This window comes from Sander lucioperca, chromosome 1 (assembly GCF_008315115.2).
Source record: "Sander lucioperca isolate FBNREF2018 chromosome 1, SLUC_FBN_1.2, whole genome shotgun sequence".
Lineage (NCBI taxonomy): Eukaryota > Metazoa > Chordata > Actinopteri > Perciformes > Percidae > Sander > Sander lucioperca.
This window is the reverse complement of record NC_050173.1, coordinates 44,246,108-44,361,684: the sequence shown is the minus strand read 5'-3', so window position 1 is coordinate 44,361,684 and position 115,577 is coordinate 44,246,108. Positions and strand designations below refer to the sequence as shown.

At 41.5% G+C, this 115,577-nt stretch overlaps 1 protein-coding gene across 2 annotated transcripts; it reads right to left on the bottom strand.

The window, feature by feature from the left end:
* Positions 1-12,274: 12,274 nt before the first annotated feature.
* Positions 12,275-109,831, bottom strand: ppargc1b (peroxisome proliferator-activated receptor gamma, coactivator 1 beta). 2 transcript variants are annotated; one of them, XM_036004733.1, is made up of 12 exons: positions 109,701-109,831; positions 44,837-45,022; positions 40,413-40,613; positions 30,416-30,541; positions 26,815-27,847; positions 26,564-26,609; positions 24,279-24,346; positions 22,750-23,386; positions 20,963-21,020; positions 20,448-20,566; positions 19,117-19,244; positions 12,275-18,689 (listed from the first exon to the last, which is right to left on the bottom strand). In XM_036004733.1, exons 1-12 carry the CDS (start codon positions 109,779-109,781, stop codon positions 18,598-18,600), a joined length of 2,775 nt encoding a protein of 924 aa, XP_035860626.1. In that variant the 5' UTR covers positions 109,782-109,831; the 3' UTR covers positions 12,275-18,597. The 2 variants fall into 2 exon arrangements, with proteins under 2 accessions (XP_035860626.1, XP_035860630.1); XM_036004737.1 differs by having other exon boundaries at positions 24,279-24,343.
* Between the last annotated feature and the right edge of the window lie 5,746 nt (positions 109,832-115,577).

Genomic DNA, 115,577 nt, shown 5'->3' with positions numbered 1-115,577 from the left:
AGTACAATGTTTTCTAATGTCTAGGGAACATATAACCACTGTTGCGACAGCATTGCAATTACTATATTTTAACATGTACTATAGTTAGGACCTGTGTCATGCTGGTTAAATGCTGTTGTGACTTTGCAAAACTTTTTAACCACATTTAGCTCATTTTTAACCTAGACGCTTGGACGTCTTTTAACCTGCAAATGACCCACTCCCTGTTTACTGGGATTTTACAGTTGACCCTGAGGACAAAGTATGGGCACACTACTTTCTGGAATATTCAAGGGAAATTCAATCCTGACGCAACTCAAATGCCTGCACCAGCACAATATTTCTATAGTAAAAGAATGTTAAAAATCAAATCAAACATGGACAATTCTAATTGACACAGCTTTGGATATATGTCCTTTTCTTTGTTCAACATGTTTAATATTTGTTGAACAGTAAACATCTGGAAACAGGCTGTATGAGAGTAACTACACATTTGTGGGAATGAGAGAGAATTGTCTGTAGCACTAGTGCAGAATTGCTGCAGGAAACATGCATAAAAGACACTTACACAACAGCTGACATTGTACAATCATCTGCCAGCTGCACTATCCTTTTGCGTGTGCGTATGCGTGTGGACACAAGTTAATTCTCCCACCTAGAGCCATACATAACACTGTTATAAAACACAATGTGACGCCAGAGTTGGATAATGAAAAGTGATCACCACTGGAGCCACAATGGGGGCGGGGGGGCAGGACGTGAGTTAAATTCATCATCACCCATCCCTCCCTCCCCTCACATGCTGTAGTAATATATTAATAGCATGGATACATAATCTAAGTGTGTCGTCACTGGTGTATGACGAAAGTGCCCATGACGTAAGTGCATGGTGGGAGCTCAAAGGATTGCCGTATATGGTTGTGATGATCAGCGGAGCTTGTAAAGCTTGGCTCTGACGCAGCGACAACCCGTGATTGCAGAGAGAGAGGGAGAGGGAGAGCAGCAGCTGCAGTACACCCAGTGAGCCTACAGGAAGGGAGCTTTAGCCTCATTCTAGCAGCGATCGGGGGCAGTCGTGACTGCAGAGCTGCCAGCCTGCAAGCCACAGCCGAGAGAGCGATGCAGAGACTATTTATAGGACGAATATGCATGGGTCGGCTGCAGTTTCTAAGCAGAAGAAGTCACTTGACTAGTTTGCTGAGGCGTTCTTGCCCCAGCAATGCACCTTCAGCATATCATGATGCACACTTGTATGTGTATTGAATATAGTGGCCAAACAAGAATGGTCACACAAGAATAACCTGAAATCCTGACAGTTGATCACCTGCGTTTCAGATAGTGAAGAGCATTAAGTGTCAGAGCTGCAGCACTCAGACCACAGATATAACAACATATATTTGGTATCTTTAGGAACTCCACTAGAGCAAAATAAGGTTCTGTGGGGTTGAACAATGTTTGGCTGTACAGCATGTGTTTGTAATGACTGAAATCTCCTTCTCCCCCAAATGACTTTAAAATGGCCAAAATAATAAACGTCCATCGTAAATTAGTAGAGCCCAAAAATTAATCGTGATAAACACAGCCCAAATAACCCATAGTAATAATTAATGATCTGAAACAAAGAAAAGCAAAAAAGTCTGAAGATTTGTGAAGCTGGATTTAACAAATGTGCGACATTTCTATTCAGCAAATTACTAATAAGCTCAACAACAGGATTAATCAACTAATCGCAAGAGAAAAGATGAACCAAGAACACTTTGAAATAACTTCTGCGATAGTTGGATTTGTCCCCCAAGACAAAAGCGTATTAAAGTAAGACAAACATGTGACAGAGGAGATATGCTCTCAGGAGGACATGATGACCTTTTTTCATTTTGTCTTTACTCACCTTTCTTTAATATATGCGCAAAACAATGCCAAATAATTTCAGTCGCAGCAGGTGTGATGTATGTGGCTGCTTGGATCCACACGTCTCACGAGGATTGTTAAGAGGCTTATCTAACAACTCGAGCAAAATGTGGGATCCATGCAGAACACCAACCGTATCACAAACGGCAAGACATTGAATTTGCTTGCATCTGTTTGGTGATATAGCACCAAGTACTGCTGAACTGCAACTCATTTGTTCAACATTTCAGGCTCAAAATCCCCTGGGGGGTCAGGGGATGTTTTAGGAGTTATATAATGTATAGCTAGATGAAAGAATACTAGTTTAAAAGTTACAAATGTTATATTTAACCTCAATGCAACCAGGTTGGAGTGTAATGTGATTTTCTGCAGTCAAGATAGATATTAATATAGCAGACCAACAATATTAAACATTAGAATTAAACATCAGGAGTAAATGCTGAACAGTGATTATCCTTCAAAATAGCACCAGAATAATTTAGTCAAGCTTTATGTAAAAGTTTTAAAAATGATTCTTAAAGGTCTCATGGCATGAAAATGTCACTTTATGAGGTTTTTTAGAGTTCCCCCAGTCTGCCTATGGTCCCCCAGTGGCTAGAAATGGTGATAGGTGTAAACCGAGCCCTGGGTATCCTGCTCTGCCTTTGAGAAAATGAAAGCTCAGATGGGCTGATCTGGAATCTTCCCTTTATGACGTCATAAGGGGAAAGGTTACCTCCCCTTTCTCTGCTTTGCCCGCCCAGAGAATTTGGCCCACCCATGAGAGAGAAACATCATGGCTTTCAAACAAGCAAAGTGGCAGTTGGTCAAGGCCACACCCCGCCCCTCTCTCCTCCTCAATAGCATTTAAAGCTACAGACACAGAAATGGCACATCCTAAGGAAAGCTCATTGTGGGACTGGCTCTAGTGGCTGTAATTCTGCTCCAAGGCTGAAAGGCGGAAAGAGACTTCAGATACAGTATTAGGGGACCACTAAGGTCTATATAAAAGAGACTTCAGATACAGTATTAGGGGACCACTAAGGCCTATATAAAAGAGACTTCAGATACAGTATTAGGGGACCACTAAGGTCTATATAAAAGAGACTTCAGATACAGTATTAGGGGACCACTAAGGTCTATATAAAAGAGACTTCAGATACAGTATTAGGGGACCACTAAGGCCTATATAAAAGCATCCAAAGAGCAGCATGACATAGGACCTTTAATGTTCATATTCCTAAATGCCCTATTGTATGTATATTGGGAAGCAGATTGGAAAATATACGAGCAAGACCTGTACAACTTATAGTTGCGGTAGCTTTTCTCTCCCTTAAAGAGGACTATACGCATGAATTGGAAACAAATATAACTGGTTAAAGGAGTTGCTGGACTTGCTTTCTATGGAGAATGCAGCTTCAACCCTTGCTGACTATGATAATGGTCTAGGCGCCCCTTGGACTCTTATTAGAGAATATATGAACAATAGAGCAACAACAACTTAACTGTAGTGTTTGTGTTACATGAATATGAGTATGTCATGAGTATATGTACCAACCCCGTTGTTGTAATTGTCTTGTTTTGTTTCGGAAAATGTTTAAAAAAAAGTAATACAAAAACAAAAAAGCTTAATGTAAAAGTATATCTGAGGTCTTTGGTTTGATGTCATCATTTTGTGCATGTGTGTGACTCAGGGTCAGCAACGGTTATCAGTGTGTTGCACGAGGTGGCCTTTGACCTGATACTGCTCTCTGCAGTGTGTCATGTTTGCTGTCTGATCTCAGTTAGTGTCCCGGGAGACAACACTCGCTGTGGCTGATGTGAAAACCTCATTTCAAAAAAATTGAATTTATTGCAATGCAATTTAAAGCTTACTTAATTGGTTTTGAGAATGAGTTCATCCGTCTAGATAAACATAACACAAATTAGAGTTCAGTTAGATTTTATGAAAAATGAAAGTTGCTATAAAGTGTGCGGAATGAATAACAGCAAAATGTACTCCAGATGTAAATGAACAGGTTTTTTACACAACTCCCCAAGTAGATCGGCCCAGACAGTTCATGGGTCATGAATATCAAGCATAGCCTACGTGAAAACCACTGCCAAAAAATGGTGCAGAAGAAATAAGGGAGAGAAAGAGGAAAGACTGTAAGGCTGGTTCAGCTAAATGTGAGAGACGAATAGTTTTTTTGTCCACTAAAGCAACTGAAAGCAGCAGTAAATTAGCTCATTTACCCGTGACTAGCAGCAGCAGCAGCAATCCAGCTACTGACCCAGTGTGTATCCATTTCCATTCTATTCTAAGATGGTGCCATGGCGGTTTATTTGAACGTTTTCTGAATTGCTTCAGTGTGTGTTTTATTTAAATATGAAAGCCTGTAAGTGCGTTGAATACTGCTGGTGCCATAATCTCACGTGAGCCAGATTTTTGCAATTATGAAGCAAATAACGTCCCCGTCTGAAATTGGGCCTTTAAGGGATGGAATTGCCAGGGCCGAATTTTTGTTCCAGTCTGCCCATGATTGAGGTTATTACATTTATTTTTGAAAATGCTGAGACACAACATTCCCTTAAAATAAAGGTCGTCATTGCCACGTTTTCTGAGAGGCAAAAAGGTTATTTTTGAGGAACTGGTTATGGTTTTTATGGTTGGAATTAAGATTTTCTTGCAAAATTGAAGCTGACAAACTTTGAGAGTACAAATATCTCGCCCACTTTATTGGAATCTTCAATGGGCAAATGCTTGCGTAGAGTGTGAGCTCCACAAAATGGTCAGTCAAATGATCTATGCAGCATTAAAGCTGCAAACTAAAGGCCCGGACACACAGAGCCGATAATTGGCTGTTGGACAGTCTGGCGAGGTCAGTGACTCGAGTCTGTTTGGTGTGTTCCGTGCCGTCGTCCGCCTGAGGGGCCGTCGTCCTTCATTTTGGCCGATTTGACATGTATAATTGGCGGGGCGGGCACTGCCGGCAGTCGGACTCAAATGACCCATCTGATTGGTAGAGTGCTAACCCGGAAACGGGGAGCGGAATGAGCATGACTAGAGTCTCTCAAAATCTGACGAAAATCTTTTAAACTGACCTTTGTTGATCTGAAATGAAGACAGATTCAGCAACTGAATGACCTATTTCTCATTAAAATGTTTTCAGGAAACACGTTTCGTGAATTTTAGTACAATATGAGATCGTATTCTGAACAAGCTGCCATGACAGTCTGTCTTTGAAATTCCGGAGAAACAAGACCCACGTTTCATTTTTGGGCGACAATACAGATTAGCGACGCCTGCTGTTATGGAGACGTATTACGTCTCGTCGCTTTGGTGTGTTCCGAGCATAGACAGTATATAAGAATGGACCAACAGATCCCGTTGCTCTGGACGGAGACCAGTGAAGGATATTAGAAGCCCTTTTCCGGTGATGGCTGCGTGTTACTGCGCAGCCTCCAACTGAGAGAGACGACGTAAATGTGCCGTGAGCAACATGTCTGAAAGTTGGATGTCTTCTGGTAGCTGTGCCAAGAGAAATCTCAATCATTCCCAATCTAGCAGAGACGGAGAGCGTAGGTATATGTAAGGAGATAACATAGGCACAGGCTAATTATTGCTAACTAAAATGCTAGTTAACATTAGTAATTACACTTAAACAGCTAATGTGAGACGTAACTGCCTGCACGCTTCTCCTGTCTGTCACAATCGTTAGCCTATTTTTACAAAAACGTCTGCTACGGAGCCATAACGTGAGGTACAAGTAATGGAGCCTTTTATACATTGTCGTGTTTCTTTAGAAATAAACAGTGGACAAAGAGAGTCTTTAAATGCTTCAGATGTAAAGTTATTCGCTGTCAAAGTGGCGCCAAAATGAATGGCAGTCAATTGAATGCTAACGGGAGGTGATGGCTTATTAGCATCAAAATGGCGCCATAGGAGGTTCCGAGGCACTTTTTTGACCAATTTGCGGAGACTGATCAGCTCAACTGCCTTTTCTGCCGACGTTTGGCCGTCGGCTCTGTGTGTCTGGGCCTTAAAACGTGTAGTGTGCTTTGACAGAATGTAAAAGATTAATAGCTTAATTTGCCCAGCTAAAGTTGAAGGGACACATTAACCATCAGTATGTGAGATATTACGCTTGACAAATGCAAGACGGAAAGAAGGAAGGAAAGGCTGAAACAAATAAGCAAACAAATGTGCCCCAATTCAACAAAGACTGATTAGTGTCATTTTATAAATATCCCATATTTGGTCACAATGCGATCCAAAATAACGGATGAACAAACATGATTCATGATTCTTAACACTAGGGACTCTGGCAGATAAATAGAAGTCAGCAGGGTTTTGGTTGACAGTAGTGTCTTGTCCTGGTGTCAGAGTTAAGCTGAAGCTCATGGGGATGACGCTGCGTGTCTAATACCTCTGCACTGCACTGCAGAGCGGCCCTGTTTGCTGCAGTCACGACTACCCCACAGAAACAACCAAACAGAGGACAGCCGGACAGGAAATGGCTGACAGCATGATTTCTCATTGTCTGCTTTCTCCTCTGGCTTTGGGCTGTACAATTAAACACCAAAAAATAAAATAAATAAGGTTATTGCTTTACAAATACACAACCCTAAAAAGTCACTTCTACTAATAATCATACATGAGTTATTTAATATCCATCTCACTGTAGTTAGATTTACAAATATACTGTAAATAGGGATTTTAATAGCGATATCTTGCTAAAACTAAAGCAGTCTAATACAACAGCCTTGCAATAAATGCTCCCTTTATGATGTTATAACATTTAGTTTTTGTTGAAACTGTTTCAGAGAAGAGTGGATTCAGCCTCATGGTCAGGAGGCCACATCTGTTAAATTGAATAATGTTACATTGATTGTTCGGTGCTTTGCTACAAGCCATTTGGTTCATCTATAACCACACATGAGAGCTGTGTTTGTAGTGAGCAGTGGCTCCACTGAGGCTGTCTGTGATATTCGTGACTCGAATCTGTACTATTTTAGTCGAGGAATGATGGGTCTATGCTTCTGTGATCTCAGGGTTGTATCTCCACTTTTTACAAATGGTGTAGTTCTGCTCGCTTCATCAGATTGTGACTCCAAGTGTACACTGTGTTAGTGGGTAGCCAAAATGTGAATGACTTGGAATGAGAGTCAGGTTCTGTCTGAGGCTATGGTACAATGGATTGCCCCATTCAGATTAGGAGTGAGTTCCTGCCGCAAGTAAAAGTATTTTAGAGTCTTGTTCACCGTTGAGTAGGCTTGTTGCGTAAGATTGCATCGCACCAGGCAGTCATGGTGGAAGGAAGAAAGCTAGAGCCTGAATGTGAATCGCTCTATTTGTGTTCAAGCTCTCACCCGTGGACATGAGCTCTGGGTAGTGACCAAAAGAAGGAGATTTCCGATACAGGAAACCAAAGAGCATGCAGAACACAGAGCGTCCTGAATAAGGCAGCTTTGTTTAGTGTTTAAATGGCCACTTGTAGTGCCAACGCAACTAGGAATTCACCCTGAAATGTGTAGCTCTACACATTTTACACACTGTGTATTCGTTTCTCATTGTTTTCTTGAGTCTGAAGTGTTCTCATCAACAGGATTTCCAGCAAACAAGCTTTTATGAACCCAGCACCAAACAGCAGTCAGACTAATGGGGCTTTCACACCGACCTCATCAAACAGCCGAAATTTGGTCCGACCAAAAGAGGTAGTCTCAGTCCGGATCAAACTGAACCATGGTCCGGTTCGTTTCTAGTGTGTACGCATTTTTTGGATGGTTCAGACTTTTGGACCAAATACAGAAAGTTCTGGCAGGCCATTTGTTATAAGACCGGGTAAGCTCCTTTTAAGGAATAGCTCAGTGCTTAGTGTGTATGTGAGAGAGTGACAGAGAATGCACTCATAGCAGACAGCTGTTGGCTATCAGAGCTGAGAATACATCAGCAGTTTACTTGTTAAGTGGTAGTAAATGTACAGTGTAGGTTTCAGTTCAACTCTTAATAAATGCTGCAGCTCCTCAAACCCCATGTAAATTTCTCATGTCTTGCTTTTCAACGCAACAAAACAAAAAGAGCACGGTGAGAGTAGCAGTCGGCTGAAAAAACTCAGACACACAGAGAGGCTACGAGAGGACGGGGAAGTCTACAAACCAATCAGTTACAACTGTCGGGAGACGCACCTCACGTATGTGATGATGACTGGACGTAGTTTTGTCATGTATAGTTCTTTAGTGCGCTTGCATAACTGCAGTGTGAAACCTAACCTTAAACTTACTGGATCAAATGCAAAAACATTTTCAGGTGTGAAAGCCCCCTAAGATCGCAACTTGCTGGTGAATAAAAGTGGAACCACATAGCTGCTAAAGTGACAGATATGATTGTCAAGAGTTGGTGGAGACCAAACCAGAGCTAAAAGGAGAGTGGACTCCAAGGGGATGCTCATGCAAATAAGCAGTTGTTTTAGGCTTTTTTTTCTGTTTCCCAAAAAATGCTCTATCCATTTTTTATGTTTTGTGATAATTTCCTGTAGTTAGTTTGGATCTTGGTGCAACTTTTCGGTGCTCGAGACTTTTTACTCAAGTTCCTGTAGGATCGAAGAGTAGAGTTACAGAACTCCAGGAAATACGACTTTTTTACCATTTTTCTTGGATGAACTTACTAGGTGCATTATGTGGATGCCATCATATTCGGTGTCAGAAAGCCATTTGGTTCAACTTTGGCTGCACAACCTGGTGGAGAATCTGTGAACTGTTCATTGGCTCACCAGCTGACCAAGAGAGAGCACAGCCGCTATCTCCATTGGAAATAATTACCTTGCTGTTGGTGTGAAAGCCCTGTCAGACTGAAAGTATTGTTTTCGCAAAAATAAACAGAGTCGAGAACTAAATCTCCCAACCTTTGAATGAATTACTCATACCTGATTTGATTATGTTTTGCTCAGCTCAGAGGGCTCTACTGTATGGATCCTAATGTAATTTGGTTGGTTTTAGTTGGTCAATATCTGTTTTTAGCTGGGCTTTTTTCTATGGTCGGTCTTGCTGAGAGGTCATCTCTGTATCCAACCTACCTATTTTACCATCTATGAAATTGTGTTTATTCTCATTTATATCCTTAGTCTTTTCCTTGTGCCATTAGCTCCATACCAGGTTAAATATAGTTGATATTTGGCCTGTTACATTTATATTTTAATTCTTCATAGCCTGCTGGGGGCTTTGAAAAACATAAATGTTCCCATGTGTTTTTGCTGATGCGGGAAGGACAGAAGACCAGAGACCATCAGTATAACAGTGCTGGTATAGTGATGTCCCATGCATTATCAGTGCAGTCACATGTGAATCACAGTCTAGCCAGGCGGAAAATTGCCAGCAGCCTTTTAATGGGATGCTGTTTAACCATTAGCGTGTGTGTGTGTGTGTGTGTGTGTGTGTGTGTGTGTGTGTGTGCGCGTGCGTGCGTGCGTGCGTGCGTGCGTGCGTGCATGCGTGCATGCGTGCGTGGGTGGGTGCGTGGGTGGGTGCGTGTGTACAGACAGAGAGTACCGTAAACCTCTCCACAGCATGAAAAGACTGATCACAACAGGAAAATAAACACAAAACATGCAGTCAGGTTGTGTTACCATGCAGACATTATATTATTCAAACTGCATGTCTAAAGATGAATAACTGCTCTGAGAAACTGACATTTGTTTTTGTTTTGCTGTTACCGAACCCAATGAGAGAGATGATTTGTTGCAGCAGCAAGTACAAAATACAGAGAAACCTTATATAACCATAACTTTATACAAATAATAATACAGCAAGTGCAAGTGGATTAAATGTAGTCAGTAAGATGTGTACTTCCAGATTGCAGAAAAAAGAGCATATAGTCCATGGACACAATAAAACAAGCACCTGTAGACCATCATGTCCTCTGTGCTGGAGCACAAATTGCCTCCTTCAGGACACTAAAGTTTTCTAAAATAAACTCTATAGTAGCTCTTTAATATGTCAATGCTGTCTTCATGAAGACAAACTATGCTGTTTCGATGATTGCCCGGCCAGTCACGAGAGATTTCTGACATTAAAAACATCATGCATCCTGTAATAACTCGTCACCCATGACAATTTCAAGACATTAAATTGTAAAATTTAAGACAGAAGTAGGTATGAGTGAAATGTCAGTATGAAGTAGCTATTGTAACAGCAGCATAAAGCAAAAAAATTATGGTTTCCATTTTTGTTTTTTTAAAGGCTTTTTCCCCTGGAGGCATGTCTTCACTAGGGGTGGGAATCACCAGAGGCCTTACGATACGATATCATCACGATACTTATGTCACAGTACAATATTATTGCGATTTTAAACATATTGCAATATTCTGCGATATATTGCAATTCATTACCTTTTTTCCAACTTCAAATTTTTCCCAATTTCAAATGATGTCCCCAAAAGGAAACTTTGTCAACATCCGTTTTATCTAAAAAGATACATTTCTCTGTTTGTTCATCTCAGTAAAATTGTACTGCTCCAAAATGGGATTGTCAAGCAGGCAAACTGACCAACACATATATAATAAAAGATCGATACTTGGCGTCTGTGTATCGATACAGTATTGCCACGGAAAATATTGCGATACTATGCTGTATCGATTTTTTTCCCCACCCATAGTCTTCACCACAATTTCACAGTGGAGAGGAACATACAAAAAGTTATATAATCGTACACTGCACTTATAAGTAACCCTTCTAGGGCCAAAGCAAAAGTTAAGCATGCAGGGAACACTGAGGACATGACAACCCACAGGTGTCATTACAATGTTTTGCAGAGATGAGGCTCGCTTTCTGTTGTTTAAAGAGAAGACTGGTGGAATTTAAAGATTAAAATATGTGTTTTTGACAAAACCCAAAAATTTAATTTAAAGGACAAGGCTTTGTGATATTCAATATTTTTTCTAGTGTTAAAAAAAAAATCCCATAAATAGAAGCAAACCATCAATTAACTGATCCTACTAACATGTTTTGTCTGTGCAGCCAAAGCCTGATTTTATTCATCTGTGTCATAGAGCAGTGTCCCCTAAACTGACACAAATTAGACCACTGACCCCGATTTGATAACAACAATATCACCAGGATCCCGCATCGGATAGGATTTGTTGTTTTCAAATTTTTTATTACAGAAAGTGTATAAAACCCATGATCAAAATAGTCATACATTCTGTCATTATGTTACTTATACTGTAGATGGAATTAGAGTGAAAGAAATGATTCCCTTTATTATGCTGGGAACCCTTTGGAGCCCCCTTAAGGACCCCTGCCACAAAGCACCATCCTGCTTCCCCAAATTCTCTCCAGAGCAGGGGTCTTCAACGTTTTATAAGCCAAGGACCCCTTAACTGAGAGAGACGGCTCAGGGACCCCCTACTACAGATATTGTATAAAATTAAGTTGCATATTAAACTGGGCCTACAGTAACATGTAGGGTGGCCTAAAACCTTTAAACATACATTTTTAGTGCATAGAATACTAAGCTAATAAAATAATAATTGGCATGATTTAATGTTAAACATACATGTGGCACACTGAATCCTTAGGATGAACTGTATCTGTGGATTTTTTTTCACAAATAGAATGGATTCAACAACAATTTGGGGGCCCCCCCTGCAATAAGTTGGATGACGCCCTAGGGGTCCCGGACCCCCTGTTGAAGATCTCTAGCCTGGTTGACACCAGACCCTCCTCAGTTGTAACTGAGAGTGGGTCTGGGGAAGGTTCATTCACAGCCCATTTCCAAAGGGGCGTCACCAACAGACGCTGCTCAAATGCCTCTGGACGCAATTGGATAGTCCTTCAACCAATCAGAGCGACGTGGCTGCGCTATCGTCATCGCGTAAAGCCCGCCTCAACAGTTGTGATTGGTGCCTCGATTTGGAAAAATTGGAAATGGGCTTGAATGGGCTCCTGGCCAGACGGACTTGCAGAGCAAATCTCAAATTTGCCGGAAGTTCGTCAGGGTTTTCCCAGGCTAGAAGATCTCTGCTCTAGAGCACCAAATTTGTATTTAGTCCCATTTGAGTGACATTTACTAAAAACTACAGTGCCCAGCTGTTTTAAGGAAATTATAGATCTACACATTTGTGACCTTATTTTAAAGATCTACGTCTTTAGTAACAAATGGAATAGTTTGTTTTGGTATTTTCATGGGATCTGTTTAAGTTTTATCCTTTAAACTGACCAAACTATGACCCAACTTCATCCAGGTAATTCAGGTAAAAATGTTGATAGGGAAATTGTGCAAAATCAGTGATTAAAAAAAGTCCTGTAAGCTTTATTTTGATATTTTGAAACTAAATGCCCTAAATGGTCAACAGTGAGCAATCACATCTTTACATTTCAATATGCTATTTGGACCTTTGTCCGTCAAAAATCACCACATGCACTGAAATAATGCTGTTCATTAGGATTTTATTTTTTGGAGGCAAATCAATGAATATATGTACTTTATACAGTATATGAGGAGCACATCTCTACAGTTCCATAATGTAAACAATCTCTGAAGAGAAATGTATTCAGTTTAAAAGGAAGCCATAGTCTTCTGTTTTAAACTATTTACATGAATTAAAATATAATTTATAACATCAGATACTTCCGCTTCTATGAAACTAGATTTTAACAATTCAAAAATACTGAAATGCCTTTGTCTCCACATTCTCAAGACATATGAAATCACACAAAACGAAGAAAAGAAAACACCATTTAAAGACATCCAAACTAAGTGGCGTATAAATTAAAAAAAGAAACGCAAAAAATAAAACCAACATATGTAAAAATATAAAATCTCACTAGCAGTATTTACCTTTTTTGTTTTACCAAAAACTAAGTTAAAAAAAGAAAAAATAATTTGTGAATTTGATAGTCATTAGATGTAAATAGACAATGAAATCAATAGTAATGAAAAATAAACAAAAACAATGTATGCCCTTTTATGTCAAAATATTTTTATCCACCAAAAAAACACACCCACTCACATTTAGCAGATTTTGACAGTTTGCAGTCCGTACTAAGTGCCTATTTGACATCACTGTTGCCATCAAGTTTGACAGGTTGCCCATTAGTTTCTGTGTACTGTAGAACTTTTGATGTTGAAATGTGACACAACCATGTCGCAGATCAAACATAGAAGTGGAATCTGAGGCCGGTATTGCAAACACTCCTATCCTGGTAGGGGCTAATTTGATGGTGTAGCTAGTTGACAGGTACATTGTTTTCCAAAACTAAAAACAGTAAGTGACACAAAAACAAGTGTTTTTAGTGGGCCATGGCATCGGAAACATGACATCTATAAAACTGAATCTGACGCGGGCGTTGAAGACGCCACATTTTTCACAAGCTGTCTCGAGCCGCGCTCTTTATCGTTGAAGTTTTATCTTTTTTGGTCAACTTGCCTATCAAGTTTTATGGTTTTCTTGCCATTTTCCATTTTTCTGAAATGAAGAACGGACAAAAAGGTATTGCATTTTTTTTTTTTTTTTTTTTTACGGTTTATTTTATTTTCTGGATTCGTTGCCCATCGATCTAGGACCTAGACCAAGTGGACAGTATTATTATGTTGAAATGTGTCAACGTGTTCTCAAAAACACTGAGGAGAATGGTCAACATCAAAGTTTTCTATAAGAAAGTATATAATCATCTAGATATCTACACAAACACACAAATATATATATTCATATATATGTATATATCTTTTTATAATATGGCTATTGAAAAAAGTTTTAATTACGTCAGTAATTATTTAATAATAAACCACATTGGATTGGAAAGGAGTTGAAACTAAAATAAAAGCTAGTGGTAGCTTTGTTTCCCCCCACCCCGATTGATTTTTAAGGCTTGCCATGATGAAAATTGGGGTTGTTTCGACCTCTAGAACAATGGAGGCACTCTCACAGGCACAGCGGTAGCCACTGTAGAAATCCCACCACATGCTTTCAGTCTCAAGATTTCCTCAAATAGGTGGAAGTCTGAATTCTGGATTATAAATTGAAACTATGCTCTTCCGCCACAAAGACAACAAAGCAACAAGTTAAACAAGAGCTAGCTTTGCCACATACAATAGTTCTATGTGAAAAGGTTAGCAAAGTGTTAACATTTGCTAACTAAAAGCCTTTTAAGGTAACATTTTTGGTCATCGGTAAGAACTAAATCGGAAAACATTCCACGTGAGTTTAAAGGCAAAGTTCTTCTCCCATTCACACCCTTGACTTCCACCCTTTTTCCTCGCACTACTTCAGGGTAAAACTACCGTTTGTGTCTATGCAGCATTCACAAAGTTGTCGAATCAGGCTGCCTTCTCGCTTTACCGTCTATCCTGCTTCAGTACTTTACAATCTTGCTAACATAAAGCTAGAATGCCTCCCAGCTAGTTGAACCAGAACACCATTCTGCAACTTATATTTGATTGTAATTGATTGAATCCAACTGTTTCCTTTTTGGGATGAAGTAGAGGTGCATCAGTGAAACTGAGATTTCTACAGTGTCTATCTCATCTGTGTCAGCTAGTGTGACTTGAACCGGGTCAAACCAGCGACAACTTGCTTTTTTTCTCCTTTTTCCTCCCTCCCACATTCCTTTACCAGTCATACATGTATAGTTATTTGCTGTTACTGTAAGTGTTCAATGCAAATCACATTTGAACAAACCTGTGCACCATCAAAAAGGTGGTATTAACATAGTTACAATGGCTTCCTTTTCAACAAGAAGAAAAAATTGTGAAGATATTTCACTACTTGGGACGTTATTTGTGCAAGAGGATATTAATACAATTCGTTTTCTATACGTGTTATGTGTTTACGACGCAACTTACCACATTCTTCCTGTAGATTTTTATGATTTTTTTTGTGTGTGTTTAACAGCAGTCTACATAGAGTACAGTAGCCTATTGAATCTGCAGCTCAAAGATTGCCCGTGTTGTCGTTCAACAACCAACCATACACTGTACATTATTACCTCAGTTTTTCGGAAAGGCTGTCTTAAAGATAAGATTATTACGTATTGCATTTCAAATTGCTTTTAAAGAAAGAAAACAAACATTAAAAAATATTTAGTCATTTCATAAACAGCAAAGAAAACAAATCTACTTGTACTCTTATAGAACAGTGTTGGACTTTGTGTTGTGTTAATTTTTTCCCTTCTTTTCCTCCCTGTACTGAAAAAACATGAAGTCATTGGAACTAAACTGACCTGACCATATGTCTGATTAGCAATCAACTATGACCCGCCACTTTAAAAAAAAAAAAAAACACACACATACACACAATACATTTTATGTTTACAACGAGGCATAGTGCTATATACACATTTTATATTCATATATTATAATATATTTACTTTTTTAATATGTAAACCAGCACATTCTCTCACTTTTTAGTAGTATACATACTAAGCACAAATACTCATTCAGTCGCAATTAGTTGTTAAAATGTCTTTTTCTTTTCTTCCTTTAAAAGAAAAAAAGTTGACACCTTGTTTCTCAATCAGTATGTATAGCACTAAATTGTATTTGTTTAGTTTTAGACATCAGTGAGCCTGGAGGAAGGTAATGCTAGGCCTCTAGGCCACTTCACTTGCTGTTTTTTTTTTTTTAAAACACTGAATAAGGCGCCTTTGTACTTAGTGTGCGTTCCTAATAAAGTCAAAGGAGAATCGAGTGATGTAAACATTCAATTTTTTGTGTGTTACCAAGGAGTTGATTAGATAGACAAAAGACAAGGAAGAGGATGGGGCTGGAGGATTACCTGTTAAAAAGCGGGGAGTTTACCAGGGTTTGGGGAAGACCCGGTAAAAGGGCCTTGAACCCGTGAGAGACGGAAAGCGATTGAGTTAAAGTTAGAGAGCCGGGCTGCGTTTTATTGAAATTCCTGGGCAAGGAGAGGAGGAACGGGGAAATCAGGAGGAATGGCGTGTCCCTAGAGAAAACAGGAAAATGTAGGGAATCTTCCCCACCAAGCGCACTCAAGGACCAACCAACCACCAAGCCACCGTTCGACCCCTCCCTACCCCTCCTCACCGACCTGCAAGCGTCAGCAGTGTCCGACTCAAACACGAGACAAAGACGAAACACTCAGTTACACACGGACACACGGTCGAGACTCCAAGAAACGGACACGCTAAAGACCATTATGAGGCAAGCGAAAGAGTTAGAGAAAGAGAGAGATTATTCCCCTCACGAGGGGCTTAGGAGGAGTCATAGTATAAAAAATCAAACACAATCCCCAGAACTACCCATAAAACTGCACGTAAAGAACATTTCTGACAAAAAAAAGAGTGAGAAGATGGGGGAGAGCATCCAGTAGAAGGAGGAAATAAAAACACAGGGGGAGCAGGGATGGATGGATGTGAGGTAGAGATGCTCAGCTGATACAGTACCTCGCGGACGAGAAACCAGATTCTCGGCCGATTGTTCGTTTTTTTACTTTCAAGCCCATCCCTCGCTTGTTCCCTGGCTGTGTAGGTTTGGTACTACTGTATTGGCGGGTTTGGAGGGTCTCTCCCTTTTTACGGCGGGTGCTACTGGCTGCATCAGGAATGTCAATTAGGTGCTACTTAGACTGTACTTCAAGCCATTAATTTGTCACATGCAGTCAACGGGACGAGTAAGCAGGCGTATCCTTAAAAGCACCAAAGAACTCCACAATCTTGGGCAAGCAGAAATGGGGGAAATACGATGATTACATTCAGATTCTTGAATACATTCCATCTGAACCAACAGATTAGTCTACTTCTGGCAATGGCAATACTGCATGGGTGGATTATGGAGAGCAAAATGGTCTTGTTCTTCTTTGTACTTTGAAACCCAATGTCAAGCTAACCAAACGTAAAACACTAGTGTCACCAGGAAAAAATTATTCCTAGACAATCGAAAAAGCACTTGCAGTAGAGAACTTACAGTACTTTGTGAAAGAAGATTGGACTGGGATGATCTGGACAAAGAACGGATGTGGTAACTTCATACTGAGTTCAGCATGAACTAAGTATGGCACGGTATGGAAATGCGTCTTACGGCTACCATCTTTATTTCCCCGTTGTGGGCCTGCTTGCTGCAGTCCCAATGTAAACAGAACGTGTTGCATTGGCCGTGGCATTCAGGGGGTGTCATTAGGGTGCAGCCTTTATTGGACACATGTTCAGTAGCAAAGATACTTCAAGACCCCTTTTAGATGTGGGAAAGAAATGTCTGTGGAATCAACCCCTTCTGAATAACTGCTATAACTGCTAACTAGCCAATTCTGATTCAACCCTAAAATAATTTATAACTTTAATTATTTTCTAATTCTCAATCCTACGATTTACTTTTACACAGACAGTAAATAATATTTAAAATCTGGTCAGACTAGTATTTTTTAATATTTTCTTGTTTTTTCTTATTTTGAAACCAGCTCACAACATGTGCAACATTTAAGATAAGATTTTTTTTTCCAGGACCTAGTCGGGGTCTTAATGTATAAAAACGCCTAGCAAACAGAGCCTGCAGCAGCCAGTAGCAGAAGCCAAAATAGTCAGCATGGCAGAGTTAGAGATTAGAGTCAAAGGGGGAAAGTGGAGGACAGCGGAGGCATTTGCCTCCTTAGGCCCAGATCAGACATAGTGCGTTTTAGCAGCCTGGGGTGGCTTTGTGTAATTGTTTTCAATGAGAGTGAAGCGTTTTGCGTTGCTGAGCGCTTTGCGGTTTTTTCCCCGGAACGCCCTGAATGCCTTGAGTTGAAAAAACTTCAACTCAGAGCGGAAAAAACGCCTGACGTCATTAACTTCACAAGAAATACAACAGTTAGCTGAAGACGGGTGAGCCAATGGATGCCTAGCAAGAAAAACAAAAAGGCGCAACTTGTCTGATCGGGGTGTCGTCAACAAGAAAGGCAGTGCAGTGCGCCTCGCATTTTGCAACCTGCAAACGCGCTCTGTCTGATCGCGGCCTTTACAGTGCATAGATCAAATCAAGGAAGCACTACAGTTACAAAAAAGAAAACATGATTTTTTTCTTCTTCATTTTAGATTTGTAAACTTTATCAGTCATCAAATGATTACGTTAAATGTTTTTTTCATATTCTTTGTCCATAACACACACACACACACACACACACACATAGATTTTAAAATTGTAACATCCACAATTTTTGCTAAAAGAAAGCTGGGTTAATTTTTTTGTTCTGGTTATACAACCGCACAACTTCATGGCGAACACAGCTTGCAGGTTCACCACACGTAACCGGAAAAAGGGAGGTTTTTTTTCATTTCTTTTTTTTTCTTTTTTTTACAAAACAAACAGAACAAAGAACACGCACACGCAGAAACACACACGACGACGACCAACGCAACGCAGGAATAGCAAGGATTTGCTACAGAGGTCTCTCTTGCCCGCTCATCCAGACGGGTGATGGTGCCACCAACACAGACGGCTTGGTTTTTGTCGTTCAGCAAAGAACTATCATTATCGTTTGTAGTTGTACCATTGCTGTTAAACGTCCTACTTCCTCCATTGTCTCTTAACTCCTCCGGAGTCCCGGTGGTTTCCTCGTTTTTAAGCAGTGTCCTCCGGTGAAAGAAACTTAAAAAACAACGAGGTCCTTATCGTTACTTTATTCCAATGGTAAAAATGTAAACATTTTGCGAAGTTGCCTTGCATGGAGGTACTAAAAGGCCTGTCTGATGGCAGAGCCCAGTAGCAGGAGGGGTGTTGCTGCAGTTTACTAAGGCTGGCCAGTCAGGGGTGCCAGGCTGTCAGCGGTGCAGGGACTTTTGGGCCTCCTTCAGCAGAGTGTCAAAGTCCAGTGCATCGTACTTGCTCTTGACGGGGCCCGGACCTGCCTCATCTACAGTACAAGACAGAAAAAGAGGGTTATAGTCAAGCACAAAAGGTTCAAGTCAAATTCCAAGTTTTGTCCTTGCAGAGAACATTTCCTCTCAATCTTACTTGAGTACAATTTAGTTAAAGATCATGACAACTTGAACATTTCAGATTGACTGTGTGCTACTTAAACACAGCTGCAGTAAACGTGCGTGGTGCTTTCGTGTAGAATTCAGCTTTGGTGAATTTTGACATACAAATTTGCGCCATTGTCCGATTGCAAACCACTTGATAAATCTGGTTTGTCACAAACAAAAATAGCTACTAATAACAAATAGTTATTAGCTACCGCAAAACTGAGCATAGTAGCTATATCACTACGCTAAATCACCATGCTGGTTTACTATTTGAGCCACTTACAGTGTAACTTTGTCAGTGTGTGTGTTCATTACCAAGATCTATGTAGCGTTTCCTTGTCAGTCTCCGTAGGCCCGCAGGTCCATTCTGGAAAACAGTCTCCCGCTCTCTCCAGTGCTTTTGAACCCCCGACTGGCGGATCTTTATCACCCCACAGCGCTCTCTACAACCAGACAGGTAGAGAGACAGACGTGCGTGCATTAAGATAATGACAGCTTGCTCTTGGGAGGATGAGAAGGTACATAGTGGCATCCGAATAGATGGACAATGCTAAATGAATTATATGCCTCCTTTCATTCAATGTGCATTCAATGCACACATTGAAAGAATGATTGGATTGAAGTAGTCCAATACAGAAAAACCACAGAGGAAATGAGGAAATCTGATCAGATTGTTCCCTGGACTGATGCCTGATTTCTATTTACTACATAAAGTACATTGGAGCGCTGTATCAAAGTTAAAAGAACAAATGTACAAAACTTGAAAGGACACATGTTTGGGTTTGTCTGCAACAACAAAAAAGGGCACCCTTATTTTGTTCAGCTTTTTAAAGTCATGTTTAATTAATCCCCATGGGGAAATTTGTCCCCCTGTAATTGACCCATTTAGAAGCAGCGGCTAGACAGTGTCTAGCCAGGGACTCCAACTCCAGTTCAGAGGTCAGTGCCTTGGTCAAGGGCAATATTCCGAGAATTTCATATTTTATTTGTTTGTCTTTTATGGTGTTAAGAAAACCAGATCACATAAAGTAACCTATATAGACAGGATAAGCTAGGTAGGCTCATTGGTTCGCACTCAGTGGTTATCAGTATCTGGTTTCAGTAGAAGGTTTAAGACATTAGAGGAAAAACAGGAACCGGGGACTCAAATTGCTAAAGTAGTCGTTACAATTTTAGTTTGTAAAAGTACCACTAGGCTTGACAAATGTGTTCCAACTAATTGTCAGGGTTTGTGATTTTTTTTATTCTGCTGAAGACTTTAAAAAGTTTGCAGCCCACCCTTTTTGAAAAAAATAAAAAATAAAAAATAGTTGATCAGCAAATACTGCTTTCTTATTTTCTCATTATCTTTTGTGTTTATTGCATCTCAACACTGTTCCCCATAGGTTGCCAGATTACTTCACTTCACTTACTTCCAGACTGGCATTTCTGATGACTTACTATTTACATTTCATTTCAAGCGCTAACATCTCATTCTAGTATGAATTAATGACATTAAAACAACAATACTTGCAACTGATAATAAAGGCTGCATTTAAAACTGTCAATCTGCGCCCTATAGCACAAAAAAACAAGTTTACTGTATCTTTAAAAAAGCTCCCATAGCTCCTCTCTTCAGATCGAGGTATCCGGATCAGGACACTTACTCGTTGCAGATGATGACTTTGCAGTCCTCAGGTTTTCCGAAAATCTGGAAGCGTTTCCTCAGCATGTTCTGGGTGACGCTGGTTGGCAGGTTGTGGATGTAAAACACCTGGCAGTTGTCCTGGCAACAGGGAAACCATGGCAACAGTCAGGACAGGGGACAATACAGAATACAGATAGACGTGGGAACTGAAGCAGGAAGGGTGAGTGTAGGGCGGCATCCTGAGACTCAACACTTCACACGCCCCTGTGTTCATTTACATGCAGTCCGTTATTCTGATCTTGCAGACGCAGTATGAATCTGAAGATACATTATATGGTATCAGCATGCTAAGTGTGTTGGCATGTCCAAAATCGTGTCCCAAAATCATCTTTGGTTGTTTTGGGGCATGAACCATTTGACCTTTTAGAGGTATGTTTCATAGTCTGGTGATTTCATGGCTATTGAGGTGCAGTTCCTTTCATTCAACACTATTGCTGTATGCAGAAGACTGCAGAGAGTGAATGTTCTCTGTACCTCGTCAGACTTGGCTTTGTTCCTCTGCTTGTCGTCGGGACAGATCTCTGAGTTCTCACTAAAAGAGAACAAGAAAGAAAAGGGGAAGGAGAGAGAGCATGGTCAGTGAGATAAGGACAGACACAAGGTGGAACTGAAATGTCAGACATGACAGAAATGGGTGAACCGCGGCAGAAAAGGAGACTTTCTTCCACTGACTGCAGAACAGCACTGTCTCTTACTTTTACATCCCCACCCTTTTTCGCTGCCATTCTCTTCCATGTTCAGAAATCATATGACTGCTGACCTCATTTCGTGTGAGACAGTGAATTTAAACTGTATCTTACAAGGACAGAAATGAACACTGACCTTATTCTAAGGTTAGACAGTATGAGACTGATCTCATGAAGTGGCGTATGTATGACACGCCAATTCGTATGCCATTTTTGGCGTGTAATCAAGACGCATAATCGCTTTTTAGCGTGTTTATCAACGCCGTTTGGACTCCATTGACTTACATTACCTTGCGATTGCGTGTGAATTTACGCCGTAGCGAGTAGTATGAAAGGGCGAAAATCTGCGTAGGGAGGTTGGTCGGGGTGGTGGATGGGTCAAACACAGGACTTTCACCCAGGAGACCGGGGATCGTGTCCCGCGTGTCACGTTTCCTTCGTGTCCTGCGTGTCACGTTTCCTAAACCCAACCGTAGCTTTCTTCTTTTACTAAACCCAACCGGTTGTTATTTTCCTAAACCCAACCCGTCCGCTGCATACGGCGCTCAAAATGCATACAGATAACACGCCACTTGTTTACGTGACAACATGCCAAGTGATGTGTATGTTTACGTCCGCTGTATACAGCGTAGACGCAGATAGCTCAAAATGCGTCCAGATAACACGCCACTTGGCTTAAGAAAGTGGGCGTGTATGTTTACGCAAAGTCATGATGTCATGTTGACTGTATAGTCATTGATTGAAAGGTTGTACATGAGTTGAGAACGATTCGTTTTTCATACTGTATTTCTGTTTTCATGCTACAGATCAGAACGCAGTTAGTGACTAAATACCTAAATCACCCTCACAGTCCAGTGCATCACTGTTTGTACATTCAGCCATTTGTGAGAAAGACAGCAAATCTCAAGTAAAAGAGTTTAACCGTAATTAAATTCTATTCCAAATTCAAAAGCAGCAAGGTCGCATTTCTGCAATGCGAGGCAAGGCAATGCAATTACGACACAGTTCTTTTGACTAGCCACAAGATGCAACACGTTGAAGTAACAACAGTTGATGCTTTGACTTGACGTTTGCGGCGCATTTCAACCAAAGACGTCTGCACGTAGAGTCAGAGTTAAGCATTCAACATGATCGTTTTTTTATTTTGGCACCTTCGTTTACCCTTGTCTCCTAGGTTGGGTGAGGATATGCCGCAAGACGATAGAAATTTGTCAACCGTCGGAGATTTTCTATTTTGCAATGACACTGTACTTCTTTGACATTTGTTTTTTTACAGAAACAGAAGAGTACATTCAGACTGTAGACACTGTGTTGTGAAGCAGCTGGATCACTGTATGTGGCACAATATGCTGAGAAAATTACACCAGAGAGAGTTATAATTGAATAGACTTGAGATGCAGAGTTGTTCTTTCAATTTCTCATTCTAATACTGTGTTTCTACCCCCATTGTCTCCTTCCTTCTGACACATGCCTCTCTATCTTCCCACTGCATTTCATTGTTAATCTTATCTCCTTGACCCATATTCTCACACCTCTGCTTCCCCTCCTCCCGCACTCATTGTCCCTCTGTCTCACCTGGAGTCTGTCTTGCTGGCGGGGGAGTCAGGACACAGGTGGAGGATGGGGGAGGGGGAGCGAGACGCAGACGAGCGCTCCGCCTCTTCCTCGGAGACTGGCGGCGTGGCAGCTGCCGACTGGCAGTGTAGCGGCGGCGATGATGATATCACCATCATCGGCGTGTGGTGCTCAAGCAGTTCTGCGATTTCCGACACCACCAGCCTTTCCCTGTTCTCCTTTCCATTTCCATCCGATACCTGATCATCGGCAGCTTTGGGTGCTTGGGAGCCAACTCCATCGCTCCCTCCTTGCACCTGCAAGATTGCGCCGAGCATGGCGGCGCTGCGCTTGCGGCTCTCCCCGAGGCTCAGCGCACAGTAGTCGTGGTCCCCAAAGGTGCGTTGGGTGTCGATGTCGCCGGCTTGGCCCATGCGCCGCAGTTGGGCATACAGCTCCGTTTGCTCTGGAAGCTTCCGCTGGTGGTGGGTGCGGCTCAGCCAGGACGAGCCCCTCGCGGCGGTGCTGGTGTTGGTGCTTGAGGCCTCGCTGCCACCATCGCCACCAACTGTTCCTTCACCTCCCTTTCCTCCCTCGGCCGGCTTGAAGAGCTCATCCTCCACTGGTTTGTGAGGCGGGGTGGTGGGAGGGGTGAGACCTGAGGGGGGAGAGAAGGGATACCCAGGTGAGCACTGCTTCCTGCCAACAAATAGTCCAGCACATAACCTCCCCTTTTACTGTTTTATATATATTTTTTGGATTAAACAATTAATCACATTTGTCACCTTTGGACTGGCACTGCAAAGATAACACGATTAAATGTTAACTACTAAATTAATTGATAACTATTTTGATAAACGATTAATCGGTTTGAGTCATTTTTTATTTAAAAAAAAGGAAAAAATGCTCTGATTCCAGCTTGTTAAATGTGAATATTGTTCTAGTTTCTTCCCTCCTCTGTGACAGTAAACTGAATATATTTGAGTTGTGGACAAAACTAGACATTTGAGGACGTCATCTTGGGCTTTGGGAAACACCGATCCACATTTTCACCATCTTCTGACATTTTACAGACCAAACAATTTATCCATTAATTGAGAAAATTATCAACAGATTGATCCAGGTCAGGTCGCTGTTGCAAATGAGAACCTGTTTTCAACGGCCTACCTGGTTAAATAAAGGTTAAAAAAATAAAAAAAATAAATCAACATCTAAAATAATCGTTAGTTGCATCCCTACTTTGGACGGACCCATGTGTTTCCCCCTTTGCAAACTATTTATGCTAAGCTAAGCCAACAGGCCATTGGCACCAGCTCCATATTTACCGTATAGATATGAAGAAGAGTGGTATCGATCTTCTCATCTATCTCGTAAAAATCTACTGTATCTCTGACAATGCTGATGCACGGCTTCCTCTTACTTCTAGTCCCAAACCAAATAAGATTCGGCCCCACTATCCCTGTCCCTTATGCCCGCATCTTTAGAGCTGTAACCTGTTGACATCAACGTATATTTAAACAAAGAATTGAGAAAACATGAGATGGATTTACCTGCCGTTCCACACAGATCCACACCGAGCGTCTGCTCAAAAGGCTTGGTGCTGTACTGGGACTCTCTGGTGGAGAAGAGACAACAGATCAAAAGAGAGAGAGAGAGAGAGAGAGAGAGAGAGAGAGAGAGAGAGAGAGAGAGAGAGAGAGAGAGAGACAGATTAAGGTTTGCTGTGTCATGCTGGAATTGTATTTTTTAAACATCCACGCCAAAAGGAATCCAATAACAGCCTTAAAAGGGCTCCCAGTAAAAGCCCACTAAAATGAAAAAGGCCACAGTTTCAGCTGATGTCTGCTGAATTTGAATTATGTTTCTCCCTGTAAATGCTACTGGCATTTCTCGCCACTCCTCGTTTCTTATCACAACAACCATATGTACTCCGCTGTCCTCTCCCCTGTTCTTCTCCTGCTTTCTATTTCTGGCTGTCTTGTTTCTGTTTCTTTCCAGTTGCCATGAAAGGCAGGAGTGGTGCCGAGTGGATTGGCTTCTGGCGGGGTATTACTTACCCTACACAGAGAACAGGAAAGTAAAATATATATATATTTTTTAAACACACAACTCTTTCTTTTTTGGTGAGCACTTCAGAAGACATATTCATTTAGAAGATGGACCGACGCCAGGGGTTTGTACAGGAAACACATCCAGCTTTGTGACTGGATGGAGCTGGAGAAGTTCCAGGATTGGAGGAGGGATGGGTGGGGAGGTGCATTTGGAAAAGTAAGAGCAGTGAGGGCACTCTGTCTGGCGCAGATCAAAGTCTGAGCATTCAATAGGGATCTTTGAATAAAATTGCTGAATTTGTGGGCTGGCTTATCTCGTTACAATTTCCAAATAGTATACAGTCTTATGAGATTATACATGACATGACTGCAAACCATGTTTAAATGAATCCAGACTCTCTCTCTTTCTTTTTTAAGCACGTTCACATCATATTCTTTCTCCCTCACGACTTTTTAAGTGACACATCTACGACTAACAGCGCTTCGAGATTCACAATTTGAGCTTGTCCAGATAGTTCTGTCACACTTTGGTATGCTAAATGTCAATATGTTCATAAGTATTGTCTATTCAGCTGTCTTAACTTAGTTTAAGAGACTTTTCCTCTAATTAATGAATTATGGACTGCTGCCACTGTTGTGAAGCATTAGATTATATAATTTAGACAATGAGACAAATACCCAAATAGAATCAAGTCAATTAGTGCTGATTTTTTAAATTACAGCAACGATTATTAACGCAGTATTTGACATGTTTACAGGCATTAGATTAGTACAGCTGAAACAATCTTCTGCTCCTTAATGGAATCGGTTCCTCGCTCAGCACACTCATAAATTACTGATTCTGATGATGTTCAATGCGTTTCCTCAGCAATGTGGAACAGTAGCTCCCACTGAATCCATTTAGAATTGACATCAGACTCTAAGTGGCGGAACTCTACCTGGAGTACTGTTGTGCATTAAGTGCATACAAGTACTGGAGCGATATGAGCTTACATTTTAAGTTAATGTCTTCCACTTTGGCTGTAGTTACCAACATCATGACCAACACAAACTAGTAGCAAAATGGATCATAAGTTAGCGTCAGTGTCATCTTTTACTGAGATTGATTAAAGATACACTATACTGCTTTTATCAAATCCTATAGTGAGACTTACTCTAACTTTTGCTGAGGTAATTTAATAACACCTGTCTGAAAATGGGTTGTGAAGTACAAATAGTTAGCAGTATGATTTTTAAGAGGCAGTTTACATTAAGGGCCAGGTATAACATTTCACTATAATGAAAGCATATGTTTGTCATTGAAGGATTTCCCATGAGGCATCTACCTTATACCTGTCTGCTCTGCAAAATAAAGAACAAGAAGAGTGTGATTTCTGGGAATTAGCACACCAACAGTTTAGCTCTAGCTAACATTGGAAGTGGAGTTTTAATAGTAATCATTAATGCACTTTAATTAAGTAATTTTGGAGTATATGGTTAAAATTACAAGAGGTGAACTTCTGCTACATTTTGTCTTAAAAACCTACACTGTTGGTCTTTTTTTAGCTTACAAAATAGCTGGTTATGAACTACTGTAATAGATAATTTTGTTTCCGCACAGTTTCCGATTGCACTATGTAGCATTCTAAACAACTTAACGTTCAGAAAAAAACATTCATTAAAGGATGCTTCCGCAATTCTTAACATTAAGTACTCTGCTTCTGCAGACTAGATGCTGCATAATGTTGTACCAAGCTACTACTGTATGATAAAACACAGCAGGAACTTTACATAGAGAAACTCACCCAGTGGACTTGGGGTTGAGAGGCAGACAGAGGCAGGCTCGCTTTTCTGCAATCAGAATAAAAAGCCAGTTACAACCACGCACAACATGGAAGATGCGTGTCTCTTTGATTTTTCCCTTCTTAACAATGAGTGTTAAAGTGTGAAAAGTTATGGGTTATAATCAGAGTCTTAAAATAAAGTCTGATATTATCAGAACATTGAGATAACCCTGTCGTATGAATGTAGCCTGTATCTTTCCTATCCATCTCACCGTGGCAGCAGGGTTTGGTCGGCTCCGTTGTACCAGCGCTGCCGTCATCCGACGTTAGCTGCTCTGGCTGCTTCTCCGTCGTCGTCCCCCCTCCTGCTTGGGTTGGCATGAGTTTGACCCCTGCTCGTCCCTCCTCCCTCTCCTCCCTGTCCCTCCCAGGCCTCAGCCTCTTGGCGAAGCGGCTGGGGAAGGAGGCCAGGCGTCGGGAGCGCCGAACCGAGAAGGAGCCGCCGTCCTCTGCGGTCTCGTCTGGGCTTTGAGGTCCCTCCGAGGAGTAGCTTCTCCTCTCATGAGAAGAGGAGTCTTTACGAAGCTCTAGCTTAGGGGTGCTGGAGCTGGGGACGTAGGTTGAGGCTGATTTCGCCGCGGTAGAAGGAGCAGATACTCCTACTCTGTTAGGACTGTGGGAGTATGGGGGGCTGTGCAGTCTGTAAGGCTTGCTCACATCGAAAGAGCTACTCTGCTGCAGGAGCTCACGCAGAAGGGAGTTGGCTTTCATCTCCCTTCGCCTTGCAAAGGGGAGCCGCCTGGGGGCACTCATGCCTGTCCCAGTAAAACCCCCACTAGTCCCAGGAGTAGCCACCAAAACAACTCTGCTGTGAGAGTTTGTGGCGGCCAGGCGGGAGGCCTCAGGTCTGGCCCGAGGCCTCGGGGCTTCACGGTCCTTACGCTCCCAGCCCTGCTGCTTGCGTGTGGGCAGGCAGTAAGTGTGCATGTACGTGATCAGCTCTACCACCGAGCGCAGTTCTTTCTCTGAGCTAAACTGTGGCTTCGCTGGCTCAGCGGGGACGGCAGCCACAACTGCCACACCCTCCACTTCGCTGCTGGAAGACTCCTCCTCTTCCTCCTCCCCCCCTTCCTCCTCCTCTTCATCTTCCTCCGACTCACTCTCCTCGTCCTCTTCGTCCTCCTCTGTGTCGGGGACCGGGGTGTCCTCCGAGTCCCGGGCGGTGGTGAGGTGGCGGTGGAGTTCTGTGCACAGACGGCCCGCTGGACGCACCGCTCGGGGCTTCCGCTCCTGACGGAGGTCACTCTGAGGGTGGAGAAACACCAACAGGAATACCAGTGTGAGACTTTATTCTCACACTGTTTGCTGGCAAAAACATCTAGCCCACAATGCAAATGTTTCAAGTGCAGTCACGTAAATAGAAATTAGTTTTATTATTAAATGGAGAAAAAGGTCGGCAATGTAAGCAACCTCTGATGCTGGTGTTATGACAATAAAGAGCCCTTAAACAAATTAATAGATAAATGGTAAGTGAAATGGTCTGAATTAGCAAGAGGAGGGTAAATGGAGAGAATCTAGACCTGTAGCCCTGTAGCCCTGATCTTGTTAAGCCTGTGAGGACTGAAGATTAGACTACAAGAACTTAATGCTGCAAAAGCAAGTCAATGGATGGAGAGGTATGCCTGGTAAGTTACTCTACCAGACATTTTGATCAGTACCAAAAAACACATACTACACATCGTCTATTTAGGCTTCAGTCAAGGACATCAATACAAAATGGCAACCTTAGAAAAAAGCCCTCGATCTTTGACTCTGAGGAACTGACACTAAAACCTGACATTTACTATCAATGTGTTAAACATCTTTCATTTTCTATCTGTAGCTGTGGAAATGTCTCATCACACTGTCTACAGTCGGTCATGGGAACAAGACAAATGAACCACGTAACGTAACAAAAAATGGACTCAAGAACATAGGAGCGTATCTTCCATTTCCTGCCCTGGATACAGGAACACTGAGCACACAGCAGTATATTCTGCTTACGACTTTGTGAGGGATGAATCAGTGTGCAGCTGCGATGAAATTGCTTATTCTATATTGCTCATAAAGAGGAAGACAGACTATGATTCACTGTTGCCCTCTTGCCCTGTCAGTCAATACTCTCGCCATCTGCCACAGCAAAGCCACACTCCTCTAAAATTAAAGCTCAAGCACACACACACACACACACACACACACACACACACACTGCTAGCAACAGCGAGGTTAGGAGGGCGTGCGATGGATACAGGCTAGGCTTATCCCCGCGCTGCAACCTGTGGGTATCCTCCTCGCTTGAGCCGGAGCAGAAGGCTGTGTGAAGGCTCCCCATGCTTTATGCTTGTACAAGATAAATGACTGGTGTTGTAATCAATGACCACTTTCTGAAGCACAATGCTACTAGCTATCCAATTACTGCTAAGTCATACAGCAGTAGCCATAGTAAATGTCCTCTCTTCCTGACACCACATCTATCATGGGCAGCAGCTGAAGGTCTCTGCAAGCTTGAAGGCTCCAAGTGTTTTTCGTCTAAAATTAGATTTATCATTTGAAAAAAAAAAAAAAAAAAGAACTTGGAAATGTGATTTTGTTTTGTTCCTTAACGCTGTATAATGATAATCCAGGAACTAAGTAGGATTTAGCTAATACAAGTTATTAAAGGCCAATACTAATGGCTATTGTTTTTGCAATGAAGCCGCAGACGGCCAGCTTTTCAATAGTTTCATGATAATTTATTTTTGTTGGGATTGAAAAAGCCTGTAATTGAACCTTGATGCTAAAACTTCCCTCAGACAGCCAGTGTAATGAACTTACTTAAAGTGGGGTTGATGTTGTTTAAGGCAGAATGATGCACATTTTACAAGACGAGAAAAATGTCCCTGATCCAGCACGTCTAAGTACTTTATGATTCATATTTCTAACCTGCAAATTTTAACCTGCATTTTCTAAAACTACAAAATGTAGGGTTAGTTAAAGGGATACAGCTGTGTGTCATTTTTGTGTGGGCAGTGTGTTTAGATGACCGGTGTTTGGCTTCCCTCCGTGGCTTCTGTGCAAAACAGCGGAGGTCTGCAGAGATCTGCCAGTGTCACGTTATCTGGCAGATCACAATGCCCAAACTGCCATGACACACAGCTGGATTTAAATCAACAAAATATCTCTACATTTTGGCAAGATTACGGTCATAGTTAAAATAAATCAATGATAACTGATGGTAGGAAACAGGATACAAAGTCTTCGTACACCCAACCATCTATCTTAACTCCATCCCTAAGAGGTTTTGCAGCCTATGTCATTCTACATCCACCTTTGGTTTTGACAAAGAACAGCCATTTTTTTGTGTGAGCACAAGCGAGAAAACATAACCTAGGCCATTGCAAGCATCTGAACAACCTATTCCTGTAATTTTTCCTAGCGAGCAGTCTTGACAACGTTGGAATGATTCATATTGAAATGCAGATATCTGTTCTTTGTATTGTTCTCTCTCTATCCTGCAAAAGATAAGTGCAGGCACATGTTTGAAGCCCGATGTCTGCAGTGGCAGTGATTGCAGGCCCTGCATGCAACAGTGAGTTACTTTTGACTAAACTCGCCACCTCTGAGGGGGGGGGGAGTAATTGGAAAAATCCAATTTAATTATCTCGCCAGCCTTCAGAAGACACAGGGAATGGGGTGTTAACCAGTGAATAAAGAGAGTGTGGGGGTTGCAGCAGAACAGACTGCTCCAGTTCTACTTCAGTCTGAGAAAGCCAAAATTATACTAAACTACCACTTAATGAAAACCAGCCAAATCTACCTTTAATCAACAGGTATTCACAGTAATCCGTGCCTCACCTTGACCAGAGGTCTGACCGGCCGTAGTTGCAGGCTTCGGTTGCTATAGCGATGCCCCTGGACTCTATCTTTGTGTGCGTCGATGCCCGCGGGCACGTTGGGAGGAGTCAGCAGCAGCTTCTTTAGCTAGTGAGAAAGAGGGTGGGAAGAAGAAATCAGTTAGACTGCACTTTGCAGATTAGCATCCAACATAATACGTGTTACGGTATTTATTTATTTCTCAGTAAAAGGACGTGCTTTTATTCTTCTAATTATGTCCTTTATGAGGACCAAAGTGGGAAACCTTCCAAACTCTTCTCCTTGCCTTTCATTCTGATTTTGAATCTATATTCTGTCAGCTGTTAACTTCCTGCAGATGGATGTTTGTACAGGGGAATGGTGTGCAGAAGAGGCCATGAGGTTATGATGCTATACATTTATCACATCACTAAAGCTGACAGCTACATGGCACATTCACGTTTCCCATTAAAGAGCTGGATTCAGCCATTTCTTTCTCTATAATAACACAGAATATGACTTCTGCTCCTCAATTTCTCCTCCAGCCTAAAAGTCTTGTCTTTCTATCAATCCCTGGTCCCTTTCTCATTCCTCCTGATGTCTTCTCATTTGTACCAACAAGAACCCTTTTTTCCATCTCATCCTCTCCATCTTACTTTTCTCCCTTCTTTCTCTACCTCCAATCTCCATCCTCTCTTCCTTTCCTTTAATCCTCGTAGCTCCTTCATTCTGTTTTCATCCATACATTTTTGCTACTAGGGCTGCACAATATATATATATATTTTTTAATCGTCATTGGTATATCAACTGGCATGATAAACACTCGCGAAAAACTGCATTTTTTGGGGCATTTTAAGGCCTTTATTTTCAGATGAAAGCAGTTTGTTGTATTTTGGCAGAATACTGAAAGCAGCAGAACTGAGTACACTTTATTTTCTGTTTATTTATCGCAAGTAATATCGTTATCATGATATTCAACAACATTATCGGATATCGCATGTGTTCCTCATATCGTGCAGCCCTATTTGCTACCATCCCTTCTTACTTGCCATTCCCTTCCCATTTCTCATCTTCATGCTTTCTCTCCATCTCTAACATTTGGCAACCATCATCTAAACCTGTGTACTTTTCCTTCTCTCCATCCACCCCCCTTAATATTGACTTTTACCTCTCCTTCTTTCCATACCTTCCTTCCTTGAGATCAAACAGTAATACAGGACACAGAGAGGAAACAGAACACACCCCTCCTGAATCCTTCCTAGGGTATTACCTTTCAAATGGATATTAACACAAGCACTCCTAACTCCCACTGTCCTTTCATTGCTTTTTTTCCATCTGTCTATTCATCCATTTATTCCAGTGCCTAGCTTCATAACAGGGCTATCAGCTGATATAAATCAGCTTAAGGAGAAAATCCCCCCCACTAAGCTGCACAGCATTTTCTCCAGAAGGAGACGGTGTAGAAAATACAGATGTGATAGGAAAGGAAATTGGAGCAGTGGGATATACTAGGGCTTCCCAAATGATTTACAGCAAAGGTCTCTGCACACTGAGGGGTCACTTAATGCAACACACCCTCCGGCAGCCATATTGGACACCCTCATCTCTCGGGGAAATGGACAGATTGTGTTTGTACACTAGCAAGGATAGTGAGGAAAATGATTAATTCTAATGATAACTCCATTGCTGATTTTGTGTTTGGATAAGTAAGAAGGAGTTACAGTATTTTGGGTGTCATTGTAAGTAAAAGCTCACCATCATTTTCTGGGGTTACGTAAGCACATCTAAAACGTGAATGTGTAAACTCCCAGTTGAATTATCAGTTTTAAAAAGATGAGAGCTTAAAAAAGAAGAGTAACTTTACAGGACTGTATATGACACTGTAAAGAAGGGAGTTAACTATGTCTATGTGAAAAACCAATCACCAAGCTTTAATTTCTTTTGTGTATGTCGCTTTCAGTGAGTGGAAGCTAAAGTAGAAACCCAAAAATACATTCATTAGCTGTTTAAATCACTTCACTTTCAGATTTTGGGGCAATTGTGGTTGAATTCAGCAACAATGTTGCTGTGTTGCTACAGCTCTGCTTTGCACTTCTGAATTGTTTCTTCACCACAGCAAAGGCACCTGGGGCTAACATGTATTGCAGTATTTAGAGCTATATCCACCATACCAAACTTTGTCAGGAACAAAGAATGACTATTCAAAACCAATAGCTCCAACATAAACCTATCATATGATTCAATTATTCCAAAGACAGGTGTGTTTCTATGTTGTGAAACAATGAGAATATCACAGAAAGAAACCTTTTGATATGGGAATTTACAGTGGAGAAAAACTTTGGAAACAAGAAATGGAGCCAATCAGAAACCAGTATTTCCCACGGTCATGGTATAATGTTAGTGTTTTACAGTAGCTAACTAATATCTGCTCAGCTAACCCTGATCTTTTATATATCCGATATACTAAGCACACTACAAATATTTCATGTTTGTGATTACCCAGCCCCCTTGTTATATATTTAGCCATTCACTTTGCTATTGAATCATCCACTGGGCCTCAATGACGGTGCCAAAACATCTATAAATGCTGTATACATCAAACCTGCGGACTCACCTCTAGTTCAACTTTATATGGGGGACTGCATATATCTAAGACGGGTTTTTAATACACTTGTTGGCATGCATCTTTATGTGATAATAATGTGAAACATTATAGAGAGGAAAGCAATAGATCAAACTGATGAGACATGAAACATAAACAACTACAACAGATTGGTTCTAATGGTCGCTGTTTGCCATGAAGCTACAGATCATTGTCCAGGGGTCATAGTTTATTAACAACACTAGCGTTGTATATTACTGTAATGCTTTAATGAGTACAACATTACCACCCAACAGAGCTGGCTGTAACCACAGAATACTATCTGGGTCAAATGTGTGACAGGACGACCGCCTGCATCACCAACGCAGCCACCGTGGCCCTTTGTGGGCGAGCCAACTTGGCTCAGAGCGTGTGCTGACGCTCCTCTGTGAGTCCCATTGAGGAAAGTGAAGAGGAGACTGAAGGTTTGTGTCTGTGTGAAACATTAAAAGTCCCCCCGGACACCGTCCGGGCCTCCTCAAACACTCTACTCTACTCTACTCTGGACGCCTTCCAGAGCTCCACTGGCAGCATCAATGCAGGCCTTGTTCTGTGGTAGGACACACACACACACACACACACACACACACACATACATGTACTGTATAGAAAAAGTGGAGGTGCATTTGCAGAATGTAATCTCTATGTACAGATATCTGCATCTGAATGCAGAATCTGCAGCAACGGGAAAACATTTTGGTATCGGAAGCGTTCTGGTTTTCATTTGTAGTCCGAGTAGTTTTGACCAAACATGTTTGAGTGGGCTTTGGCTGCATAACGGTGACGGCGCTTTAGCTTTTTATTAGCTTTTTTTATGTATTTGCATTCATATGCAGATGAACAATACAGTCTTAGATGTCGTCTCTCAACTCCAATTCCATTCTTGTGTCTCAAGTTGCTAATCAGACTGTAAACAATGACCGGCACACGAAACAGGAAGTCTTGGCCCGGATATCCGCTGGCTACACCGGAACCCCTGAAATATTGACCTTTGCCCCCAGAGGCTAAACCTTCATCAGACCGACAGCCGATGGGTTCCTAAGACATTATATTTTGGTTGTGTCACCCATCTTTGTTCCTAAACTTTATTATTAATATTCCTAAATACATTTTCAATTGTCCGATTTCCTTTAAAAATGTCTTTGATCATATCAGATATACAATCAGGTTATGTTATCACGTATTTATTCTATTAATAGGATTGGCATGTACATCCAGCAATTCATTTATAACATGTCAAAACATTAATATAATTAACTATAAATTAGTAAGACTTTAAGTTGTATAGGGCTTCCAAATGTGATTTTATATACATCTACTGTCAGTTTGAGAGTTGAGAGTATATATATATATATATATATATATATATATATATTTTAATTAAATTGCATAGAAAGCAATACAAAAAGAATGTAATTGGATGTAATTAGAGTTATGACTAGTTCACACACACACACACACACACACACACACACACACACACACACACACACACACACACACACACACACACACACACACGGGACTGGATGGAAGGTTACAGTGTGCCTCAGCTCCTCTCTGTTTTCCTGGAGTTAAAGGCAGACTTTGAACCTTGCGGGCCAACAAGGGTAACATCAAGGTAAGTAAACGCAACACAGATTAAGATAATGGAAAGAAAGTGAGAGGGAGAGCATGAGAAAGGAGAGGCACAGTGTGGCAGCGTCTCACACACACACACACACACACACACACACACACACACACACACACACACTCACCCATCCTGCAGTATCAGTTCTCACCAGGAGAGGTTAGCGACACACTCACACAGGCCTGAGCACATGAGTGACAGCAGTGGCGTGACAGTAAACCACTCAACTGATGGAAATAAGGGATGGAGCACGCACACACACATCGGGCAGCTTCAGTAGAATAAACATGATAATGTTATTACACCAGGCTTTTATGTGTGAGTGGATGTGAATGTTAGGTTGCTATTTTTGCCACTGATAGTATACACAATGGAAACAGAGCTATGATGCAGAAATATGATTTATATACGATAAAGTGAAATATTCTGCTTTCTTTTAGAGGTCCTGGAACTACTGGAGACTCACTGAGTTTTGAGAAATTGCATTTTGTAGACAAGTTAATCTAAAAAAAGATCTTTAGAAGTCTGGAAATATCATTATGGAACTTGTTTAACTGAAGCTAAATTATTTTTCGATTTTGTTGTAGTATGTTTTTTTCTGAGGCAAACAGGAGAAGATACAAGACTGGAAAACAAATGAATGAATCAGGCAGAAACAGAAAAACACTGGTTCATGGAAGAGCTCTGATAAATAAATATAGGTATTTGTAGTGTAATCAGCCATTTAAACTGGGAAAGGTTTGGCATTACTACAGTTAAGTGGCTGTTACAGGTAAATAGTAATAGTACTACTAGTGTAGTTATTAGAGACAGTGAAGATGGAGTTCGATGAGATCACAACAAGGAAATCTGAAACGCTAAAAATGGCACTAATTTGTCAATCAATGTGCCACATGCAACTTTTAATGCGTCTATGACAAATTGTACAAGCCAGGCAACATTTCTGAACCAAATTCGTAAGTTCAATTTTTTTTTAAAATGGCATTTTAATTGCATTCCTACTGCCAACTGCTTGCATGGCTATTTTTGGTTGATCCTAAGTGGGGGGAAAAATAGTTTTCCTGTGCTTTGAAGAAACAGATTGTATTGTTCACTAGTGTTCTTGACATGTAAATGCTATCAGGAATCTCCTAACTTTAGATAACAGAGACATAAGTACTTTAGAGGTAGAAAGTGTAGTAGGAGCCTAGAAGCAGCAGCAGTAATAGTATGTGGCTGTGTGACATAAAAAGAGACCTGCGTGTATAAGAGGAAACTTTTGGAAAAGCGTGTTATCTTGCCAGCTGTCAGAGGAATGAAGCAACAAGCAGTTGACTGAGCGCTGTGTGTCTGGGAATAAAATAGACTTTCTCAGCTCTACTGTTGCAGTATTTGACATATGAAGTGCTGCTGCAGGATAAACCATGAGTGCTTACTGCAGCAATACAATGCATGATGAATTATTGGTATTTACATGTGTAACATGCAGAGCATAAACAGTGAATCACTAAGTTGAGCACAAGCTAATAGTTCATGAACTAAACTTAACTTTTGTAATACTTAGGATAAAGATTTGGGTCACAGGACCAGAAAGCAGAAAAAAAAAACATGTCTTCCAGGAAAAAACCTGCATCAAGCTGGAAAGTAAATTTGTGCCACTGAAGTTAATCACAGCATTACTTCTCAACCTGCTCTCTCAGTGTCAGTCTGCTTCCTGTTCTTTTCAGGTCTCTTACACATGAATCATTGAGATCGCCTTCAAAGTGACCAATCACAGGAGGGCCAGTGCCTCCTTGGTTTCCACCCCCTAAGTGTCAAAAGTCAGTTTCATTCAGGCAAGCTGAAATGTCAATGGTAAAGAAACTGATGTTCTTCCTAGTTTTAATGCACAAAGAATGAAGTTTGAACTAGGGCTGCACAATATACCGTCTTTTTTATCGTCATCACAATATTAACTGGCGCACTTAACACACATGTCACGAAAGGTTGCGATATATCGCGAGACACTCGAGATTTTTTATCAGTGTAACTGTCGTTCGTTTTTTTAGCGGTGCCTTTTACATTTAATTCAATGTTCAATTTGTTCAATAAAAGAATGTTGGAAATGATTTCCTTTCATTTGTTTTAAATTCAACCATCAATTTTGTTGCATTGTGGCAGAATACTGAAAGCAGTACAAATGCAGAACTGAATACACTTTAATATCTGTTTATTTATCGCAAGTAATATCGTTATGGCGATATTCAACAATGTTATCGCATATCGCATATTTTCCTCATATCGTGCAGCCCATTTTGCACCCAAAGCCATTGTGGTCATGTCAGAGAATTCCAAGACACCAAGCTGACAGACGACATAAGTGTGATGGAGGGGGTTTCTAAGATGACTTTCGCTGTATTTAATCAGGTTCTCCTCAGTATATAATGCTAACTATCAGAACTTTCTCATTTGCCCTTCAGTGTCTTTTCTCACTAGATGGAAGTGGAACCTGAGAAAACTGGCAGGCGTAACTGATTAACCGTCCTACACTGGTTCCTATTTTGACACAAGTTGACGGATAACCAAGGAGTCGTCAAGGTGAGACGGCGGAGGGAAGGGCAGTCATGTGTGTGGGGCCACAGTGTTTTGCAACACAACAGCGAAGACGATGGCATGTGGTGGCTTGACCTCTCAGCATGGCTGACCTGTTGTTTAGGACCAAACAATACCTCCATGTTACAGCAACAAAGCCTGTTCTGTCTGATTGCGTCCTGTTTGCTGTTACTATGCCAGCATAGTGTAAGTCACACACTAATGGCTATCACTGTGAGGCTTGGCATCTTTTTGGCTTCCTCAACTGCCAAACCACACTTATTGCTGCACTGAACTATCTATGGTCATTAAAGTCATTATCATTTCCACCAATTTGGAAGGAATGCCCCTTCCTCTAGTAATTTTTCTCTCTGATGCCAGTCAGATTCTGTAAAGGTCAGTCTTAGACAAACAGAAGGGTCAAATATGACCCATGATACCTGCTCCTTAAAGCTATAGTGCATAGTTTCTGTCTACCCCATGAGGAATTCTAAGTAATGACAACAAAACTGTTGGCGCCTTCTGTGACCGTGCACTGCCGCCCCCTCCTCCACGCAGTTGCTAGTAACCAAGGAGGACATGGAGGATTAATAAAACACGATGGACTCTTCAGAAGAGGTCATTATCTTCACTCGAGTTTCTGCACGGGAAAGTTACCAGACGCCACAATCTTCTGAATGTAGTCATACTGAGAAATCCAGAGAGAGTTGTGTGGAGCTGATAGTCTTAATTATCTTTGTAGCAACTCATTTGGCAATGGCTTGAATGTAACGGACGTTCATTAATATCAAAAAGTTACGCACTAAAGCTTTAAAGTCCATATCGGTCGCTAAACTTGCCAAGTCTTTGAAAGGATCAAATCAGCGTTACTCTATGCAAAATGCAAACAAAAAAATCATACATTTCTAAAGCCAGAGGTGTATATCACAGGTGTGGTATACTTGTTCATGTGGAATTAAAACAAAAGTAAACTAGAGCAATGCTAGCAGCTCTGTGTGGGCGGTGCTTTAAACCTAATACTAATGCCAGCGTGCAAACAAAGTACAGTAGCATTATTGGACAAATTAAAATGTTGACCTTATGATGGTTAGATCATCAAAGTCAGGGGATCACAAAAGTTATTCAAATTCATCCTGAGGGGAGCATGAATATCTGTACCAAATTCCACGGCAAACCATCCGATACTTGTTGAGACATTTAAATCTAAACCAGACATGAGGAAAAGTCAGGGGATCAACCAAAGTCATTAGAATTCATCCTCTGGCCACCGTGGATATATGTACCAAATGCCATGGCAATTAATTCAATATTGAAGTATTTCTTGACACAAGTGTTGGACTAATGGACAGACATTGCCTTCCCTGGAGTCACACTGAGGGCATGGCATCTCCTTGTAATATGAAGAACTGCTTTTTCACAACTTATCATTTCTAATCATCAGGCGGTCTTGTGCAAGCATTAAGAGGAGGCCCTGTTGAGTCCTGTCGTTCCCTTAGTTTACATGCTTGAACTTTAACTATTGCTAAACATCCAACCTTTCATTGTAGAGCTTCACAAAGCTCCTCTGACTTCACTGACAGACTTGTTTTATAGCACGACTCGGTGCAGCTCGGTGAATATTTACGCTTTAGGTATTCAGCGATCCGGCATGACTCATGGCTGCCAAACAATAGTATCTTTGTAGACTGCCGCTAAATCAGAGCGCACAAGAAAACCCAATAAGCAGCCCCTTTGCTGTAAAATGTAAGTCAAATTAAGGAAGTGGGCTGAATTCATCTTGACAAGTGCAATAGGGCCGCATTACAGCAGTAATCATCAGACGTTTATTTCAGTGAAATAGCTTCCTGCTTCAATTAAGCTCACAGAGCAGGCAGGGACGGGGGCAGGCCTGCATTCTCCTGACAGCAGAGTGAACCAAGGGGAAAGTAGGCCACAATATTCACTGTAAAGGGATACTGCAATTTGTTGTTCCTGTATGATGAGATGGCAGTTTAGTGTTTTGTGGTGGGGGACGTAGTTCAGGTGCATGCAGGGGCTGATAACAAGAGGGGGACAAAGTGAGGAGAGAAAAACAAGGTTTTTTCCTAGAAGTCTGGTTCAGGGAATGACGGGGAGAGGCCCAGAGACAGAGAGGCATCCAGCCGCAATGTGTGAAAAGAGGTGGGGGGCGCTTGAAAACAAGCAAACACATAAACTTGAGCACATGCTGAAAGACCACATACATGTTTGGATTACTGAACTTGTGAGGACTTCTGATCTGCCTTGATCCCTGGTCCTAAAAACCTAAACCTGATCCAGATTTAAAGAGAAGATTATGTTCTGTCATGAGTCCTAGTTTTGGCCATATGTTTCTATCAGTTATGATAGTATTGTACTCAACAAAGTGATTCATGAGATCTGGGAACATGGCAACATAATGACATTTGTTGTCTTGTGCAAATAAAAAAAAACTCATTAAATACCCCTCTTAACCTAAGCCAACTAGTAGTTCTACATGTAAAGCAAGTTAAAATCCAGTACTGACCTTAATTAAAAACATATTAATCTTATCAGTGCCCAAAACCAAATTGAATTCCTATACAAGAATCTGCAACATGTCCCCAGTCTGAAGGATTTTAAACTTTCTTTCTATTCATGGACATGTGGTCCTTAGAAATACACACAGACATACACACAGACACACACACCCACCCACCCACCCACCCACACCCACACACACACGGGACTGGATGGAAGGTTACAGTGTGCCTGGGCGCCTCTCTGTTTTCCTGGAGTTAAAGGCAGACTTTGAACCTTGCGGGCCAATAAGGGTAACATCAAGGTAAGTAAACGCAACACAGATTAAGATAATGGAGAGAAAGTGAGAGGGAGAGCATGAGAAAGGAGAGGCACAGTGTGGTGGGGGTCAGAGAGGGGAGTGGATGCTGTATGAAGCATGTATGAAAGGCTCTCCACTTTAACAGGCGCCCAGTTTTGAGCTACGAGAGACTTATTAAAGACTTATTAAAAGGGGGTAAATGTTCAGATATGGGTTGCAAAAGTGAGGTCAGGGACCCTCAGGGGAGATGGAAATGAGTGTTCTGATCAGAGGTTTCTCCACTTAATGTTAGCTCAATAACTATGGTAAAAGAAAGAAAAAGTGCCCCGTCTACAGAAAGCATAAGAGGTTTTCTTACTAGAGACGGGTCCTCTGTCTCGGCCCCCAGGGACTGGCTGAAGTCCTCGGTGCAGAGAGAAAGACTGTCCTCGTCTTCCTCTTCCTGGTCAGGCTCCCCCCCCAGGGCGGGGAAGACGGAGAGCCCGCCCACCTCGGCATCCACCATGCCATCCAAACTGTCAGTCAGAGCGGCGAGCAGAGCCGCGTTCTCCTCTTCTATCTGGAGGACGTCAGACACAGTGAAAACATGGGTGAGAATACAGCGCGAATGTACAATTTAAAAAGTAAAATGATGCACGTTGTTAACCATCCTAACGTAAAGTGTGTTGAGTAGCTGTAGTAAAAGTGGTGATTGAAAGTTAATTCTCAGCTTTGCTAACATTGCTAACTTGCTAACTCTTAAGCCAGCATGCACGGAAAGTCTTGAAGGTTCTCTCTTTTTTGTTCACATGTCCTGTAGATGTTTTAGTTAACTGGAACACTGTATGCTATCAATCAATCTGATTGTTGTAACATTGTCTAATTGTTGCCCAGAAGAAAACCTCACAACAGCCAATAGGACCTCCGAAGCAACATCAATTATTGTTATTTGTAAGGAACAGCTGTTTTAAGGCAAGAAACAAGGCGTGTACAGTAGATACCAACAGGCTGTTACGATAGTTAAATAATAAAAAAAAATGCACAATTCTAAATTTCCTAAACCTTGTGTGACCCCACCCTGCAACCCACAGAAATTAAACAACAGCCATGTTTGAGTCATTTGGTGTAAGTCAGTTGGAAAATAACTATCCTCTGACAAACGTATATGTATACTGTATTTAGAACTGGGAATTATTGTCCTCAGCAGATAGAAAAAAAGCCTTTGGAAGCTCTGTGTCATTGCTGAATCACTCCTTGAATCCCCCTCCCCTCTATCTTCCACCTTCTCCACTCGAATCAGATGTTGTCTAAAGTCCATTCTTCTTTTTTTTTGTCATGGTGATGGATGATGTAACGCTGTCCTTTGACCTCATTAGAAAGGACACTACACAGGTTTGCAGAAACAGGAATTTTATCAAATACATTGACCAGTTGGCTCTGTCTGTTTGCTCTCGACTACTGTATTGGTTTGTCATGATGGTGTACATGCTTTTCCAAAGTTTGCAAGCATGGGAATGGTCAAATGTGAAGATACACAGCAAAAAAATACTGTTTATCTGTCATTTCAGTCCTAAATTACTACCCTGTCATGCCTCCTGTTACATCCACACAGGGGATGTTTACTGTGATGAAGCTGCCATCTTGCTGAGAGCAGAGTCTGGTGGAGAGGTGATAGCATGGTTGGCCTGCGGGAAGCCATCAAGCTCCATTCATCTGTCTCTCTCTTTTATCATCCAGCTCTATCTGTTCCCGGCTGCCAAACTATTTATTATTTAATTTATTCTCTGTCTCTCGGGCTTGCTGCCTCTCTTTCTCTTAGCTGGGTGCTGCAATTTAGACTTTTAAATTCTCTACAGGAGACAAGAACACAGTCATAAGTAAGCAGAATCAAAGTCAAACTTTGTGGGGGTATAAATTATGCTTTCCTGATAATTGCAGTTGTCTTTGGGTTAAATAAGTTTCTTTTATTGCCTGGTTTACACCCTTCACAATATTGTGCTGCATGGGTTTGAAATCTAACTTATTTTAATGGTTATGAAGTCCTTTAGTTGCTTTTGTTTTCATACTGAAATTTGATTTTCATTTTAAATTGAAATTGTCTCCATCTGTCTATGTGGGTTTATCATAGTCAGAGAGGCTTTGTTAGCATTACCAGTATGTTTGAACATTCAACGGCACTCATGGATTTCACCTGATTATACAAATAAGATTATATGGATATCAATTAGATTTCCTGGATAGTAATTAGATTCCAAAGTGAGTAAGAAAGAAACAGAGAGACAAAGAAAGTAACATCAATGACAGATGGAAGGAAGCATAACATATACTTATATATTTGACAATGTAGATGCCTTCACATCATTATTACTGTTATTAAAGTAATATATAACCTTTGCAACTCTATTCATTTCTCTCTCTCTACACTCTGGAAGGTTAAATGAAGCCCTACCTCACACAAACACAGATCAATGCCACCCGACGTCGGACTAGATTTCGATACGCTTCTGTAAATAAGTGGCGTATCGGCGGTCAGCAGAGAGACAGAGACACAAGGGGCTTTATCTGTCTCTATTCATTACTGTGTGTTTATCACACGCCACCCGACCGTCTGCTCTGCTGTATTAATCTGATCAATACGATATTGGCTATAATATAATATGCTATGGTTGGGGGTTGGGGGTTGGTGGGTGGTAGAGGTATGGAAAGATGACTTTTCAATGGTGGCGCAAGGGCCAATTGTGTATTTATGAGAGTGATCAAATGGCATAGAAAAAGAGAAGGTTCAAGAAAGAAAGAACGGAAAGTGTATAGGTGAAAAAAAGTCAGATAAAGATAGAAAGAAGAAATAAACCAGGTGAAACTTAAGTCAGGAAAAGATTCAGTAAAGAAAGTTAAAAGGGAGAGGGGAAAAATGGAGCAAACATGAAAAGAGAAAACTTCTAAAGAGCTAGAGACAAGATACCAGACAGTAAGTTAAATAGTAAGAGAAAGGAAGATGGAGAGAAAAAACAGAAGAGGGGAAAATAACAGAGATAAATGCATCTCTTCCCATATTTTGTCTATTTCTTAATAAGTAATAAGTACTATTGTTGATGTAGTACTTTGAGTCTGTCTTGAGATGCAAACTGTGGCCCAAAGTTTTGTGTCGGGCGTCGGCTAATGGGGATCGAATAAGAATAAAGAGAGTACAGACGGAGACAGTCTGTGTGTTTACTTCACCCGTATTCCCATCATGTCTTGCCGTGTCTTCATTTAACCAATACTCTGCAGTGCATTGCAGCATCACAGCAATTTCCACCAGCAGCATTGCGTTACACAGCCGATGATCTGGACCTAAATGCTACTCTATCTCTTTATTGTCGTCTTTTTGTTCTCGAGATGCACTCAATTAAGCCTCTGTAATGGGACCTTGAGACATCGCCGGGGCTGGAAACCTATAGACAATCAATGATCCGGGGTTTTGCTTTCATATAGAGACAAACCAGAAGGGTATTCCCTGAATTCATCCAGCAAGGGCACCTGATACCGGAGCCTCAGGGCTTTAAATTGGCCCTGTAGAAGCATTGGGCCATTCCAAACTGATGGACTGCCTCCATCATCACGTTACACACAGCGTAACTGGAAATACTTGGTAGCACCCTCTGAGACATGCTGCAAATTTCAGCACAGGAATGAGGTGAAGGGTTGGGGCATTGCACAAGTCAACAGTAAAGAAAACTTTGGCTGCTGGACAAACGGACCCCGAGGCCCAGATTAAATGTGCTATATAAAATGACCATATCAAAATAACATGTTATAATAACTTTTTTTATTGTACTTACTTTGTAAAATACCTCTGAAATGACTCTGGTCAAAGAACTGAATAATTATAGTAGTACATTTTGCCTGGCATATAAATATGCCAAAATGTGCCAACTTTGTGGATTAGCTTTAAAGCTGGCTTCTTATACTGAATGGGGATACTGTTGATGTGTAACTGTGCTAATGTCTTGCTGCTTCCTGTAGCCCTGCATGGCTTACTGAGAAAGCTTATTTGTTGCTCTAGCTGTCTTTATGGTGTCTCGTTGACTTCTGTCTTTATAGTTTAACTATGTACTAATGTATTGCCGTTTCCTGTTGCTCTGGTCTAAAATCATCTGGCCAAAGGACTACAGTTGAAAATTAGCCGGCTGGCTAACACCGGCACATTTACAGAAATGTTAATTAATGTGTGTTGTCCTTTATAATATAAAGAATAAGAATAAGAAAGCTGAAGCAATTAGGAATTGAATATGCTGTTGAAGGGGGTTGTTTTCTTCTAGGAGTGACTTGTGGCTTGTGGTCGCCCCATAACCACAAGGTTGGCGGTTCAATCCCACGCTCTTCCGGCCACATGTCAAAGTGTCCCTGAGCAAGACACTGCGCCTAATACTAGAATGGGTTAAGAATGCAGAAATTAAACTTTACTACTGTGTATGTGACTTTTAAGAATACATTTTGTTGTTTCTTTTGTTCGTGCAAGGGACTTCTTTTTGGCTTTATGTACCTGTGTTTGTAACAAATTTTGCATCCGTTTCTTAGTGAACTAAAAGCCTGTCCACAAAATGTTAGTCATCCACTGATTGACTAACACCTAAATCTATGCGTTTGAACACATCTAAATAATAATGTTTATTATAAAAGCATGACTACCACCATTGGACATTGGACTACATTTCTGATGCATGTTGATGGCGGACTACACCCATGCAGCAGTGTCAATGGCTGTCTTGAGAGAAACATCAGTCACATAACTGAACTGTATTTTTGATGAAGAAGGCTCACCTCAAAGAGCTCATCTGCCGTACTGTAGTGGATGGAGGCCGGTGACACGTCCGCCGGCTGATCGTTGCACCACTGTAGCTCGCTGAGACAGTTGACGCTGTCGAAGTCGCTGGTGTCCAGCTGGGAAAGGTCGATGTCCGGGAAGTCAGTGTCCAAGCGATCCGAACACACCTCCTCCTCCCCATACTGAAGATGGAAAAACAGAGTAGGAGAGGAGGAAAGGTCACATTAGTCAAACATCGAGATAAAAGCTAAATTCCCAGGCGGTTCGTCTATTTTTGAGATGCAACAAAAGTGCATGAGCCACTGTGTAAAAAATAGCCCCCTAAAAAACTGGAGGTGCTGATCACAGCTGGAAAGATCCTCAGTGAGAAATGAACAACATGTGTCGGCTGCTTTGCTCTCTTATGCGAATCACAAAGGAATTGATGTTTTCTCTGTAACCACTGCTCTCTGAAACACAAGCTACCAAACATGGGAAATAATCCTGTTCCCTCGTTGCGACTGCCAAGGTTGGCGTTTGCTGTGAAGTTCATTGCTCAGTGCAGCAGTGCCATTGTTAGAATTAAGGGTTTAGTTCCCATTGGGCCACCCTTTCTAAAATATGTATGCAGTTGAAGTACTGGGAGGCACTTTGGATAAAAGCCTCCATGATCTGGCGTATACTGTATATTATTATACTGTTCACTGTCAGAGTCACAAGGAGCTCTCATCAACAGCCCCTCATTTCTCAACAGCTACTCATTACAGATAATGAGACTTTCATGTTAGATGAGGTTCGACACGGAAACCAATAGAGGCATATACCCCGGCACAATGCAGGATTAGACAGAAAATGTGTCACATACACCAGCAGAACATATCTGGAAGTGTTTTCATGCATTTATCCAGCACATCTCCCTGTGGCTCACAACAAAGTGCAACCGTGACCCAAGAGGTCTTCAGGTGATTAGTTCTCCTTTGTTGGTTGAGGGTGTGTTAATCATTGAAATGAGCTACTCTGTTTAATCTATGGACTCTGCGGTCACATCCTTGCCTGAATCATGACAACTGTGGACAGTGTCTTAAGTGATTTGCTCTGTGCACATACAATATAAGAGACAATCCAATGCAGCATTATTACAGGGTACTCTACAAACCTTATGAGGACTATTTCAGTGGCGTTACTGCATAGCTTTACTATTATGACAAAATGTTTCGTTAAGTAACAGATTCATATTTGAAATGACAAAAGAAATTGAACATGCTTTTGATAGATGGACCCCTATAAGAACTTAAAAATGTCCTTGTGAAACTCAGAAATCTCTCAAAGAATCCCCTGAACGTCCCCTGAGCTAATCAAGGACCATGCCAGCCACTTCAAGAATCCAAGAAACACCCTCATGAGCCTCTAGAACCCCTTTAGAAACTTCCAGAAATCCATCTAAAACCCCGAATCCATGACCTGAAACCTTTTCCTCTTAACCTATTAACCCCAAAAACCCTCAAGAACCCCTAAAACAAGGTGGAATGTTTCTAACACCTGAAGACTCTTAGAGGCCCCTCAAGGAGCCCTTTAACCCCTAAAAGAACCCCATTACACCCCTTCAAGGCCCCCTCTAACCCTTATTTGAATTGCTTAAATCCCCCTCAAGGATCCCTGAAAATGCTCTCAACAGCACATAGACACCTCTTACAAACCCCTGGAACGCCCTCAAGAACTTTTCAGACACCCTGAAACCCCGGGCAAGAGCCCCATTTTGTGATCTACTGAAACAATGTTCCAGTCAGAAGTTAGCAGCCACGTGGTTCGCAGTCACAACACATGGCTGAGAGTCAGACAGAAACACTGAGCCACGTCACTGAGAGAATAGAAAAAAAAAGAAGAAGTGCAGGAAGTGTGTGTACGTGACTCAGTGTGAAGGGAAGCGACTGTGGTCTCTTGAGGGAGGGAGGAAGAAAGAGAAATATTTTCGGGAAGGAAGAAAGAATGGTATGAGTAGGAGAAAAGGAGGGAGCGTGTGGGGGAAGAAAGTAGTCAAACTTGAATCTTTGCAAGCATTGTATACATATAAATGTGTGTGTAAATGTGTGTACTGTAGTGTATGTGTGTGTGTGTGTGTGTGTGTGTGTGTGTGCACGCGAGCAGTTTCCCCTGAAGTGCTATTGTACACATGACGAGGAAGCATGATCCGTTACCGGTCTTTTTGTCTTTCATTCACTTATTCACCCACAGACACACACATACACACTTACTAGTCCATTCATCTCACTGGGCTAGCAGACAGGGTCGACCAGTTACACCAACTGAATCAAACAGACGGTTTTCCTTCACTATCAGGTTTCCTCAGAGGTAATCTCATCTCCAACTGACTGACTCAACTGCACATTGCATCTCTGGTATTTTGTCCCTGAACTCTGAGTTTATATTATGTCCCGGAGCATTAAATAACTTTAAGTTTATAGTTATATTATATCTATGTAAAATATTTAAAAAAGGTTATCCCTCAAATTAGTTGCAGTACAGTCAATTATGTCTGGAAATGTGCTAAAATTATACTTATATTTATCGGGATGTTGTCTTGCTGTAGACTACGTGGCTAAGTTTTTTCCCTCTCCTCTCCTCATGTCATGCTGTATTGTCCCTGCGAGAGTTAAGAGAGAGTTGTGATTAAGTGCGCATGCGCGAAAGCTGCATGCTGCCTATTCCTGCTCTAGCTGTTGTATATGTTGTTGTATACCTGAGTGGTAACAAAAAATAATTTCCCCCTGGGATTATTAAAGTATTTCTGATTCTGATTCTGATTAATGATACCGTCTTTTTTATGTAACTGCTGCGACAGCTAAATTCAGATTACAGAGGGTCCTAGACACATGAAAACAGCATGGTCTATTTCCAACAGTCAACAACAACATGCACATTTGTTATCATATTCAGCCAATACAAAAATAAGTGGAGAGAAACATGCATGTTGACGCACACTGTCTCTTGATAGTCATATCCTCTTCCCTCCTCCTTTATCGTGACTAATCATCAGGTAACCATTTCACCAAAGAATTGTCATTTCCCAAAAAATTATCAACCAACAGTTTACACAGAAATGAATAACTTACAATATAAGGATGAATTATCTACACTTCTAAACAGCAGTGCATGATCCTCAGTCTCGCACTTCTCTTCCCTCCCTGCAGCTCTCACGATGTTGTGCTTTCGCCACTGTGTGTTTGCATTGGAATGTGTCGTTAATGCCTTTCAATTACTTATTGCTTACTTCTTTCTTTCATTTTAGAAAAAACTTTCTTTTATTAAAATATATTTTAAATGTACTTAGATCCGTCTATGATAATAGCTACTTTACTTATTCATTCAAAATATTAGATTCTTTTTACTTTACAGTACTTAATAATCACAAACCTCCTCCGCTCTACACACTCACATCTACACACACAAAACATACACACCTTCCACTACCCATCATCCTAAAAGACACAACAGCTTTAGTTTTTTAATCACTACAATATCATGTTGTATTTACAATCGCTGCTCGTGCTGCATTGATCTACAACCTCGTACAACTGTGTCCACTGTGTGTGTGTGTGTGTGTGTGTGTGTGTGTGTGTGTGTGTGTGTGTGTGTGTGTGTTTTTTTTTGTCTGGGTGAGGAGTGTGTATTTGGGTCAAGGGTTGGATGGATAGCATGAGCTGATATCATTTATGGTTTCATAAATTACAGAGCAAAAGTAAACAGTAGACCAGGGCAGACATGATCAAAGAGGCAATCAGCAAAGTGGAGAGAGAAAGAGAGAATGTTAAGTAGGTGAATAAGTAAGGAGGGAGGAAAGGAAATAAAAAAGGTGGATGCGGGAATAAAGAGAAGGAAGAGGAAGGGGATGGAAAAGATTGAGTGGGTGAGAGGGAGAAAAAGAGGGATGTGGGTCAGAAAAGAGAGAATAAAAGAGCAATAGAGGAGGAGAAATGGGGGGAGGGTAGTCGTGACTGGATACAGAAGCAGAAGGGAAGGAGGGAGGAGACGAGAGGGTGCGAGAGAGGATGCCCTCTATAAGACCCTCCCATTGCTTCCTCTCCCTCCAGTTGCTGACGCAGGTGTGCGTTTTCACCTAGTGTGTGTGTGTGTGTGTGTGTGTGTGTGTGTGTGTGTGTTAGTTAGAATGCAGCTCACATCCCTCTCTTGTGTGCCTGACTCATCCTGCTCCACCACTCCTTCACTCTGTGCATCCTTCTTTTCCTCTCTCCTCTTTCATCTCAGCCTCTGCTCCTCTCTCTTCCCTTCCTTACCTCCTCTCCTTTTTCCTGCATCTGTCTTTTCCTTCATTCAGCATCGTTTCCTCTACCTCCAGTCTTTATCTTTTTCTCCTTTCCTACTCATCATCTTTCTTTCCTCATAATCTCTCTTTCATGCTTCCTTCTCTTTTCTCCTTTCGTCCCTCTTTCCTCCTCAACGTCCCCCATCTCCTCTCTTTTTTTATTTTCTTTTCCACTCCACCCATCCTCTCTTCTTTTTCATCCCCCTCAGTTTTAGTCTTTTGTCCTTTTTATTCCCTTTCTCCCTTTTCTTCCATCCCTTCCTGTTTTCTCCTCCTTAAATTTCTTCTCCTCTCATTCTCTTCTGAACTCTTGTTTTCTTCCCTCTCTCTTTGAGATGTACTGGATAATACGTCTTCCTTCTCATCTTTCTTTCCTCTTAATTTTTTCTCTCTTTTTCTTTTCCTCCTCCATTTTCTTCACCTCTTTCTCCTCAGCATCCCTCCTCATCTCTTCTCCACCCTCTTTTCTCATCTTCTTCCTCTTCGCTGCCCTTCATTCTTTCTCTTCTCTCATCCTCTTTCAGCTTTGCCCTTTCCTTTTCTTCTCTGCTCTCTTTTTCCTCTCCACCTTTCCTCTTCAGCTTGTTTCTCTCCTGTTTTATCCTTTATTCATCTCTCTTTTCCAGTTCTTCTGCTCTTCTTTCATATGCATATTCATTCTTCACCTTGTCCTCCCTCTTCCCTTCTTCTTTACTCCATCACTTTTTGTTTCTCTTTCTCTCTCCATCCCTCCCTCATAATCTCAGAGGACAGGCAGGTTGATTTCTTTGTTTCCACTCAGCCCCTCTAGTCTCCTCAGTCATCCCTCGCTCTCTCCCTCCTTCTCTCTATTGCATCAATCCATAAAAACATCCTTGGGCATGACTCGCACACAAATTCCGAAACACATATGTAGCACAACACAAGCAACAAGTGTGTGCACATGATCCAGAAAACATTGGACTGGACATTGGAGAATGAGCTGTACATACACTCACATGCAGTGATATCATCTGCGTCACATTCACATATTAAAGCTGCGATCCTCTGCCTTATATGACGCTCTGCCGGTGTGTCCTGCTCTCGGTCGCACACACACACACACACACTCAAGCACACACATATGCACAGATAGAGATTGGCCCATGTCAAACATGCAACAACAATGGGACATCCCACACATGCAAAGCCATGCGACACACAAACACGACCAAGCGCCTCGCACCTAAACGACACACACTTGCGTTTGAACATCCTCTCTGCAGCAGCAGAAGGTAACAGGCAGCCGGCGAATGTGGCTGCGCTGTGTTCCTGCCACCGCGCTGACTCTGAATAATGATGAAGCCCCTGAGAGCAACACAACATGACTCACACACGCCAGGAGGAGGACCAAGGCTACAGAGCAGCTCAGCAACAAGCGACGCCTTCTCTGCTCTCATTTCATTCATTGTTTTGTACATGATCACTGCACATCGTGCTGGATTTTTTGTCCGAGTGCAGTGACCTTTGACCTCATACGTGCATACTACTGCTTGCTTGTGAGGATGCTTAGTTCTATTTGATCCACACAAAAAAAAAAACACCCATTCAGTCTCTAACTATCTCAATCTAAGAGGTTTAGGTTCAAGGGAATACTCTGTCACAGTCACACCAAAACATGTCTAAATGTCCATAGAAACTTGTCAAACCAGGTCATTACACTCACTCGGTTGCCTCCTCGTTGCTCCAAAGCTAGGCATGTATTTAACAACATTTTTTGCCATGACTCACTATTAGAATCTACAGTATGTGAATCCAAACTGGTTACAGCTGTGGTTTTCTGTAAAAACAAAAAGCTACAAACTTTTCAGAGCTGGTGGCACAAGTCTGTACAAGGAAACAACGAACAACCGACGTCTTGGGTCACAGTTCATGACAGGATTAGGCCAGTGAGGCAGTGGAACAGCCTAGAGACGAGATGACTGAGTCTGTACCTATCTAATCAACATGTTTGAATCCCTAAAATATCTCAATGCATTGAAAAAGATAGCTCACTGACTTCCCGAACATCCCCTACTGAGGTGGCCCTGAGCAAAAACAAAACAAAAAGGTTTGAAATCCACAAGTCTGCAGTATGAATATAAATCAGGATTTGTGCTAAAAAAAAAAACACCACAGTGCTCAGTCATCCTTTCCTGGGAAAAATAAATGTGTTATGCTTGCTAAAAGGGAAACAAATAGGAGAAAACGTGGCTTATTCTTTCCTGTTTTATTGTAGTATAATGGCAGTGGCATAACACAAGAGCATCACTCACCGTGTCTCTGTCTGAATCTATTATGGCTCAAATGGAGCATTAGAATGAGCAGATTAAGCAAATGGGCATTAGATTAACGTAGAATACTGACACCTTATTTAAAGGGGGAATTGCAATAAGCTCATTCGGAGTTTAAGGGGTTTTATAAACAGAGGAAATGGGAGTAGGAATTATTAGCTACAGAAATACATGAGCAATGCTAAAACAGAGCAGAATGCAAATGAACTGAGGACATTTTTGGGGATTTCACATGAATTCACAGTGTCTACATCTACAATTTGTGCTGATGTGAATGCAAAACTTAATCCCAGCATTTGACCTTTTCAAACCTATAAAATGCACTTGCTAGTGTCTGCTTGTTAAGGGTATCTCAGTGTAATAATGGTGATATTGGGGGAATGGAGTGTAAAAAGAAATGAAGTGTGGTGACTTCCATTTGTGGTTAATCTCTGCCTTAGTAACAACAGTGAAAACCTACTGGCCTGTTTAGTCATAAAAAGCCTGCCGGGACAATCACGCATTAAACCTGCGCTATTTATAGCAGGCCTGCACGTGGGAGAGCTAAGTGGATATGGAAAGGCCAGCGAGACTCTAGCATGTGGATGTGCTGGACCGCATCCTTCACTTCTATCTTTAAACACACTTGAACACACACATCACACACACGTCATTCCTTCAAGGGTTATCTCTTGTTTGACTTCTTACCATGGTGCTGAGGTAAAGCTCTGTGTCTTTCCTTTGGTTTTCTATGAATAGCATATTGGGATTTTAGTTACACAAGAACTTATTGGAGGCTGAGATTATCTTATTGGTTGAGTTAAGTCTGCGGGGAGTTAAACAGCCGCTTTTTCTTGGACTCATAGCTAAAAATATGAAGCTGAGCAACCTAAAGAAACACAACATACTACTTACATACAAGCTCGTTAGCTTAGACTATAAATTCTAACTATCGATTAGCTGACCTGAAACTATTACACTGTGTCACAATTCCATAATCGTATACAGTGTGTACTATATATTAATGTTTACAATGGTCTGTTATTGCAGTTGGTGTACAAGAAATCAATGCACATCACTGTTTTATACTAACCGGAAATGGCCGTCGGACGTCATTCAAACAGAAAGCAACAAGACTTGAATGCCAAATAAATTTCCTAAAAAGAAAGCAAAATGTCTTTTCCTTTCGGAGCCATGATAAAGGTACGTGTTAGTGCAAATAAAGTAACTCCCTCCACATAAACCAACCACTACATGGTCCTGATAATAATGTGATACCTTATTGATCCACACAGAGAAATCAAAGCCGGGGCTGCTGCTTTCCTGGAAACTCTACAGTACAGCAGGCCTTGTGTACATAAGTTCCGTCACAAGATCAATCATGTGCCGGTGAGTCCCTGCCAGTGTTTTGGGCTGCCCAAACTTCCCTTTAGGCAGACAAACACACACACACACACACACACACACACACACACACACACACACACACACCATACAAGGTCAAGCGCTCTCAACTCTCGGCTGTAGATCACAGGAGAGAAAAGAGGACAATAAGTCTCTTCTGAATATAAGGGATTATTTCTCAGGTTAGCTAGTGCATTCACTGGTGTGTTACATTAATCAATTTGATTTGACCCTCCAAAGACTTTGGTAACACTAGTTCTGAACGGCTAAAGCACTGGGTCAAGAGGTTTTAGACTACTAAAAGATGCAACTAAAGACGTAGATGTTGCAGAAATCCCTTTTACTTATTGCAGTATTGCTGGACCAATTTTGCACTTGTTACTCAATTCCCAAGAGGTAGAAATATCTATTTTTGGGGCGACCTCTAGCTCACCCAGTAAGAGCGTGCTCCCCATGTAGGCTGAGGCCTTCGCAGCGGCCCGGGTTCGAATCCAACCTGTGGCCCTTTGCTGCGTGTCATCCCCCACCTTTCCCGTCTATCCACTGTCACTCTGAAATAAAGGGGAAAAAGCCCCCCCCCTCCCAAAAAAAAAAAAAGAAATATCTATTTTTGCTCTTTTTACATCCATCATAAATGACTTATCTCCAGCAGAGAATTCAATTTTGCTATTAAAGTTATTATTGACCTTTATGGATATGATGGAGGTTCATATCTGACCACACAAACAGAAAACAGATATTACGTTCACCTTCTTTACTCAATAATACAATTGTTAATTTGTAATGTTTTGGCAGTTTCTCTTCTACAAAAGCTGCTTTAGAAGTTTCCACAACCTGACAAGAAGATAATTCTGAACATTTTGCTTAAAAAATGATCAAATTTCACAACATGTGACTGTCAGTTATTGGCAGCAGTAATGCAGGATTGGGATGAATGCACAGAGGAGAAGAAGGAGGTTTCCCAATGATCACCACTACAGCGAGAGTTATGTTGCATGTAATGAGAAAATAAAGTGAAATATTTTTTGTATACTTGATCTGCGAGAACTTTAAATGATCCAAACTGCCACCTTAGACCCCTCTTTGAGAAACACTGTAATACAGAAAATGGGGAGGGGGTACACGTGAAGGTTAAGTGACAGACCGGAGCCCATATAGCTGAAAAATGGTGATGAGAGGAGCTGGATGGAGAGGTGTAATCACCTTCCAGCCTTGCACATTGAATTGACATGACAGCTATAAAGCAGCGTGCCAGGACTGGGGACTCTGCTAAGTGTCCCACTGCCTTACCTCTCACTTTCTTGTAGGTCACTTTGACAGGAAGTGGTTTATAAATGACACCTCAGACGTCCTGCAGTGGCGCTCAAACATTAACGAGGAAACTCAGAACATGAACATCGAGCAATGAAAATTGACACTAAATTAACAGATTTTATTTTCTCTTCGCAAGTGCTAATCCGGACGAGTCTTGATCTTTTGAGTTTCTTCTCCCTCTTTGGTGCTAAGCACTTACGGCTGTGGTCTTTCAGCACCAACTCTGGTAAGCGACAGACTCTGAACAAACCACAACTTCTGTGGTAAAAAAAACTATAGATATTTGGCCATTGGCCATGGTTGAATAGACCATCACCTGCCCCTTCGTTGATATAATTCTTAACCCTCCAGGTTTACAAAGTACGCATCACAGCCATGTGTTAAAAGCAAGTATATCTAAAAAGAAAAAAAAAGTAAGGCAAGAAGAGTGACAGAAAGAAAAAATGAAGTCTTCCAAATTTTGATTCTCCAAATGAAATGTGTCCCTGACGAACCAGACGGTCCTCAGATCCTCAGAGATTAACAGGAAGAGACATCTTTGGTGCTATGCACTAATTGCTGTGATGTTTCAGCACTGCATTTCCCAAAGAACACTCGTCAGTTAGACAGTCTGGGTGATCTCTTCTTTGGATATTTGGTTGCACTTTTGTCTGTACAGCTATGACTGCTTCTTCTTTAATCATTGTGAATCCATCCTGTGCACAAGGAGATTGTTTCCAGGAGACAGCTACTGTAATATGCGTTCCACATTTATGTCTTGGAATATGTTCACTTATATTCCATACATCATCTTATGACCCTGTAGAATTATGCTGTGACCTTCTGAAAGGTCCCTTTCTTCAGGTTGACAACCAGTTCTTCATTATGACACAAGAGAGTCGCTTGTGAGTAATTTGTTGACAGGTAATGAGAAGGGAAAGCTGCACAATTTAAACTTCCCGACTCATTTTTCTCCTCAGCAGCGAACAGAGAGAAGCACATCGCTTAATTACATGTGAACAAAAAGGACGCCCCCTCCATCCGCGGCCCCCCTCCGTGTTTAATAAGGGCCACAAAAAGACAATTATGTGCTGTTTGATTATCGAGGTACAAAGTCAGACAATGAATACTCACAAGGCCACGGACGAAAGCTAAATTAGGATACAGATCAATAGGAATCATTATCTCAAGCTGTTTAATCTTTATTTATCCAAAGAGGCTTGACTGAGCACCAACCTGTTTTTTCAGTAGCAATCTACTTTACATTCAAAAAGTTAACATGAATTCACAGCAGGAGCAAGTCAGTACAAACGCTGTATTCGGCTGCAGCTTATTTCCTTCCTTAAATCAGAACTTCTCCAAACAAGATATAACAAATTACAAATTAGCCACAAGGGGCTTTATAATCCGTACAGCATACGAATCCTTCTGTCCTTAGACCCTCGCTTCAGATAAGGAAAAACTCCCTAAAAAAATACTTTGAGGGAAGGAATTGAAGAAACTTCAGGAAAAGCAACTGAGGAGGATCCCTCTCCCAGGACGGACAGGCAAGTAATAGATGCTGTGTGTACAGAATAACAAACATAATAAAATTATTGAATATACAATCCAGGCTTGGGCTGCAAATAATCATCATGTCATTATCTTTAAATCTGGTCTGGTCTATGTAATGTTAGAAACATTGTTGTTCTTTTAAAGCCCAAGGTGAAGTCTTCTTTTCTCCAACCCACAGTCCAAGAACACCAAAGATGTTTTAACTTACAGTCATATAGAACAGAGAGAAGCAGCAAATTCTCACATTTAAGAAGTTAGAACAAGAGAATGTTTGAGACTTGACCCGCTTCTAAATTTTGTTTCTCCTAAATGAAACAACGGAACTGTCCGTTGTCCTGTGAGTCTCTGAGGAGCAGAAACATGTCACTCCCTTTGTCCAGCTCCCTTTGGAGTTTCTCTTTTCTTAGTGGCAATGAAAGAACAAGGGAAGAAAAAAATGTAATGGAAAGAAAGGTGACATTACCCAAAATGCTAATCTGCAGTCTGATTCTTTGATAAGTTCAATGGCACTCACACACAGACAGCTATCAGTGCTATCAGTGTGTGTCTATATTTAGCTCTTATTCTGGTCTCATGACTTGAGGAGCCGCTGCCAGACACAGATGACCCCCAACAGTGTGTGTGTGTGTGTGTGTATGTGTGTGTGTGTGTGTCCTTGACCTCATGCAGTGTTGATAACTCATGACAGATAAAGTGATTTATGTGAACATGAGCAACCCCCAGCGTTAGTGAATGAAAGGCTAAATTGGCAGCTTTATAACGTTTATTAAACCTTTAAAGGAACATTTTGTCTAATTTTCAGTTTCAATTTCAGTCAGTACGTCATGAGGTCAAAGTAGATGTGTGTGTGTGTGTGTGTGTGTGTGTGTGTGTGTGTGTGTGTGTGTGTGTCTGTGAGTGTTTGGTGTGTATTTGTGAATGTGCTGTGATGAGCACAAATGAGGCCAATTGAGGGGGAAGTGGGGCGCTGCTAAAAACCCAGAGTGTTATTGTGTCATGTACTGGCTGTTCCCATCAAAAAAAATATTAGAGTATGCACTTCCGAGATATGCCTTCTCGGCTTGTTTCTGCACGTTATCTATGTTTAAGTAGAAGCTGATTGAACTTTGAGCACAGTGACAAAGCGTCAAATCAAGGTAATGCTGCCATGAGGTTCAACGTCTTCAATCTATCAATAAATCCATCAGCGTGTCCCTGATCCATACTACATACCAAATCTTTACAGTATGTACTACATGTGTATAGTCATAGTATATTGTTTTAGCGGTAAGTATAAAAATACCCTACATACTTTACCATATTATACTGACAGGTAATCACACATTGCACGTGATGTACTGTATGTCTTCGGAATTCAAACTGTGACTTCTTAATACTTTTAAGACTTCTTCTTTTTTCTTTCTGGAGAATTCTCACCCTCAACAATTCATTTGAAGTCTTTCCAGCTGTGAGCATCGTCTTCATTTCCATAGTGCATTGCATTGTTGGATAGTTTACTCGACTGTATGCATGTATGTGCAAACACACATTTCTACATAGCATTTTCTTTGTTCTTCTCTCTTTCTATAACACACACACACACAGTCACACACCATCAAAGGCTCTCTTCCTCTCTCTATTGTCTCAGACACACACAATGCTCTTTTTACTTCCTTCTTATCTCACTCAATCACACACACACACACACACACACACACTCTCCAAATGATTTCTGGCCTTCAGTCAATACAAGTGTTATTGAGTGCTGCTGATGCCGTTTCCAGTCTCGACTCAAAAACACTCAGGAGTTCAATCAAATGCTCATTCTCCCTCTCTCTTGTTTCTGTGGGACAATGTACCACTGGCTTTAAAAGGTGAAACCCTCAGAGGCTTGTAAAACAACAGGGTTGGGTAATAAGAAAGTTTTGGACGTGCAGAAGTTCCAGATTGAGTCTAAATCCACTGAGTGCTCTTTTTAATAGTTTCATTTAAAGTTTTGATATTAAGGAATAAATTTTGATTTCGATCTGACACGCAAAAGGACTTCAAGTAAACAATTCTGTCCACTTTCTGTTCTCCTCACCTTTCTGATTTAACCAAACCAAAGTGAGTCAGCCAAAATAAGGATATGTTTGCTTTTGTATATCATATGTATGCTCTGGATTTGATTTTACAGCAAAATAGCACATTATATTTAGCAGACTTCAGTGAAGAGCTGTAACATTCTCTGTTTTGTTTCAGTGCTTCAGTCTTTACCTTTTTTATTTTACCTTGGACGCCAAAAAGCTTCCCAGAAGACGAACGGGCATGGTACTAATGCTCTCACTTTCATAATGACCCTCATAAATATCACTAATGACTCCCAAAAAACACCCATACATTAAAGCTGCTGCCTTCCTTGGAGCAATAAACCTCAATACCGGAAGTGTGTTACCATCATTGGTAATGTGTTGACAATCACCCACATTACATTCACAGCAATAGCACAACATTAAAAATCAAGTGTGGTCTCCCACCGAGTCACTTTCTTCGGTTAATTCAAGGCTTCTTTGGGTCACTAACGCTATGGAATCCAGTCCGTCTACGTCTCTTCCTTCCTGCTGGGAGATCCGTTACACTCTCACCTCTAGCCAACCTCTGTCACTCTGCAACCTAATCTGGCTCTACCCCTCCCTCCCTCCATCCTCCACCATCCCTCCAACCCTCAGCACGAAGAGCGGTCAAGGCACGGAGGATAAATCTGGACGTGGCAACTGCAGGTGAACCCCCGCCTGTCACTTGCATGTAAGAAGCTAATGACGGAGGGATGGAAATACACACATTAAGCCAAATAGACTTTGCTCAATTCAACAGGCTGATTAAACTGCAGCGTACAGCTCTACTGCATGTGGTTAAGGCGTGTTTGCTTGTCTCATCTCTTGATGCATCTACAGATCGATAAATGTGTTAGATGCATAACGTGGCAGCACTGTAGTTGTGCTTCCTGCCTATAATCCACGCCCACGCTCACGCCGTCCTATCCTCATCACTAAGCACCCTGCTTAATTGTTGTCAGATTAGCAGTCAAGGCTAAATCGGACTGTTCCCACTAGTCGATGGATAAAGCCACAGCCAATCAAGTGCGAGCGAAAGGCAGCGCAGCAGCTCAGTGAAATGCGAGAGGGGTGGGAGGGTGACAGATGCAGAGCTAGGAGCACAAATGGAGCGTAAATGTGGAGAGAAAGTAAAGTAATTTGGCGAGAGTTCAGCGACCTGAGAAAGTACTACACAGGAGTTACTCATTCATATCCAATCGCCTCTGCTTAAATTCAAACTTACAAACTTGAATTATTGGAAAAGAAATTGTCGATTAAAAATTGTTCTTATCCATCTGTATCCTTGTTTAGCTGTATGTGTTATTATGTTATATTATATCTGAATGTTCTTACTGATTGAAGAATAAACATCTATGGAAATTTCTAAATGTATATGGAGATTTAAGATGCTACTAGCACAAAGTAAAAACAATTAAACTTATTTTTTATTCTGGTCAATACACAACTTTTTTTTTAAAATGTTTAAATATGTTTATATATAAACAAACATTCTATTCTTTATGCTTATTAAAACGGAAAATGTTTTTGTAACTAAACAATCTCAGAAGAGTGGCACCATTATCGAGCATCAAAAAGCCGTAAAGGTTTAACAATAGTATCCTTCTGGAGCCAAAGCTGGGCTGACAGCTACATCCAAGTCAAAACGGTGAACATTCACAACCTGGAAGACGTGAAGAAAAACTGTGAGTGACAGAGTGGCAGAGGATGATGACGGAGGGATGAAGACAAGACAGAACAGTAGGCTAAAAGGAGCAGAGAGCTGCCGTCTTGACTCTGCAGGTAGCGGGCCTGCCAGGTAATGGGATCGGAGGGGGAAAGCCGATTCAGAGCTCACACATAAGAACGGTGGTGGCAGCTGAGACGGCGCGGAGGCCCTGCCAGCCAGGTTCATTCAGGGTGATGCTTCAGTGTGAGAACACAATGGAAAGAAAGAAAAAAAAGAAAGGAAAAACCTTTGGGGTGTTGAATGGCAAAAGGAAAGAGGGACTCTGGAAGCTGAGAGTGTCGACAGAGTCACTCAGGGTTTAAGAAGATTTAATCATTTCACTTTCAGTTGAGCTGCAGGAGTTGGTTGGTGTCAAATTTATAAACCGAAAAAGTTAAAGGTAATAAATAGGTGAACAGACAGAGGGGAAAGGTGATGCCAACGCAAAAAAAATATTGTGTAATTGAGTAGCTTTTCAAGACTAAAAATTCAACTGGATTGTTTTGACTAGGGATAGACTGATTATCGGCCCTGGGCGATTATCGGCTCGATTTTTTTCCCAGTTTGCAGATTATCTGTATCTGTGTTGTATTTGCCTGATAACCGATAAAGTTAATTACTTAAAAAGTGCGCTACTTTGGCTCCACTTCAGCTCGGTGTCTGTCCCTCTGCTTCGGCTTCACTCCCCACGGAGTCTGACTTAATGTCCCGCCAACAACACTATCTGACTGACTATCTTTTACAGTGTATTATGTTGAACGTTTCCAATTTATTAAATAATTGCTTAAAGCATTTAAACTAAGTTTTGTGTTGGAGTTTGTAACATTCCAAAATCTCAATTTCGACTTAAAGGTCCCATGGTATGAAAATTTCACTTTATGAGGTTTTTTAACATTAATATGAGTTCCCCCAGCCTGCCTATGGTCCCCCAGTGGCTAGAAATGGTGATAGGTGTAAACCGAGCCCTGGGTATCCTGCTCTGCCTTTGAGAAAATGAAAGCTCAGATGAGCCGATCTGGAATCTTCCCTTTATGACGTCATAAGAGGAAAGGTTACCTCCCCTTTCTCTGCTTTGCCCGCCCAGAGAATTTGGCCCACCCATGAGAGAGAAACATCATGGCTTTCAAACGAGCAAAGTGGCAGTTGGTCAAGGCTCAAGTGGCTGTAATTCTGCTCTAAGGCTGAATTTTGGAAAAGAGACTTCATATACAGTATTAGGGGACCACTAAGGTCTATATAAAAGAGACTTCAGATACAGTATTAGGGGACCACTAAGGTCTATATAAAAGAGACTTCAGATACAGTATTAGGGGACCACTAAGGTCTATATAAAAGAGACTTCAGATACAGTATTAGGGGACCACTAAGACCTATATAAAAGCATCCAAAGAACACCATGTCATGGGACCTTTGAAGACTTTCATTTTCACTGTAAATGCATATCAGTTCCAAATATCAGTTTCATTAACTACTAATAATCGTTATCGTTATCGGCCTTGAAAAAACAGTATCGGTCAATCCCTAAATTGACAGTTTAACAATCAATATTTGGTTCCAATTTATCCCTTTCCTTTCTTAACTGGAGTGCAGGTGGTTGTATCAACATCTATTCTACATCAACATGTCCTCGGTGTCCTTTGTCGTCACTCTTCCAACATGTTGACTTGCAATCTCTTTAAGCACTGGTAACCACTTTCCATATTCCCTGTGAGTGAACAGAGGTTGATTAAATTGCCACTGAACACGTTTTAACCCTCAGCGTCTACGATGTTCCAGTCTCAGGTGTCCAGCCATCCCAGTATCTAATGCCACAGCACTAGGACTCGGCCTTCAGCTGCACCAAAACCCCTGCACTCTGTTTATCAATCCATTACAGTCCTCTCCGTGTGGACATCTTCGTCTCTATTTATAATGTGTGTTTTCTCAGATGTAGGAATGCCACAGTTTATCCTGAATCTGTGTCCTGACTCCCAGGTTGAGAGCCACTTCTATGATATCCACCTACCATTTATGGTGCTGTAACAAACAAGAGTTGTCAAAACATCTCTCATTCTGACTGGCCAGTTTTTGTTTTGTTTTTATGTAATAGTGCGTTCCATTTAATTCAGAAGTTGGAAGCCGGAGCTGGGAATGATGTCACACCCGAGTTGAATAACCGAGATTTCACAGTGAGGTTTGCTCTATCCAGGTTAGTTAATGTTAGCAATACCAGTTGATGACAACGCATTATGCTGTTTTTTGTGCATACAAACAGTGTAAAAACATGTCCACAAATACAAGTTGGACAGCACTGTGTGTATGACTGATTTAGTGAGACAAATAAGACAGAAGAGCTAATTGCTAATTGTAAACTGGATATTACTACAGCTTTCACTACTGTTGATGCACGGAGAAGCCATGTTGGATTTTGAGGTTGGGGTATTGTGAGGTTCTCTGATTTTCCCAGTCAGAAATCCGACTTCAGGGTGGGTTCCAGTTAAAATTTCCGACTTCGGAGTTTAAATGGAACGCACCATAAGAACCATAAAAAAGCTTAAGGGAGTCTTGATTTTTCAGGGTGCAGAGCCTGAAGCTGCAGCCTTTCCTCTGCTGTTTCAGGACTTAATCCATCACTGTGCGATCAGTGTATCTGATGGCATTCTCAATAGCTTTGTTAGCAATTAACAGCGCACGCTGATCCAAGCAAACCAGCAGATTTGATTGGCTAACTGTCCCAAACTACCCACTCAACTGAAGCTTTAGTTTCTACACATCAACCATCAATTTCTGTGATCCAGTCTTCCCTCTTCTATCCTCTTCTTTGTCTTACCCATCCTTTCCTTCTTCCTTTATTAGTTCCTTTCTGTAGTCCTTTGGTATATTCTTTTATCACTGCTTTCTACAGTACCTCCTTACTTTCCATTGATTTACCTTTCCTTTCTTCCTGCTTTCCCTCTGATCTTCCATCCACACATTTTTTTCATCCATCTTACCTTGCTATCCTGTTAATCTTGCCCTCCCCTTCTGTCCTACCATGTCTCCCTCCTTTTTCGTGTTCCAGCAGTAAAGATCAACATGTAAGGCTATATCTTCTGTTTGTTGGCTTGCATTAATGCATGTAAGTCCTATGGATTAATAGCATACATGCTTGGTTCTGCACATGAGGCATCAAGGTCAAACCTCCCCAATAACTCTCACTAAGGAACTCATTAGGAGGCCACAGGAACAGGAATACCCATCAACCCGTGCAACGTCTCGCTTCTCATTTTCCTCCTCCCTCCATCTTCTCTCTGTCCTCCTCTGCTTCCTGTCACATGCCGTGGACACTCTGAGGCATGACATTTATTATACCATGAAAACATCCTAAACAATGGATTCTTTGGCATGAAAATTGTCAGATTTGAGGTAATTGGCAATACATGTTAGCTAATTGTGAATTCCTGTAATCTGTAAGTGATCCAGACTTCCTGTAATCTAAGTAAGTGACCGTTCTCTAATGATCAATAGCTGTTAAAACCCTCCTCCTCTTCACCTTCATCTTTTCCTTTTCTGTCCATCCTCCTCTCAGATGGTAATTTATCTTTTTTTTTCATTTTTAAAGCTCTTAACAGGAACTGAGAAAATCAGAGTGTACTTTATCACAGGGATCAGGTCAAAGGTCAGCGGGGAGGTTAATGATGTGTGTGTGTGTGTGTGTAGTGGAGCAGGATACTCATTTAGTAGCACAGAGTAGAAAGGTTGTGTGTTCGTTACCTATGTGTGCATTTTCTCTGGGTACTGTGTGATTTCACGCACGCACACACACACACACACACACACACACACACACACACACACACACACACACACACCCCTTTCCTTGACCCTGATTACAACTCTGGCACTCGGCCAATCACGTCACACTACGTATTTTGAAACTCCAAATCCATCGGTTCCCCTGACCTTAATTCAGCAGCGACAGCTCGGCCAATCAGATTACCTCACCGTCATTTAAAATCCTCAGATGCGCAGTTTTGACCCTGCTCTCAGCCAATCACATTTAATAAAGTGAGACTTTATTATATATATTAACAGTATTTGTTAAACTTCATTTGTTCAAATATATGAAATTCACTCGGGTGTGTATTTTAACAGTAATTTGATCAGCGAAGAAAGAATCACAGCATATATTACCTATATTTTGCAGTTGTATTTTGGTGGTTCAATTAAAATTAAATTTCACTAAAAAATGACATTTTAGAACTAGTCTATTAACATGCAGTCTAGTTTCTGGCCCATACATGGCCTACTTTGGATTCTCGTCTCATCAGCTCCTCTGCCCTGACACTGGACCAGCCTGCTGTCTGCTGATGTTGTGTTGTCCTTTCTGCTTCCTGACTACGCCGTCTGCAAAATAAAAGGATGATGCTGCAGCAACACAAACGCCTTCTGCTTATTCTGACGAAAGGACAGCTAAAGCTGTATAACCACAGAGAAAGAGAGCTGCAGAGAGAGGAGGAGAACAGCGCAAGCCAAGGACGCTGTGGGGAAATACGATCCTGCAGCCCTGTAATACAATATCACTGAGTCACCGGTGGCAGCGGGCCTTAATCAATTATAAAGAGTCATATTAGATAATGCCTCCGTGTGTGGAACGACCTGAATGTACGCAAACTCCCACGAGGGGAGCTTTTTATGGTAGATGGACTAAAATCCTGGGAAAGGTGATAAAACATGACAGGTGTGTTCCTTTACAGCACCACATCCCAGACACCACTGCTGAAATCTGACAGTGAAATATCCGAGGCAGAGAGGTGGGGTTCCTGCAGAGGAAGCAAAAGAAGAGAAGGGAAATAAGCAAAGCCTTGTAGTACGCTAATGAGCTGACATTTGGCCATCTATAGACCTTCTGTCTCCTTTATTTTTGTCTCCCTGCCATTATAGCTATAGGTGTTGAACCTCTATACCTTTTTGGTACTGGCCGACATGTATCGGCAGCACTAAATTAAAAAAAACTGACAAATTCTAGCTATCATTTAATATCTGGTCATGTTCGAAATCTTCTTTGATCAGTCTCTGATTTAAATTATGTTTAATTTAAATGTTTGACACTTTTCTTGACTTTTTTAATAGTATAAAAAGGAAGGAAGCAAGGCAGGGCAGGCTATAAAGTGAAGAACAAATAAAATCTCAAGGGTCTTTTCACCCAACCAATCAATCAATTAATTAATCAATCAATCAATTGCCTCAACAACCAATCAATCAAACAATCAATTCATGACAAGGTTAACCTTAAGATGAGACAGACCACATGGCCAAAGCAGATGGATCAGACTCCATGAAGTGAACGGTCAAAAACTGTGTGTGTGTGTGTGTGTGTGTGTGTGTGTGTGTGTGTGTGTGTGTGTGTGTGTGTGTGTGTGTGTGTGTGTGTGTGTGTGTGTGTGACAAGACAAATTGCATCCGATTGTGATTTCACCTTCGGTTGTGCAGCGGCAGATAATACTGTGGAGCTGCATCGTGAAGATTGGTCGCCACTTCTCATTAACGTGATGCCTAAGTCCAAAATGTCTATTCTTGTTAAAGTGGTTGAGGGATGCTTACAAAAAGACCCAAGCACAAACTGATACTCACACGTTTAGTGGAAAACACATACAGTAATTATGAACATAAGACATTCACATTTTCAGGACTAAATACTTGAGAAACACTCCCATACTCTATGCACAAACAACAACACATGCACAGCACATAAACGCACACAGTAGATATCACAGTAGATGCACACACACACACACACACACACACACACACACACACACACACACACACACACACACAGGATATCAGTGATCCAAAGAGCTTGAAATTTGTGTGAGTGAATCCTATAGTCACAATTCAATTGTAATGGGCTGCTACAGAAGGGCGGGCCAAGCTAGCTGTAACTAATAAAAAAAAATCTTATCACAGCTCTGCAAAACAAACACACACACACTCAGACACAGACACACACCGGTGGCTTTTCAAGGTCGCTGTGAGATTTCTAGGAACTGTGCAGATAAGCACAACTCAGCATGTGAACTGTGGGGGTTGGAGGGTTGAGGAGAAAAAAGAAATAGAGGAGAGACAAGGGTTAAAGGGTTTGAAGGGCCTAGCATCACGTAGCACCTGATATCACTTAATCAAAGCCTAATTAATGATGACACCTTTGTATAATTACAGTAAACAAAAGAGACGAGGGGAGATGATGGGAAGCCTCTATCTCACAGCAGTGTTGATCAAATTAAGACTGCGTTCCCCATCACCCCCATTGCCTCTTGTCCTCCTTTTCCTTCCTTGAAAAGAACACTTAACAACATCCTGTTGTTAAGATAATTTAAAGCTATAGTACGTAGTTTCTGTCTCCCCCATGAGGAATTCTAAGTGATGACAACACTGTCGGTGCGTCCCTCATGATACAAGCCTTCCGTGATCGCGCACAGACCCCCACCCCTCCTCTACGCAGTTGCTAGTAGCCAAGGAGGACACGGAGGATAAAAAAAACATGATGGACTCTTCAGAAGAGGATCAAGAATTATCTTCACTCGATTTTCTGCGCGGGAAAGTTGCCGGACGACACAATCTTCTGAACATAGTCATACTGAGAAATCCAGAGAGAGTTGTGTGGAGCTGATAGTCTTAATTAGCTTTGTAGCAACTCATTTGGCAATGGCTTGAATGTAACGGACGTTCATTAATATCAAAAAGTTACGCACTAAAGCTTTAAGGAAACTTGATCAAAGGTTTGAGACTTGATCATGGTCTCTGAGAACATGTAAAGGGAATTTGTTATCTGCTGATATTTCATTGACTAAATCAAGAGAAGACTCAATATATAAATTGATAATGAAAAAATAATTAGCTGCAGCCTTAATACAGTATAATACTGTGTCATACTGTCAGGTGGAATAAAGACACGCCCTCTGTGTGCATGCTGTTGGTTAGCCCAGCTGACACACACACACACACACACACACACACACACACACACAGACATATAAATACACACACCTGCATATGCATGACTGCACAACACTTGCATTTTCCTAGGACACTAAATATACACCTCACACACACAATCCACAGGGGTTAGCAAGTCAGTCAGCACTTTGGTATCCTTTACACAGAGACAAAGACAGTAGGTGTCTAATGTTACGGTAAGCACACACACACACACACACACACACACACACACATTAAAGGGACTCTGACTCTGACTCTGATACTTGTCTTATTAGATCTTAATGCTGCATTCGACACTATTGACCATACCATCCTCTTACAGAGACTGGAACATTTAGTTGGCATTAAAGGAATCGCACTAAGCTGGTTTAAGTCCTACTTCTCTGAGCGATCCCAATTTGTTAATATTAACGATAAACCATCCAAATACGCTAAAGTTAGCCATGGCGTTCCTCAAGGCTCAGTGCTTGGACCAATTCTATTCTCTTTATATATGCTTCCTCTAGGCAATATTATTAGGAAACACTCAATTAACTTTCACTGTTACGCAGATGACACCCAATTATATCTGTCAATTAAGCCCGACGAAAGCGGTCAGTTAGCTAAACTTCAAGTGTGCATTAAAGATATAAAATCCTGGATGACCCACAATTTTCTGATGTTAAACTCAGACAAAACGGAAGTTATTGTGCTGGGACCCAAGCACCACCGAACTTCATTATCTAAAGATATAGCTACCCTAGATGGTATTGCCCTGGCCTCCAGCACTACTGTCAGAAACCTAGGAATCATTTTTGACCAGGATCTATCCTTTAACGCCCACTTAAAACAAACCTCAAGAACAGCCTTTTTCCATCTTCGTAACATTGCCAAAATCAGGAACATCCTCTCGCAAATCGATGCTGAAAAACTAGTCCATGCATTCGTTACTTCCCGTACTTACTTACTGTAATTCTTTACTATCAGGCTGCTCAAATAAGTCCATCAAGACCCTCCAGCTGATCCAGAATGCCGCAGCACGTGTTCTGACAAGAACTAACAAAAGAGATCACATTTCTCCTGTATTAGCTTCTCTGCATTGGCTTCCTGTAAAATCCAGGATTGAATTTAAAATCCTTCTCCTGACCTACAAAGCACTAAATGGTCAAGCACCATCATCCATAGAAGAGCTCTTAGTACCTTATTGTCCCACTAGAACACTGCGCTCCCAGAACTCAGAGCTACTTGTGGTTCCTAGAGTCTCTAAAAGTAGAACGGGAGCCAGAGCCTTCAGCTATCAGGCTCCTCTCCTGTGGAACCAGCTCCCAACTTGGGTTCGGGGGGCTGACACCGTTGCCACATTTAAGAATAAACTGAAAACCATCATCTTTGATAAAGCTTATAGTTAGGGAGTGAGGAGTTGCAGCATAGTAGAGTAGAGTAGAGGGAGGCAGGAAGTACAAGCCCGTTCCGGCAGGGGAGAGTACGAGCCCGGTCCAGGGCCCCTCTCTTTAGCCTGCCTCTCTTAGTTATGCTATTATAACTCTAGACTGCTGTGGGAAGCTCCTTCCAAGGACACAATGAGCTGCTCCCTCTTCTCTCTTTTCACTTGTCTCCTTTTGTGTGCATCTTAGTCCCAGAAATGCCTGTTACTAACCTAGCTCTGGGGAGTTTTCTCCCCGGAGTCCCTTTGCTTCTTCTTCACCCAGAACATCGCCTTGGAATTGGGTGGCACCTACACCGGGGTCCAGGGTGCAGCTGACGCTATGGACTTACTACACCCTGCTACGCTCTGCGATTCCCCGCAGTGTCCGACTGCGTCCTGCCGCGTCCAACCGCGTCCACCCAGGCTGCTGTGCCACACTACACCCCATAACGCCCTGCTGTACCCTACTATGACATGAACTACTACGACTACCATTGTGATCACTGTTCCACTATCTTTATTATGACTATTATTGCCACCATTCACCACTCCCCCAACTGGTGCCGTCAGACACCGCCTACCAAGAGTCTGGGTCTGTCCGAGGTTTCTTCCTAACAAAAAAAGGAGTTTTTCCTTGCCACTGTCGCTATAGCTACTGCTAATGCTTGCTCTTGAGGCAACCACTGTAATAGTTGGGGCTTCGTAAACTACAGAGTTTGGTCTAGACCTACTCTATCTGTAAAGTGTCTCGAGATAACTCTTGTTATGATTTGATACTATAAATAAAATTGAATTGAATTGAAAATTGAATTGAATTGACCCAAGGGGAAAAATAGAAGGAGATCCAACATTTGTCTCAACCTCACGACGAGGTGGCACATCCTACAGCTGTGTGTGTGTGTGTGTGTGTGTGTGTGTGTGTGTGTGTGTAATACAGGTACTGTATCTAGGCAGATTAAGCACTTATATCACAGTGGTGAATCTAAATGACCTGCTCTCTCTCACACACACACACACACACACACACACACACACACACACACACACACACACACAAAGGCTGATTTATGGCCTTCCTGTATAGCAGCAGTTCTATTAGTAAGAACAGTGACAAGTTTCTTACTAAAGATAATGACGAAGGTGGGACAGAAGATTGAGATAAGGAAGGGAAGAAAAAAAAATAGAAAGAAAAGCAAGAAAAGTGAATAGTCTGGGATAAAGAGAAAAAGGGGAAAGAAGGGAGGTTGAGATGGGGAAAAAACAATGACAGAAAGTAGGAGGTAGGTAGAGACAGAAGAAGGAAAGAGAGAAAGGGTGAAAAAAGGAGATGAAAAAGAATAACAGAGGAGGCATGGAATGATCAGAGGATGTGTGAAAGAAGGGGAGTAAGATGAGAGGGATATAATGAGAGGAATTGGGGAAAGAAGAGAGGAAGAGCAATGATGTAAAGAGAAAAGGAAGAGATGGAGGTGATAAAATTAAAGGATGTAGAGATGGAGGGAACAGAAGAAGCAGGTAAAAGGATAACGGACCAGACCTCAGTCACCTGATCTAATGGCTCATCTAGCAGATGCATCACGACAAAGTGTGTGTGTGTGTGTGTGTGTGTGTGTATGTGTGTGTGTGTGTCTCATTCTCATGCAGCGCGCACTGTGTCTGCAAATTCACCCTCTCTTCCTCCCTTCTCTCCGTCACTCCTTTTCTTCATCCCCTCCCTCTTCCTCATCCCTTTTTATATATTTTTGACGTTCTCTCTTCCATTGAATTCTCCTCACTCCTCTTTTCCACCTTTTCCGTGCTCTTTAACCCCCTCCACTTGCTTTATATCATCTGTCCCTCTCTACTCCTCCTCTCCATCCTTCCTTCCTTCTCCTCCCGGCGCTGCAGAGCAGAGAGGTGAAGCCGAGCATCACGACACACCCGTTTCCCTCCCCTATCCTCCCCCTTCCATCCCTCCATCCACCCTGCATCCATCCGTCCGTCCAGTCACGACTCCTTAATGCTGCACGGAGAGGGAACAAAAGAGGGGGAAGTGAAAGAGACAGACCTAGATAATAAGTCATTCGAGACTGCCACACTAGTTTTTATGTTCATATATTTCCCACTTTCCTAAAAGCACCTGAACGCAACTAAAGGAAAGTTTCAGAGCACTTGCTGCTTTAGACTTCATCACCACACAACAATAACTGTGACAAAAATAAAAGAGGGCATGTTGCTCATTGTGATGGATTACCTTTGTCAAGCAATTTTAAAGTCTCTGCAAGTGGATTTTTATTCTGTGCTGAAATATAGAAACTAATGGCTGCCTGAAAGGCAAGAACATCCCATTTATCAATCTAAAAAAACTGTGGTCTGCTACAGAATAAAGGTTGGCATGAGTTGCCTTTAACATACTCAAAGTGTTTCCAAACTTTAGGCACATTTAGCCAGCTTTTGTTACACAACTAAAAGAGTCAAGTCTTCTTTGGGTAGCACCACTCTGTCTTGACACTGTGACTATGTTCAGATGTCGGCGTAGCAATATTAGCGCATATCCACAAACCTGTTGATATCCAAGTCTTTTAAAATGTTTGAAAGTAGGTGAGTTTCACCCTTTCGATCAGCTAATAGAAGCTGATTTTGATTGGCTAGTTTTCCATCCAAGTGACTAAATTGCATTACAGCATTTCTAACTGAAAGGAGGCTACTCTTAACTTAGGATCTAATGCAGTGTTCAGTGCCTACCAGGAGTGCTGGTAGACAAGACAACTGACTGATGTTGTCCTCACTGTATAAATGAGAAATGTTGATGTGAAAAATGGCAGCTCGTCTTTTGACTCTGCTCACAAATTGTAGCTGCTGGAGATTTCCTGACGCGACGACACAACTAGAAACACTGCAAACAGCCAAATGGAGCCAGATACTTAAATCACATCCATGATAGGTGTTTTAGGGGATATTTTTTTCCTTAAAAAAGGTCCCATAAAATGGTGTTATTACTTCATTAATATGATGTAATTCCTAAAATAATATGATGTAATTCCTAAAATAATATGATGTAATTCCTAAAGAACGTTGCTTGAGCATAACATGAGAGTAACATTAAGTATAACCTGATTGGCTATTAGTTACACAGAGCAAGGAAAAGATATTTTGAATGACAAGCAAAAAAGGCCGGATAATTAAAAGAAATTGTGATGACTTTATAGTTACATCCACTAGTTTGGCTTAAGGTCACCATTGAAAGTTGACAGTTTTCCAGGAATTTCTATCGACTGTTTCAGGCTTTCAAACTTTCTGAAGGAGGGTCGTGACAGACAGATGAAAGGTCAACATGCAGCTAATGCAAGAGAGAGAGAGAGAGAGAGAGAGAGAGAGAGAGAGAGAGAGAGAGAGAGAGAGCATGTGTCTGTATATGTCTCTGTTCACAGTACATAGTCAAGCTATCTGACAAGTATTCATTTCAAAACATCAATACCAGTGAAGGAAAGAGAGACAAAAGGGAAACGGAGCAAGGGAAAGAGACGGAAGGTAAGAGAGGCCTTTTTTTTGTGTAATATTAATGTAACTATCTTGCATGTTCAATGCAGACTGGGTGGTTTAGGACCACAGCTTTTTCTCAAGATTGGTCAACTTTAGTCTGGGGCAGGCCAAAACTGCACACTGCATAAGAGCCTTACGACCAGGGATGATCTTTTCTTAATCTGCCTCTCACGGGATCTCTCCTCTGTCTCCGAGTCTAAATATGGAAGATACTTCTGCAGCCATAGTCGTCATCCCTCTCATCCCTCTCATCCCTCTTTCCACCCTTCATTTCTCCTCAGGGAAATGCTCCAATGCAACGAGAGAGACACTTCCTAAAATCACCCATCATCTTGAGACACTCTCACTCACACACACACACACACACACACACACACACATCAAAGTTCACAAAAAGGATCAAAGATCAACACTCGTCTAATCCAATGTCATTTCAATCAGGCCCATCAAAGAACCAGCCTGAAGGTGTGTGTGTGTGTGTGTGTGTGTGTGTGTGTGTGTGTGTGTGTGTGTGTGTGTGTGTGTGTGTGTGTGTGTGTGTGTGTGTGTCTGCATGGGAAAGAATGTGTGAAGTTTTGGGGTGTCACTGCACCCTAACATCCCTCCGTGTGAAGCAGTGGGAAATGCTGGGGGTTTGAAAGGCGGGGTACGTTTGTTTTGAAACTCTAGTGTTGCCTGGAGGGGTGGTGCTCTGCAGAATGTCTATGTGTGTGTGTGTGTGTGTGTGTGTGTGTGTGTGTGTGTGTGTGTGTGTGTGTGTGTGTTGGGGTTGAAAGGAAACGGTGAGAAGCAGCTGTCCCTCACACACAAATGCCGATTTCCAACAGAAACACTCATACACAGCACCGGCTGCTAGCATAGCTGTGACGGTGGCCTATTCTCACACATGAACACACACACACACACACACACACACACACACACACACGTGTAAAAATAGGCCTCAGGGTAGCCCCAATTGACTTCCATTCATTTGGAGGCAGCAGGCCACCTGTTTGTACCAGAAAGGTCACAGGTTCGATTCCATCAGCTGACATGCCTTAGAGCAAAAAACAAACCTGTCCAGCTTAACACAAAACACACACACACACACACACACACTTACTTTCAACAGACACATGAACATTGACTCCACTGAAACAAAACTTTTCCATTACAAACAAAGACACAAATTTCAACCTTACACTCATACTTGTATCAAATGCTTCCAACACATTCCCCATACAAACACACACACTTCCAGGAGACACAAACACCCACACAATTTGGCCCAGAAGAGATGGTATTACAGTGAAAACGAGCACAGCTGTCACACACGCTCGCCCACGCTGACACGCAGCAGCGATTACAGCTGCGGCCACACAGCTGATGCTGCACCTTTAAAAGACATTATAATCCAGAATCTGCTTTTCTATACCACTAAGACAATAATTTGTTTAATAAATTTAAATGTTCTACAATGCACATCAGGGACTCTATCCGGTCCGTAAAAGCTCCTCTGGTAGGTAGGTCTTTTCCAGGAAAAAACATTGCCAGTGAACAGGATGGGATGTGCTTCATGTTTGTGTAGCAGGAACATTCATTATTTCAATTTATTTTATTCTCTCCCTCTGAATGAATGGCGACAAACAGCTTCTCATGAATCAGTCACCATGCCAACTGTGCAGACAAAGTAAAGACTGACGATTACTTAACAAAATAGCAGTATTATCTTTAAAGGGTCTCTACTGCAACAGCTAACCTGGCCTTTACCTCATCTGAACCACCCTGTCCTCACTCTCAACCTTCACACAAAAAAACACCCCATGCCACCCGACATGAGAAGAAAGGTGTGTGAGAGACAGTTCTCACGTCCCGATGCCCCCCCCCACCCCCACATGACACCAACTCTCAGTGTGTTTTCTCACATAGGCAGCTTCATCCAGGGATTATAAGGGAATGGCAGCGAAAATTGATACTTTGGTAAGGATGATTTGGCAACCTCTCGAACATAAGACCTGATGGAATCCCTGGGAATCTTTCTTTGCAATGCTAGAGTGAAAGCTTTGCACGCTTAAATCCAGGCTGATGAAAAGGGGTATCATGTGCATGTAGAAGGTAAACAGTCTCATTATACAGAAGAAAGATCCCGCCAAAGAACTAGAGGAGGCTCTTTCGATGCACAAAAGATCAAATTACATTTTTTGCATCCGAAAGGTAAAAAGTGTGGGGGGAAAAACATGAAAAAGGTAAACATTTTCATCATAAGACTTTGTCGTCACCTTCTGGATATGAAATAGATAGATTTTTTTCTTATTCTTGCATTCTCAATAGCTTCTTCTAGTTCCCTGATAGTGTGCAGGCATTGTCTTTATTTAATGGTAAAGATAGGCCATGGCATTCTAAGGTCAAAGACACACCAGTCTGATCCCAGCAGCACTTCTTTTTGTTAATGTGAAAATTTGAAGTTTAACAGCCATTTAGGCTGTTGATATTTTTAATTAAATGTCTGCAAATTGGACTGTCTCCCAGACCAAGGAGCCACCAGCTGATAATGAAGTTAAATTGCAGTTTTATAATTGCTGTTCTTCAGCCATTAAAAAAACAACACATGCAAAAAGTGCCTGTTGTACACTGCGTTCTTTTCTTTTTTCTTTTATCTTACTCATCAGGGCCATCGGCTTTCTCTCTTTGCGTCTCTGCCTACCTCAATATCTCCCTGGTATTTTATGTACCTCTAATAAATAGGCAATAAAAAGATAATAAGCCTCAGAGCCCTACACACGCATCTCAAATTCACTCTGCACTGAGTGCACTTCTGTGTGTTAAGCAATTCTTAACACAGTGTGTGTGTGCCCTCTGCTTACATATCTGTGTGTTATTTTGGCTGATGGTTAATGGCCAAGCCTTAAAAAGTTGTCATTTTGACGGCTTATTTCTCTCATACACACACAACAACACTGCTTAGAAAGTCCTAGCAGCAGTACTGAGCGATATAATCAGTTTTGCAGTAAATGCACAGCAGTAGAAGGAACACAGGATGGGACACAGCGAGCAGAGTCTGGACCCGCTAACACAGCCAAACAGCACTATAAAACATTATAGGCAGTCAGCAGCAACTACACACCTCACCTCTGACTCTCCTACACTTACATCTTTCAGATTTATTTCCAGGGGAGGCGAGCTGAGCAGGAGGAACGTCTGTACAGTCAGACTTTAGGTGAGGATGCATTAAAAAATATCTTTATTCCAAGTGTTATTAATCCTCTGTGTTCGTTTTAGGCACAATTTTACTTCACATTCAGTTGCACCAAACAGCTATAATATTAGACTGTATTTTTCCACTGTGTTACACTTACAGCGTCCACTGTGTTACTTTGTAGCATTTTAACTCAACTCTATTTACGTATACAGCACCTTGAACATGGCACCATAGATAGGAAAAGACAAAGAAAGTAAAAAATGAAAGGAGAATACATATAAAATACACCAAAGGTTTGAACTGCAAAAAACACAATCCTCCACTTAGAGTGCGCTCAATCAGTGCACCCTGGAGTTTGAATCAAGCACTCCTCTCTTCTCAGACTAGGTGTTGAATGTTAGATTCACTCCTCTTGCTCAAAATTCAGCCTTTTCATCCATCACGGTTTTATTCCCCCCCCCACATTTCCAAATGCATCATAAGAGCAGCGGATTGTCTTTCAGATGCACTCAGGCGGTAGAGTTGAATATGGTAGCCCTTCTTGCCATTTAGTGTGTGTTTTCAAGGCTAGACCCTCAGCATATACACACAGACTCACACACTGATGTTTTTCTCTCCAGAGTTTGATTGTTTTTGATGCAGCGTTAAAAAAACATAGTTTTCAATCAGAAATACTTTGATTTTCTATCAGAAAAAGCAATTGCATTCCCCGGCAGTTTTTGTGTTTTAGCCGTTCTTATTACTGTTGTTTTGTGTGTGTGTGTGTGTGTGTGTGTGTGTGTGTGTGTGTGTGTGTGTGTGAGAGAGAGTGTGTGTGTGTGTGTGTGTGTGAGTGTGTGTGTGTGTGTGTGTGTGTGTGTGTGTGTGTGTGTGTGTGTGTGTGTGTGTGTGTGTGTGTGTGTGTCAGCGATGTTCTCTGCTGCCTCAGAGGAAGCAGAACAATACAAATATGATCAATAACACACACACACACACACACGGCAAGGGAAGTGTGTGTGTGTGTGTGTGTGTGTGTGTGTGTGTGTGTGTGTGTGTCTATGCATACTTTCATGTTCATATATGAACTGTGTCTGCAGATGTTCCTTCTCCCTTGTGTTTGTAGGTGTGCAGCTACCTCTGTGTGTGTGTGTGTGTGTGTGTGTGTGTGTGTGTGTGTGTGTGTGTGTGTGTGAACTGACTCATCTCATCAGTATCTTGCTAATGTGGAGACAGACTGCTAGGCCATCTGCTCACAAGGCAACTGCACACCAGCAACTTTTTTAAAGCAACTTCTCCCCCGGCAACATTGTTCTCAGTGAGCAGAGTGATTGGCTGATACAAGCTCAGATTGAACAGAGTGAGAAAACGTACTCAAATTGTACATTTTGTTCTTCATTTTCTTTTTAACAGACTTAACACCCTTCACGCTGTAGCTATGTCGGGCTAATCTGTAGCGTGGTTGTGTCAGGCTTACCAACTAGCTGGTTTCAGCTAAAGGCCACTACCCTGGCTAAACAGCGCTAAGCTTTAACCTTATTTTGACTGCAGAACTTCTAAACGCAACGTAAAGGTTAGCTGTACAGCCTAGTATGGCTAAATGGAGCTTAACCTGAGTCTGGTTTCTAATACAAGGCTGCCAAGGGCAAAAAAAGGCAAATTGATTTACCTTTTTTTAAACCACAGGGCTACGATCTATCCACAAAACTATTTTTTTCATTTGTTTTACACCCAATGTTAGGAGTTTAAACAATTGCATAAATTGTTATCACATCATTAGAGCATTAGTGTTATTGGATTGTCTACATTATGAGCACCTTATATATAATTATATTTGGAGGTCAAGTGTCAACACACAAAGTGTACTGTCCAACTTCCTCCGACTCAACAACGACAAATTAGATGCATCCACTAGAGATGTGCCTCGACTTTGCTTAAAATATTGCCAATACAAATTAGAACAGGACACGTTGCAAAAGAAGAAGGAAAAAAAGTCTACTTTGATAACACCAAAGACAATTCTTATGAGCAAACCGCAGCTGTTGCAATTATTAGCAGAAGTCACCCTTGTGCAGTGCACTGTGTCTCCTCAATATCCCAGAATACATCTGCCAGTCAATACAAACGGATTAGAGCGAGACCTTGTTTGGGTGAGGTGGGAGATTTGTGGCTTTAAGCGGCAGCAAAAAAAAGGGTTGAAAAAGCTGTTAGGGTGTAGGAGTGTGTCTGTAAAGTGTGTGTGTGTGTGTGTGTGTGTGTGTGTGTGTGGGAACACGCAGGGATATAGGTTAAGAAATGACCAGTGGCAAATCTGAGATTACACAAACTCCATGGCCATTTGTGGCTGACTGGGTGAATTAGGCCTGTACACTATATCACTGCTAACGAGTAAAAAAAACTGTCACTCCAACTTCAGCTGCAGGACAGCACAAGACTTAAACCCTAAAAAACCCTAAACTATAAACATTTAGTGGATAAAAGTACAAGATTTCATTCAGCAACAGATTCTTCTGAAATTATGGTAAGTGGGTATCTAGTCATCGTTGACAAAACAAAAACATGGTTATTGTTGCACTACTGCCTTCAAGTAACAATTGTACCAGCAAGAAAGAGGTCTGGAGGGAAATCAGCTTATCAGAGGAGGTTCTGCATTGGTTATTGTCATAATAAATATATGGTGTTTTACAGGTAAAGCAAATTTAGCCTTTATTTAACAAGGAAAGTTCCTTTAGATCCGGATATCTCCATGAATCCAGCAAGGAAAAAAAATAACTTTGAAGGAACTTAATTACAAAGAGACGGTTTACAGAGCAATATTCTGTCAAATAAACAGAGATCGACAGCGACAAAATGGTACAATGTGTAATTTTTTTTTTTCTGGCAGTGTTATGTAAACACACACACACACACAATTAACAAAGCTCCAAAAATACAACTCAATGCCACCCAACTCTGCCGCTTCACACACTTCTCCAGTCACCTTACAGCATTATTCTGACAAATAACCTGTAATTCCCACTGCTGGCCAGATGCCAACACAATCCTTCAGCTCTATCCCAACACACACACACACACACACACACACACAGACAGTTTAATTATGGCATTTCAGACAGCTAAAGCGGAAATGTCTACTGTTTGATTACTAATTTGGCTCCATTATCAGGATACAAAACAATCCGGTAAACTGTAAGCAGCAGAGGAAATCTATATACTGTATATGTTTTCATTCGGTTTTCTTTTTGTTTTTCAGGCAACAAGCTACATGGATAATACCTTTAAATCATATTCGTTTGCAATACAAAGGGATGTTTTATGTTGAGTTCAGCAACCCAGTTTTCTCCTCTGTTCATTCTGGCTTCAATTTTCAAATTTGTTCATCAAACATTTTAAGAACTCTGTACAAACAACAACAACAACAACAACAACAACAGCAGCAATAGGAGTTTGGATTGCAATCAATATTTCATTAAGCTGAGCAGGACCGGCGTTACCACGGCAACTTGGCAGTCACTCGTTTTTTTTTTGGTTTTTTTTTTACGTTAGGAAGCTATACTTGAGACGGTTCTGGCAACATTATCACCTAGTACAATGCTGAGGTAAGAGCAATTTAACATTGTGGGAGAAAGCTTAAGAAGAGATTACATACACAATGCAGTAACAATAGTAGCATCATTCCAACTTCCACTTCTGTATTGTGCTGTGTGTGAGCGAGCAGAAAGCCCTTTCAGATGGGAAACTGAAGTCCAGTACGCTCTTTTCAAAGCCACCAGACTCCTTTAACAAAAACAGTAGTTTGACCTCGCAGAGTTGCTGGTCTACCGCTGCCCCGATCGGTTAGTGTGTGACTTCGGTGAACTTGAACCAACCCTTCAAAACACCAAAGGTAAAGCAGTGAAAATATTCAGAATATAACGTACACTTAAACCAATATTGATTTTCTTTTTAGATGGGCCTTTTTTTAGGTGTCTAAAACACTTTGAGCTGTGTGGCCCCGTCCACAGCACTACACTGCTTAGGTGCCGTGTCTGCACTCCTGTCTGCGTCTCCACTTCAAAATATCTGAACTATCCCTTTAATAAGCTTCTGTTAATGTGGGCTAAAGTATTGACCGAATATTTACCGATGAAAACTTTCTGACTTAATGTGAAAACTCGCGCTTGATTTTATGACAGCAGAACAATCGCTTAACTTTGATGTGACTTAAGGAAGTAAACATGCTGAACGCTGAAGTTCAGTGTTGACTCAACAGCACTCCACAGCTATTAAAAATGTACTTTCACCATATCAAACTAAATCTACGACTAGAGTCTACAAGTCATTGATTGTATCAGCAAAAGTTGAAATCCTAAAGACACAGCGTGGTTCAATTTAAATCTCACAGTCCAAATACACTTTAGCTTAAATACACAACAGTAACCCTCTAATCCACTCCCATTCTAATGAGACACTAGAGCTTCTGTTCACTGAGCGCCAGTCTGTCTAAATACAGAGTGGGCGAGAAGAAGGAAGGGAGGAAGGGAGGAAAGGAAGGAAGGAAGGAAGGAAGGAACGAACGAAATGAAAGTAATAGGATGGAGAAAAGGAAGAAACAAAGGAACAAACTAGGAAAGGGAGGCTGAGAAAAAAAGGAAAGAAAGTTCATTGATGAAAGAGGCAATGAGAGAAGGAAGCAAGAAAAGGATGGATAGATTAGGAAAAGATAGAAGGTAATAATGTAAATAACTTTTCTAATGAAACAAGTTAGGGAGGAGAGGACCTGACGCTGTTGCTGTAATATAATCTCTCGCTCACACACTTTGTCATGTTAGTAAAGCTCACTCGCCCAAACACACCTGGGCTACCTGTGATCAAGCATCTCTCCAGCCTTGATGCCTTGACACATACACAGAGTTGCTAGGCAACAAAAAAGCAGGTAAAGGGTTGACTTTAACACCCCTGCCAACACACACACACACACACACACACACAAACAATTGTGAAACAGTGAAATTTCTTGGGTTTACTACACATGTTGGCTGCTTCTCTTGCCTCCTGCATCTCCTTGGAGACTGTCAGCATTGCAGAATTGCCACACACAAACGCACACACACACACACACACACACACACACACACACACACACACACACATACACACACACATACACACACACACACACCCTTTTAATTATCTCCACTCTCATTCAAATCTGTGAATTGTCTCTTTTTCAGGAGCCAAAGTGGCAAAGAAGGACGAAAAGGATGACACTGGCAGGCCGCATCATCCTCCAATGACCCACGAAACACAGAACAGGCACACACTCATTGGTCTACATACAAAGTACAACACACACATGATCACGCCTCAGGCCACCACATTGGGACTCAACATGTGAGAGAGGGAGAGAGGGAGAGAGAGAGAGAGAGAGAGAGAGAGAGGGAGAGGTGGTTTCTGAGGCCAACTGTCTGACAAAAAGCAAGCTCAGTTTGCATTCAAATGCACCGAGGCAGCCTTTCACGACAACTGCTCTCTCCACAGAAGAAGTACATTCATTAGGTGTCCATTTACCCCAATTTCTTTTCTTTCATCTCCTCTTTTCCTTCAACCCTCCTCCCCTTCTGTGCCATCTCTTCTCCTTTAACCTCAGCTCTTTCTCCTCTTTCTCTCTTATTTCCTAATTCCCTCCTTTCTTCTCCCTCTTTTACTTTTCTCTCCTTCACTCCTCTTGTTTCACCTCCTTACTCTTCCTTCACTCCCTGTCATTTTTTTTCTCTCTTTTCTTTAATCATTTTTTACCTGATGTGACATCTTCTCTCCCTCATGTTTTACCTCCACCTCTTTCCCTTCCCCTACTCTCCCTCGTTCTAGGGCCGATTTTCTTTTCTCTTCAAAGCCGGCATCCACGCCGTGATTGGCCAGCTACGTGAAGGTGAGAAAGGAGCCTGTCCTTACATAACTATTTTGTTACCTTTTCATGTGAGCAACACTATCAATGTCTTCCAGGAGAGACTGTCTGTCGCCTTTCACCTCCTTCTCTTCTCTTTGCTCCCCCTTTCTCCCTCCTTTTACACCCCTCTCCTCTCACCTCCTTCCCACCCCTCTCCCCTTGGCTCTACTTTCCTCCCCTGTCCCCCTTCCCCTGAGTCACCCCAGAGTCACCCCATCTCCTCCTCTCCTTTTCCCCCTCCCCCTTCCTTCTCCTCCGTCCTCTGCTGTCCATATCTGCTGATATGCAGCAGTCATGAAGGGCACATAGCACCCTGCATGAAGGACACACGGTGACGTGGATGCAGCATATGCTACTACGCAGTACAAAATGAGAGAGAAGCATGGAAACAGTGCAGCTATAAATATAGTACGCAGTCGGCTCGGTGACTCCTTCCTCCCATCCCTCTGCTCTCTGTAGTGCTGCATGCAGTACCTGGAAGTGTTAAAGTATCAGACTGAAGAAAGAGATCTACCCCTCACAACATACAACTCATGTCAGAAATGTATTGAATTCAGCTTGAAGCTGTACAACCTCTCCTCTCTCTTTTATTTATAGACTTGACATCCATGAGAAGCAGCTAGCTATCCACACTAGGGATCCACCTATACGAGGGTTTGAAGGCCAAACCTTGAAACCAACACTAAAGCTGCCGACAGCCAGTACACTGTCTATTGATTAATATCGTTTTCTAAAATTAAATATGTGTCAGGCTGCAAAATCTTATTGGCCATGCAGCATCACAATGTGAGGATGTAGCAAAGACAAATGGCTCACATCAGGTAACTGATACACAAGCAGATTGATGAAATTTGTCTAAATTAAATTCTTTATCATCAGGTAGGGTCATTCTGCTGCACACAGGGGTCGTAAATTAAAATGTGGGAAAGAAATCAAAAATGTATTTCCATTCACAGACACAGAGTGCTTAAGGAAAGATGGATGTCTCTTTTATTAAAAAAGCAACACAAACCAACCAAATTGGTTAGCATGGGCATGTTGTTTGTCATTCACCCATGTCATGTCAAATGTTAGATTATTCAATATACTTGCCTGTCAACCCCATTTGGAGTCACACAATGTGTAAAGCTGATTAGTTTAGCTTCAACCTGCGACTTTGAATTTTTTTTCAGTGTTTCCCCCAGATTGTTCCTATTAAACTCCACCGTAATTAAATGAATTTGTTTTAATTGGGTGTTGGTTGCATCTCCCAATAATATTAAACATTGTTGTGTCTGTCTAAAACCACGCAAAAGCTCATCTTTTTACTCTCCGATTTACTTTGCTTTGTATTTGCTTGAAACATCACGTGTCGTTTATTTTTAGCATCAGTGTTCCCTCACTTCAATAGAGCTATTCATGGATATCTAAACCAAAGATGACTTATTTTAAGCAAAATATTACTGTTATTTGGGGGGATTTTATTGCTTTAGTTTTGGTTTATTCCATGATATCTTAGCTTCTGCCAGTACAGAAGCTATACATTTGTAAGTGTGAAAACACCAGTCACAACACATTAGGTTGCTTGGCTTGTCAAATTTGTTGCTCATTGTCCCATTAATGTGTTTTAAGCACCTGATTTAGCTCAACATGCTTAGATGTTTCAGTCAAGTAAGGCAGTTTTTAAACATGCAACTATTTCGAGTCTAAACCAAATGCACATCAAGTGCATTACAGCCTTTATCTGAAACCATTTTCACTGAGGCTCTATTTTCTACCGAGGTCTAAAGAAAGTGTTTCTCTTCCCCAGGGCTCAGAACACTGTGCTTGGCCCGGATAGTCACAACGCTAACCTAAAGTAACAGCCCACTGTGGTGCAGAAATGAACGCAAAAACTTGTCCCTTTAAGTGACTAATGCCAGTTGTGGTAGCTGTACATTAAACAAATTCAATTACATAAGGAATGCACTGCATAATGACTGGACAAAATGTAAACTAGACGTAGAGAGAATTTAATAGGCTATAACTCTAAATGACAACAATTTTCTCCTCCAATTTCAGCCGAGCCCATTTTAATCAAGACAATTAGCAGCTGCTCTAATGCAGAATGCTGCGGAATGAGATTCAGTTCCTCACATCAACAACAACATTACGATGTGAGAGGCTTTAAAACTCCAGAAGGAGCCCGTGTGGTGGCCTCCAGGCAGCCCGGGCTGATATTATAGCTTATTACATGCTATGTTTTAAAAGTAGCAAGGAGTCACACAGTGAGAAAAAATAAATCACGTATAGAAATGAAAACTTTTGATGCATCGATAATCGTTTTATCATCGCATTGTAACCCTCTGAATCGGAAACGAATCGTGAGGTGCCTATAGAGGTTCCCACCCCTAGCTGATGTACTGGCCAATCAGAGATGCTGGCCTCTCCTGCAGAAACTACACACCAGGTTGCTCAGTATGACTTACTGTAGAATCTAAAGGTGACGGGGGTTGGCGCAGAGGGTTGGTTGTCGAGTAAAATACAAACAAGTGAAACAACTTTGAGACGGTTGAAAGAAAAAAAAAAGAAACTTTTGACCGCTTTCACTTTTTCTTCAGGCACCTTTGATCAGCTTTCGTCACGTGAGCACTTTGTCCTCTGGCACAGGCCTCACGTGCACAAATACGTATGCATGCGCACACACAAATAGCAGACAGTGACCTCACAAGCATGCAAGTAACAGAAGCTTTTTAGGCACGTCCTCTAGCCACACAGAGTACTCCCAAGCTGAAATAGAATAAGGTATTTTAGTCACTCGCACACAGCTATTAATATGTCCTGCGTGTGTGCTTTCATGTTTTATCCAAGTGTGTGTGTGTGTGTGTGTGTGTGTGTGTGTGTGTGTGTGTGTGTGTGTGTGTGTGTGCGCGCGTGTGCGTGCATGCAGGGGGGTGAAAGCAGATGCAGCCCTTGCTCTGCAGTCCGTCCTATACATCAATGTCAGGACAGCCAGGTGGACAGAAACACACACACACACACACACACACACACACACACACACAGTGCCTACACAAGTTCATGCATGCAGAAACGCAAGGAAAAAGAAAAGGAAAGCATGACTAGGCGTTAACAAATCGACTAACAGTAGCTTTTAGTGCTGAGCCGGTTGCACGCAACACACACTAAGGTCAGGACAGCGACCAGAACATTCAGAACATGCAGAGCCTTGATCTCTGACCTCTTTCAACCCTTTTTAGGAACAGGCAAGATGACTAAAATGCAGATATGTATGGCTACAGGACAAAAATACCAGCTTTGATAGCTCTGTGGGAACACGACCATCATGCACTGCTGCAGGTATGAAGCAGTTGGTCAGTAAGCGCCTTGCTAAAGGGCACGTCAGTCAGACCCTAATGGCACATGGTCCATGACTTTAAATGCACTTCCTCTACTCAGATGTAGACGACTGGGATGACTGTGACAGTCCAATGATTATTTTAGAAGAACACTGGCAGCTCCTGCTGAAGATGTTTGTCAGGCCAAAGCTAACGATGTGTTGTTGGTTAACCATACTTTCCAAAAGGTTAGCCCCGGTGGGATCAACAAGGACTGTTTTCAAGGGAGACCTGTCAGGAAAGCAGCATTGAGACAAACTGACAAACAACAAAGTCAAAGCCTAGTATAAAAAAAGAAAGGGGGGGGAGAGAGGGGTGATGGCGCAGTGGTGATGGCACATGAGACATGCCTTTGGTGTGGGAGACCTGGGTTCGATTCCCACTGCGGTACATCAACCAATGTGTCCCTGAGCAAGACACTTAACCCCTAGTTGCTCCAGAGGTGTGCGACCTCTGATATATATAGCAGTTGTAAGTCGCTTTGGATAAAAGCGTCAGCTAAATGACATGTAATGTAATGTAATGCAATGAAGAGATACACACTGTAAAGTTGAAAACAAAAAAAGTGTAAAAAAGTTTGTTGTAGGAGCTCCAGCTAGGAGAGTAGGTTTATGGTGTCAGACCCAATCTTAATCTTGACAAAACTAGGCAAAAGGTTTTGGAAATACTGTCTGGCCACAGTCCTAAGGAAATGTTTGATATTGCCTACTTGGAGCTAACTATAAGAATAACACAACCTACATTGGACTGCACTGGACAGCATTGGATTACACTACAACTGGCATCAACTTCTCGACACAACTTCCAACATGAAAGTACAAGCATAGAAGGGTCATTTTTTAAATAGTAAGACACTTACTGCTAGGTTGACTGGAGGAGGCCACGTCAACATAATTTTACAGACCTGATGTTATGATTTATGTCTCCAAATGAATAGGTAACACTGTGGAAATGAATCCACTAAATTCCTTAAATATTTAAAAAAGAAGTGGAAACTACTATCAAGAGGAACTTAGTTTAGTGATGAGTCACACTTAGCTTCCTTACATGAACTGGACTATGTATCTGTGCTCCTTATAATCTAAAACTTTCATGGACTCGTTCAATAAAAAGTTACATGAACATGTATCAATATCAGGGCCTGTGCAATATCCTCTCAACTAGTGGATGAGCTTTATTTATTCTTCTTGTCCTAAAGTACGTTGTTGTCTTGTTATATATTGTCATGTACTCTACTAATTGTGACAAAATGTATGATTGATAATTAATGCATGTATATGTATGCTAATTGTGACAAAATCAGTGCTTCTTGTCCAAGACATATTTCCTACAAGACAATACAGTTTATCTTATCTTAATATATTAGACTCATCTTTTCATTCATTTTGGTCATTTTCAAAAAGACCAAAATAATTCTGATACAATCCATGGTACAGTACAACTGAAAACATAATGATAATATGATCAGTTTTGATTCAAAATTAGCCAAAACTAACTATGTCTGATCAATTATATCTACAAACACAACAACCAGCTGTTCACGTAGCAACTACAGATCCTCCAATATGGTGTCTTCTGTCATGAAGACACCAGGATGTGAGATTGGAGGTCACACCTGTGCAGTGACCGTGCAGGGCTACATGATGCATGCTAATGTTAGACTGAGCTTTAAGCAGCTCTGTGCTTAACATGATAACCTGCAGGCCAGAATGAGCACACGCTGCCCTAAACATGCAGATTCACAATGGAAGCACATGCATGTTGGAAACACACACACACATACATGCAGAGAATAAGGCTGAAACTAATGAATACTTTCATTGTGGATTCATCGGTTGATTATTTTCTCTATTGATTAGTTGTTTGGTTTATAAATGTCAGAAAATTGTGAAAAATGTGGATCGGTGTTTCCCAAAGCCCAAGATGACGTCCTCAAATGCCTTGTTTTTCCCACAACTCAAATATATTCAGTTTACTGTCACAGAGGAGTGAAGAAACTAGAAAATATTCACATTTAAGGAGCTGGAATGAGAGATGTTTTTCTTTTTTCATTAAAATGACTTAAACCGATTAATCGATTATCAGAATAGCTGGCTATTATTTTAATAGTTGACAACTAATTGATTAATCTGTGCAGCTCTACCAGAGAGCCATACACGTTGGCAGTAAGCGACATATCAGGTGCTGCTATGATCAAGTATCAGACCTCCCACTGTGATGAGAGGTGTGTGTCTTCAACATACGCATGCACGCACACACACACACACACGCGCACGCGCGCACACACACACACACACACACACACACACACACACACACAAAACCATGTATCAAATGATACCCCCCCGCCTCCTTAGTGCCCCACTTAGTCACCTCACAGCACCGGAAACCTGTCACTGCTTCACACACACACACACACATATACAAGGACACCAATGCACACGCAAACCCATGTGCACACATGGCAGTCGGTAACAAACACGCAATCACTTATACATGCACATTCATACACTCACACACACACACACACACACACACACACGCAGTGGAGGGTGGCAGGTGCAATCAGCAACTCCGTCCTTGAGCGGAGTGAGGAATACCAGGGTGACACAACATTGCAGACGCAGCTCACGTGTACACACACACACACACACACACACACACACACGCGCGCAGCAATAGTACAGTTTTTTCAGGTCTATGCATTATACATGTACACTGTACAGTATTTTTTTGTTCAACACATATATGATTATAGGACAAATTTATATTATGTGTGCTTTAATATTCTCCTTTAATTCAGTAACATTTCCGTTTGTTCCCTACGCTCTGTAGAGGAATGTTGCTCTCTTTCTGTAGTCAATTTCTCTCTGTGTCTTCATCTTTAACACTCTCTCAGTTTTCAATTAAACTGAAGAGACGCGTCCTCATCTCTCCTGATACACCATCTAACTCTCTCCTCTCTTTGCCTTTTTTAGTCACTTGTTTTCACTTCTTTTTCATCCCATTGGTCACAGACCGTCCAACACTACTACTGCCACAGACCGTCCAACACTACTACTGCCACAGACCGTCCAACACTACTACTGCCACAGACTGTCCAACACTACTACTGCCACAGACCGTCCAACACTACTACTGCCACAGACCGTCCAACACTACTACTGCCACAGACTGTCCAACACTATTATGGCATTCCACCTGCAGAGATCCAGACTTTAGCAGACTAGGCTGCTTAGCTAAATGTGAGGTGATAACCAGGGCTTAATGGCTTAGCACACATTAGTCCAGTACAACCAGTTGCACTGCTCTCAAAGTTCCAGTCTAACACACTACTGTTTCTGAACTGAACATTGAAATAACCTCTAATTTTGACTTACACAATATTAGGGCTGGGCAATATATCGATATTATATCAATATCGATATATGAGGCTAGATATCATCTTAAATTTTGGATATCGTAATATCCTGATACTGTATGACTCTAAGTGTTGTATTTTCCTGGTTTTAAAGGCTGCATTACAGTAGAGTGATGTAATTTTCTGAACCCACCAGACTGTTCTAGCTGTTCCATTATTTGTCTTTACCCACATAGTTATTATATCAACATAACTGATGATTATTTATCAAAAATCTCTTTGTGTGCATATTTTGTGAAAGCACCAATTGTCAACCCTACAATATCGCCACAATATCGATATCGAGGTATTTGGTAAAAAAATATGGGGATATTTGTATTAATGGATTGGAACTTTCCAAAAAGAGCACCTAGATGGAACTTAGGTAGAATATAGTCACACCCAGTGTTTTGACGTCAAGTGCTTCCTGGTTTTGTGCAAAACAACATAGAAATGGATTTGTTTTTACCAAACATTTTGTCAAAAATGGCTCACTTTCTGAAGTTCCCTTAGTATTTTCAGAGTCTAAAGGCGCTTTTATAGCTGCAACAGCTAGAAAAGACCCATTTCACTAATCTCACAGATGGTTAAATGTATGAGATTTGCCTCCAAAAGACGATAACATACACACTTGAATGCATAAACACAAACACACACGCTAAAAAGAGAAAGCTTGAAAGGTTCCCAGTAAAAATAAAGTCTGAACACAATCTACAGAAACAAGAAATGAAATGCTGAAATGAGAACAGAGAGGAGAGGAGAGGAGAGGAGAGGAGAGGTGGAAAAAATAGATAAAAAGGGGAAAGGGAAGCAAATAAAGGATAAAGTAGGAATGAAAAGGAGGAGGGGCAAGGAACCAAGAAGGTTTGAGGAAAAATAGATAAAGAGAAAAATGAGGATGGGGCCTAAGACAGAAAAAGAGCAAAAGAAAGAGGGGAGTAGGGGAGAAGAGGAGAGCACAGGTGGAGTAAAACAAGTAGAGGTAAAGTGAAGATGAGAAGAAAGCAGGAAAGAGAGGACACAAGACCAAACCATCAATAGTAGTATCGATGAATCAACAGAAAGCCCAAGAGGATTTTGGAGATTTTGCCTACACAAACTGCTGGAGAATTACACACACACACACACACACACACACACACACACACACACACACACACACGTGCACACACACACACGTGCACACACACACACGCGCACACACACACACACCACACAGTACCAAGAATCACAGTGTGTGACAGTGAACAGTGTGCATGTATGGCCTCTCCCTGCTGGACTGCAACGCACGTGACGGAGAGACTCATGCAGCAGCAGAGCCACATTAGGTAGAAAAGAGAGAGAGAAACAAAGACAGAGGGACATAGACTTAGACTTTGTACTACAACCTTTGACCTCCTGGCTTATCTCTAAATGCAGCTCTGTGTGTGTGTGTGTGTGTGTGTGTGTGTGTGTGTGTGTGTGTGTGTGTGTGTGTGTGTGTGTGTGTGTGTGTGTCACTGCAGCTGTGCCAAGTACAAAAACCAGAGTGTGTGTGTGTGTGTGTGTGTGTGTGTGTGTGTGTTTGTAAGTGTGTGTGTTCATCATCAGGCGCGGGCTTTGAACTCCCCAGCTGTCCCATCAAAAGATCTGCTTCCTCTCTACATCTCTCCAACACACACTCTCACACGCTTTTATTTTGCCATTATGTCCTGACTGGCCCACACACACACACACACACACACACACACACACACACACACACACACACATCATCTTTCTGCATCTGGTCATTTCAATATTTCTCTGACAATATCATATGAAATACTACAATAAACAATACTAGCACAGCAATTTTATAGATAGACAGCAACTGGAACATATAATAATATATAATGTCCCTCGCTGTCACCATGTCTGCAGCAAATCTTTTACCTGGCAGGCTGGAACTGGCCTTCACACACACACACACACACTCGGACAGAGCTCAGGTAGCTGGTTAGCTCTGAAAATGTCGCAGTAAATAACACACAGGGTGGGACAGACAGCTGATGTGAGACCTTGTGTGTGTGTGTGTGTGTGTGTGTGTGTGTGTGTGTGTGTGTGTGTGTGTGTGTGTGTGTGTGTGTGTGTGTGTGTGTGAGACCATGTTTATAGTGGCAGAACGACCTTCACGCCACCAGCTCATTCCATCACTATACTACCCTCGTTCCCCTGTCTTTTATATACACACACAAATGCACTGCTGTGATGTGTGCGAGCCAGACAGAACTGAGTTGTCTTGCCCTCAAAATTGTGCGTACACAAGGTTCAAAGGGAAACCGGGCTGATATCTGACTCCATAAAGCAGGCTTGTTCCAACCAGGAGCGATGTTGTAACTGATTCTCTCGGACACACACAAACATTCAGTTCTCGTTCAACACACTTCAAGGAAAAGGGGATGAATTATGGATGCACACACTGTCACTCTGCAAATTTGCAAATTTGTGGGTGTTTGACAAGCTGTAAAGGGTGCAAGTGTGTGTGTGTGTGTGTGTGTGTGTGTGTGTAGGATGTTCTTATGCAAGCGTTAGTCATCTCAGCAATCTTGACATGTCTTTACATTCGAGAGGAAACACTCAGATTTGCTTCCAGTCAATCATCAACCGAGCAGGATTACTACACAACCACATACAGTGGCGAAGTATTACTGCAGTACTGACATTGTTGTATTTTCTCAACAATACTGTAACCTGGATGCACCACCTCCAACCCCCGACACACTTTTTTTTATTTAATCAAACTCCTGAAGTGAAGTAGTGGGGCAGAACAATAAACTGTTGGTTTGCCAGGACAGCTGAAAATCTGTATTTGCAGTTTGTCTTCCTGTTGCACTGGTGGCAATGATACAAGAATACAACTTGTGTGTTAGGAAGCGCAGAACACTCTGTAAAGCTTTTCTCTGCTGGTTTCCAAGGTGTTCAGCTTCTCATTCAGCTGCTGGCAACAGGACTAATAAACCGGACACACACACACACACACACACACACACAGACACACACACACACACACACACACACACACACACACACACACAGTGCGTGGCACTATCTTTGTGGGGACCCATCATTGACATAATGCATTCCCTAGCCCCTTACCCTAACCTTAACCATCACAACTAAATGCCTAACCTTAACCCTTACCCTCACCCTAACCCTAAACTAATTCTAACCCTAATCATACAACCAAGTCTTAACCCTCAAACTGCCCTTTAAAGTAGTGAGGTCCAGCATTTTGACCCCACAAAGATGTCCGGACCCCACAAGTATACTGGACTCCCGGTTTTTGGACCCCACGAATATAGTTAAACAAGAACACACACACACACACACACACACACACACACACACACACAGGGTGATCATTCAGTCTTCCTAGTAGGCGGTCCACTACATTACCAGACAATATGGCAGTAACACTACCCAAACACACATAAAAGCCACAAAAGAGAGCAGGCAGGCCTGGCTCTGACCTGAGTATCACATAGCATTATCCAGTGTTCTGACGCAGGGCGGAACTTGGCCAAACAGGGCCTTCCAACTAGCATGATTTGTACTGCAGGGCCAATATGGGCGAACCAAGTCTCACTTATTTAACTCAATTTAAATGAAGGAGATGCCAAGGCTAAACAGGACTTCACTTTAGACTGATTTCCACTGCAGAGCCACACTAACCAAGATGTACTCAGTGACCTGTGTTTTCCAACCAAGGCTAGTCAGGCTGGCTCACTCAATATATGACTAAAGAACAATATCAGGCTAATGAAGTCTGGTGTGCAAGACAGGAGCAACAAAGGCCATAACGGTCTAAGAAAGGCCTTAGTGCCACATGATTAAATAGAGCTTTCCGATGCTAAGCTACTGCAGAGCTATACAGTGCTAGCCAACACATGCTTATTAGCCTGCTTAGCTCTAGAGTAGAAGGTAAGTCTTTCCAGGACTTTTCTTCACCCATCTTCCCACTTAAATGGTGATGAAGGGCTTTTCGAGGCTTACTTATTAGCCTAGGTAAAATTGCAGGAGAAACCAAGGCCATAAATGGCTACTTTTCAGCCTGGATGTCCACTACAGGGTGAAATGTTGCTCTACTAAGGCTTACTGATTAGCTTGGTTTTCACTCGTGGACTAACCAGAAATGTTTAACCCTTAGTTTTTGATTATTCCTTTCAGTCCTTAAAACTTTGGTCATTTTCTATGTTATGAAAACCTTGAAGCTTTAGTGCGTAACGTTTTGATATCAATGAACGTCCGTTACATTCAAGCCATTACCAAATGAGTTGCTACAAAGCTAATTAAGACTATCAGCTCCACACAACTCTCTCTGGATTTCTCAGTATGACTATGTTCAGAAGATTGTGTCATCCGGTGACTTTCGCGCGCTGAAACTCGAGTGTAGATAATGACCTCTTCTGAAGAGTCCATCATGTTTTTTCAATCCTCCGTGTCCTCCTTGGCTACTAGCAACTGCGTGGAGGAGGGGTGGGGGGCTGTGCACGATCACAGAAGGCTTGTATCATGTGGACGCGCCGACAGTGTTGTTGTCATTAGTTAGAATTCCTCATGGGGGCGACAGAAACTACGTACTACAGCTTTAAAGACTTTTTTGAACCAGCAGAATATGCTTTAGTTCCTAGAAAGTCAATAAAAAAACTGCATGCTACTGATAGCAGGAAGATCAAAGGTCAGTCTTTAATTCGCTTTTTCAAAATCATATCTCAGAGGTAGACTATTTCGACATCTGCTTTCCTCTGCCTAATTACTGACTCTTTTTATTTCATTATCTCTCTCACCCACTCCCCTCACCTGTCTGTCTCTTTTGTCTAATTTCTGTCTTCCCATCCCAATCGTCTTCCTCCTGAAATCACCTGCAGAGGAATCGATAAGCTATCAGACCATGAAGACTTCCAGACTCACTCTCTCGCTCTGTATTTCATGCCGTGTCAACTGGCTATCGGCCTGTTTGTGCTCCTCATCCTGTCGGTGTGTCTGAGTGTGTATGCGAGTGTGTGCTGTCAAACTAAATCCCCGATTTGATTGACAAAACATCCATCACTCACTTATGGTAACTTGTACATGTCACAGTGTGTGTGTGTGTGTGTGTGTGTGTGTGTGTGTGTGTGTGTGTGTGTGTGTGTGTGTGTGTGTGTGTGTGTGTGCGCGTGTGCGCGTGTGTGCGTGTGTGTTGACCCTATAAACTGCTATCTCAAACCAGACGTCTCCAAACTATTGCTAGAACAATATTCAAATGAAATGCTGCGAGTGTGTGGGGGAGAGAGAGAGAGAGAGAGCAATGCTGACATCGAAGAGAATGCAAATGAATCAGAAAAGGAGAAAAGGGTGAAAGGAATGAATACAGTAAATGGAGAGAAAGGGAGAAAAGAGGGAGAGAGAGAGAGAGACAAAGAGCAAATGGGAGAGAGAATAAATGAAAAAGTGAAAAGAGTGAGAGAAAAAGGGAGATAGTTGAAACGAGGTCAGGCGCTGCTGAGAAAAGCACAAAGCCGAGCAGAGCTGAGGGGAAAGCATGAAGCATGAGAGAGAAACACAGAAGAGGTGTGTGCGTGTGTGTGTGTGTGTGTGTGTAATAAAAAAGACTGAAAGGTGTGCGATGACAGGAAAGAGAGGTGTGTAGGTGGGCTTGAACACGGTGCACACAACACATACACAAACACGCGCCAGGTGGGTTTCTGCAGTGAAGTGTCTCTGTTGTACAGGAACACACACAAATACTTTCAACTAACACTTGCATACACCAAGTGCATGGCCAATTAGTAACTTACTGACTCAGTGACCCCACTCAAATATCTCCCTACAATACCCAGCCCTGGTCAGCGAGACCTCAAGACTGCCTTAAAGCTCATTCAGAGGCTTGTTCAACCCATGTAAGAATGAAAACAAAGGGGGAAATCTATGCTGCTTAGCCTATATTTATTTTATTATTATTTTAGAACATATTTCTGCTCCAGCAGCTTGCACCCACAGTACACAGGTTTTGGGTAAACCATTTCCAGAAGAACCCTGGGTAGTAATGCAAAGAAAACAAATGTAGAAGAATTCTATTAAGTGAAGTGACAATCAAACCAGGACAAGCTGATCCAGTCTGCAGTGTTCAAACACTCAACTGTCAAGACGCTCCATTAACAGTCAGTGTCCAACAGCAGGAGGAGACAGACATATATATATATATATATATATATATATATATATATATATATATATATATATATAGGGCTGTCAAACGATTATTTTTTTTTAATGAAGATCTATAGTTAATCGCGATTAATCGCATATTTTATCACATGATTAAAATTCTATTGTTTTGCATTTCAGACCAGTTTTTAAGTACATATTAACAATGGAAAGCCATTCTTACCAGTGTATCTTGATTGGGAATCAAATGAATGCAAAGACAGTTACTTTATGAACTTGATTTTAAGATTTGTAATTATTTATTTACTGTAAACAAAAGAAAAATGTGTGAATCTGTCATTATTGCACAATTCCTCCAAGTAAAAAACTAAAAATCCCTATCCTTACCAGAGTCAATATAGTGTTTAGTAACTCCTAAATAGGGCTGTCAAACGATTAATTTCTTTTAATTTCTCTGAATTTACATACACATATATATATATATAGGCTATACACACACAAACATTTACCCATGTAAACACATTATTGACTACGCTCTGCACACACAGCCTATGAAAGCTCCCTGCACATATTCAAAAGCATACTCACACACTCACCATGAAAGAATTTGGCTTTTTACCCATATTGCATCACAGTAGTATTTCCCCCGTCAATATTATGCCCGCCTTGATGTGTAAGAGGGAAACAATGAATGAGAGAAAAAAAAGGAGACGCATACTACACACTACAGCATGGGTGGGTCAATATGTTCCGAGTGCAATCAACAAGACGCCACTCGTTTGTAATCAGTTGATAGGGATAGGATAGTACAGACAGACAGACTGAGGGTGTGAGTGAGAGAGAGACACAATAATAATGAGTCAGAGTTGATTTGAAATCACTTCCTCATTAGCCTGAACCTGATGCTCCCCACAGGCAGGTCTCACTTTTGTGATTACAGCAATTAATGCAAATAATTGGATTAATCTCATCTGACTGAGCTTCACATCAACAGAGTGCAGGTGAATTTGGACAACTATGATCACATGAAATGGTTTTGTTCCCACGTTGTGAACATTATGCACAAACAGAAGACAAACACCAGCAAGCTGAAAAATTCATGTTGACAAAATCAGCCGAAGCAATGAAGCAACTTATGACTGCAATAATCAGAGAAAAGCTGTAATAATTCCAAGAGGAACTGACTATCGCGCACAAAATGAATATTGAGTTGTTGTTTGATTGTCCTGGCTAATCTTACTGCCGATTATGACTATTTGCAACTATAAAACAGCGATAGTGGATATTGCAATCAAAGTCATATGGGCTTAAACTCTCAGGCTGTCTGGTAAATTATTAATATATTGTTTAGCGACTTTCAGTGATATCATATTGTGATGATAAGATCTTATTTTGTTCATGCTCTACAAAATCCAGCAGTCTAAATGAATAACTGCAAGACAATTGTGACTAAGAAAGGTAACAAAATCAGATTCAGAATTAAGTTCACTGCATTTAAAATTGTACATAAAATGTGCATCATATGCATCAATATTAGAAAAACATGCTTATTGATTGCAACCATATTGCCCATGCAAAACTGTTACAAATCAGATAAAGGCATCTCAATGTTGTAGCTGAGCCTTTGGTTTCATTACAAAGCACCTAGGAAGCAGATGTACACTCTTCATGCATGGTATGGATGCTTACGTGTGCTGTGCGTGTAGCTGTAAATATGCACACGTAAGCATTTATGCACGTGTGTAGTGTGTGTGGAATGCCAGATCACCGCAGCATTGAGCACTACGGTCACGCAAGCCTGAGCAGCCTTTGGGAAGTAGGTCAATGAGCGAAAGAGAAGGGGGGGAGGGGGGAGAGAGAAAGAGAGAGAGAGAGAGAGAGAGAGAAAGAGAGAGAGAGAGAGAGAGAGAGAGAGAGAGATGAATGGGGAAATGGGGAGAGAGCGGAGAGAGAAAAAAATCATGACGAGATAAAGGGCGGAAGAAGAACACACGCAAAGGGAGGCCGTAGGGAGTAGTTGCAGTGGAAAGTTACCAGTTAGAAACAAGCTTTAGTTTTACTGGGAACATGAATACACACGGCATGTATCATGTGCGTGTGTGTGTGTGTGTGCAGTAAATATGTGTGTGCCAATGTGTTTGTATATGTATCCCAAAGGTCATTAATGGCCTCACCCACCTGCCTCACTCTCCCGATATATGCAGGTAGAAGCCTGCTGCTTGCTTTCAACCCACACACATGACTCACACACACTTCCTCAAACACATACACACCTCTAAACTTTCCATCACTAAACCCTGCACAGGCGCCTGAGCCCCTCACTGCAAGCCGACTCCACCCTAATGCGTTTATCATTTAATTTGATCTTTATTTGTCAGGGACAGTGCATATTAATAAACATTTCTGTAAATATGCCAGAATTAGCCAAAAGGCTAGTTTTCATCTGCAGTCCCTGGCCAGATGTTACAATAGGCTCCCTTAAAAACAATGATAGGCATCCTCACATGAGCATGACATTGAACACAAATATAAATACATGTGCACCAGATAAAATGAAACTAACAACTAAAATGACATTCCATTGCAATTTAATTTTCTTTTTTTTGAATTATCAGTGAAATTATATCACATTATCAGGAGAATATATCCCAATATCACGGTTATTGCATTGTGGATGCCGACAGAGAGGCAATTTATGAAGATCTGATTAGTTATTACAATAGTTGGCAGTCGCTAAGTTACTACCAGGCTTGTAATTGATCATCTCTATTATTTTGTAGATCGGAGATAGAATCCCGGTTAGTGGTCTTAGCTGTGATTGAGAGCTACAAATATCTAGACCCACGTGGAGATCTTATAGTAATTATGATTGAACCAGACGCCACACACAGGTTAAATGTGTGTGATGTGACAGTGACGAGTGCAGGTCTGTGCCAAGAAAACTATTTATAACACATACTCCTGGCTGTAGCACGCACGCACACACACACACACACACACAAATGAACACACGCATTGTTGTGCCTTTCATCTGAGGAAGCGACATCTAAAAATAACAACAAATAGCTTTTAAAGTAGAGTAATAGAAGAGGAGAGGTGCTCAGTGTGTTTGTGCAAGTGTATGTGTACTACTGCATTGAACCATATCAAATAAAATTGTACTGAATGTAATAGGCCATGCTGCTAGATAACTGCAGCTATAGCTGTCCGAGTGTGTTTGTACGTAAAAGTGCTTGTTCACACCAGCCTGTGCTTGCCCTCCCCTGGCACCTGGTTGCCACGGCTGTGTGCCATGCTGGCATCTGTGTGGGTGTGTGAGTGTGTGTGTGTGTGTGTGTGTGTGTGTGTGTGTGTGTGTGTGTGTGTGTGTGTGTGTGTGTGTGTGTGTATGTGTGTCCTCTTGTCCTCATGATCCCGCACACCATGCCATGGAAATTTCCGTTAACCTTTTGTCTCATTTACACCAATACCCTTGACACACACACGCATGCACGCACGCACGCACACACACACACACACACACACTCACACACACACACACACACACACACACACACACACACACACGAGGGTGCAGCAGTATAAGCTATGGTAGAGATAAACCAACTGTCACTGTGTTTAAACTACTAACAGACCTGCTCATGAGACAGTCTCATGATGATTATTACGTCTGCTACTTGTGTTTCCACTACCACCACTTTTACTACTACTTCTACTGTTGCTACTACAACACTACCACTATAACTACTATGGCTGCCTGAAAAACAATTAGTGTTGACAGTAGAGTACTATCTTACTACAGGTAGTATACTCCTACTACTTACCAGTACCACCACTACTGCCTCTTCTACCACCACCACTACAGTAAGTGATACTCAGGGCCCCAGGAAATGTGCCAGGCATTGAAGCAAATTGAACATAGCGACCAAAACGGTGGAATTGCCACAGGGTGTAAATATTTTTTCCCATAAACTTACATGGCAAAGAGACGTCTGTAAATCAGTGGATAAATTTTTTTGAGCATCACAACCCCCTTGAAATGACTCGTTTCACTATCAGAATTTGGTCTGTTCAGTCTGATAACATTTGGAAATTTAATCCCCATTCAAGTTAGCGGAGTGCTAAACCAGAAGTAGCCGGCTCGGCCGGCAGAGGCCTCTAGTGCACCGATCATCCAGGTAATTTTTGGTTCCATGATGGCTTCATGTGCCACTGAGCAACTCTCATAGCAAAGAACGGGGCTCGGCCTTGAACGCTGTATCCAGTTCTTATAATACATCCATGGTAATACTAGCCTGACGTTGCCATACTCAGATTCTAGTCAGAATCTGAGTCTGATACGGCTCCATTGGGCTGTGATTACGGGGCGTGTTTCAACCGAACCAGGAAAGAAAATGCCTCTGCACTCAATTGGATGGACCTCCAACCAATCAGAGCAACGGATACAGACGTCACAGAGGCTGCGAGTCAAAGGCAGGCTTTACGTTCAATTTACGTTACTGTTGATCATCTGTCCATCATGGTATAAAGCCTGCCCTGACAATTTGATTGGTCCGAACAGCTCTGGTTCGAGCATAGTTGCTCCACAACGGATCAAGTCCAGACCGAACTTCCCGACCTCAAATGTTGTGGGCGGGGCTAAGTTCGGCTGGCATCCAGGCTATGGTAATACTACCGCTGCTTTTGCATTTGCTACTACAACAGCAGATAATGCCACTACTAAAGTGAAAACTAAACTACTAATGCTGCTGCTTCTTACGTAATGCAATCACGTTTGCAACTATTACTGCGGATGCAGCTACTTGTACCATGATGTACTATTAGCAGAGTAAGGACAAATATTAAAGGGTGTACAATAAGCCAGCGTATTAACAAGCTCACATCCCTGCTGCTGCATTACTCTTTCAAGCCCAGCAGAGTAACTGCTTAAAAACTCTGCATAACCCGTGAATGCTCCGTGTAATCCCTAACCTTAAGCAGCATGAGTCGTAATCACATACAATAATCCAGCTGGACCAGTGGATTATTGGAAGGGAAATGACATACTGGTATGTACATTTTGGTTGGCAGACCAGCAGTATGTTGTGTGTGCGTATACACGTGTCACCTAGTTGGTCCTGTGTTGGTGTCCGAGGAGTGGTGATGAGTTTGTGCAGTTGGGTGCTTGCCCATCCATGGTCCAGACATCTTTACAACGCAATCTGTCTGACGGCTAAGTGGAGACGAGCCCCAGCCAAAACACTGGCAAAATGTCAAGGAGAGAGAGAGAGACCTACATCGCGGGCTGTGGCGGAGTCCAAACCAATAACGGAGCAGCATTTACGCCTCCAGCCCTCGCACAACTCTCATTCATCCCCCATGATTTATTACACTGTTGCACAGCGTCAAAGTCTCAATTTTAAGAACAGCACAAAGTGTCAAAGTCCAAAGCTGAAGACAACATTAAAACATTATTGTTCAAGCTTTAATATAAACCCCGGTTTTAAACGAAATTCAATATTTCTATAATTTTAATCATAAGCATTATAAAAGCTCCCCTTTTTGCAGTATCAGTCCCTTAAAACAGCCACAATTTGTTAAAAGTTCAACAGACATCCGAAATCACAATATAATCGATTTAAAATGATTTTAATTGCTTTATTTACTATTACTAATTAGTATTATTATTAGCAGAAATACAGTTGTATACTTTCATTTAAAACAGAAGGGATTAATGCCAGTAAACAGTGTGAAATCCTCCGATTCTCAACATCCAATCCCTCCCAATTTGACTATTTCTTACATACTTCAAATGCCACTTATTACACATGTGGAGAGCTGGCTAACATCAAGCTCTGTGCGACGCTGACATGTCGCTGTGGTATCAGAATCCCTCTCATCTCATCTGCCTCTCATCTCGTCAGATTTTAGGAAGAGACACAGCCCTCGGTACGCTCTTTTTTGCTTTTAAAATAAAACATTTCCCTGGTGGCTGACCGTGTGATAAATCAGGTAACAGAGGAGGCGAGCTTTCAAGAAATAGGGCAGCCAGCTAGCTCAGCGACCGCTGGGCCTCCACATGTGTCCCTACAAAGCCTTGAGCTGCTGGGTGAGATTGGATTCCCTCTCCTTCAACCCTTTCCTATCTCCCTCAGGTGTTGTTGTAAAAAGCTTGTGTGTGTGTGTGTGTGTGTGTGTGTGTGTGTGTGTGTGTGTGTGTGTGTGTGTGTGTGTGTGTGTGTGTGTGTGTGTGTGTGCGGAGAATGGCAAACGCTCATGTTGACACTATCAATACAGCAACAGGGTCCCTGTGATGAATACAAATATGCAAGTAAAGGTTAGCTAAGGACAGATGGCCTACATACACACACATCTGCACATGCACACAAATGTCAACATACGTTCTTTGATAAAAGGAAAAAAAAACGCCTAAGACGCGGGGACAAATTCAGATGAGGGATGTAACAGCATGCATCAATTCTCTACAGTGATCACGTGAAATATGCACACACTCATCCCGTGCCTCTACCTTACATGTCATCCTACATGCATAGAAGAATAGGGAGTCTTAACACGACACAAGGCCACTTTCGATCCTCTGAAGCAAAAACTCACAGACAATACACACAGTCAATAGGTTGATTTTTGAAGCAACCTGAATGACTATTTACACAGAAACACAAAGACATGCAAAGTGTGCTGATCACAAGACAAACACAACACATTAAGGTAAAAGAAAAGAATACAGAACATGGCCAGATTATCATGTTAGGAGGCGCAGAGCAAACTCTGCATTGTGTATGCACCCTGTTGCCTCCCAGTCCCCCTTGAGCACAGTGCGTTCTATGCCCAAAGAGCCAGAAACCATCCAGTAATCCTGTCCTGGAACAATGCTACTTGGCCCCATGTGGACTTCATTATAGGAGCATTTCCAAAACAGCAAAAGTTTTTCTGTAGTGTAAAGCCCACAGCAGCAAGCACAGTCATGTATCCGAAAGACGTGTGCTAGATGAATCTGCCCGCTTGCCAGTGAGCCGCAAAGGTTAAACGTTATGTAAATGTTGGTTTTACAATAAATAACCAAAATGATAAATTCTCTGTGGTCTGCTGAGTGTCTGAATGTGGCAGAACAAGAAGAACCATAAAAATGAGGAGAGCAGGAAGAAAATATGATGAGGTGATAACAGTGAATCACAGCACTGACTGTAAAGTATTTAATCTGCATTAAAACTATAGTCTGGAGAGAGAGAGAGAGAGAGAGAGAGAGAGAGAGAGAGAGAGAGAAAAAAATAAGATGGAGAAATTTACATCCTCACATCCCACTCTGATTTGAGTCACAGTGCGAGTGGCAACAACCTGGAACAGTGACAAACCGAATAGATTTTCATATAAATTAAGACAGCAAAAGGCGGACGATGAATAATAAGACACTCGCTCCCTGGTGTCGCTTTTGCTGTTGGATTTTTTTTCTTTCCCTCATTTCTTCCTCTCACCATATCTGTTCTCTCTGCCTCTCACTGTAACACACGCAACGAAGCCATTGCGCGTGTTGGACACTTTGCACGGTTGAGTGCTGCTCTGCTACTCCACTTCGGGGGGAAGAAGAAGTGTTTGGAAAATCCTGCAGTGTGCATGCAGGATAGGCTGCAAACTGGATTTAGAGATTCTGAGGCAGTTCCCAGTCTATAAAGACCTGTTCTGTCCTGATCTGAGAGCAGTTTCATTTTTGCTGACACTGTGACCTCGGAGTCCTCCTGTTCCCTTGTGCTGTTGGCATACATTTCACTGAGATACTCGGAACAGTTCAAGTGAGTTTAGTCACTAAAATGTCAAGTGTAATATTACAAAGTAATACATTACTTCTAAAGCATAAGCTACTTTGTTTCAGAAACTTTGAAGAAAAGCCTTGGTACTGTACAGTAGGTTCTGTGATGGAAACCAGGCTGCAAAAGAAGACTATACAATCTTCCAAATTAGGCTAAAGAGAAGCAGAAAAAAAGGCCCGAATGTAGCCTGATATTGCCTTGCTAGTAGAAACCAATCTAATGAAGAATTACTGTAGTAGTTGTGTTTTGACCTAAAGCACACTGATCCTTTGCAAGCCTTTGCTATGATAAGTCAGAATCAAGGAATTGTCCCAGATGAACATGAAGTACAGTAAATATATACAGTATCTCACAAAAGTGAGTACACTCCTCACATTTTAGTAAATATTTCATTATATCTTTTAATGGGACAACATTGAAGAAATTACACTTTGCTACAATGTAAAGTATTAAGTGTACAGCTTGTATAACAGTGTAAATGTGCTGTCCCCTCAAAATAACTCAACACACAGCCATTAATGTCTAAACCGCTGGTAACAAAAGTGAGTACACCCCTATGTTAAATTCCCATAGAGACAGGCAGATGTTTATTATTAAAGGCCAGTTATTTCATGGATCCAGGATACTATGCATCCTGATAAAGTTCCCTTGGCCTTTGGAATTAAAATACCCCCACATCATCACATACCCTTCACCATACCTAGAGATTGGCATGGGGTACTTTCCATAAAATCATCTCTCAATGCAAATCAAAGCAGCTATTAGGCTAACTGAAATAAAACCATTCCAATCTCTAGGTATGGTGAAGGGTATGTGATGATGTGGGGCTATTTTAATTCCAAAGGCCAAGGGAACTTTATCAGGATGCATAGTATCCTGGATCCATGAAATAACTGCTATACATTGTAGCAAAGTGTAATTTCTTCAGTGTTGTCCCATTAAAAGATATAATGAAATATTTACGAAAATTTGAGGAGTGTACTCACTTTTGTGAGATACTGTATATCCACAGTTTTGACAATTAAAAAACATGGTTCTTGTTCCATAATAGGAGTCACTCGCTTTTGTTTGGAGCTTTTTATTTCGCAGCATGACACAGATAGATACCACTACCTGATACTTTAGGTAATGATGAAGCTAACAAGGCTATGAAAACAGGCTTTTCATCTGATTGCACTAACATTAATGACTGGAGCCTTTCGCATTACGTCAGCACGCCAGAAAACATCTCATAGGAACCAGGAGGTCACAGAGGCACTAAGAATGGTAAGAGAGATAACTGTAATCTTGATTCTGAGTTAGAAAATCATGATTCTTATTTAATCTAGACTCGTGCAGCCCTAATGTGAGTGTGAGTGTGAGTGTGAGTGTGTGTATGAGGGTTAGCTGTAGCCATGCCAAGCAGGCCTGAGTGAGCAGCTGACGAATCACCACGCAATTAATTATTGAGAACCCCTAACCTGCCTCTGCTTAGCATGATAGCTAGCAACAGCAAGCTCAAACACGGAAACATACATACACACATGCAGTTTATGTTCCTCGTTTACAGGCACACACACTTATACAGGCCTGGTGGTGTGGGGAGTCAGCGTCTAAGCCGGATGCCTGATGAACCTCAGAGGGATTTGGGAGGAAGCAGCCATATTCCCAGCGCCCAACTCTGACGCACACACACACGATGAGGATCAACCACATGCACGTATGGTTAACAACACACACACACACACACACACGCCACCTTGGTGCAGCACCACAGTAACCCCCAGTGAACAGCCAGGCTCCCACAGCATTGGGTTTAGGAGACATTACCAAGACCAGAGTCAATTTTAGCGACAATCACAGAACAGATACATGCCTGAAATATAAATGCAACTAATCTAAAAAATTAGGGCTGAACTATTAATTGCATTTGCATTTTTTTTTACCACAAAGGCTGCCATTACACTCTGGTCACGTGACACGCGAAAGTAAAGCAGTCTGCGGAGGAAGCATCAACGCAACGGCGTATCTGCCTTGACCTGTTGTACATCAGTCTCCGGCTCAACAGAACCCGACACAGTGGAAACTTTAGTGTCAAAAAGGAACAGTACATCAAGTTGTGTGGGACTGTTTTGGCTTTAAAAAAGAAGATGCTGTGCAGCGTGTTTAATCTATCTAATATAGTGTTGGTCATACTATACAATGATGTATTGCTTGTCTTTTTTGAATAATACAGAAGACAAAGAGCTTATAAAAGAATCACATATTAAATCACAATCACAATTGCAATTAGATTTTTTTTCAGAATCATTCAGGCCTACTAAAAATGTAAATGTAGTAGATGTGCATTTTAGCACATTTATATTTCTACCCATCCTGTAAAATATACTGTATATTCATGCATGCGTGTGTATACATGCAAGTGATGCTCATGAGCTCAAGTGTGTGTAACAGTGTGTGTGTGTGTGTGTGTGTGTCCAGTACACAGAGACAGAAGGGATTGGTGAGTCACTGCAAGGCTGCAAGATGAACACATTGCACTGCAGCACTGCACATCACGACTCAGACTGACAGAATAGACACAGAGAAAGACAATGACAAGGAATTGGGAATAAAAGAGGGAGGACAGTCGCAACAAAATCAGTGGACGGTGAAGAAAAGATCAAATGTAACCAAAGAGAATGTGTGTCTATCCCTGGCACAGTGCAAATCCCAGTCACTGCCAATACCACCTGTATCCATCACTCTCAGGTGAAACTTCAAAGCCTTGTTATTTATACACCTGTCTGTCTGCCTGTCTACTTCGCCGTCTGGATCCTTCACTCTTCTCTGTCACTGTCCAATTTTAATTGGATTTATTGGGCCCCATCAAGAAAGTGATGCATTCTAAGGGTGCTTTTATACACCACGTAAATCAGAGACTGATAAGTGATCATTACGGTTTCATTCGAACCAATAGATGCCGGGAGATACTTTATAATCTCATTAACATTTTTATTGCCATCCTCTTTTGCCCCGCCCTCAGGCCAGCCAGGTTTCTACAGAAGACGTAACACTAAATTTAAAGGAGTAATCCACACTTTCTTTCTTTGTATTTGCCTCCATCTTAAGTATTTGTTGCTCTGATATTTCTGTACTTTACTTCCTACAGATCACGTGTCAATCATAAAGCATCAGAATCAGAAATACTTTAATAATCCCAGGGGGAAATTATTTAAAGCATGCATCAAACCATTTTTTTTTAAATTACATTTGTGCAGATTTTTCTTCCTCACTGCTCATGCCAACTTCCCAACTGTGTTGTTAATATAACCACAAAGGAAAATAAAAGCAGAACTTTTTTGTGTGGGACATAGAGTAATTCAAGTCAAAAAGATGACAGTTATTATTTTTAATAATGGTTGACTTGAAGCTTTAAAAACTTGACAAAATGTTGTCAGTCTATCCCTGCAGCATCACACTATCAAGCTAAATGTGGTCAGTAAGGGACTGTGTGACTTCCGATCCAAAACTGGATAAGATTACCTGATAGCCAGGGATGAGAGCTGACCGCCTGCTGTGTAGGAGACACACACACACACATGGAGGCATCACGGTTATAGGATAAAGTGCTGACTGACAGTCTGAGGCTCTATAGGGCTACACAGCAGCACAATATTGGCTTTAAGCATTATTAAGTTTTCCATTTGGTGCACGTAGGCGTCATTTCAGAGACGCAATTAACGTTTCAAACACTTGAGAGCTGATTAGTTTACCTTACTTGATAATAACATGTAACTTGGGGCACAGAGCAGACAACAATGGAATGGGATTTTTCAATTACTGACCTATTTCAACCTCCAACTCACATCTTGTTACTCCCTTAAGCTGGGACTGCTCTCTTATTTGTGGGTTTCTTTTTATCACAATCTTCCAAATAAGTGTTAATTTAACAGGTGTGCAGAGCACACATGATCCACATGATGCAATGGCTTTACATCCCAGAATTCATCAACCAAATGGACTTTTAGATGCTGAAATTGTACAGTAGAATAGTGCAGCAGGATAACTTGACTTTGAGGACTTAACTTCAAAATAAACTTCAAGCACATGTAGTTTATGTTTGCCGCATTTCTGATCCGAGAGATGAATATGTGCTTTTCAAATGGCCACTGAGAGAATCAACATTGTCTCACTGGACACCAACATGTGTGCTTGAATTTGCATGTGACTTTCTCTTCAAGAGCCAAGTTGTTTAACTGCAAACAGGCAAAGTCGAGTAACTGACAAGCCACAGCTAATATTGTACAGGCATGTTCCCCATGGCTGGTTGCTGGTGGTGACTGACGTTAAGTCGGCCTGATCTTCAGTCAATCCCCTGGATGGACCCCGACCGACCCTAAACACCCGGGCAATGATTAGCATTGAAATCTGTCTGGAAGTCCACCTGAACTCTAAAATAACCTTTCAATAGCTCCAGTCAGTTGGAGATAGAAGCTATTTTACTTTCCGCTGCTCTGAGAACAGCTGACTATGTTACTATCATATTTGACTGTCTCAAATAAATGGCAAAGACATGGTTTCCTGCTCTGCTGGAAAAGGAAAAGGAACCTGATTGGTGAATAAGTTCACCAGTTAGTCAACTGATTGGAGCTTTTATCTCAATAAGCTGCAATGTAGCATCATGAAACTACAGTATACTCTTTCTTTCTTACATTTAACATATGTAGTATCAGTATATCAAACTGTGTTCACTGTGTTGACGTGCTCTACTGACAACCACACTTTTGTTCTTTGAGTGCAGTGTATCCAAACCAAAGAGTGACGCATCGGCCGACCAATGAGGCATCTAATAATCATCTGTGGTCAACCAAAGACATTGGTATTGGCTTAAGAAAAGCATCACATCCTCCGAGGCCCTTATAGCTCTCCACAGGAAGAAATATAAGTGCCTAGGTACATAAACTGACAACAACAAAAAATGAGCTTTGACGTAAACTAAGTTTATTTTTATGTCAACAGGAAGATGACTGTGTTACCTTACAGATCCATCACACAGTCAGTCCTGACCTTCACAGTAATTTAGTCAAGGTGGCCAGTAAAATGGCTGGTAGCAGCAGACTTTCTTGTCATTTTTAGCCAACAAATCACATGGAAAGAAATAATTTTTTTTGTGCAAATCAGGACCATTCTCATATCCAAAACTTTGCAGCAACATTTAGGCTAATCTTTAGTCCCCTCGCGGTACTCATTGGATCAATTGCTTGTTTAACCGAGAAACCTTTGATGCCAGACCAATCAGTCAACTCATTGGACTAGGCAGACACAAAGGTCTGAACCCAGGCAACGCAACAGGTTCAAGTTTCAGATTCCACGTGCAAGAAACCCATTTTATTTGAATACTATCATGAAATACAGGAAGATAGAAAATGAACAGATTATGAATGTGTGAATGAGAAAAATAAAGGAAGTGGAAAGGAGAGAAATGACAGTAAGCATGTGTACTGTATGTCTGTGTAAGAGTGAGTGAGAGAGGGGGAGACTATGAGAGAGAGAGAGAGAGAGAGAGAGAGAGAGAGAGAGAGAGAGAGAGAGAGAGAGAGAGAGAGAGAGAGAGAGAGAGAGAGGAGGAAGCAATCACATGTTAGGAGGAGGAGGGGGGAGGGACTGCCTGTCACTCTTCTACGTCACAGTTAACGCCTCCCTCCCTCCCTCCGCCTCTCCCTCCCTCCACTACAACTCACATGACTGCAGCAGCCCTGTTCTGTAACTCCAGTCACGAGGATAGAGTAGTATTACAATAACCAGCCGGCAGGGGCGAGCTGCATGGACACACACTGAAGGAGAGAGAGAGAGAGAGAGAGAGAGAGCGAGAGAGAGAGAGAGAGGGACCAAGGAAAAGGCACAAGCCAGCCCTAATAACCCTGAGTAAATATTAACATATTAACATTGCGTTTGTAGAATAGATAACCTTATCAGACTACACATGAAGAAAGAACTTAAGCAGTGATACAATGTGCAATTTGATTGGTTTCCTGTTCTACACTCCAGTTGCACCCTGTTTTTCTCCGCCTGTGTCACTGAAGGACTTTGCAGCAAACCAGCCTTAAAATCCTGAGAAGAAATAACTGCAAATTGTACAGCAAATATACGAGCATGCATGTCACTATTGCATTTAACTTTAGGGTTGTTAAAAATCATCTCATTGCACACTGTCTGGCAGTATCATATATATTCTTAATCAGCTTGTCCCAGCTCTGTCCTGAAGCTATTGATGTTTCCACTGAGTGAAACATTTAAACCCAAGATTTCTATTGTCGCACCATACCATCAAATGGAAAGATTCTAGATGTATGCACTGACATCACATTTCCCCCAAAATTCTGCCTGACAGATTTGGTATATTTGGGAACTTTAAGATCTTCACTAGAAGTTAAAATAAAGGTATGTTCAGTAGGTTTCAACAATGAGTTTGTAATGACTGTCCAACCAGAAGGCCACTACTTGTCTGTTATGTTGAGTGATCATAGGATATGATAACATAACATTAACGTAGAAACATGATAACATATTGATGTAGAATGTCACTATCTAATTATTACTACAATGTGTTGTCATATTGTTAGCTCCTATATGAGGGATATTTTGGTGCATTTCTTTCCTCTCATTTACCACTTAGATACATCTGTCTGTATGTGGTTGTCATGTGGAAGCATGTCACTGCTGCAGGTTATAAATAGCCCACCGTTTCCCTGGATCCCACCACACACTGAATTAACCTGCTTTAGCTGCCAATCAGTTGTGACACCCCCCCCACACACACACACACACACACACACACACACACACACACACACACACATATATACCAACCCCGTCCCATCACAACCTCCGATGACCGTGCTTCACAGCAATCTTACGTCACACTATGATGCAGTAACACCGGGGGTCCTGTATTTTAAACGACAGACCGTTTAATGGGTTTACTAGCACGGTGTAGATCCGTGCGTATTTCGGAAGTGCGACTCTACAACCAGGAGGGAGATGGAGATTAGACGTGATACGAATTTGAATTTCTCACCAAACCCGGTTCAGAAATCTGCTAATTTGGTGTTTATTTCCATGTACGCAACGAGGCATATATCATATTATACAGCCTATGGGCTATTGTTAATAACCACCTTCTCCTAGAACGTTCGCCATACATGTTAGGTACAGAGCGTCACTTCATTTTGATGAAATCTCAACTTTTATAATTGGAAAACACCACTCGCTACCGCACTCAGCGGGGTTCTTGAGTAGGAGATTATATTGGGATTAACAGGGGAACCAGTTATACAAGTTCAGATATTGTTTTAATACGGGATACTTGGTGTGTTGATCGTATCCCGAATTCAATTAAACATCGAATTCATTCATTTAAAAGAATCAATCTATGTTCTAGGTGTTACATGATTGCCAATAAGCAAAGAACGCCAGAATTGCAGCGATTTCTGAACGCAGTTTGGAGTCTTAACGCTTTCTTGAAATTCGGTGCAAAATCAATTCCCTGCACCCCCACAGCAACACCATAAACTGTATGTCATCGTCCCCCCTTCAGACACACAGCCCAAGAATCCGTTCTTTCGGTTATAGCCACAGCAAACAACCGGGTGAACCATGCAGACAAACGTTTTGTAACCGTTCCCTAACGATTACGCAAACGATTGTGAAAACGTAGAATTGCACCAACTTTCTCAGCTGACCTAAACCCACTGTCTGCTCCGCATCTCATTACTTTGCAGAACCTCGTATGATAAATTGACCAATGTGACGAAATTACAGGAATCATCGGTGGGAAATGCTCAACTTTAAAGCGCACCGAACAGCCTGCAGTTATCCAACACAGAGATCCCCAGTTAAGCTTCGGTGCTGTGGCAAGCAGCTTATAATGGAGTGGAGATGTAACATTACACATCACTGATGCTTTGCAGTGTTTCCCCAAAGAGACACTTTATTAAACACAAGTTCCTATTAAACGAGAAAAAACAACAACATGATATCCCACCAGCAGAGCATCAACCGAAATACATAGCCTACATTTCTTTTCTTCTAAAGCCTACAGTTTTAAAGCAAAGCAGTCCTGTAGACAGTGAATAAGTATCATAATATCATAATAGTCCTTCAAGGCCAAGTCCATGCTTCCAGCGGCGCACCACGTGTCTCCGGCACTGACATTAAAACTTCCCTCAAGAATGCGTCAAAAGTTTCCAAAGCCCCCCTCTGCATACCAAATAATCCTTACCAAGCAGCAGCACACCGGCTCTTCTAGCACCAACACATACTCCTATTTAATCGTTTTAATCCGTCAAATTCCCTCATTGCTTATGGCTGATGACATTTCCTCCGATAAACACGTGAAAGCCAGACATAGTAGACATTCACACACACGCAGACACTGAGACACCGGTCGCACTGTGCCTGGGAGATGCTGCTGTCAAACGGGGCGAAAGCCTCACATCAACCGGGCGTAGCGTGCGCCACGGCCGGCGACGTGCAAAGGCGCACCCCGGTCTGGAAAGCCCAAGGTTTGGTGTGTCCAAAGAGGCCTGAATCTTACCTGGCTGCCGGAGTTTTCTGTCAGGTAATTGAAGACAAAGGACGAGAGTTCCTCATCTAATAGTGGAGCGCAGTCCGCCATCTTCTAGTGAATGAGGAGCCGTGGAGTCAGAGAGCGGAGTATAGCAGGAGGAGGAGGGACACGGTGGGAAAAGCTGCCTGCAGGGGGCGCATCTGTTTATACACAGTAACAAACCAAGTCATTAAAGACATGCGGTTGCCCAAAGTGGGGTCTGGGGACCTCCAGGATTCAATGCAATGGCTCCAGGGGGTCCCACAACAAAATGAGGATTCAATTAATTTTCATTGTGGTTGAATTAAGCGAAAATGATTGTCCAACAAAGAAAATAATGTAAATAATTACATTAAAAAATGTGAAGGTATGGCAGACAGACAGATGGACGGACAGACAGACAGACAGACAGACAGACAGACAGACAGACAGATAGATAGATAGATAGACAGACAGACAGACAGATAGATAGATAGATAGATAGATAGATAGATAGACAGACAGACAGACAGACAGACAGATAGATAGACAGACAGACAGACAGACAGACAGACAGACAGATAGACAGACAGACAGACAGACAGACAGACAGATAGATAGATAGATAGATAGATAGATAGACAGACAGACAGATATACAGATAGTAGAGTTGCACGATATTGATCAAACGTGATATTGCGATATTGATTATGAATATTGCAATATCAATATTAATTTCAATATGTTTAAACATACAGTATGTAAAATTACAAAAGTTATGGGAAAAAGCATCAAAATAGATTCATAATAAATTAAACAAGTTTTCTTACAACACAAGGGTTATTTCAACTGACAGTCATATTGGACTGGTACAACATGAATAAATAAATAAGGACCATGTCTACAGAACAGGACATATTGTACTGGTTGGACAGTATAAAATATATAAATAAAGAGAACAGGACATGTTTTACTAGTTGGACAGTATAAAATATATAAATAAAGAGAACAGGACACAACTTTTCTTTAGCTTCTCTGATTCTTCCATTTTGTTGTCTCTATCTATTTCTTCATTTACACAGTCACTCCCGAAATATGCAGACACGTGGTACGCTCCATAGGGTTTGTCACGTAGTGGACCCGTGCACTGACGTGCACTAACATGTGCAAGTGGCACGGTAACTGGCCAATGAAATGATGATCATTATAGCGCTTCAAGCAGGCTCTAAATCAAACACAACTAAGCCACTCAGCCAACAGACGGGACGCAGCGCTCCACAAAATAAACAAAATATTGCATACTTATTGCGACACTTTCAATACAATATTGCGCAAAGTGATATTGTGATAACGATATTGAGTCGATATATCATGCACCCCTAACAGATAGACAGACAGATACAGACAGACAGACAGACAGACAGACAAACAGAAATACCTTAATAACCAACCATAACACAACCACTAATTTTGTATAGCGCTGGGTTGTTTTCATCCAAATGAGGACTGTTGGATCCTAATCTTATAGCAAACAATCCCAGCACAAAACAAAACTGGTTCCTGGTTAACTTCAGTCATTATCACAACCACAAACAAAAAGGCCCTGATCATTCAGGACACACTGTATATGCCTTTGTTTTGAGAAGCCAGCACAGACAAAAGTGTTGGATGTATCCCGATGCTGTTGCTGGGCAACTGCAAAATCAACTTCTGTCAGTCATTTAGCTAGCCTAGTTGATGACATAACCTGATGCCATGGTAAAATTGTAACTAAAGAAAGATCTCACCATCTATTTCAGTCACAACATTGATTCAGCTTTCTTTTGTGTTTGTGACAAAACCCGGAGAGTAACCGCCATAAAACCTTTTTCGCTTATGAGTGCTTTTCTCAAAATTGTAATACCTATTGGCAGATACACGTGAAGTGCATAGTGTGTAAAATCAGTGCTACACACTTCACATATTTTGCTTCTATCTCACTGTAAAGTAGGTGCAAGGAGTTGCAGCAGCTGCAACATGTTGCAACTGGTTGTTTGACTTCATGTGTTGCTGCCTGTCTGGGATGTTTGTGTGATGGAAACATTCTAGCAGATATTTTGTAAAAAGAAATATGAAAAAAAATTGGTTTTAGCTATACAATTTCCCCAATAACTGTGTTTGATCAGTGTCATGTCAGTGAGTCATGCAGTTTACAAGACGACCAAAGCATTAGGGATTGCATGTGATCACAGAGTGACACTGAGTGAGCAGGCAGTCAGCTTTGTATCAATATCATAACATGAAGGGGATAGGTAATGATATGTAAGCCGTTTGGTACTTTATTCAATGTGAAAATCTATACACTGTTCTTAAAAATGAATCCCAGAATATAACATGCATAATATTATCATGCACCAAAGTTATTACATGATGGAATCTAGACTTTTATTGTAATGTAAGATTTTATGAAATTCTTTTATGCCATTCTGTGCTGTTATTGCATTATGAGTTTCCACAATGGAAGCAGCTATTTCCACAAGCAGCTGATATAGACCAGAAGCGAAAATCAAGCATTAGGACACACAGACTAATACTGGAGAGTGCAATGTTATCACTGCATTGCAGCACAGGGGTTGTCTGCTCTGTAAGTGTGGGTGTGGATGTGTGTGTGATTGTATTTGTTGGTCAGGAAAAGGTTAAGTGTCTGAGGCAGATGACGGCCATAGAAGAGCTCTGTGTGTCTTTCATAAGCCTGGCTGACATACAATATGTGTGTTCAACTACCTATGTCTATATTTGTAAGAACCAATGCGATGTAAAACAAAATAATATTTTTGGGAAGTAAGAACTTTTTTTTCTGGTCCTCCTTCTTTTTCTTTTAACATAGGTCTTATTTTTGTAGTTTTGAACATCATTTTCCAGTAACAATAACATAATACAGCACACACCAAGGTAATTGCTTTGGCATCTGGGATTGTAAAACCATACAGGTTTCAAACAAACCTTCCAGGTTAGATTTGTTTGGAGGAGGAAAAAAAAGGTGAGAGTAAGAGTAGGCTAGAATCATTTGCCAAACTATCTGTCAGAAACATCCAGCCAGGGATGGAAAGAGTATTCGAATATTTTACTCAAGTAGCCATGTAAAATTACTTGTAAGAAAAAAAGTAGGTCTGTTATAATGGACTTACTGCATTACACTTTTAAGGGAAAGTAAATAAATAAATTGCATTAACATGTCAGCGTATACACATCACATCCCAGACCCCCTATGTTCAAATCAACCATATTCTATGCACTTTGCAGTCTGTTCACAACTGATTATCAATCACACAACCAGAAAAGAGGAAACAACTTTCAAACTAAAATTTCTTTTGGCTTCAGCTACAAACACATTAATGCCTATTAATGCGCAAAAAAGCGCTACACGTTGCCTACTATAGCAACATTGACGTTACATTTGCAATATCCCACACTGCATATCACACTGTATATAAAACCATACTTATTTTTTCATATGTATGTAGTGTCTCAAATGTGCACCTTACCCCCCCTTTTTTTTTTGCACTACTTATTTTATTTCATGTTGTTATATTTTTTTGTATATGTTGGCACTGAGAAAGGAGTTGCTTTTAATCTCATTGTACATGTGTATAGTGACAATAAAAGGCATTCTATTTACAACGCTACATTTGTTTGTTGTTGTACTCATCTGTCTGAATGTCATTCTGCTCATCTGCTACAGGTTCAACTTCTCAGCTCATTCATTATTGTATTATAACAAGTCCACTAAGCATCTCTGTCCCAGTATAACCAGTCCACTCGGCCTCTCTGGTCCCACTGCACTCCTTAAACCTTTCACACATTTTTTTTAAAATGTCAAGTTTACAAAACTACGGCTCAAGTACACTTTTTTGAATGATATAATATTTCATAATGAAGTTCAGAACGACCTCACACACCTCACTGAAGTTGAAAAGCCAGACCCAGCATGCACCTGGGCACGTGACATTGAGAGTGTGTTTGATTTGGGTCACTTAGCATGCTTGTGAGGTGGTGCATTAAACCAGTGATTAGTTACAGTAAGGTCGATACAGCCTTGTTTGGTTTGGCTAACCTTAACCCATAATGATGTAATTATTTATCATATTGCATTGTCACTGTTACAGTCAAAATGTAATTTTGCTCCCCACCCCTGCATCCAACACAGTCAACAATCAATCACAAACAAACGAAACGTGGTTCAAAGTGACCTACCGTAGGTAATGTAGCTGTGTGCACACTCGGTTTCTCCTGTGCAATGAAAGATTTGTGGGCGCAGCCACTTTCAGTTTTACCCTCAAATAAAGTGGTTTAGACATTTTGGCTAAACTGTTGACTTGTGATTATTATATATTATATATAGTCAGATGTCATTGGGATGTTGTGTTCCCACACCTCAGCAAAAATCCTACTCCACAGAAATAAGGATCAAAACTATGAAAATAAGTAAAACAAATTGTTGATAAAGTACAAGAGAGTGGCAAATATACTGAAATGTGTGTGCATGTTGTTGCATATGTATGTGTCAAAAGAGAGGAAGTGTTTATGAGAGAAGGAAATGTGTGTGTATATTTATATATTTCTGTCTCTCTGTGTCATCTGATGATACATTATTATAACAAACAGAAGTCAAGAGCCTCCTCATCTTGATGAGACTGCAGGTAATATATATATATATATATATATATTAATTTCAATTCATAATCATCACTGTGGATCTCAGAATTTGTTTCTACTTGTCACATTGCTGCAATCAAAAGATACATAAAATAACTGCTCGTCAAGTCAAAAGCTCATGTACAGTCATGCCTGTTGAAGACAATACCATAAACTACACCTAGATCTCCTTATCACATATCAAATATGCATTACAGGAAAGAAAGTTCCTCATTTGAACTCTTAAACACAGTTGTAAAATAGCAGTTAGCAGTAGGTACTTTGGTTTCGATTTAGTTTGTGTGTGGAGACCAATTTGATTCCATGTCCAGATATTTCCAACAGCTAAATTGAAGTTTCACTGCACGAAAATGTTTTGGGTATACAGCTGATTTAGGCATCATTCCCTCGAAATCAAATTTTTGCCCATTTTGCACCAACAATCACACAGAGAGAAATCCATCAAGATCAAATTCTACAACCACAGGAGCAGGAAATAGACCAGAATGCAATGCAGTTACACAGCAGGTTTTGTTTTGAGCAAATGACAAATTGTGGTTTTTCTCTTGTTATTTCTATGCTGCAGTGCATGTAACCACAACACATATGGTATAACCAACAACAATGTTACTTAAAACTAATGCATAACTCATCACTTCAGTGGATTTTAAAACCTAGTGCCCTACATATTTCTAAATAATTACACAACCCAACATATTACTTTTCTCTCGTGCTTTCCAAATACTTGATTGTCTTACAACAGAGAGAAGAGGTGGCAAGTTGGTAACTTACCAACCAACCCACTATGTTTTCATGTCGTCTGGTCCGTGGTGGCCTTAGAAGAAGAAGCCAACATTACTGGAATAGCAGCAAGCTGTTCCAAGTTGCGTTCCAGTGATGTCCTCTTCATATGTTACTACAATTTATATACACAGTGTAGGCCTTCAGCCAGCCCTCTGGTCCAGACTGCCAGTTAGGTCAACAGCAGAACAAGCTTCCACTTTCAAACCGTCAGTGTCGCAGGAAACTAGGTCAGAGGTGAGTGTATCGATAATTGGAAATAAATATTCCTGAGAAGGATTTTGGATCAGAGAGATAAGCTGGGGCAAGATATTGAGGGATACAGCAAGACAGGAGAAACTTTGTGCAAGGGCCTAACAGAACAAGAAGAGGAGTTATCTTTTATAATATACGCTCTAAACTAAGTTGTCT

What these genes read in the sequence shown, in the direction of transcription:
- ppargc1b (XM_036004733.1), bottom strand. Translation starts at nt 109,781, where the DNA reads ATGGCGGACTGCGCTCCACTATTAGATGAGGAACTCTCGTCCTTTGTC. An exon ending in GCCAGCAAGACAGACTCCAG is followed by an intron (nt 21,021 to 22,749) that starts GTGAGACAGAGG and finishes GTTCTCTTTTAG; the next exon opens with TGAGAACTCAGAGATCTGTC. An exon ending in GAAACGCTACATAGATCTTG is followed by an intron (nt 18,690 to 19,116) that starts GTAATGAACACA and finishes CTTGTACTGTAG; the next exon opens with ATGAGGCAGGTCCGGGCCCC.